At 40.7% G+C, this 113788-nt stretch overlaps 1 protein-coding gene across 1 annotated transcript; it reads right to left on the reverse strand.

Moving 5' to 3' along the window:
- Positions 1–37364: 37364 nt before the first annotated feature.
- Positions 37365–88854, reverse strand: LOC133121211 (uncharacterized). The gene is made up of 12 exons (XM_061230414.1): positions 88832–88854; positions 81668–81911; positions 77432–77627; positions 73685–73847; positions 68507–68621; positions 53966–54031; positions 49862–49906; positions 48590–48634; positions 48325–48354; positions 45591–45620; positions 40109–40138; positions 37365–37399 (listed from the first exon to the last, which is right to left on the reverse strand). The coding sequence occupies exons 2-12, from the start codon at positions 81879–81881 to the stop codon at positions 37365–37367; spliced, it is 969 nt and encodes a 322-aa protein (XP_061086398.1). The 5' UTR covers positions 81882–81911; positions 88832–88854.
- Between the last annotated feature and the right edge of the window lie 24934 nt (positions 88855–113788).

Genomic DNA, 113788 nt, shown 5'->3' on the forward strand with positions numbered 1-113788 from the left:
AACAGCTGTGTAGGAGGGTTAAAACTGGGTGAGGAACAGCCAAACTCTGCTTCCAAGATGATGTTGCTGAAGACAGTTTAATGTCAGAAGTCATACACCATGGCAAGACTGAGCATAGCAACAAGAAACAAGGTAGTTATACTGTATCAGCAAAGTCTCTCCCAGGCAGAAATTTCAAGGCAGATAGGGGTTTCCAGATGTCCTGTCCAAGCTCTATTGAAGAAGCACAAAGAAACAGGCAACGTTGAGGACCGTAGACGCAGTGGTCGGCCAAGGGAACTTAGCGCAGCAGATGAAAGACACATCATATGCTTACTTCCCTTCGCAATCGGAAGATGTGCAGCAGTGCCATCAGCTCAGAATTGGCAGAAACCAGTGGGACGCAGGTACACCCATCTACTGTGCGGAGAAGTCTGGTCAGAAGTGGTCTTCATGGAACAATTGCGGCCAAAAAGCCATACCTCCGACGTGGAAACAAAGCCAAGCGGCTCAACTATGCACGAGAACACAGAAACTGGGGTCCAGAAAAATGGCAACAGGTTCTCCTAACCAATGAGTCAAAATTTGAAATATCTGGCTGTAGCAGAAGGCAGTTTGTTCACCGAAGGGCTGGAGAGAGCAGTACAAGAATGAGTGTCTGCAGGCAACAGTGAAGCATGGTGGAGGTTCCTTGCAAGTTTGGGGCTGCATTTCTGCAAATTGAGTTGGGGATTTGGTCAGAATTAATGGTCTCCCCAATACTGAGAAGTACAGGCAGATACTTATCCATCATGCAATACCACCAGGGAGGCATCTGATTGGCCCCAAATTTATTCTGCAGCAGGACAACAACCCCAAACATACAGCCAATGTCATTAAGAACTATCTTCAGAGTAAAGAAGAACAAGGAGTCCTGGAATTGATGGTATGGCCCCCACAGAGCCCTGATCTCATCAAGTCTGTCTGGGACTACATGAAGAGACAGAAGCATTTGTGGCTGCCTAAAGCCACAGAAGAACTATGGCTAGTTCTCCAACGTGTTTGGAACAACCTACCTGCCGAGTTCCCTCAAAAACTGTATACCTAGAAGAATTGATGCTGTTTTGAAGGCAAAGAGTGGTCACACCAAATATTGATTTGATTTAGGTTTTTCTTCAGTTCATTCTGTCTTTGGACTTTAATTTCAGTCTTGTGGGACTGTTTTTGGGAGACACGCTGGGGTTTGTCAATTTCTTTTGTGACTGTCCATGTCTGTTAGTTCTTTCTTTCAGGTACTTAACCCGCATCTTCAGATTTATATGTTGATTCCACTGTAACTTAATAAAGCTCTGAACTTTATTTCTTGTGAGTGTATTTTGACAAGCGCTGATCTAACAAGTTGCTCTGCCTATCAACAAATCTTTCAATTTATTTGACAATTCATACCTTTTGGTAACAATCAACAAATTAAATGTAATACATTTATTTGACATGTTGGTAAAGTGAAGGGTTTTAACAGTTGATGTGCTTGTCTTGGGTATTCAGAGTGCCAAATGTTAAATTAGGGTGTTAATTGTCCAAACAACTGGATTAAGAAATTAACCTTATTTCAATGAATAATTAACTGGTTTCCTCTTCTTTTTGTCAATCAGAGGCCTTTCAGTTCAAGATGGTTAGATATTATTTCTGTGGGTTACATTTTCATAGCACTGCTCTGGGTTTAACAACATATGAAGTAAAGGACACTAACCTTGAATGGGGTAACGGCGGTCCTCCACGCCTGGCACAAAAAAAATTATATTTTTTACAAATGGCGATTTCCCACAATAAATGAAATACATGAATTACTACATCTAAAAAAATATATATAACAGCTGCTGGGATTAGTTGGCTACAGTTTAAAACTAAAACTATATGTTGCATAATGCATCAGGACAGGTTGGTGGGAATTTTGATTTAGTATATTTTATTTTTCTGTCCGTCTTCATTTGATTCGGTATATTTTCTTTATCTGTCCGTCCCACTGTTGCACAGTTTGACCTTTGTTGTAAAGACGATTTGCTTCTATAAGCAGATTTCTTAAATATGTCGGTACCGGGCAGTAAAAATAAATAGGAAATGAAAATGGTGCTATACAAAGAGTTAGTAGCGCAGAGGATTTTAACCGAGGTCTTGTCATCGTTGTCATTCAGTTTGATACTTTGTCGTTTGAGAGACAGACAAAATCATTTTTAAATTATTTTAGCAAACTCTCACATTGCCCATGTGTTTAAGTACCCTGCTCTCTTAAACCATGTTTATTGAATGTCATCTGGATGTCCTCTATCCTGCTCCCCCTATGATGACAATTTTATTACTTTATGGCTTGGAAGGAAGAACAGCATACACCATCCATGAATCTTATGATGACAATATCATACTGCTCAGTCCTGCTTCTAACAACAGTAGGGAACTTTAGTCCGTACAGTACTGTGCAAAAGTTTTAGGTAGGTGTGAAAAAATGCTGTAAAGTCAGAATGCTTTGAAAATAGAAATGTTAATAGTTTATTTTTATCAATAAACAAAATGCAAAGTGAAAGTGAGTGGACAGAAGAAAAAACTAAATCAAATCATTATTTGGTGTGACCACACTTTGCCTTCAACCCAGCATCAATTCTTCTAGGTGCACTTGCACAAAGTCAGGGATTTTATAGGCATATACTCAGGTGTGTGATTAACCAGTTATACCAAACAGGAGCTAATCAGTTTAATATGTAGGTTGAAACACAATCATTAACTGGAACAGAAACAGCTGTGTAGGAGGGTTAAAACTGGGTGAGGAACAGCCAAACTCTGCTTCCAAGATGATGTTGCTGAAGACAGTTTAATGTCAGAAGTCATACACCATGGCAAGACTGAGCATAGCAACAAGAAACAAGGTAGTTATACTGTATCAGCAAAGTCTCTCCCAGGCAGAAATTTCAAGGCAGATGGGGGTTTCCAGATGTCCTGTCCAAGCTCTATTGAAGAAGCACAAAGAAACAGGCAACGTTGAGGACCGTAGACGCAGTGGTCGGCCAAGGGAACTTAGCGCAGCAGATGAAAGACACATCATATGCTTACTTCCCTTCGCAATCGGAAGATGTGCAGCAGTGCCATCAGCTCAGAATTGGCAGAAACCAGTGGGACGCAGGTACACCCATCTACTGTGCGGAGAAGTCTGGTCAGAAGTGGTCTTCATGGAACAATTGCGGCCAAAAAGCCATACCTCCGACGTGGAAACAAAGCCAAGCGGCTCAACTATGCACGAGAACACAGAAACTGGGGTCCAGAAAAATGGCAACAGGTTCTCCTAACCAATGAGTCAAAATTTGAAATATCTGGCTGTAGCAGAAGGCAGTTTGTTCACCGAAGGGCTGGAGAGAGCAGTACAAGAATGAGTGTCTGCAGGCAACAGTGAAGCATGGTGGAGGTTCCTTGCAAGTTTGGGGCTGCATTTCTGCAAATTGAGTTGGGGATTTGGTCAGAATTAATGGTCTCCCCAATACTGAGAAGTACAGGCAGATACTTATCCATCATGCAATACCACCAGGGAGGCATCTGATTGGCCCCAAATTTATTCTGCAGCAGGACAACAACCCCAAACATACAGCCAATGTCATTAAGAACTATCTTCAGAGTAAAGAAGAACAAGGAGTCCTGGAATTGATGGTATGGCCCCCACAGAGCCCTGATCTCATCAAGTCTGTCTGGGACTACATGAAGAGACAGAAGCATTTGTGGCTGCCTAAAGCCACAGAAGAACTATGGCTAGTTCTCCAACGTGTTTGGAACAACCTACCTGCCGAGTTCCCTCAAAAACTGTATACCTAGAAGAATTGATGCTGTTTTGAAGGCAAAGAGTGGTCACACCAAATATTGATTTGATTTAGGTTTTTCTTCAGTTCATTCAGTCTTTGGACTTTAATTTCAGTCTTGTGGGACTGTTTTTGGGAGACACGCTGGGGTTTGTCAATTTCTTTTGTGACTGTCCATGTCTGTTAGTTCTTTCTTTCAGGTACTTAACCCGCATCTTCAGATTTATATGTTGATTCCACTGTAACTTAATAAAGCTCTGAACTTTATTTCTTGTGAGTGTATTTTGACAAGCGCTGATCTAACAAGTTGCTCTGCCTATCAACAAATCTTTCAATTTATTTGACAATTCATACCTTTTGGTAACAATCAACAAATTAAATGTAATACATTTATTTGACATGTTGGTAAAGTGAAGGGTTTTAACAGTTGATGTGCTTGTCTTGGGTATTCAGAGTGCCAAATGTTAAATTAGGGTGTTAATTGTCCAAACAGCTGGATTAAGAAATTAACCTTATTTCAATGAATAATTAACTGGTTTCCTCTTCTTTTTGTCAATCAGAGGCCTTTCAGTTCAAGATGGTTAGATATTATTTCTGTGGGTTACATTTTCATAGCACTGCTCTGGGTTTAACAACATATGAAGTAAAGGACACTAACCTTGAATGGGGTAACGGCGGTCCTCCACGCCTGGCACAAAAAAAATTATATTTTTTACAAATGGCGATTTCCCACAATAAATGAAATACATGAATTACTACATCTAAAAAAATATATATAACAGCTGCTGGGATTAATTGGCTACAGTTTAAAACTAAAACTATATGTTGCATAATGCATCAGGACAGGTTGGTGGGAATTTTGATTTAGTATATTTTCTTTTTCTGTCCGTCTTCATTTGATTCGGTATATTTTCTTTATCTGTCCGTCCCACTGTTGCACAGTTTGACCTTTGTTGTAAAGACGATTTGCTTCTATAAGCAGATTTCTTAAATATGTCGGTACCGGGCAGTAAAAATAAATAGGAAATGAAAATGGTGCTATACAAAGAGTTAGTAGCGCAGAGGATTTTAACCGAGGTCTTGTCATCGTTGTCATTCAGTTTGATACTTTGTCGTTTGAGAGACAGACAAAATCATTTTTAAATTATTTTAGCAAACTCTCACATTGCCCATGTGTTTAAGTACCCTGCTCTCTTAAACCATGTTTATTGAATGTCATCTGGATGTCCTCTATCCTGCTCCCCCTATGATGACAATTTTATTACTTTATGGCTTGGAAGGAAGAACAGCATACACCATCCATGAATCTTATGATGACAATATCATACTGCTCAGTCCTGCTTCTAACAACAGTAGGGAACTTTAGTCCGTACAGTACTGTGCAAAAGTTTTAGGTAGGTGTGAAAAAATGCTGTAAAGTCAGAATGCTTTGAAAATAGAAATGTTAATAGTTTATTTTTATCAATAAACAAAATGCAAAGTGAAAGTGAGTGGACAGAAGAAAAAACTAAATCAAATCATTATTTGGTGTGACCACACTTTGCCTTCAACCCAGCATCAATTCTTCTAGGTGCACTTGCACAAAGTCAGGGATTTTATAGGCATATACTCAGGTGTGTGATTAACCAGTTATACCAAACAGGAGCTAATCAGTTTAATATGTAGGTTGAAACACAATCATTAACTGGAACAGAAACAGCTGTGTAGGAGGGTTAAAACTGGGTGAGGAACAGCCAAACTCTGCTTCCAAGATGATGTTGCTGAAGACAGTTTAATGTCAGAAGTCATACACCATGGCAAGACTGAGCATAGCAACAAGAAACAAGGTAGTTATACTGTATCAGCAAAGTCTCTCCCAGGCAGAAATTTCAAGGCAGATGGGGGTTTCCAGATGTCCTGTCCAAGCTCTATTGAAGAAGCACAAAGAAACAGGCAACGTTGAGGACCGTAGACGCAGTGGTCGGCCAAGGGAACTTAGCGCAGCAGATGAAAGACACATCATATGCTTACTTCCCTTCGCAATCGGAAGATGTGCAGCAGTGCCATCAGCTCAGAATTGGCAGAAACCAGTGGGACGCAGGTACACCCATCTACTGTGCGGAGAAGTCTGGTCAGAAGTGGTCTTCATGGAACAATTGCGGCCAAAAAGCCATACCTCCGACGTGGAAACAAAGCCAAGCGGCTCAACTATGCACGAGAACACAGAAACTGGGGTCCAGAAAAATGGCAACAGGTTCTCCTAACCAATGAGTCAAAATTTGAAATATCTGGCTGTAGCAGAAGGCAGTTTGTTCACCGAAGGGCTGGAGAGAGCAGTACAAGAATGAGTGTCTGCAGGCAACAGTGAAGCATGGTGGAGGTTCCTTGCAAGTTTGGGGCTGCATTTCTGCAAATTGAGTTGGGGATTTGGTCAGAATTAATGGTCTCCCCAATACTGAGAAGTACAGGCAGATACTTATCCATCATGCAATACCACCAGGGAGGCATCTGATTGGCCCCAAATTTATTCTGCAGCAGGACAACAACCCCAAACATACAGCCAATGTCATTAAGAACTATCTTCAGAGTAAAGAAGAACAAGGAGTCCTGGAATTGATGGTATGGCCCCCACAGAGCCCTGATCTCATCAAGTCTGTCTGGGACTACATGAAGAGACAGAAGCATTTGTGGCTGCCTAAAGCCACAGAAGAACTATGGCTAGTTCTCCAACGTGTTTGGAACAACCTACCTGCCGAGTTCCCTCAAAAACTGTATACCTAGAAGAATTGATGCTGTTTTGAAGGCAAAGAGTGGTCACACCAAATATTGATTTGATTTAGGTTTTTCTTCAGTTCATTCAGTCTTTGGACTTTAATTTCAGTCTTGTGGGACTGTTTTTGGGAGACACGCTGGGGTTTGTCAATTTCTTTTGTGACTGTCCATGTCTGTTAGTTCTTTCTTTCAGGTACTTAACCCGCATCTTCAGATTTATATGTTGATTCCACTGTAACTTAATAAAGCTCTGAACTTTATTTCTTGTGAGTGTATTTTGACAAGCGCTGATCTAACAAGTTGCTCTGCCTATCAACAAATCTTTCAATTTATTTGACAATTCATACCTTTTGGTAACAATCAACAAATTAAATGTAATACATTTATTTGACATGTTGGTAAAGTGAAGGGTTTTAACAGTTGATGTGCTTCTCTTGGGTATTCAGAGTGCCAAATGTTAAATTAGGGTGTTAATTGTCCAAACAACTGGATTAAGAAATTAACCTTATTTCAATGAATAATTAACTGGTTTCCTCTTCTTTTTGTCAATCAGAGGCCTTTCAGTTCAAGATGGTTAGATATTATTTCTGTGGGTTACATTTTCATAGCACTGCTCTGGGTTTAACAACATATGAAGTAAAGGACACTAACCTTGAATGGGGTAACGGCGGTCCTCCACGCCTGGCACAAAAAAAATTATATTTTTTACAAATGGCGATTTCCCACAATAAATGAAATACATGAATTACTACATCTAAAAAAATATATATAACAGCTGCTGGGATTAGTTGGCTACAGTTTAAAACTAAAACTATATGTTGCATAATGCATCAGGACAGGTTGGTGGGAATTTTGATTTAGTATATTTTCTTTTTCTGTCCGTCTTCATTTGATTCGGTATATTTTCTTTATCTGTCCGTCCCACTGTTGCACAGTTTGACCTTTGTTGTAAAGACGATTTGCTTCTATAAGCAGATTTCTTAAATATGTCGGTACCGGGCAGTAAAAATAAATAGGAAATGAAAATGGTGCTATACAAAGAGTTAGTAGCGCAGAGGATTTTAACCGAGGTCTTGTCATCGTTGTCATTCAGTTTGATACTTTGTCGTTTGAGAGACAGACAAAATCATTTTTAAATTATTTTAGCAAACTCTCACATTGCCCATGTGTTTAAGTACCCTGCTCTCTTAAACCATGTTTATTGAATGTCATCTGGATGTCCTCTATCCTGCTCCCCCTATGATGACAATTTTATTACTTTATGGCTTGGAAGGAAGAACAGCATACACCATCCATGAATCTTATGATGACAATATCATACTGCTCAGTCCTGCTTCTAACAACAGTAGGGAACTTTAGTCCGTACAGTACTGTGCAAAAGTTTTAGGTAGGTGTGAAAAAATGCTGTAAAGTCAGAATGCTTTGAAAATAGAAATGTTAATAGTTTATTTTTATCAATAAACAAAATGCAAAGTGAAAGTGAGTGGACAGAAGAAAAAACTAAATCAAATCATTATTTGGTGTGACCACACTTTGCCTTCAACCCAGCATCAATTCTTCTAGGTGCACTTGCACAAAGTCAGGGATTTTATAGGCATATACTCAGGTGTGTGATTAACCAGTTATACCAAACAGGAGCTAATCAGTTTAATATGTAGGTTGAAACACAATCATTAACTGGAACAGAAACAGCTGTGTAGGAGGGTTAAAACTGGGTGAGGAACAGCCAAACTCTGCTTCCAAGATGATGTTGCTGAAGACAGTTTAATGTCAGAAGTCATACACCATGGCAAGACTGAGCATAGCAACAAGAAACAAGGTAGTTATACTGTATCAGCAAAGTCTCTCCCAGGCAGAAATTTCAAGGCAGATGGGGGTTTCCAGATGTCCTGTCCAAGCTCTATTGAAGAAGCACAAAGAAACAGGCAACGTTGAGGACCGTAGACGCAGTGGTCGGCCAAGGGAACTTAGCGCAGCAGATGAAAGACACATCATATGCTTACTTCCCTTCGCAATCGGAAGATGTGCAGCAGTGCCATCAGCTCAGAATTGGCAGAAACCAGTGGGACGCAGGTACACCCATCTACTGTGCGGAGAAGTCTGGTCAGAAGTGGTCTTCATGGAACAATTGCGGCCAAAAAGCCATACCTCCGACGTGGAAACAAAGCCAAGCGGCTCAACTATGCACGAGAACACAGAAACTGGGGTCCAGAAAAATGGCAACAGGTTCTCCTAACCAATGAGTCAAAATTTGAAATATCTGGCTGTAGCAGAAGGCAGTTTGTTCACCGAAGGGCTGGAGAGAGCAGTACAAGAATGAGTGTCTGCAGGCAACAGTGAAGCATGGTGGAGGTTCCTTGCAAGTTTGGGGCTGCATTTCTGCAAATTGAGTTGGGGATTTGGTCAGAATTAATGGTCTCCCCAATACTGAGAAGTACAGGCAGATACTTATCCATCATGCAATACCACCAGGGAGGCATCTGATTGGCCCCAAATTTATTCTGCAGCAGGACAACAACCCCAAACATACAGCCAATGTCATTAAGAACTATCTTCAGAGTAAAGAAGAACAAGGAGTCCTGGAATTGATGGTATGGCCCCCACAGAGCCCTGATCTCATCAAGTCTGTCTGGGACTACATGAAGAGACAGAAGCATTTGTGGCTGCCTAAAGCCACAGAAGAACTATGGCTAGTTCTCCAACGTGTTTGGAACAACCTACCTGCCGAGTTCCCTCAAAAACTGTATACCTAGAAGAATTGATGCTGTTTTGAAGGCAAAGAGTGGTCACACCAAATATTGATTTGATTTAGGTTTTTCTTCAGTTCATTCAGTCTTTGGACTTTAATTTCAGTCTTGTGGGACTGTTTTTGGGAGACACGCTGGGGTTTGTCAATTTCTTTTGTGACTGTCCATGTCTGTTAGTTCTTTCTTTCAGGTACTTAACCCGCATCTTCAGATTTATATGTTGATTCCACTGTAACTTAATAAAGCTCTGAACTTTATTTCTTGTGAGTGTATTTTGACAAGCGCTGATCTAACAAGTTGCTCTGCCTATCAACAAATCTTTCAATTTATTTGACAATTCATACCTTTTGGTAACAATCAACAAATTAAATGTAATACATTTATTTGACATGTTGGTAAAGTGAAGGGTTTTAACAGTTGATGTGCTTGTCTTGGGTATTCAGAGTGCCAAATGTTAAATTAGGGTGTTAATTGTCCAAACAACTGGATTAAGAAATTAACCTTATTTCAATGAATAATTAACTGGTTTCCTCTTCTTTTTGTCAATCAGAGGCCTTTCAGTTCAAGATGGTTAGATATTATTTCTGTGGGTTACATTTTCATAGCACTGCTCTGGGTTTAACAACATATGAAGTAAAGGACACTAACCTTGAATGGGGTAACGGCGGTCCTCCACGCCTGGCACAAAAAAAATTATATTTTTTACAAATGGCGATTTCCCACAATAAATGAAATACATGAATTACTACATCTAAAAAAATATATATAACAGCTGCTGGGATTAGTTGGCTACAGTTTAAAACTAAAACTATATGTTGCATAATGCATCAGGACAGGTTGGTGGGAATTTTGATTTAGTATATTTTATTTTTCTGTCCGTCTTCATTTGATTCGGTATATTTTCTTTATCTGTCCGTCCCACTGTTGCACAGTTTGACCTTTGTTGTAAAGACGATTTGCTTCTATAAGCAGATTTCTTAAATATGTCGGTACCGGGCAGTAAAAATAAATAGGAAATGAAAATGGTGCTATACAAAGAGTTAGTAGCGCAGAGGATTTTAACCGAGGTCTTGTCATCGTTGTCATTCAGTTTGATACTTTGTCGTTTGAGAGACAGACAAAATCATTTTTAAATTATTTTAGCAAACTCTCACATTGCCCATGTGTTTAAGTACCCTGCTCTCTTAAACCATGTTTATTGAATGTCATCTGGATGTCCTCTATCCTGCTCCCCCTATGATGACAATTTTATTACTTTATGGCTTGGAAGGAAGAACAGCATACACCATCCATGAATCTTATGATGACAATATCATACTGCTCAGTCCTGCTTCTAACAACAGTAGGGAACTTTAGTCCGTACAGTACTGTGCAAAAGTTTTAGGTAGGTGTGAAAAAATGCTGTAAAGTCAGAATGCTTTGAAAATAGAAATGTTAATAGTTTATTTTTATCAATAAACAAAATGCAAAGTGAAAGTGAGTGGACAGAAGAAAAAACTAAATCAAATCATTATTTGGTGTGACCACACTTTGCCTTCAACCCAGCATCAATTCTTCTAGGTGCACTTGCACAAAGTCAGGGATTTTATAGGCATATACTCAGGTGTGTGATTAACCAGTTATACCAAACAGGAGCTAATCAGTTTAATATGTAGGTTGAAACACAATCATTAACTGGAACAGAAACAGCTGTGTAGGAGGGTTAAAACTGGGTGAGGAACAGCCAAACTCTGCTTCCAAGATGATGTTGCTGAAGACAGTTTAATGTCAGAAGTCATACACCATGGCAAGACTGAGCATAGCAACAAGAAACAAGGTAGTTATACTGTATCAGCAAAGTCTCTCCCAGGCAGAAATTTCAAGGCAGATGGGGGTTTCCAGATGTCCTGTCCAAGCTCTATTGAAGAAGCACAAAGAAACAGGCAACGTTGAGGACCGTAGACGCAGTGGTCGGCCAAGGGAACTTAGCGCAGCAGATGAAAGACACATCATATGCTTACTTCCCTTCGCAATCGGAAGATGTGCAGCAGTGCCATCAGCTCAGAATTGGCAGAAACCAGTGGGACGCAGGTACACCCATCTACTGTGCGGAGAAGTCTGGTCAGAAGTGGTCTTCATGGAACAATTGCGGCCAAAAAGCCATACCTCCGACGTGGAAACAAAGCCAAGCGGCTCAACTATGCACGAGAACACAGAAACTGGGGTCCAGAAAAATGGCAACAGGTTCTCCTAACCAATGAGTCAAAATTTGAAATATCTGGCTGTAGCAGAAGGCAGTTTGTTCACCGAAGGGCTGGAGAGAGCAGTACAAGAATGAGTGTCTGCAGGCAACAGTGAAGCATGGTGGAGGTTCCTTGCAAGTTTGGGGCTGCATTTCTGCAAATTGAGTTGGGGATTTGGTCAGAATTAATGGTCTCCCCAATACTGAGAAGTACAGGCAGATACTTATCCATCATGCAATACCACCAGGGAGGCATCTGATTGGCCCCAAATTTATTCTGCAGCAGGACAACAACCCCAAACATACAGCCAATGTCATTAAGAACTATCTTCAGAGTAAAGAAGAACAAGGAGTCCTGGAATTGATGGTATGGCCCCCACAGAGCCCTGATCTCATCAAGTCTGTCTGGGACTACATGAAGAGACAGAAGCATTTGTGGCTGCCTAAAGCCACAGAAGAACTATGGCTAGTTCTCCAACGTGTTTGGAACAACCTACCTGCCGAGTTCCCTCAAAAACTGTATACCTAGAAGAATTGATGCTGTTTTGAAGGCAAAGAGTGGTCACACCAAATATTGATTTGATTTAGGTTTTTCTTCAGTTCATTCAGTCTTTGGACTTTAATTTCAGTCTTGTGGGACTGTTTTTGGGAGACACGCTGGGGTTTGTCAATTTCTTTTGTGACTGTCCATGTCTGTTAGTTCTTTCTTTCAGGTACTTAACCCGCATCTTCAGATTTATATGTTGATTCCACTGTAACTTAATAAAGCTCTGAACTTTATTTCTTGTGAGTGTATTTTGACAAGCGCTGATCTAACAAGTTGCTCTGCCTATCAACAAATCTTTCAATTTATTTGACAATTCATACCTTTTGGTAACAATCAACAAATTAAATGTAATACATTTATTTGACATGTTGGTAAAGTGAAGGGTTTTAACAGTTGATGTGCTTGTCTTGGGTATTCAGAGTGCCAAATGTTAAATTAGGGTGTTAATTGTCCAAACAACTGGATTAAGAAATTAACCTTATTTCAATGAATAATTAACTGGTTTCCTCTTCTTTTTGTCAATCAGAGGCCTTTCAGTTCAAGATGGTTAGATATTATTTCTGTGGGTTACATTTTCATAGCACTGCTCTGGGTTTAACAACATATGAAGTAAAGGACACTAACCTTGAATGGGGTAACGGCGGTCCTCCACGCCTGGCACAAAAAAAATTATATTTTTTACAAATGGCGATTTCCCACAATAAATGAAATACATGAATTACTACATCTAAAAAAATATATATAACAGCTGCTGGGATTAGTTGGCTACAGTTTAAAACTAAAACTATATGTTGCATAATGCATCAGGACAGGTTGGTGGGAATTTTGATTTAGTATATTTTATTTTTCTGTCCGTCTTCATTTGATTCGGTATATTTTCTTTATCTGTCCGTCCCACTGTTGCACAGTTTGACCTTTGTTGTAAAGACGATTTGCTTCTATAAGCAGATTTCTTAAATATGTCGGTACCGGGCAGTAAAAATAAATAGGAAATGAAAATGGTGCTATACAAAGAGTTAGTAGCGCAGAGGATTTTAACCGAGGTCTTGTCATCGTTGTCATTCAGTTTGATACTTTGTCGTTTGAGAGACAGACAAAATCATTTTTAAATTATTTTAGCAAACTCTCACATTGCCCATGTGTTTAAGTACCCTGCTCTCTTAAACCATGTTTATTGAATGTCATCTGGATGTCCTCTATCCTGCTCCCCCTATGATGACAATTTTATTACTTTATGGCTTGGAAGGAAGAACAGCATACACCATCCATGAATCTTATGATGACAATATCATACTGCTCAGTCCTGCTTCTAACAACAGTAGGGAACTTTAGTCCGTACAGTACTGTGCAAAAGTTTTAGGTAGGTGTGAAAAAATGCTGTAAAGTCAGAATGCTTTGAAAATAGAAATGTTAATAGTTTATTTTTATCAATAAACAAAATGCAAAGTGAAAGTGAGTGGACAGAAGAAAAAACTAAATCAAATCATTATTTGGTGTGACCACACTTTGCCTTCAACCCAGCATCAATTCTTCTAGGTGCACTTGCACAAAGTCAGGGATTTTATAGGCATATACTCAGGTGTGTGATTAACCAGTTATACCAAACAGGAGCTAATCAGTTTAATATGTAGGTTGAAACACAATCATTAACTGGAACAGAAACAGCTGTGTAGGAGGGTTAAAACTGGGTGAGGAACAGCCAAACTCTGCTTCCAAGATGATGTTGCTGAAGACAGTTTAATGTCAGAAGTCATACACCATGGCAAGACTGAGCATAGCAACAAGAAACAAGGTAGTTATACTGTATCAGCAAAGTCTCTCCCAGGCAGAAATTTCAAGGCAGATGGGGGTTTCCAGATGTCCTGTCCAAGCTCTATTGAAGAAGCACAAAGAAACAGGCAACGTTGAGGACCGTAGACGCAGTGGTCGGCCAAGGGAACTTAGCGCAGCAGATGAAAGACACATCATATGCTTACTTCCCTTCGCAATCGGAAGATGTGCAGCAGTGCCATCAGCTCAGAATTGGCAGAAACCAGTGGGACGCAGGTACACCCATCTACTGTGCGGAGAAGTCTGGTCAGAAGTGGTCTTCATGGAACAATTGCGGCCAAAAAGCCATACCTCCGACGTGGAAACAAAGCCAAGCGGCTCAACTATGCACGAGAACACAGAAACTGGGGTCCAGAAAAATGGCAACAGGTTCTCCTAACCAATGAGTCAAAATTTGAAATATCTGGCTGTAGCAGAAGGCAGTTTGTTCACCGAAGGGCTGGAGAGAGCAGTACAAGAATGAGTGTCTGCAGGCAACAGTGAAGCATGGTGGAGGTTCCTTGCAAGTTTGGGGCTGCATTTCTGCAAATTGAGTTGGGGATTTGGTCAGAATTAATGGTCTCCCCAATACTGAGAAGTACAGGCAGATACTTATCCATCATGCAATACCACCAGGGAGGCATCTGATTGGCCCCAAATTTATTCTGCAGCAGGACAACAACCCCAAACATACAGCCAATGTCATTAAGAACTATCTTCAGAGTAAAGAAGAACAAGGAGTCCTGGAATTGATGGTATGGCCCCCACAGAGCCCTGATCTCATCAAGTCTGTCTGGGACTACATGAAGAGACAGAAGCATTTGTGGCTGCCTAAAGCCACAGAAGAACTATGGCTAGTTCTCCAACGTGTTTGGAACAACCTACCTGCCGAGTTCCCTCAAAAACTGTATACCTAGAAGAATTGATGCTGTTTTGAAGGCAAAGAGTGGTCACACCAAATATTGATTTGATTTAGGTTTTTCTTCAGTTCATTCAGTCTTTGGACTTTAATTTCAGTCTTGTGGGACTGTTTTTGGGAGACACGCTGGGGTTTGTCAATTTCTTTTGTGACTGTCCATGTCTGTTAGTTCTTTCTTTCAGGTACTTAACCCGCATCTTCAGATTTATATGTTGATTCCACTGTAACTTAATAAAGCTCTGAACTTTATTTCTTGTGAGTGTATTTTGACAAGCGCTGATCTAACAAGTTGCTCTGCCTATCAACAAATCTTTCAATTTATTTGACAATTCATACCTTTTGGTAACAATCAACAAATTAAATGTAATACATTTATTTGACATGTTGGTAAAGTGAAGGGTTTTAACAGTTGATGTGCTTGTCTTGGGTATTCAGAGTGCCAAATGTTAAATTAGGGTGTTAATTGTCCAAACAACTGGATTAAGAAATTAACCTTATTTCAATGAATAATTAACTGGTTTCCTCTTCTTTTTGTCAATCAGAGGCCTTTCAGTTCAAGATGGTTAGATATTATTTCTGTGGGTTACATTTTCATAGCACTGCTCTGGGTTTAACAACATATGAAGTAAAGGACACTAACCTTGAATGGGGTAACGGCGGTCCTCCACGCCTGGCACAAAAAAAATTATATTTTTTACAAATGGCGATTTCCCACAATAAATGAAATACATGAATTACTACATCTAAAAAAATATATATAACAGCTGCTGGGATTAGTTGGCTACAGTTTAAAACTAAAACTATATGTTGCATAATGCATCAGGACAGGTTGGTGGGAATTTTGATTTAGTATATTTTCTTTTTCTGTCCGTCTTCATTTGATTCGGTATATTTTCTTTATCTGTCCGTCCCACTGTTGCACAGTTTGACCTTTGTTGTAAAGACGATTTGCTTCTATAAGCAGATTTCTTAAATATGTCGGTACCGGGCAGTAAAAATAAATAGGAAATGAAAATGGTGCTATACAAAGAGTTAGTAGCGCAGAGGATTTTAACCGAGGTCTTGTCATCGTTGTCATTCAGTTTGATACTTTGTCGTTTGAGAGACAGACAAAATCATTTTTAAATTATTTTAGCAAACTCTCACATTGCCCATGTGTTTAAGTACCCTGCTCTCTTAAACCATGTTTATTGAATGTCATCTGGATGTCCTCTATCCTGCTCCTCCTATGATGACAATTTTATTACTTTATGGCTTGGAAGGAAGAACAGCATACACCATCCATGAATCTTATGATGACAATATCATACTGCTCAGTCCTGCTTCTAACAACAGTAGGGAACTTTAGTCCGTACAGTACTGTGCAAAAGTTTTAGGTAGGTGTGAAAAAATGCTGTAAAGTCAGAATGCTTTGAAAATAGAAATGTTAATAGTTTATTTTTATCAATAAACAAAATGCAAAGTGAAAGTGAGTGGACAGAAGAAAAAACTAAATCAAATCATTATTTGGTGTGACCACACTTTGCCTTCAACCCAGCATCAATTCTTCTAGGTGCACTTGCACAAAGTCAGGGATTTTATAGGCATATACTCAGGTGTGTGATTAACCAGTTATACCAAACAGGAGCTAATCAGTTTAATATGTAGGTTGAAACACAATCATTAACTGGAACAGAAACAGCTGTGTAGGAGGGTTAAAACTGGGTGAGGAACAGCCAAACTCTGCTTCCAAGATGATGTTGCTGAAGACAGTTTAATGTCAGAAGTCATACACCATGGCAAGACTGAGCATAGCAACAAGAAACAAGGTAGTTATACTGTATCAGCAAAGTCTCTCCCAGGCAGAAATTTCAAGGCAGATGGGGGTTTCCAGATGTCCTGTCCAAGCTCTATTGAAGAAGCACAAAGAAACAGGCAACGTTGAGGACCGTAGACGCAGTGGTCGGCCAAGGGAACTTAGCGCAGCAGATGAAAGACACATCATATGCTTACTTCCCTTCGCAATCGGAAGATGTGCAGCAGTGCCATCAGCTCAGAATTGGCAGAAACCAGTGGGACGCAGGTACACCCATCTACTGTGCGGAGAAGTCTGGTCAGAAGTGGTCTTCATGGAACAATTGCGGCCAAAAAGTCATACCTCCGACGTGGAAACAAAGCCAAGCGGCTCAACTATGCACGAGAACACAGAAACTGGGGTCCAGAAAAATGGCAACAGGTTCTCCTAACCAATGAGTCAAAATTTGAAATATCTGGCTGTAGCAGAAGGCAGTTTGTTCACCGAAGGGCTGGAGAGAGCAGTACAAGAATGAGTGTCTGCAGGCAACAGTGAAGCATGGTGGAGGTTCCTTGCAAGTTTGGGGCTGCATTTCTGCAAATTGAGTTGGGGATTTGGTCAGAATTAATGGTCTCCCCAATACTGAGAAGTACAGGCAGATACTTATCCATCATGCAATACCACCAGGGAGGCATCTGATTGGCCCCAAATTTATTCTGCAGCAGGACAACAACCCCAAACATACAGCCAATGTCATTAAGAACTATCTTCAGAGTAAAGAAGAACAAGGAGTCCTGGAATTGATGGTATAGCCCCCACAGAGCCCTGATCTCATCAAGTCTGTCTGGGACTACATGAAGAGACAGAAGCATTTGTGGCTGCCTAAAGCCACAGAAGAACTATGGCTAGTTCTCCAACGTGTTTGGAACAACCTACCTGCCGAGTTCCCTCAAAAACTGTATACCTAGAAGAATTGATGCTGTTTTGAAGGCAAAGAGTGGTCACACCAAATATTGATTTGATTTAGGTTTTTCTTCAGTTCATTCTGTCTTTGGACTTTAATTTCAGTCTTGTGGGACTGTTTTTGGGAGACACGCTGGGGTTTGTCAATTTCTTTTGTGACTGTCCATGTCTGTTAGTTCTTTCTTTCAGGTACTTAACCCGCATCTTCAGATTTATATGTTGATTCCACTGTAACTTAATAAAGCTCTGAACTTTATTTCTTGTGAGTGTATTTTGACAAGCGCTGATCTAACAAGTTGCTCTGCCTATCAACAAATCTTTCAATTTATTTGACAATTCATACCTTTTGGTAACAATCAACAAATTAAATGTAATACATTTATTTGACATGTTGGTAAAGTGAAGGGTTTTAACAGTTGATGTGCTTGTCTTGGGTATTCAGAGTGCCAAATGTTAAATTAGGGTGTTAATTGTCCAAACAACTGGATTAAGAAATTAACCTTATTTCAATGAATAATTAACTGGTTTCCTCTTCTTTTTGTCAATCAGAGGCCTTTCAGTTCAAGATGGTTAGATATTATTTCTGTGGGTTACATTTTCATAGCACTGCTCTGGGTTTAACAACATATGAAGTAAAGGACACTAACCTTGAATGGGGTAACGGCGGTCCTCCACGCCTGGCACAAAAAAAATTATATTTTTTACAAATGGCGATTTCCCACAATAAATGAAATACATGAATTACTACATCTAAAAAAATATATATAACAGCTGCTGGGATTAGTTGGCTACAGTTTAAAACTAAAACTATATGTTGCATAATGCATCAGGACAGGTTGGTGGGAATTTTGATTTAGTATATTTTATTTTTCTGTCCGTCTTCATTTGATTCGGTATATTTTCTTTATCTGTCCGTCCCACTGTTGCACAGTTTGACCTTTGTTGTAAAGACGATTTGCTTCTATAAGCAGATTTCTTAAATATGTCGGTACCGGGCAGTAAAAATAAATAGGAAATGAAAATGGTGCTATACAAAGAGTTAGTAGCGCAGAGGATTTTAACCGAGGTCTTGTCATCGTTGTCATTCAGTTTGATACTTTGTCGTTTGAGAGACAGACAAAATCATTTTTAAATTATTTTAGCAAACTCTCACATTGCCCATGTGTTTAAGTACCCTGCTCTCTTAAACCATGTTTATTGAATGTCATCTGGATGTCCTCTATCCTGCTCCCCCTATGATGACAATTTTATTACTTTATGGCTTGGAAGGAAGAACAGCATACACCATCCATGAATCTTATGATGACAATATCATACTGCTCAGTCCTGCTTCTAACAACAGTAGGGAACTTTAGTCCGTACAGTACTGTGCAAAAGTTTTAGGTAGGTGTGAAAAAATGCTGTAAAGTCAGAATGCTTTGAAAATAGAAATGTTAATAGTTTATTTTTATCAATAAACAAAATGCAAAGTGAAAGTGAGTGGACAGAAGAAAAAACTAAATCAAATCATTATTTGGTGTGACCACACTTTGCCTTCAACCCAGCATCAATTCTTCTAGGTGCACTTGCACAAAGTCAGGGATTTTATAGGCATATACTCAGGTGTGTGATTAACCAGTTATACCAAACAGGAGCTAATCAGTTTAATATGTAGGTTGAAACACAATCATTAACTGGAACAGAAACAGCTGTGTAGGAGGGTTAAAACTGGGTGAGGAACAGCCAAACTCTGCTTCCAAGATGATGTTGCTGAAGACAGTTTAATGTCAGAAGTCATACACCATGGCAAGACTGAGCATAGCAACAAGAAACAAGGTAGTTATACTGTATCAGCAAAGTCTCTCCCAGGCAGAAATTTCAAGGCAGATGGGGGTTTCCAGATGTCCTGTCCAAGCTCTATTGAAGAAGCACAAAGAAACAGGCAACGTTGAGGACCGTAGACGCAGTGGTCGGCCAAGGGAACTTAGCGCAGCAGATGAAAGACACATCATATGCTTACTTCCCTTCGCAATCGGAAGATGTGCAGCAGTGCCATCAGCTCAGAATTGGCAGAAACCAGTGGGACGCAGGTACACCCATCTACTGTGCGGAGAAGTCTGGTCAGAAGTGGTCTTCATGGAACAATTGCGGCCAAAAAGTCATACCTCCGACGTGGAAACAAAGCCAAGCGGCTCAACTATGCACGAGAACACAGAAACTGGGGTCCAGAAAAATGGCAACAGGTTCTCCTAACCAATGAGTCAAAATTTGAAATATCTGGCTGTAGCAGAAGGCAGTTTGTTCACCGAAGGGCTGGAGAGAGCAGTACAAGAATGAGTGTCTGCAGGCAACAGTGAAGCATGGTGGAGGTTCCTTGCAAGTTTGGGGCTGCATTTCTGCAAATTGAGTTGGGGATTTGGTCAGAATTAATGGTCTCCCCAATACTGAGAAGTACAGGCAGATACTTATCCATCATGCAATACCACCAGGGAGGCATCTGATTGGCCCCAAATTTATTCTGCAGCAGGACAACAACCCCAAACATACAGCCAATGTCATTAAGAACTATCTTCAGAGTAAAGAAGAACAAGGAGTCCTGGAATTGATGGTATGGCCCCCACAGAGCCCTGATCTCATCAAGTCTGTCTGGGACTACATGAAGAGACAGAAGCATTTGTGGCTGCCTAAAGCCACAGAAGAACTATGGCTAGTTCTCCAACGTGTTTGGAACAACCTACCTGCCGAGTTCCCTCAAAAACTGTATACCTAGAAGAATTGATGCTGTTTTGAAGGCAAAGAGTGGTCACACCAAATATTGATTTGATTTAGGTTTTTCTTCAGTTCATTCAGTCTTTGGACTTTAATTTCAGTCTTGTGGGACTGTTTTTGGGAGACACGCAGGGGTTTGTCAATTTCTTTTGTGACTGTCCATGTCTGTTAGTTCTTTCTTTCAGGTACTTAACCCGCATCTTCAGATTTATATGTTGATTCCACTGTAACTTAATAAAGCTCTGAACTTTATTTCTTGTGAGTGTATTTTGACAAGCGCTGATCTAACAAGTTGCTCTGCCTATCAACAAATCTTTCAATTTATTTGACAATTCATACCTTTTGGTAACAATCAACAAATTAAATGTAATACATTTATTTGACATGTTGGTAAAGTGAAGGGTTTTAACAGTTGATGTGCTTGTCTTGGGTATTCAGAGTGCCAAATGTTAAATTAGGGTGTTAATTGTCCAAACAACTGGATTTAGAAATTAACCTTATTTCAATGAATAATTAACTGGTTTCCTCTTCTTTTTGTCAATCAGAGGCCTTTCAGTTCAAGATGGTTAGATATTATTTCTGTGGGTTACATTTTCATAGCACTGCTCTGGGTTTAACAACATATGAAGTAAAGGACACTAACCTTGAATGGGGTAACGGCGGTCCTCCACGCCTGGCACAAAAAAAATTATATTTTTTACAAATGGCGATTTCCCACAATAAATGAAATACATGAATTACTACATCTAAAAAAATATATATAACAGCTGCTGGGATTAGTTGGCTACAGTTTAAAACTAAAACTATATGTTGCATAATGCATCAGGACAGGTTGGTGGGAATTTTGATTTAGTATATTTTCTTTTTCTGTCCGTCTTCATTTGATTCGGTATATTTTCTTTATCTGTCCGTCCCACTGTTGCACAGTTTGACCTTTGTTGTAAAGACGATTTGCTTCTATAAGCAGATTTCTTAAATATGTCGGTACCGGGCAGTAAAAATAAATAGGAAATGAAAATGGTGCTATACAAAGAGTTAGTAGCGCAGAGGATTTTAACCGAGGTCTTGTCATCGTTGTCATTCAGTTTGATACTTTGTCGTTTGAGAGACAGACAAAATCATTTTTAAATTATTTTAGCAAACTCTCACATTGCCCATGTGTTTAAGTACCCTGCTCTCTTAAACCATGTTTATTGAATGTCATCTGGATGTCCTCTATCCTGCTCCCCCTATGATGACAATTTTATTACTTTATGGCTTGGAAGGAAGAACAGCATACACCATCCATGAATCTTATGATGACAATATCATACTGCTCAGTCCTGCTTCTAACAACAGTAGGGAACTTTAGTCCGTACAGTACTGTGCAAAAGTTTTAGGTAGGTGTGAAAAAATGCTGTAAAGTCAGAATGCTTTGAAAATAGAAATGTTAATAGTTTATTTTTATCAATAAACAAAATGCAAAGTGAAAGTGAGTGGACAGAAGAAAAAACTAAATCAAATCATTATTTGGTGTGACCACACTTTGCCTTCAACCCAGCATCAATTCTTCTAGGTGCACTTGCACAAAGTCAGGGATTTTATAGGCATATACTCAGGTGTGTGATTAACCAGTTATACCAAACAGGAGCTAATCAGTTTAATATGTAGGTTGAAACACAATCATTAACTGGAACAGAAACAGCTGTGTAGGAGGGTTAAAACTGGGTGAGGAACAGCCAAACTCTGCTTCCAAGATGATGTTGCTGAAGACAGTTTAATGTCAGAAGTCATACACCATGGCAAGACTGAGCATAGCAACAAGAAACAAGGTAGTTATACTGTATCAGCAAAGTCTCTCCCAGGCAGAAATTTCAAGGCAGATGGGGGTTTCCAGATGTCCTGTCCAAGCTCTATTGAAGAAGCACAAAGAAACAGGCAACGTTGAGGACCGTAGACGCAGTGGTCGGCCAAGGGAACTTAGCGCAGCAGATGAAAGACACATCATATGCTTACTTCCCTTCGCAATCGGAAGATGTGCAGCAGTGCCATCAGCTCAGAATTGGCAGAAACCAGTGGGACGCAGGTACACCCATCTACTGTGCGGAGAAGTCTGGTCAGAAGTGGTCTTCATGGAACAATTGCGGCCAAAAAGTCATACCTCCGACGTGGAAACAAAGCCAAGCGGCTCAACTATGCACGAGAACACAGAAACTGGGGTCCAGAAAAATGGCAACAGGTTCTCCTAACCAATGAGTCAAAATTTGAAATATCTGGCTGTAGCAGAAGGCAGTTTGTTCACCGAAGGGCTGGAGAGAGCAGTACAAGAATGAGTGTCTGCAGGCAACAGTGAAGCATGGTGGAGGTTCCTTGCAAGTTTGGGGCTGCATTTCTGCAAATTGAGTTGGGGATTTGGTCAGAATTAATGGTCTCCCCAATACTGAGAAGTACAGGCAGATACTTATCCATCATGCAATACCACCAGGGAGGCATCTGATTGGCCCCAAATTTATTCTGCAGCAGGACAACAACCCCAAACATACAGCCAATGTCATTAAGAACTATCTTCAGAGTAAAGAAGAACAAGGAGTCCTGGAATTGATGGTATGGCCCCCACAGAGCCCTGATCTCATCAAGTCTGTCTGGGACTACATGAAGAGACAGAAGCATTTGTGGCTGCCTAAAGCCACAGAAGAACTATGGCTAGTTCTCCAACGTGTTTGGAACAACCTACCTGCCGAGTTCCCTCAAAAACTGTATACCTAGAAGAATTGATGCTGTTTTGAAGGCAAAGAGTGGTCACACCAAATATTGATTTGATTTAGGTTTTTCTTCAGTTCATTCAGTCTTTGGACTTTAATTTCAGTCTTGTGGGACTGTTTTTGGGAGACACGCAGGGGTTTGTCAATTTCTTTTGTGACTGTCCATGTCTGTTAGTTCTTTCTTTCAGGTACTTAACCCGCATCTTCAGATTTATATGTTGATTCCACTGTAACTTAATAAAGCTCTGAACTTTATTTCTTGTGAGTGTATTTTGACAAGCGCTGATCTAACAAGTTGCTCTGCCTATCAACAAATCTTTCAATTTATTTGACAATTCATACCTTTTGGTAACAATCAACAAATTAAATGTAATACATTTATTTGACATGTTGGTAAAGTGAAGGGTTTTAACAGTTGATGTGCTTGTCTTGGGTATTCAGAGTGCCAAATGTTAAATTAGGGTGTTAATTGTCCAAACAACTGGATTTAGAAATTAACCTTATTTCAATGAATAATTAACTGGTTTCCTCTTCTTTTTGTCAATCAGAGGCCTTTCAGTTCAAGATGGTTAGATATTATTTCTGTGGGTTACATTTTCATAGCACTGCTCTGGGTTTAACAACATATGAAGTAAAGGACACTAACCTTGAATGGGGTAACGGCGGTCCTCCACGCCTGGCACAAAAAAAATTATATTTTTTACAAATGGCGATTTCCCACAATAAATGAAATACATGAATTACTACATCTAAAAAAATATATATAACAGCTGCTGGGATTAGTTGGCTACAGTTTAAAACTAAAACTATATGTTGCATAATGCATCAGGACAGGTTGGTGGGAATTTTGATTTAGTATATTTTATTTTTCTGTCCGTCTTCATTTGATTCGGTATATTTTCTTTATCTGTCCGTCCCACTGTTGCACAGTTTGACCTTTGTTGTAAAGACGATTTGCTTCTATAAGCAGATTTCTTAAATATGTCGGTACCGGGCAGTAAAAATAAATAGGAAATGAAAATGGTGCTATACAAAGAGTTAGTAGCGCAGAGGATTTTAACCGAGGTCTTGTCATCGTTGTCATTCAGTTTGATACTTTGTCGTTTGAGAGACAGACAAAATCATTTTTAAATTATTTTAGCAAACTCTCACATTGCCCATGTGTTTAAGTACCCTGCTCTCTTAAACCATGTTTATTGAATGTCATCTGGATGTCCTCTATCCTGCTCCCCCTATGATGACAATTTTATTACTTTATGGCTTGGAAGGAAGAACAGCATACACCATCCATGAATCTTATGATGACAATATCATACTGCTCAGTCCTGCTTCTAACAACAGTAGGGAACTTTAGTCCGTACAGTACTGTGCAAAAGTTTTAGGTAGGTGTGAAAAAATGCTGTAAAGTCAGAATGCTTTGAAAATAGAAATGTTAATAGTTTATTTTTATCAATAAACAAAATGCAAAGTGAAAGTGAGTGGACAGAAGAAAAAACTAAATCAAATCATTATTTGGTGTGACCACACTTTGCCTTCAACCCAGCATCAATTCTTCTAGGTGCACTTGCACAAAGTCAGGGATTTTATAGGCATATACTCAGGTGTGTGATTAACCAGTTATACCAAACAGGAGCTAATCAGTTTAATATGTAGGTTGAAACACAATCATTAACTGGAACAGAAACAGCTGTGTAGGAGGGTTAAAACTGGGTGAGGAACAGCCAAACTCTGCTTCCAAGATGATGTTGCTGAAGACAGTTTAATGTCAGAAGTCATACACCATGGCAAGACTGAGCATAGCAACAAGAAACAAGGTAGTTATACTGTATCAGCAAAGTCTCTCCCAGGCAGAAATTTCAAGGCAGATGGGGGTTTCCAGATGTCCTGTCCAAGCTCTATTGAAGAAGCACAAAGAAACAGGCAACGTTGAGGACCGTAGACGCAGTGGTCGGCCAAGGGAACTTAGCGCAGCAGATGAAAGACACATCATATGCTTACTTCCCTTCGCAATCGGAAGATGTGCAGCAGTGCCATCAGCTCAGAATTGGCAGAAACCAGTGGGACGCAGGTACACCCATCTACTGTGCGGAGAAGTCTGGTCAGAAGTGGTCTTCATGGAACAATTGCGGCCAAAAAGTCATACCTCCGACGTGGAAACAAAGCCAAGCGGCTCAACTATGCACGAGAACACAGAAACTGGGGTCCAGAAAAATGGCAACAGGTTCTCCTAACCAATGAGTCAAAATTTGAAATATCTGGCTGTAGCAGAAGGCAGTTTGTTCACCGAAGGGCTGGAGAGAGCAGTACAAGAATGAGTGTCTGCAGGCAACAGTGAAGCATGGTGGAGGTTCCTTGCAAGTTTGGGGCTGCATTTCTGCAAATTGAGTTGGGGATTTGGTCAGAATTAATGGTCTCCCCAATACTGAGAAGTACAGGCAGATACTTATCCATCATGCAATACCACCAGGGAGGCATCTGATTGGCCCCAAATTTATTCTGCAGCAGGACAACAACCCCAAACATACAGCCAATGTCATTAAGAACTATCTTCAGAGTAAAGAAGAACAAGGAGTCCTGGAATTGATGGTATGGCCCCCACAGAGCCCTGATCTCATCAAGTCTGTCTGGGACTACATGAAGAGACAGAAGCATTTGTGGCTGCCTAAAGCCACAGAAGAACTATGGCTAGTTCTCCAACGTGTTTGGAACAACCTACCTGCCGAGTTCCCTCAAAAACTGTATACCTAGAAGAATTGATGCTGTTTTGAAGGCAAAGAGTGGTCACACCAAATATTGATTTGATTTAGGTTTTTCTTCAGTTCATTCAGTCTTTGGACTTTAATTTCAGTCTTGTGGGACTGTTTTTGGGAGACACGCTGGGGTTTGTCAATTTCTTTTGTGACTGTCCATGTCTGTTAGTTCTTTCTTTCAGGTACTTAACCCGCATCTTCAGATTTATATGTTGATTCCACTGTAACTTAATAAAGCTCTGAACTTTATTTCTTGTGAGTGTATTTTGACAAGCGCTGATCTAACAAGTTGCTCTGCCTATCAACAAATCTTTCAATTTATTTGACAATTCATACCTTTTGGTAACAATCAACAAATTAAATGTAATACATTTATTTGACATGTTGGTAAAGTGAAGGGTTTTAACAGTTGATGTGCTTGTCTTGGGTATTCAGAGTGCCAAATGTTAAATTAGGGTGTTAATTGTCCAAACAACTGGATTAAGAAATTAACCTTATTTCAATGAATAATTAACTGGTTTCCTCTTCTTTTTGTCAATCAGAGGCCTTTCAGTTCAAGATGGTTAGATATTATTTCTGTGGGTTACATTTTCATAGCACTGCTCTGGGTTTAACAACATATGAAGTAAAGGACACTAACCTTGAATGGGGTAACGGCGGTCCTCCACGCCTGGCACAAAAAAAATTATATTTTTTACAAATGGCGATTTCCCACAATAAATGAAATACATGAATTACTACATCTAAAAAAATATATATAACAGCTGCTGGGATTAGTTGGCTACAGTTTAAAACTAAAACTATATGTTGCATAATGCATCAGGACAGGTTGGTGGGAATTTTGATTTAGTATATTTTCTTTTTCTGTCCGTCTTCATTTGATTCGGTATATTTTCTTTATCTGTCCGTCCCACTGTTGCACAGTTTGACCTTTGTTGTAAAGACGATTTGCTTCTATAAGCAGATTTCTTAAATATGTTGGTACCGGGCAGTAAAAATAAATAGGAAATGAAAATGGTGCTATACAAAGAGTTAGTAGCGCAGAGGATTTTAACCGAGGTCTTGTCATCGTTGTCATTCAGTTTGATACTTTGTCGTTTGAGAGACAGACAAAATCATTTTTAAATTATTTTAGCAAACTCTCACATTGCCCATGTGTTTAAGTACCCTGCTCTCTTAAACCATGTTTATTGAATGTCATCTGGATGTCCTCTATCCTGCTCCCCCTATGATGACAATTTTATTACTTTATGGCTTGGAAGGAAGAACAGCATACACCATCCATGAATCTTATGATGACAATATCATACTGCTCAGTCCTGCTTCTAACAACAGTAGGGAACTTTAGTCCGTACAGTACTGTGCAAAAGTTTTAGGTAGGTGTGAAAAAATGCTGTAAAGTCAGAATGCTTTGAAAATAGAAATGTTAATAGTTTATTTTTATCAATAAACAAAATGCAAAGTGAAAGTGAGTGGACAGAAGAAAAAACTAAATCAAATCATTATTTGGTGTGACCACACTTTGCCTTCAACCCAGCATCAATTCTTCTAGGTGCACTTGCACAAAGTCAGGGATTTTATAGGCATATACTCAGGTGTGTGATTAACCAGTTATACCAAACAGGAGCTAATCAGTTTAATATGTAGGTTGAAACACAATCATTAACTGGAACAGAAACAGCTGTGTAGGAGGGTTAAAACTGGGTGAGGAACAGCCAAACTCTGCTTCCAAGATGATGTTGCTGAAGACAGTTTAATGTCAGAAGTCATACACCATGGCAAGACTGAGCATAGCAACAAGAAACAAGGTAGTTATACTGTATCAGCAAAGTCTCTCCCAGGCAGAAATTTCAAGGCAGATGGGGGTTTCCAGATGTCCTGTCCAAGCTCTATTGAAGAAGCACAAAGAAACAGGCAACGTTGAGGACCGTAGACGCAGTGGTCGGCCAAGGGAACTTAGCGCAGCAGATGAAAGACACATCATATGCTTACTTCCCTTCGCAATCGGAAGATGTGCAGCAGTGCCATCAGCTCAGAATTGGCAGAAACCAGTGGGACGCAGGTACACCCATCTACTGTGCGGAGAAGTCTGGTCAGAAGTGGTCTTCATGGAACAATTGCGGCCAAAAAGTCATACCTCCGACGTGGAAACAAAGCCAAGCGGCTCAACTATGCACGAGAACACAGAAACTGGGGTCCAGAAAAATGGCAACAGGTTCTCCTAACCAATGAGTCAAAATTTGAAATATCTGGCTGTAGCAGAAGGCAGTTTGTTCACCGAAGGGCTGGAGAGAGCAGTACAAGAATGAGTGTCTGCAGGCAACAGTGAAGCATGGTGGAGGTTCCTTGCAAGTTTGGGGCTGCATTTCTGCAAATTGAGTTGGGGATTTGGTCAGAATTAATGGTCTCCCCAATACTGAGAAGTACAGGCAGATACTTATCCATCATGCAATACCACCAGGGAGGCATCTGATTGGCCCCAAATTTATTCTGCAGCAGGACAACAACCCCAAACATACAGCCAATGTCATTAAGAACTATCTTCAGAGTAAAGAAGAACAAGGAGTCCTGGAATTGATGGTATGGCCCCCACAGAGCCCTGATCTCATCAAGTCTGTCTGGGACTACATGAAGAGACAGAAGCATTTGTGGCTGCCTAAAGCCACAGAAGAACTATGGCTAGTTCTCCAACGTGTTTGGAACAACCTACCTGCCGAGTTCCCTCAAAAACTGTATACCTAGAAGAATTGATGCTGTTTTGAAGGCAAAGAGTGGTCACACCAAATATTGATTTGATTTAGGTTTTTCTTCAGTTCATTCAGTCTTTGGACTTTAATTTCAGTCTTGTGGGACTGTTTTTGGGAGACACGCTGGGGTTTGTCAATTTCTTTTGTGACTGTCCATGTCTGTTAGTTCTTTCTTTCAGGTACTTAACCCGCATCTTCAGATTTATATGTTGATTCCACTGTAACTTAATAAAGCTCTGAACTTTATTTCTTGTGAGTGTATTTTGACAAGCGCTGATCTAACAAGTTGCTCTGCCTATCAACAAATCTTTCAATTTATTTGACAATTCATACCTTTTGGTAACAATCAACAAATTAAATGTAATACATTTATTTGACATGTTGGTAAAGTGAAGGGTTTTAACAGTTGATGTGCTTGTCTTGGGTATTCAGAGTGCCAAATGTTAAATTAGGGTGTTAATTGTCCAAACAACTGGATTAAGAAATTAACCTTATTTCAATGAATAATTAACTGGTTTCCTCTTCTTTTTGTCAGTCAGAGGCCTTTCAGTTCAAGATGGTTAGATATTATTTCTGTGGGTTACATTTTCATAGCACTGCTCTGGGTTTAACAACATATGAAGTAAAGGACACTAACCTTGAATGGGGTAACGGCGGTCCTCCACGCCTGGCACAAAAATAATTATATTTTTTACAAATGGCGATTTCCCACAATAAATGAAATACATGAATTACTACATCTAAAAAAATATATATAACAGCTGCTGGGATTAATTGGCTACAGTTTAAAACTAAAACTATATGTTGCATAATGCATCAGGACAGGTTGGTGGGAATTTTGATTTAGTATATTTTATTTTTCTGTCCGTCTTCATTTGATTCGGTATATTTTCTTTATCTGTCCGTCCCACTGTTGCACAGTTTGACCTTTGTTGTAAAGACGATTTGCTTCTATAAGCAGATTTCTTAAATATGTTGGTACCGGGCAGTAAAAATAAATAGGAAATGAAAATGGTGCTATACAAAGAGTTAGTAGCGCAGAGGATTTTAACCGAGGTCTTGTCATCGTTGTCATTCAGTTTGATACTTTGTCGTTTGAGAGACAGACAAAATCATTTTTAAATTATTTTAGCAAACTCTCACATTGCCCATGTGTTTAAGTACCCTGCTCTCTTAAACCATGTTTATTGAATGTCATCTGGATGTCCTCTATCCTGCTCCCCCTATGATGACAATTTTATTACTTTATGGCTTGGAAGGAAGAACAGCATACACCATCCATGAATCTTATGATGACAATATCATACTGCTCAGTCCTGCTTCTAACAACAGTAGGGAACTTTAGTCCGTACAGTACTGTGCAAAAGTTTTAGGTAGGTGTGAAAAAATGCTGTAAAGTCAGAATGCTTTGAAAATAGAAATGTTAATAGTTTATTTTTATCAATAAACAAAATGCAAAGTGAAAGTGAGTGGACAGAAGAAAAAACTAAATCAAATCATTATTTGGTGTGACCACACTTTGCCTTCAACCCAGCATCAATTCTTCTAGGTGCACTTGCACAAAGTCAGGGATTTTATAGGCATATACTCAGGTGTGTGATTAACCAGTTATACCAAACAGGAGCTAATCAGTTTAATATGTAGGTTGAAACACAATCATTAACTGGAACAGAAACAGCTGTGTAGGAGGGTTAAAACTGGGTGAGGAACAGCCAAACTCTGCTTCCAAGATGATGTTGCTGAAGACAGTTTAATGTCAGAAGTCATACACCATGGCAAGACTGAGCATAGCAACAAGAAACAAGGTAGTTATACTGTATCAGCAAAGTCTCTCCCAGGCAGAAATTTCAAGGTAGATAGGGGTTTCCAGATGTCCTGTCCAAGCTCTATTGAAGAAGCACAAAGAAACAGGCAACGTTGAGGACCGTAGACGCAGTGGTCGGCCAAGGGAACTTAGCGCAGCAGATGAAAGACACATCATATGCTTACTTCCCTTCGCAATCGGAAGATGTGCAGCAGTGCCATCAGCTCAGAATTGGCAGAAACCAGTGGGACGCAGGTACACCCATCTACTGTGCGGAGAAGTCTGGTCAGAAGTGGTCTTCATGGAACAATTGCGGCCAAAAAGCCATACCTCCGACGTGGAAACAAAGCCAAGCGGCTCAACTATGCACGAGAACACAGAAACTGGGGTCCAGAAAAATGGCAACAGGTTCTCCTAACCAATGAGTCAAAATTTGAAATATCTGGCTGTAGCAGAAGGCAGTTTGTTCACCGAAGGGCTGGAGAGAGCAGTACAAGAATGAGTGTCTGCAGGCAACAGTGAAGCATGGTGGAGGTTCCTTGCAAGTTTGGGGCTGCATTTCTGCAAATTGAGTTGGGGATTTGGTCAGAATTAATGGTCTCCCCAATACTGAGAAGTACAGGCAGATACTTATCCATCATGCAATACCACCAGGGAGGCATCTGATTGGCCCCAAATTTATTCTGCAGCAGGACAACAACCCCAAACATACAGCCAATGTCATTAAGAACTATCTTCAGAGTAAAGAAGAACAAGGAGTCCTGGAATTGATGGTATGGCCCCCACAGAGCCCTGATCTCATCAAGTCTGTCTGGGACTACATGAAGAGACAGAAGCATTTGTGGCTGCCTAAAGCCACAGAAGAACTATGGCTAGTTCTCCAACGTGTTTGGAACAACCTACCTGCCGAGTTCCCTCAAAAACTGTATACCTAGAAGAATTGATGCTGTTTTGAAGGCAAAGAGTGGTCACACCAAATATTGATTTGATTTAGGTTTTTCTTCAGTTCATTCAGTCTTTGGACTTTAATTTCAGTCTTGTGGGACTGTTTTTGGGAGACACGCTGGGGTTTGTCAATTTCTTTTGTGACTGTCCATGTCTGTTAGTTCTTTCTTTCAGGTACTTAACCCGCATCTTCAGATTTATATGTTGATTCCACTGTAACTTAATAAAGCTCTGAACTTTATTTCTTGTGAGTGTATTTTGACAAGCGCTGATCTAACAAGTTGCTCTGCCTATCAACAAATCTTTCAATTTATTTGACAATTCATACCTTTTGGTAACAATCAACAAATTAAATGTAATACATTTATTTGACATGTTGGTAAAGTGAAGGGTTTTAACAGTTGATGTGCTTGTCTTGGGTATTCAGAGTGCCAAATGTTAAATTAGGGTGTTAATTGTCCAAACAACTGGATTAAGAAATTAACCTTATTTCAATGAATAATTAACTGGTTTCCTCTTCTTTTTGTCAATCAGAGGCCTTTCAGTTCAAGATGGTTAGATATTATTTCTGTGGGTTACATTTTCATAGCACTGCTCTGGGTTTAACAACATATGAAGTAAAGGACACTAACCTTGAATGGGGTAACGGCGGTCCTCCACGCCTGGCACAAAAAAAATTATATGTTTTACAAATGGCGATTTCCCACAATAAATGAAATACATGAATTACTACATCTAAAAAAATATATATAACAGCTGCTGGGATTAGTTGGCTACAGTTTAAAACTAAAACTATATGTTGCATAATGCATCAGGACAGGTTGGTGGGAATTTTGATTTAGTATATTTTATTTTTCTGTCCGTCTTCATTTGATTCGGTATATTTTCTTTATCTGTCCGTCCCACTGTTGCACAGTTTGACCTTTGTTGTAAAGACGATTTGCTTCTATAAGCAGATTTCTTAAATATGTTGGTACTGGGCAGTAAAAATAAATAGGAAATGAAAATGGTGCTACACAAAGAGTGAGTAGCGCAGAGGATTTTAACCGAGGTCTTGTCATCGTTGTAATTGAGTTTGATACTTTGTCGTTTGAGAGACAGACAAAATCATTTTTAAATTATTTTAGCAAACTCTCACATTGCCCATGTGTTTAAGTACCCTGCTCTCTTAAACCATGTTTATGGAATGTCATCTGGATGTCCTCTATCCTGCCCCCCCTATGATGACAATTTTATTACTTTATGGCTTGGAAGGAAGAACAGCATACACCATCCATGAATCTTATGGTGACAATATCATACTGCTCAGTCCTGCTTCTAACAACCGTAGGGAACTTTAGTCCGTACAGTACTGTGCAAAAGTTTTAGGTAGGTGTGAAAAAATGTTGTAAAGTCAGAATGCTTTGAAAATAGAAATGTTAATAGTTTATTTTTATCAATAAACAAAATGCAAAGTGAGTGGACAGAAGAAAAAACTAAATCAAATCATTATTTGGTGTGACCACACTTTGCCTTCAACCCAGCATCAATTCTTCTAGGTGCACTTGCACAAAGTCAGGGATTTTATAGGCATATACTCAGGTGTGTGATTAACCAGTTATACCAAACAGGAGCTAATCAGTTTAATATGTAGGTTGAAACACAATCATTAACTGGAACAGAAACAGCTGTGTAGGAGGGTTAAAACTGGGTGAGGAACAGCCAAACTCTGCTTCCAAGATGATGTTGCTGAAGACAGTTTAATGTCAGAAGTCATACACCATGGCAAGACTGAGCATAGCAACAAGAAACAAGGTAGTTATACTGTATCAGCAAAGTCTCTCCCAGGCAGAAATTTCAAGGCAGATAGGGGTTTCCAGATGTCCTGTCCAAGCTCTATTGAAGAAGCACAAAGAAACAGGCAACGTTGAGGACCGTAGACGCAGTGGTCGGCCAAGGGAACTTAGCGCAGCAGATGAAAGACACATCATATGCTTACTTCCCTTCGCAATCGGAAGATGTGCAGCAGTGCCATCAGCTCAGAATTGGCAGAAACCAGTGGGACGCAGGTACACCCATCTACTGTGCGGAGAAGTCTGGTCAGAAGTGGTCTTCATGGAACAATTGCGGCCAAAAAGCCATACCTCCGACGTGGAAACAAAGCCAAGCGGCTCAACTATGCACGAGAACACAGAAACTGGGGTCCACAAAAATGGCAACAGGTTCTCCTAACCAATGAGTCAAAATTTGAAATATCTGGCTGTAGCAGAAGGCAGTTTGTTCACCGAAGGGCTGGAGAGAGCAGTACAAGAATGAGTGTCTGCAGGCAACAGTGAAGCATGGTGGAGGTTCCTTGCAAGTTTGGGGCTGCATTTCTGCAAATTGAGTTGGGGATTTGGTCAGAATTAATGGTCTCCCCAATACTGAGAAGTACAGGCAGATACTTATCCATCATGCAATACCACCAGGGAGGCATCTGATTGGCCCCAAATTTATTCTGCAGCAGGACAACAACCCCAAACATACAGCCAATGTCATTAAGAACTATCTTCAGAGTAAAGAAGAACAAGGAGTCCTGGAATTGATGGTATGGCCCCCACAGAGCCCTGATCTCATCAAGTCTGTCTGGGACTACATGAAGAGACAGAAGCATTTGTGGCTGCCTAAAGCCACAGAAGAACTATGGCTAGTTCTCCAACGTGTTTGGAACAACCTACCTGCCGAGTTCCCTCAAAAACTGTATACCTAGAAGAATTGATGCTGTTTTGAAGGCAAAGAGTGGTCACACCAAATATTGATTTGATTTAGGTTTTTCTTCAGTTCATTCAGTCTTTGGACTTTAATTTCAGTCTTGTGGGACTGTTTTTGGGAGACACGCTGGGGTTTGTCAATTTCTTTTGTGACTGTCCATGTCTGTTAGTTCTTTCTTTCAGGTACTTAACCCGCATCTTCAGATTTATATGTTGATTCCACTGTAACTTAATAAAGCTCTGAACTTTATTTCTTGTGAGTGTATTTTGACAAGCGCTGATCTAACAAGTTGCTCTGCCTATCAACAAATCTTTCAATTTATTTGACAATTCATACCTTTTGGTAACAATCAACAAATTAAATGTAATACATTTATTTGACATGTTGGTAAAGTGAAGGGTTTTAACAGTTGATGTGCTTGTCTTGGGTATTCAGAGTGCCAAATGTTAAATTAGGGTGTTAATTGTCCAAACAACTGGATTAAGAAATTAACCTTATTTCAATGAATAATTAACTGGTTTCCTCTTCTTTTTGTCAAACAGAGGCCTTTCAGTTCAAGATGGTTAGATATTATTTCTGTGGGTTACATTTTCATAGCACTGCTCTGGGTTTAACAACATATGAAGTAAAGGACACTAACCTTGAATGGGGTAATGGTGGTCCTCCACGCCTGGCACAAAAAAAAATGTTTTTTTAAACAAATGGCGATTTCCCACAATAAATGAAATACATGAATTACTACATCTAAAAAAATATATATAACAGCTGCTGGGATTAATTGGCTACAGTTTAAAACTAAAACTATATGTTGCATAATGCATCAGGACAGGTTGGTGGGAATTTTGATTTAGTATATTTTATTTTTCTGTCCGTCTTCATTTGATTCGGTATATTTTCTTTATCTGTCCGTCCCACTGTTGCACAGTTTGACCTTTGTTGTAAAGACGATTTGCTTCTATAAGCAGATTTCTTAAATATGTTGGTACTGGGCAGTAAAAATAAATAGGAAATGAAAATGGTGCTACACAAAGAGTGAGTAGCGCAGAGGATTTTAACCGAGGTCTTGTCATCGTTGTAATTGAGTTTGATACTTTGTCGTTTGAGAGACAGACAAAATCATTTTTAAATTATTTTAGCAAACTCTCACATTGCCCATGTGTTTAAGTACCCTGCTCTCTTAAACCATGTTTATGGAATGTCATCTGGATGTCCTCTATCCTGCTCCCCCTATGATGACAATTTTATTACTTTATGGCTTGGAAGGAAGAACAGCATACACCATCCATGAATCTTATGGTGACAATATCATACTACTCAGTCCTGCTTCTAACAACCGTAGGGAACTTTAGTCCGTACAGTACTGTGCAAAAGTTTTAGGTAGGTGTGAAAAAATGCTGTAAAGTCAGAATGCTTTGAAAATAGAAATGTTAATAGTTTATTTTTATCAATAAACAAAATGCAAAGTGAGTGGACAGAAGAAAAAACTAAATCAAATCATTATTTGGTGTGACCACACTTTGCCTTCAACCCAGCATCAATTCTTCTAGGTGCACTTGCACAAAGTCAGGGATTTTATAGGCATATACTCAGGTGTGTGATTAACCAGTTATACCAAACAGGAGCTAATCAGTTTAATATGTAGGTTGAAACACAATCATTAACTGGAACAGAAACAGCTGTGTAGGAGGGTTAAAACTGGGTGAGGAACAGCCAAACTCTGCTTCCAAGATGATGTTGCTGAAGACAGTTTAATGTCAGAAGTCATACACCATGGCAAGACTGAGCATAGCAACAAGAAACAAGGTAGTTATACTGTATCAGCAAAGTCTCTCCCAGGCAGAAATTTCAAGGCAGATAGGGGTTTCCAGATGTCCTGTCCAAGCTCTATTGAAGAAGCACAAAGAAACAGGCAACGTTGAGGACCGTAGACGCAGTGGTCGGCCAAGGGAACTTAGCGCAGCAGATGAAAGACACATCATATGCTTACTTCCCTTCGCAATCGGAAGATGTGCAGCAGTGCCATCAGCTCAGAATTGGCAGAAACCAGTGGGACGCAGGTACACCCATCTACTGTGCGGAGAAGTCTGGTCAGAAGTGGTCTTCATGGAACAATTGCGGCCAAAAAGCCATACCTCCGACGTGGAAACAAAGCCAAGCGGCTCAACTAAGCACGAGAACACAGAAACTGGGGTCCACAAAAATGGCAACAGGTTCTCCTAACCAATGAGTCAAAATTTGAAATATCTGGCTGTAGCAGAAGGCAGTTTGTTCACCGAAGGGCTGGAGAGAGCAGTACAAGAATGAGTGTCTGCAGGCAACAGTGAAGCATGGTGGAGGTTCCTTGCAAGTTTGGGGCTGCATTTCTGCAAATTGAGTTGGGGATTTGGTCAGAATTAATGGTCTCCCCAATACTGAGAAGTACAGGCAGATACTTATCCATCATGCAATACCACCAGGGAGGCATCTGATTGGCCCCAAATTTATTCTGCAGCAGGACAACAACCCCAAACATACAGCCAATGTCATTAAGAACTATCTTCAGAGTAAAGAAGAACAAGGAGTCCTGGAATTGATGGTATGGCCCCCACAGAGCCCTGATCTCATCAAGTCTGTCTGGGACTACATGAAGAGACAGAAGCATTTGTGGCTGCCTAAAGCCACAGAAGAACTATGGCTAGTTCTCCAACGTGTTTGGAACAACCTACCTGCCGAGTTCCCTCAAAAACTGTATACCTAGAAGAATTGATGCTGTTTTGAAGGCAAAGAGTGGTCACACCAAATATTGATTTGATTTAGGTTTTTCTACAGTTCATTCAGTCTTTGGACTTTAATTTCAGTCTTGTGGGACTGTTTTTGGGAGACACGCTGGGGTTTGTCAATTTCTTTTGTGACTGTCCATGTCTGTTAGTTCTTTCTTTCAGGTACTTAACCCGCATCTTCAGATTTATATGTTGATTCCACTGTAACTTAATAAAGCTCTGAACTTTATTTCTTGTGAGTGTATTTTGACAAGCGCTGATCTAACAAGTTGCTCTGCCTATCAACAAATCTTTCAATTTATTTGACAATTCATACCTTTTGGTAACAATCAACAAATTAAATGTAATACATTTATTTGACATGTTGGTAAAGTGAAGGGTTTTAACAGTTGATGTGCTTGTCTTGGGTATTCAGAGTGCCAAATGTTAAATTAGGGTGTTAATTGTCCAAACAACTGGATTAAGAAATTAACCTTATTTCAATGAATAATTAACTGGTTTCCTCTTCTTTTTGTCAAACAGAGGCCTTTCAGTTCAAGATGGTTAGATATTATTTCTGTGGGTTACATTTTCATAGCACTGCTCTGGGTTTAACAACATATGAAGTAAAGGACACTAACCTTGAATGGGGTAATGGTGGTCCTCCACGCCTGGCACAAAAAAAAATGTTTTTTTAAACAAATGGCGATTTCCCACAATAAATGAAATACATGAATTACTACATCTAAAAAAATATATATAACAGCTGCTGGGATTAATTGGCTACAGTTTAAAACTAAAACTATATGTTGCATAATGCATCAGGACAGGTTGGTGGGAATTTTGATTTAGTATATTTTATTTTTCTGTCCGTCTTCATTTGATTCGGTATATTTTCTTTATCTGTCCGTCCCACTGTTGCACAGTTTGACCTTTGTTGTAAAGACGATTTGCTTCTATAAGCAGATTTCTTAAATATGTTGGTACTGGGCAGTAAAAATAAATAGGAAATGAAAATGGTGCTACACAAAGAGTTAGTAGCGCAGAGGATTTTAACCGAGGTCTTGTCATCGTTGTAATTGAGTTTGATACTTTGTCGTTTGAGAGACAGACAAAATCATTTTTAAATTATTTTAGCAAACTCTCACATTGCCCATGTGTTTAAGTACCCTGCTCTCTTAAACCATGTTTATGGAATGTCATCTGGATGTCCTCTATCCTGCCCCCCCTATGATGACAATTTTATTACTTTATGGCTTGGAAGGAAGAACAGCATACACCATCCATGAATCTTATGGTGACAATATCATACTACTCAGTCCTGCTTCTAACAACCGTAGGGAACTTTAGTCCGTACAGTACTGTGCAAAAGTTTTAGGTAGGTGTGAAAAAATGTTGTAAAGTCAGAATGCTTTGAAAATAGAAATGTTAATAGTTTATTTTTATCAATAAACAAAATGCAAAGTGAGTGGACAGAAGAAAAAACTAAATCAAATCATTATTTGGTGTGACCACACTTTGCCTTCAACCCAGCATCAATTCTTCTAGGTGCACTTGCACAAAGTCAGGGATTTTATAGGCATATACTCAGGTGTGTGATTAACCAGTTATACCAAACAGGAGCTAATCAGTTTAATATGTAGGTTGAAACACAATCATTAACTGGAACAGAAACAGCTGTGTAGGAGGGTTAAAACTGGGTGAGGAACAGCCAAACTCTGCTTCCAAGATGATGTTGCTGAAGACAGTTTAATGTCAGAAGTCATACACCATGGCAAGACTGAGCATAGCAACAAGAAACAAGGTAGTTATACTGTATCAGCAAAGTCTCTCCCAGGCAGAAATTTCAAGGTAGATAGGGGTTTCCAGATGTCCTGTCCAAGCTCTATTGAAGAAGCACAAAGAAACAGGCAACGTTGAGGACCGTAGACGCAGTGGTCGGCCAAGGGAACTTAGCGCAGCAGATGAAAGACACATCATATGCTTACTTCCCTTCGCAATCGGAAGATGTGCAGCAGTGCCATCAGCTCAGAATTGGCAGAAACCAGTGGGACGCAGGTACACCCATCTACTGTGCGGAGAAGTCTGGTCAGAAGTGGTCTTCATGGAACAATTGCGGCCAAAAAGCCATACCTCCGACGTGGAAACAAAGCCAAGCGGCTCAACTATGCACGAGAACACAGAAACTGGGGTCCAGAAAAATGGCAACAGGTTCTCCTAACCAATGAGTCAAAATTTGAAATATCTGGCTGTAGCAGAAGGCAGTTTGTTCACCGAAGGGCTGGAGAGAGCAGTACAAGAATGAGTGTCTGCAGGCAACAGTGAAGCATGGTGGAGGTTCCTTGCAAGTTTGGGGCTGCATTTCTGCAAATTGAGTTGGGGATTTGGTCAGAATTAATGGTCTCCCCAATACTGAGAAGTACAGGCAGATACTTATCCATCATGCAATACCACCAGGGAGGCATCTGATTGGCCCCAAATTTATTCTGCAGCAGGACAACAACCCCAAACATACAGCCAATGTCATTAAGAACTATCTTCAGAGTAAAGAAGAACAAGGAGTCCTGGAATTGATGGTATGGCCCCCACAGAGCCCTGATCTCATCAAGTCTGTCTGGGACTACATGAAGAGACAGAAGCATTTGTGGCTGCCTAAAGCCACAGAAGAACTATGGCTAGTTCTCCAACGTGTTTGGAACAACCTACCTGCCGAGTTCCCTCAAAAACTGTATACCTAGAAGAATTGATGCTGTTTTGAAGGCAAAGAGTGGTCACACCAAATATTGATTTGATTTAGGTTTTTCTTCAGTTCATTCAGTCTTTGGACTTTAATTTCAGTCTTGTGGGACTGTTTTTGGGAGACACGCTGGGGTTTGTCAATTTCTTTTGTGACTGTCCATGTCTGTTAGTTCTTTCTTTCAGGTACTTAACCCGCATCTTCAGATTTATATGTTGATTCCACTGTAACTTAATAAAGCTCTGAACTTTATTTCTTGTGAGTGTATTTTGACAAGCGCTGATCTAACAAGTTGCTCTGCCTATCAACAAATCTTTCAATTTATTTGACAATTCATACCTTTTGGTAACAATCAACAAATTAAATGTAATACATTTATTTGACATGTTGGTAAAGTGAAGGGTTTTAACAGTTGATGTGCTTGTCTTGGGTATTCAGAGTGCCAAATGTTAAATTAGGGTGTTAATTGTCCAAACAGCTGGATTAAGAAATTAACCTTATTTCAATGAATAATTAATTGGTTTCCTCTTCTTTTTGTCAAACAGAGGCCTTTCAGTTCAAGATGGTTAGATATTATTTCTGTGGGTTACATTTTCATAGCACTGCTCTGGGTTTAACAACATATGAAGTAAAGGACACTAACCTTGAATGGGGTAACGGCGGTCCTCCAGGCCTGGCACAAAAATAATTATATTTTTTACAAATGGCGATTTCCCACAATAAATGAAATACATGAATTACTACATCTAAAAAAATATATATAACAGCTGCTGGGATTAATTGGCTACAGTTTAAAACTAAAACTATATGTTGCATAATGCATCAGGACAGGTTGGTGGGAATTTTGATTTAGTATATTTTCTTTTTCTGTCCGTCTTCATTTGATTCGGTATATTTTCTTTATCTGTCCGTCCCACTGTTGCACAGTTTGACCTTTGTTGTAAAGACGATTTGCTTCTATAAGCAGATTTCTTAAATATGTTGGTACCGGGCAGTAAAAATAAATAGGAAATGAAAATGGTGCTATACAAAGAGTTAGTAGCGCAGAGGATTTTAACCAAGGTCTTGTCATCGTTGTCATTCAGTTTGATACTTTGTCGTTTGAGAGACAGACAAAATCATTTTTAAATTATTTTAGCAAACTCTCACATTGCCCATGTGTTTAAGTACCCTGCTCTCTTAAACCATGTTTATTGAATGTCATCTGGATGTCCTCTATCCTGCTCCCCCTATGATGACAATTTTATTACTTTATGGCTTGGAAGGAAGAACAGCATACACCATCCATGAATCTTATGATGACAATATCATACTGCTCAGTCCTGCTTCTAACAACAGTAGGGAACTTTAGTCCGTACAGTACTGTGCAAAAGTTTTAGGTAGGTGTGAAAAAATGCTGTAAAGTCAGAATGCTTTGAAAATAGAAATGTTAATAGTTTATTTTTATCAATAAACAAAATGCAAAGTGAGTGGACAGAAGAAAAAACTAAATCAAATCATTATTTGGTGTGACCACACTTTGCCTTCAACCCAGCATCAATTCTTCTAGGTGCACTTGCACAAAGTCAGGGATTTTATAGGCATATACTCAGGTGTGTGATTAACCAGTTATACCAAACAGGAGCTAATCAGTTTAATATGTAGGTTGAAACACAATCATTAACTGGAACAGAAACAGCTGTGTAGGAGGGTTAAAACTGGGTGAGGAACAGCCAAACTCTGCTTCCAAGATGATGTTGCTGAAGACAGTTTAATGTCAGAAGTCATACACCATGGCAAGACTGAGCATAGCAACAAGAAACAAGGTAGTTATACTGTATCAGCAAAGTCTCTCCCAGGCAGAAATTTCAAGGCAGATAGGGGTTTCCAGATGTCCTGTCCAAGCTCTATTGAAGAAGCACAAAGAAACAGGCAACGTTGAGGACCGTAGACGCAGTGGTCGGCCAAGGGAACTTAGCGCAGCAGATGAAAGACACATCATATGCTTACTTCCCTTCGCAATCGGAAGATGTGCAGCAGTGCCATCAGCTCAGAATTGGCAGAAACCAGTGGGACGCAGGTACACCCATCTACTGTGCGGAGAAGTCTGGTCAGAAGTGGTCTTCATGGAACAATTGCGGCCAAAAAGCCATACCTCCGACGTGGAAACAAAGCCAAGCGGCTCAACTATGCACGAGAACACAGAAACTGGGGTCCACAAAAATGGCAACAGGTTCTCCTAACCAATGAGTCAAAATTTGAAATATCTGGCTGTAGCAGAAGGCAGTTTGTTCACCGAAGGGCTGGAGAGAGCAGTACAAGAATGAGTGTCTGCAGGCAACAGTGAAGCATGGTGGAGGTTCCTTGCAAGTTTGGGGCTGCATTTCTGCAAATTGAGTTGGGGATTTGGTCAGAATTAATGGTCTCCCCAATACTGAGAAGTACAGGCAGATACTTATCCATCATGCAATACCACCAGGGAGGCATCTGATTGGCCCCAAATTTATTCTGCAGCAGGACAACAACCCCAAACATACAGCCAATGTCATTAAGAACTATCTTCAGAGTAAAGAAGAACAAGGAGTCCTGGAATTGATGGTATGGCCCCCACAGAGCCCTGATCTCATCAAGTCTGTCTGGGACTACATGAAGAGACAGAAGCATTTGTGGCTGCCTAAAGCCACAGAAGAACTATGGCTAGTTCTCCAACGTGTTTGGAACAACCTACCTGCCGAGTTCCCTCAAAAACTGTATACCTAGAAGAATTGATGCTGTTTTGAAGGCAAAGAGTGGTCACACCAAATATTGATTTGATTTAGGTTTTTCTTCAGTTCATTCAGTCTTTGGACTTTAATTTCAGTCTTGTGGGACTGTTTTTGGGAGACACGCTGGGGTTTGTCAATTTCTTTTGTGACTGTCCATGTCTGTTAGTTCTTTCTTTCAGGTACTTAACCCGCATCTTCAGATTTATATGTTGATTCCACTGTAACTTAATAAAGCTCTGAACTTTATTTCTTGTGAGTGTATTTTGACAAGCGCTGATCTAACAAGTTGCTCTGCCTATCAACAAATCTTTCAATTTATTTGACAATTCATACCTTTTGGTAACAATCAACAAATTAAATGTAATACATTTATTTGACATGTTGGTAAAGTGAAGGGTTTTAACAGTTGATGTGCTTGTCTTGGGTATTCAGAGTGCCAAATGTTAAATTAGGGTGTTAATTGTCCAAACAGCTGGATTAAGAAATTAACCTTATTTCAATGAATAATTAATTGGTTTCCTCTTCTTTTTGTCAAACAGAGGCCTTTCAGTTCAAGATGGTTAGATATTATTTCTGTGGGTTACATTTTCATAGCACTGCTCTGGGTTTAACAACATATGAAGTAAAGGACACTAACCTTGAATGGGGTAACGGCGGTCCTCCAGGCCTGGCACAAAAATAATTATATTTTTTACAAATGGCGATTTCCCACAATAAATGAAATACATGAATTACTACATCTAAAAAAATATATATAACAGCTGCTGGGATTAATTGGCTACAGTTTAAAACTAAAACTATATGTTGCATAATGCATCAGGACAGGTTGGTGGGAATTTTGATTTAGTATATTTTCTTTTTCTGTCCGTCTTCATTTGATTCGGTATATTTTCTTTATCTGTCCGTCCCACTGTTGCACAGTTTGACCTTTGTTGTAAAGACGATTTGCTTCTATAAGCAGATTTCTTAAATATGTTGGTACTGGGCAGTAAAAATAAATAGGAAATGAAAATGGTGCTACACAAAGAGTGAGTAGCGCAGAGGATTTTAACCAAGGTCTTGTCATCGTTGTCATTCAGTTTGATACTTTGTCGTTTGAGAGACAGACAAAATCATTTTTAAATTATTTTAGCAAACTCTCACATTGCCCATGTGTTTAAGTACCCTGCTCTCTTAAACCATGTTTATTGAATGTCATCTGGATGTCCTCTATCCTGCTCCCCCTATGATGACAATTTTATTACTTTATGGCTTGGAAGGAAGAACAGCATACACCATCCATGAATCTTATGATGACAATATCATACTGCTCAGTCCTGCTTCTAACAACAGTAGGGAACTTTAGTCCGTACAGTACTGTGCAAAAGTTTTAGGTAGGTGTGAAAAAATGCTGTAAAGTCAGAATGCTTTGAAAATAGAAATGTTAATAGTTTATTTTTATCAATAAACAAAATGCAAAGTGAAAGTGAGTGGACAGAAGAAAAAACTAAATCAAATCATTATTTGGTGTGACCACACTTTGCCTTCAACCCAGCATCAATTCTTCTAGGTGCACTTGCACAAAGTCAGGGATTTTATAGGCATATACTCAGGTGTGTGATTAACCAGTTATACCAAACAGGAGCTAATCAGTTTAATATGTAGGTTGAAACACAATCATTAACTGGAACAGAAACAGCTGTGTAGGAGGGTTAAAACTGGGTGAGGAACAGCCAAACTCTGCTTCCAAGATGATGTTGCTGAAGACAGTTTAATGTCAGAAGTCATACATCATGGCAAGACTGAGCATAGCAACAAGAAACAAGGTAGTTATACTGTATCAGCAAAGTCTCTCCCAGGCAGAAATTTCAAGGCAGATAGGGGTTTCCAGATGTCCTGTCCAAGCTCTATTGAAGAAGCACAAAGAAACAGGCAACGTTGAGGACCGTAGACGCAGTGGTCGGCCAAGGGAACTTAGCGCAGCAGATGAAAGACACATCATATGCTTACTTCCCTTCGCAATCGGAAGATGTGCAGCAGTGCCATCAGCTCAGAATTGGCAGAAACCAGTGGGACGCAGGTACACCCATCTACTGTGCGGAGAAGTCTGGTCAGAAGTGGTCTTCATGGAACAATTGCGGCCAAAAAGCCATACCTCCGACGTGGAAACAAAGCCAAGCGGCTCAACTATGCACGAGAACACAGAAACTGGGGTCCAGAAAAATGGCAACAGGTTCTCCTAACCAATGAGTCAAAATTTGAAATATCTGGCTGTAGCAGAAGGCAGTTTGTTCACCGAAGGGCTGGAGAGAGCAGTACAAGAATGAGTGTCTGCAGGCAACAGTGAAGCATGGTGGAGGTTCCTTGCAAGTTTGGGGCTGCATTTCTGCAAATTGAGTTGGGGATTTGGTCAGAATTAATGGTCTCCCCAATACTGAGAAGTACAGGCAGATACTTATCCATCATGCAATACCACCAGGGAGGCATCTGATTGGCCCCAAATTTATTCTGCAGCAGGACAACAACCCCAAACATACAGCCAATGTCATTAAGAACTATCTTCAGAGTAAAGAAGAACAAGGAGTCCTGGAATTGATGGTATGGCCCCCACAGAGCCCTGATCTCATCAAGTCTGTCTGGGACTACATGAAGAGACAGAAGCATTTGTGGCTGCCTAAAGCCACAGAAGAACTATGGCTAGTTCTCCAACGTGTTTGGAACAACCTACCTGCCGAGTTCCCTCAAAAACTGTATACCTAGAAGAATTGATGCTGTTTTGAAGGCAAAGAGTGGTCACACCAAATATTGATTTGATTTAGGTTTTTCTTCAGTTCATTCAGTCTTTGGACTTTAATTTCAGTCTTGTGGGACTGTTTTTGGGAGACACGCTGGGGTTTGTCAATTTCTTTTGTGACTGTCCATGTCTGTTAGTTCTTTCTTTCAGGTACTTAACCCGCATCTTCAGATTTATATGTTGATTCCACTGTAACTTAATAAAGCTCTGAACTTTATTTCTTGTGAGTGTATTTTGACAAGCGCTGATCTAACAAGTTGCTCTGCCTATCAACAAATCTTTCAATTTATTTGACAATTCATACCTTTTGGTAACAATCAACAAATTAAATGTAATACATTTATTTGACATGTTGGTAAAGTGAAGGGTTTTAACAGTTGATGTGCTTGTCTTGGGTATTCAGAGTGCCAAATGTTAAATTAGGGTGTTAATTGTCCAAACAGCTGGATTAAGAAATTAACCTTATTTCAATGAATAATTAATTGGTTTCCTCTTCTTTTTGTCAAACAGAGGCCTTTCAGTTCAAGATGGTTAGATATTATTTCTGTGGGTTACATTTTCATAGCACTGCTCTGGGTTTAACAACATATGAAGTAAAGGACACTAACCTTGAATGGGGTAACGGCGGTCCTCCAGGCCTGGCACAAAAATAATTATATTTTTTACAAATGGCGATTTCCCACAATAAATGAAATACATGAATTACTACATCTAAAAAAATATATATAACAGCTGCTGGGATTAATTGGCTACAGTTTAAAACTAAAACTATATGTTGCATAATGCATCAGGACAGGTTGGTGGGAATTTTGATTTAGTATATTTTCTTTTTCTGTCCGTCTTCATTTGATTCGGTATATTTTCTTTATCTGTCCGTCCCACTGTTGCACAGTTTGACCTTTGTTGTAAAGACGATTTGCTTCTATAAGCAGATTTCTTAAATATGTTGGTACCGGGCAGTAAAAATAAATAGGAAATGAAAATGGTGCTATACAAAGAGTTAGTAGCGCAGAGGATTTTAACCAAGGTCTTGTCATCGTTGTCATTCAGTTTGATACTTTGTCGTTTGAGAGACAGACAAAAATCATTTTTAAATTATTTTAGCAAACTCTCACATTGCCCATGTGTTTAAGTACCCTGCTCTCTTAAACCATGTTTATTGAATGTCATCTGGATGTCCTCTATCCTGCTCCCCCTATGATGACAATTTTATTACTTTATGGCTTGGAAGGAAGAACAGCATACACCATCCATGAATCTTATGATGACAATATCATACTGCTCAGTCCTGCTTCTAACAACAGTAGGGAACTTTAGTCCGTACAGTACTGTGCAAAAGTTTTAGGTAGGTGTGAAAAAATGCTGTAAAGTCAGAATGCTTTGAAAATAGAAATGTTAATAGTTTATTTTTATCAATAAACAAAATGCAAAGTGAGTGGACAGAAGAAAAAACTAAATCAAATCATTATTTGGTGTGACCACACTTTGCCTTCAACCCAGCATCAATTCTTCTAGGTGCACTTGCACAAAGTCAGGGATTTTATAGGCATATACTCAGGTGTGTGATTAACCAGTTATACCAAACAGGAGCTAATCAGTTTAATATGTAGGTTGAAACACAATCATTAACTGGAACAGAAACAGCTGTGTAGGAGGGTTAAAACTGGGTGAGGAACAGCCAAACTCTGCTTCCAAGATGATGTTGCTGAAGACAGTTTAATGTCAGAAGTCATACACCATGGCAAGACTGAGCATAGCAACAAGAAACAAGGTAGTTATACTGTATCAGCAAAGTCTCTCCCAGGCAGAAATTTCAAGGCAGATAGGGGTTTCCAGATGTCCTGTCCAAGCTCTATTGAAGAAGCACAAAGAAACAGGCAACGTTGAGGACCGTAGACGCAGTGGTCGGCCAAGGGAACTTAGCGCAGCAGATGAAAGACACATCATATGCTTACTTCCCTTCGCAATCGGAAGATGTGCAGCAGTGCCATCAGCTCAGAATTGGCAGAAACCAGTGGGACGCAGGTACACCCATCTACTGTGCGGAGAAGTCTGGTCAGAAGTGGTCTTCATGGAACAATTGCGGCCAAAAAGCCATACCTCCGACGTGGAAACAAAGCCAAGCGGCTCAACTATGCACGAGAACACAGAAACTGGGGTCCAGAAAAATGGCAACAGGTTCTCCTAACCAATGAGTCAAAATTTGAAATATCTGGCTGTAGCAGAAGGCAGTTTGTTCACCGAAGGGCTGGAGAGAGCAGTACAAGAATGAGTGTCTGCAGGCAACAGTGAAGCATGGTGGAGGTTCCTTGCAAGTTTGGGGCTGCATTTCTGCAAATTGAGTTGGGGATTTGGTCAGAATTAATGGTCTCCCCAATACTGAGAAGTACAGGCAGATACTTATCCATCATGCAATACCACCAGGGAGGCATCTGATTGGCCCCAAATTTATTCTGCAGCAGGACAACAACCCCAAACATACAGCCAATGTCATTAAGAACTATCTTCAGAGTAAAGAAGAACAAGGAGTCCTGGAATTGATGGTATGGCCCCCACAGAGCCCTGATCTCATCAAGTCTGTCTGGGACTACATGAAGAGACAGAAGCATTTGTGGCTGCCTAAAGCCACAGAAGAACTATGGCTAGTTCTCCAACGTGTTTGGAACAACCTACCTGCCGAGTTCCCTCAAAAACTGTATACCTAGAAGAATTGATGCTGTTTTGAAGGCAAAGAGTGGTCACACCAAATATTGATTTGATTTAGGTTTTTCTTCTGTTCGTTCAGTCTTTGGACTGGTGGGACTGTTTTTGGGAGACACGCTGGGGTTTGTCAATTTTGTTTGTGACTGCCCCTGTCTGTTACTTCTTTCTTTCAGGTACTTAACCCGCATCTTTAGATTTATATGTTGATTCCACTGTAACTTAATAAAGCTCTCAACTATTTCTTGTGAGTGTATTTTCAAAAGCGCTGATCTAACAAGTTGCTTTGCCTATCAACAAATCTTTCAATTTATTTGACAATTCATACCTTCTGATAACAATCAACAAATTAAATGTAATACATTTATTTGACATGTTGGTAAAGTGAAGGGTTTTAACAGTTGATGTGCTTGTCTTGGGTATTCAGAGTGCCGAACGTTAAATTAGGGTGTTAATTGTTCAAACAACTGGATTAAGAAATTAACCTTATTTCAATGAATAATTAAATTAAATTAACTGGTTTCCTCTACTTTTTGTCAAACAGAGGCCTTTCAGTTCAAGATGGTTAGATATTATTTTTGTGGGTTACATTTTCATAGCACTGCTCAGGGTTTAACAGCATATGAAATAAAGGACATTAACCTTGAATGGGGTAACAGTGGTCCTCCACGCCTGGCAAAAAAAAAAAAAAAGTTTCTCAAATTTCCCACAAAAAATGAAATACATGAATTACTACATCTAAAAAATAAAATATAACAACTGCCGGGATTAGTTGGCTACAGTTTAAAACTGAAACTATATGTTGCATAATGCATCAGGACAGGTTGGCGGGAATTTTGATTTGGTATATTTTCTTTTTCTGTCCGTCTTCATTTGATTCGGTATATTTTCTTTAAGAAGATTTTACCTGAGGGCTTGTCGTCGTTGTCGTCTTTCACTTTGATACTTTGTCCTTTGAGAGACAGACAAAATCATTTAAAAATTATTTAAGCAAACTCTCTCATTTCCAATGTGTTTACGTACTCTGCTCTCTTAAACCATGTTTATGGAATGTTATCTGTATGTGCTCTATCCTCTATAATTGTATTACTTCATGGCTTGGGAGGAAGACCAGCACACACAATCCATTAATCATATGATGACAATATCATTCTGCTCAGTCCTGCTTCTAACAAAACAAGGGAACTTCAATACATAGATTGCTCGATTCAGCTAAGACAGTTATGCCTCTACCACACCTTCAAGTTTTGTGTTTGTGTTCAGTATTCAGAGCGCCAAACGTTAAATGATGGTGTTAACTGTTGAAACTGCCGGATTCAGAAATTAACCTTATTTCACCTTAAACTTCACTTCCCTGACAATCCCGATTATTCACACACGTCTTTGGTAGATCCCATGCTCACTCTTCATTTAAAAGAAGTGGAAGTGGAACTAAGCAGGCAGGAGTATCAGAACTAGCTGCTGCATCTCCAAGCTATGGAACTTAAGACTGCCCGACAGGTCTAGTTGAAAGAGCTAGAGTTGCAAGCTAATGAATGGAGGCCCACGCCTAAGCCCCAACAAAAGTCTGGCAGGTTCACACACTGTCCACTCCAGTAGCTGTTCATGGATCAGGGCCTGTCTCAGCTCCTCGACTGGTTTCCTAAGGCACGTCTTCTGTGAGTTTGATTTTGATGGATGCCAACAAATTTAATTTGTCCCTCAGTTCTGAGAAAGTGAATTGGATAAATACTTTCATATTTCCAAATGTATTGCTACCACCTTGCAATTGGCTAAAAGGTGTTACTGCAATGGACGTTATTTGGTAAAGCGCAGGAGGTGTGCTCCACTTTGTCCTTGGAAGAATGTTTGGATCAAAAAAAAAACCTTAACAAATGGCCATTTGCCACTATACATGAAATTCATAAATCACTACAACTAAAAATATAATGAAACAACTGCCGGGATTAGTTGGCTACATTTTAAGACTGTTTGTTCAATTATGCATCAGGACATGTTGGTAAGAAATTTGATTTTGAAGATTTTGTTATCTGTCTCACTGTTGAACAGTTTGACATTTGTCGTAAGGACGAATTGCTTCTATAAACAGATTTCTTTACTGTGTTGGTGCCGAGAAGTAAAAATAAACAGGAGCTGAAAATGGTGCTTTACAAAGAGTTAGTAGCGCAGAAGATTTTACCTGAGGGCTTGTCGTCGTTGTCGTCTTTCACTTTGATACTTTGTCCTTTGAGAGACAGACAAAATCATTTTAAAATTATTTTACCAAACTCTCTCATTTCCCATGTTTACGTACTCTGCTCTCTTAAACCATGTTTATGGAATGTTATCTGTATGTCCTCTATCCTCTATAATTGTATTACTTTATGGCTTGGGAGGAAGAACAGCACACACAATCCATTAATCATATGATGACTGCTCATATTCTGCTCAGTCCTGCTTCTAACGACACAAGGGAACTTCAATTCATAGATTGCTCAATTCAGCTAAGACAGTTATGCCTCTCCCACACCTTCAAGTTTCCAGCTGTGCCCCTCAGAGGACAAGCTTCCCGCCCTCTATTACAAGCACATAAAATGCGGGCCTTCCTTTACTTGGTGGGCTATTTCACACTGACACTTCCAGGAAATCAAGATAGTGGACATTTGGGGGGTTGATACCATGGGATTCTGTCTTACAGTTGCTCTGGCGATTTTCAAATGTTCATCACTGATTTTAGGAAGATTCAGCTGCCTTCGGGTTTTCTGACTTTCATTTCAGTTTTGTGGGACTGTTTTGGGAGACAAATGCTGGGGTTTGGCACTTTCTTTATTTTCTTTCTTTTGTGACTATCCTTGTCTGGTTCTTCCTCGTTTAACGTACTTGACCCCTGTCTTTAGATTCACACAATGATCATTCTGTAACTTAATAAAGCTCTTAACTTTATTCCTTGTGAGTGCATTTTGATTAACTTCGATCCAACAGTTTGCTCTGCCTATCAACGAATTTGGTAATTCATTTGATAATTGATATCTTTGGGTATAAATAATTAATTACATTGAATATATTTATTTTACATGTTGGTTAAGGGAAGGGTTTCAACAGTTGATGTGTTTGTGTTCAGTATTCAGAGCGCCAAACGTTAAATGATGGTGTTAACTGTTGAAACTGCTGGATTCAGAAATTAACCTTATTTCACCTTAAACTTCACTTCCCTGAAAATCTAGATTATTCACACATGTCTTCGGTAGATCTCATGCTCACTCTTCATTTAAAAGAAGTGGAAGTGGAACTAAGCAGGCAGGAGTATCAGAACTAGCTGCTACATCTCCAAGCTATGGAACTTAAGACTGCCCGACAGGTCAAGTTAGAAGAGCTAGAGTTGCAAGCTAATGAATGGAGGCCCACGCCTAAGCCCCAACAAAAGTCTGGCAGGTTCATCCACTGCCGTTTGTGGATCTGGGTCAGTCCCAGCTCCTCGACTGGTTTCCTAAGGCACGTCTTCTGTGAGTTTGTTTGATTTTGATGGATGTCGACAAATTCAATTAGTCCCTCAGTTCTGAGAAAGTGAATTGAATAAATACTTTCCTATTTTGGAAGGTACTGCTACCACTTTGCGTTGGTCAAAAAGTGTTACTGCAATGCAGATTATTCGGTATAGCGAGGGGGTGTGCTCCACATTGTCCTCGGAAGAAATTTCAGATCACAAGGTGGTGAAGACAACGGTGTTGCGTTCAAACGAGCTTGTCCCAGAAGCTTTGTAGGGGAAAATTCACTGAACAAAAGATCTCCCTCCTAAAAGCATGATAAACAAAATCAGACTCCACCTTAGTGAGCAGGTTGGTTCCTCCAAAACTCTCCTCGACGATGTGTGCTAAAAGTTTATCAATATATCTGTATTAAAGTATGATATGTACCCTGTATAGTTTCAAACTGATTAACTGCTAAATTGTGCGAGAATTACACAGCAGCCAGCTGGCAAGGGGGGGGGGGGGGGGGGCTGTCTTGAACTGTGTAGATCAAACTGTCAAGGACACGGGCAGAGCAAGATATGACTGTACTGCTGATTTCTCCAGGACTCTCGATGTTTTATTCCAGAAGTGTATCTATTTGACCTAGAACATTAATTATAGCTGAGCTTATGAAAACGCAAGAAACCACAGTGAAAACTGTTGAAATGAGAGAAAAGAATGCTACGTACATTTACTCCCTTAGAAGAGAAAAATTAATCAAATGTTTAGTATGTCTGTATATTTTCAGATTACTGCTGCTTAGTTTGTCTCATAAAAGTGAAAGATACAGAGTGATGTGTGTGGATGACATGTGTGTTAGAGGGGGGGCATCCAGAACTTTATGAGGTCTGGTAGTTTGCCAAGAGCAGGTGCGGGGTGAAGTGAGGACAGGGGGAGTCCTGAACTTTGTTCGTAGTTGGCAGAACGCCCTGAACTTTGTACAGAGTTGGCAGAGCATAAGTACCATTGGCAATTTGCCACAACGACGTTGTGGGAGGAGCGTTGGGAGGAGTTACGATAAGAACAGTGTGGGTGATTTGCCAGAATGAGGTTTGAGGAGGAGTTGTAGGTGGAGTAACTGTGTATAAAATGGGTGTAAAAATGACAGTCGGGGTTCAGTTCTGGAGAACTGTTCCAGCTTTATGCGCCGCTGCTAATAAAGTCTGATTTTCCTGAAGAACTTGCTGCCGTGGTGTCGTCTTTTCCCTTGTGAAGATGTTTTTTGACAAATTGAAGATTTGGACTCTGTCGTTTCCTAGACACAACAGCTTATCTACAAAAGTTTCGTAAGCGTAGGAAAACACATAATCAAAGTTTTGTTGAGTTCGCTTGTGAGAAGTCTCTCCTGATTGAAAATGGTGTTCGGCAAATGAGGTTACGTCTTTGGAACAACTGAAAGAGCAGTTGCTCCTGGAAGAGTTTAAAAACTGTCTTCCATAGAATGTCCTTATGCATTTAAATGAAGGAAAAATGTCCTCGTTGCTCCTTTGCACAATGTGTATTTAAAATCTGGTTTGGTTTCTGGACATTTTGTACCAAGGTCACAACATTAAAAAGACAGGTTCCATTCAAATAAATATACAATTGGGTCAAGTTTGACGTTTTACAAGTCGTTTAACAGGAGGTATGCTTAATTACAGTTTTACAAACAGTTTGATACACTTACAACTTTTGTAAATGTATTGGGAGGCTGTTGTCAGAATTCTAATCACAAACACGGAAATTTACATTTATTTTAGAAGCAAAACTTCACCTTAAAACTGATGAAAAATGATGTGAGTGACGGCCAACTTCAAGCACTGGGAAGTGTCGTTCTGTGGAATGATAACTCAGAGAGGGAATTTGTGGTTTTCAAAGTTTTTGTCCCTTCATGTCTTATTGAAATAGCTGCATAAAAAAACCATTGTTTAAGCAATTTATATTTAACCGGTTTCCTCTTCTTTCTGTCAAACAGAGGCCTTTCAGTTCAAGATGGTTCGATATTATTTCTGTGGGTTAGATTTCTATAGCACTGCTATGTCATGATGGGAGGTAGTGACCGATTGGGGCCACCAGAGGGGAGGGGCTCATTGGGTTCACCTGGCCCTCATTAGTGCCAGGGGAGCGTTCCTCCTGAGCGTATTTAAGGGCAGTGCTGACAGTCAATCAACGCTTTGGTGTCCACTGTTCCCTCTGGCACAAAGCTGGTAAGCACAAGGTAGACTCAGAGATTGTTGAGTCAGGTAATGTGCTGGTTTGGGTTTCTGACATTCGTTAAAGAAAAAGGTAAGGAAGGTGTTCCTATAGGTTCTTTGTTTTCATTCTCTTTTATTTTTCGTGCTCGTGTGAGCCTGTGGTAGAGGGACGGTGTCCCCGGTAAATGAATTTTGGTTTGCGTTTTTCTCCTGAGCTGCGACTCAAGGTTTTTATTTTTTGTGCCTAGTCTTTTTCTAGGTTGTACTTTTATTTTATCCCTGGTCCGGGGTTTTCAGTGCTCAGCTTAAGCACTTATTTTGGTTGGGTAGTCGCCCTGTTTTTTAAGGGTCGTTTTATTTTCTTATAGCCGTTTTGGGCTTTATTTTCTGATTTGATCAGAGTTTTCATCCGCATTATTTTCTGTTCCTCCCTCTGTTCCGGGAGTATTCCCCATTTGTATTTGTACATCCCTGTTCCTTTCTCTTCCGGGATTTTGTGGCGAACACGCCAGCGCCTCCGCCCATCCGCCCATCCGCCCATCCTCGACCATCCAGTGTCTCCGCCCATCCTCGACATTACATGCTATGGGTTTAACAGTATATGAAGTAAAGCACACAAACCTGGTATTGTCGAGACCTGCCCCAGGATTCTACAAGGGATCGGGCCTGGAAATGTCATGGGTGGGCCTGTTTTAAAAAAATAGAAATAAAAATAAATAAGTGACAATCATATGCATACACACATCATACATTGGCTTTTGTAACTAATGCTTACTGTAAACCTCAAGCCTAATTATACATTTTGTTCTTGCTGTAGCCATTTTTGTTTATAATCCATTAATTTAGCATAAATATTGCGGTATTGTAGTGGCCACTCACTAGCAGGACAGTGTGTTTCAGTGGTTTAGACTTCACTGAGATCTAGCCCTTGTTAACGTCACTATGCAACTACATTATCCATGTTCCTTAGCGGTAATGATTTTCAGGAAGTGTTGCGAGAGAGTGTTCGTGTGTTGTGAGTTTTGAATGAGAGAATGCAATAAACAACACGTTTATTTTCTCCGTCCACAAAAAGCCTCCTTTGCACCTTTTTGTTCCCATACTCCCACAGTATATTACTGAATTAAAAGACTGCCTACCTGCTGCTGATTTTCACAAAAGGAAGCGGCAGGGTTTGGTTTTGAAATGCAGTGGGTTCGCTGCTGTGTGGTTAAAAAGCGTTAATGTGGATGTTAATAATTATTATTTAATGTCATAGACAGCTGTGTTTATTAAAGATGCCTTGTTCTAACTATGTGGTTTGTTTATGGTGATTTAAGTTACCACCGGTAACGGTTGCAGTATTGTATGTTGGTAGGCTATATGTAGCATGGTTAGCTCAGCTAGTTCGCTAGTAAGCATGGTGAAGTGCAGTGAAAGCGAAGGCTGGTAGCAGGTTATCGCGACAACACTCCCCGATGACGTAACCCTCAAATTCAAAAGAACGTTGTTGCCCTTGGCTAGAGGCAAGTTCGTCTTTAGCTGACTGGTAACGCGTTCGTTCAACAAATATGTGAGAGGCCGGGGTTCAAATCCCACCTCAGACTCAGGCAATTTCTCAGCTGTTACATATACATGGCATTTTCGTATCGTTTCATATTTGCGGTATGTTTCCTACATCACTGCTGTGTAAAAGAAAAGTGAAGTTAACAGCTAAACTCTCCCGTGTCTTTGCCTATGAGCAATGTGGCCCAATGCTAGTGCCGCCATTGCCTTGCATGCCTCCATGCCTAGCACAGAAAAAAATTACCTTAACTAATGGCCATTTGCCACAATAAATGAAATGCATAAATTACTACAACTAAAAATAAAACAACTGCTGGGATTAGTAGTTCCATTATGCATCAGGACATGCATCAGAACAGTTTGACCTTTGTTGTAAGGACAAGTTACTTCTATCGGCAGATTTCTTTACTGTGTTGGTGCCGAGAAGTAAAAATAAACAGGAAATAAAAATGGTGCTGTACAAAGTAGAATTTTGTTAGTAGCACTGAGCATTTTACCTGAGGTCTTGTCATCATCTTTCAGTTGATACTTTGTCATTAATTGATATCTTTTGGTAATAATTAACAAACTAAATTGAATACATATATTTTACAGTGAAGTGAAGGGCTTTACCAGTTGATGTGGTTTTGTTTGGTATTCAGAGACCCAAACATTAAATAAGGTTATTTGTTAAAACTGCTGTATTCAAAAATTAAACTTTTCACCTTAAACTTCACTTCCCCGACAATCCTGATTATTCACACTCATCTTCGGTTGATCCCATGCTCAGTCTGCATTTAAAAGAACTGGAAGTGGAACTAAGCAGGCAGGAGCAATTGCCAAAGTCGAAGTGGAACTAAGCAGGCAGGAGTATCAGAACCAGCTGCTGCATCTCCGAGCTACAGTTGCAATCAAAATTATTCAACCCCCATTGCACATTAGGTTTATTGGCAAAATATACAATTTCTCAGCTGTTTGCAATAAACAAATTACATAACTGTTTAAGTAGTTCAATGAAACATAATATTACAAGGGTTTTTATCCTCATTCAACACAAAATGCTACTTTTAATCACTACTGCAGTCTCAAAATTATTCAACTCCCTGTCTCAAAATTATTCTACCCCCTGTCTCAAGCATACCTGATGCAACTAATCAAAATTACCCAACCCTCTGTTTCAAGCACACCTGGTGCCACGAATTGGTTCAGGTGTGCTTGAGATAAAACACATAAATACCTGGACTGGCTAGGGGTTTGTTGAGTGACGTTTGATTGCATGTCAGAAATATGGCTAAATCAAAAGAATTGTCCAAAAAGTTCAGAGAAGAGATCATTGCCTTGCATAAACAAGGAAAAGGATACAAAAAGATAGCAAAAGCACTGAATGTTTCTAGAGATACAGTTGGAAGCATAGTTCGCTAGTTTAAATTAAATCCACTACCTGGATGTGGCAGAAAGAGGAAGCTATCAGCGGCTGCCACCAGATTCCAGAGGAGGCAAGTGGTTAAAAACCCTAGAGTGACTGCAAAACACCTGCAGCAAGACTTGGTGGCAGCAGGCACTGAGGTTTCAGTTTGCACAGTAAGGCGCATACTGAACACTGAATGGCTCCATGCCTGGACTTCAAGATGTACACCACTACTGACCCAAAAGCACAAGAAAAGTCCACTCCAATATGCTCAAAACCATCTAAACAAGCCACAGAAGTTTTGGAATTCTGTTCTGTGGAGCAATGAAACAAAACTTTGGAACTTTTCGGGCCTATGAATCAGCGGTATGTCTGGAGGAAGAAGAATGAAGCATATGCTGAAAAGAACACCCTGCCTACAGTGAAGCATGGCGGTGGCTCAGTAATGCTCTGGGGGTGCTTTGCTGCCTCTGGCACTGGAAACCTGCAGCGTGCGGAGGTCACGATGGATTCAGTCAAGTATCAGGAAATCTTAGGGAAAAACCTCATGCCGTCTGTGATGAAGCTGAAGCTTGGGCGTTGTTGGACCTTCCAGCAGGACAATGATCCCAAGCATACATCAAAGTCCACCAAGGCTTGGTTTCAGGAGAAGAAATGGAAGATTCTAGAGTGGCCGTCACAGTCACCTGACTTGAACCCCATAGAAAATGGTGGGATTTGAAGAAGGCGGTTGCCAAACGGACACCCAAGAATATTACTGAACTGGAGGCCATTGCCCATGAGGAATGGGCTAAGATTCCTCAGGAACGCTGTCAGAAGCTGGTGTCTGGCTATGCATCACGTTTGCAGCAGGTCATAACAGCAAAAGGGTGCTCTACTAAGTACTGAAGATGCTTGTCATGAAGGGGTTGAATAATTTTGAGACTGCAGTAGTCATTAAAAGTAGCATTTTGTGTTGAATGTGGATAAAAACCCTTGTAATATTTTGTAATATTATGTTTCATTGAACTACTTAAACAGTTCTTGTGTAATTTGTTTATTGCAAACAGCTGAGAAATTGTATATTTTGCCAATTAACCTAATGTGCAATGGGGGTTGAATAATTTTGATTGCAACTGTATGGAACTAAAGAATGACCGGAGGCCCACTCCTATGCCCCGAAAAAGTCTGGTTCCTGGATCAGGGCCCATCCCAGCTCCTCGACTGGTTTCCCAAGGCACATCTTCTGTGAGTTTGTTTGATTTTGATGTATGTCGACAATTTTGCTAAGTCCCTCAGTTCTGACAAAGTGAAAATACTTTCCTATTTTCAAAAGTATTGGTCAAACTGCAATGAACATTATTCGGTGAAGTGCAGGAGGTGTGCTCCACTTTGTCTTTGGAAGAAAGTTTGGATTATAAACTGGTGAAAACAACGGTGTTGCGTGCATACAATCTTGTCCCAGAAAAAAACACATGATCAAACTTTTGTTGGGTTTGCTTGTAAGAAGTCTGGTTTAAAAATTACGTTCTAATAAGGTCTCTCCATTCAATGTAATATACAGTTGGGTCAAGGAAGTTTTACAAGTCGCTTAACAGGAGGTATGTCTAATTACAGGTTTACCAACAGTTTGATACATTTACAAAAGTTACAATTGTAAGAGTATCGGGAGGCTGTTGTCAGTATTCTAATCACAAATGCAGCAATTTGAATTTACATTCATTTTAGTACTAAAACTTCGAATCCAAACAAAAGTGTTGGTATGCAATATGCAATGCAATAAATGGTGGTCTACATGGGTAAAAATGTGAATGCTGGCCCACTTCAAGCACTGGGAACTGTATTTCTGTTGCATGATATGTCAGAGAGGGAATTAGTGATTTTTGCTGTAAGTTCCTCGTAGTGTTCTAGTAAGAAAATGTTCGCCGAAAACAATGCACAATGCATTGCACAAAACAATCCCACCGGCTCCTCACAATCCTTACTATCGCAAAGAAAACTATCCTCCTGAACTGGAAGTCCAAAGAAAATCTGAATTTAACGCAATTCAAAAATCTACTGTCAGAACACGTTTCCATGGAGAGAATGTCCGCATGCAGGAAAAACCAATTGGCAGCATTTGAAGACACCTGGGCCCCGATAATTAATTACATCACATAGGGTGGGGGGCTCGGCGGGGTACCCCTCCCTGGCCTCCGGGCGTGGGCTCCTTGTGGGCTCTCCGGCTGGGGCCTGGGGCGCTTGTCCCCGGGGGGCCGCGTGCCCGGCCCTCTGGGGGTGGCGTGGGGGGGGGTCGGTGGCCTTGGGGGCGCTGTCCTCTTGGGCGGGTGGGGGCTTGGGGAGGGTGGGTTGGGGTGGCCGGGGGGCCTTGGGGCCCGTCTCGCCCTTGTGGCCGGCTGTGGTGGCCGTGTTGGCTCCTGGGGGTGTGGCTGTGGGGTGGCGGTGGGGCTGCGCTTGTCGGGTCCGGCCCCCGGGCGGGGCGGGGCAGTGCTCGCTGCAGTGCCTGGGGGGGGGGGCGCCCTGGGTCCTGCGGTGGTGGGGGTGCGGGGGATGGTGAGGGGTGTGTGGGGGGGGGGGGGGGGCGGATGGGTGGGGGGCTGCGCATGGCCGGTGCTTGTCCTGTTTGCCCCCCCAAAAAAAAAAAAAAAAAAAAAAAGTAACAACACACACTAGTCACCATATGTCACTAGGGCTCCGGGGGGAGGGATGGGGCAGACTGGCTCTCTGTCACCCAACCGTGGTGGGAGCCCCCTGCCCTGGTCACTCCCCCCAATTTTAATTGCACGTCAGTCAGAGACACACTCCACCCACACCACGTATCACACTAGGGCCTTGGGAGGCGGACAGGGATAGTTGGCCAGCGTTTAGGCCCCTGCACCATGACTGTCCTCCCAATTTGTTTTTTTTAATGCTCCATAGACATCCACACAGCCCACAACTCACACAATCACACATACACGCTCACACCTAGCGCCCACATTGGGGGAGGAGCGGTGGGGGCCGGTGGGGGGGGCTGGTGGGTGCCGGCGGTTGGCGTCCCCGGGCCCCCCCCCCCCTCGCCCCCCCGCTCCCCGCCCCGCCCGGCCCGCCTCTGCGGGGCCTGGGGGTTCGCCGTCCAGGCGCCGTGGTGGGCGCCACCTCGCCCGCCTGGGGGCCGGGGCTCGGGTGGGCGCTGCCGCGGCGCGCGTCGGGGGGCCCGCCCCGGCTTGTTGTGGTTGGGGTGGGGTGGGCCGGGCACTGGGGGCACGGCTGCCCCGGCCCGCCCCGGGGGGTGGCGTTTCCGTCTGCCTGCCGCCGGCCCCGCGTGGTCGGGCGTGTGGCCGCCTGGGGGCGGGGGCCCCGGGACCCGGCCGGGGTGTGCGCGGGGGGCCCGATGCTTGGGGGCCACTGGTTGGCGGGGCCAGCCGCGCCCTGTCGCGCCCCTCACGTCCACCAACATTCCACAGGAAGTGACAAACCTGCTCACGCCCACTTATATGCGCGTATACACACATACCACTTTAGTGAATATTTGGTTCATCTTGATGCTAACCTCTTCTCTTGTTACAGCCAAGTCTTTAGTGTTGTAGTTGTCTTTGTACTGTCTTGAACGTATGTCTTGTTATGTTTGGTGTCTCTCCCCATCACTTGTGTCCCCCTCCCTTCCCCTCTCCTATGCCACTCCCCCCCCCCCCCCCTCCCCCTCCGGCCCCCCTCAATCTGCGGCGTGGGGGAGGAGAGCAGTAACAGCCTCAGGGAAGAAGACGAAGACTCGCTACTCCACCCCCCCCCCCACCCCCACCCCCCCCCCCCATCTCATACCCCATCCCCATATGCCTAAATAAAGTATGAAATAAGCAACAGGGGGAACATCTGACACCTCTGGAAGAATACAAGGGTACCAATACTCCCCTGTTATAGATCAAACTGGCCCCAAAACACACGGCACCCAGATCAATCATACTGCTTGCCCAAGATACCGGGGACACAAAAAATAAATAAAAAATAAAAATAAAAAAGAACAGGTGACTTTATGAAATGTTGACTTTATTGTGTGACAAAACACTATTTATATTTTTTGTCTTTGAGGTTTTCACTTTAGCTAACCAACCAATATTATGAGCAAGCAACATATTTGGCTATGTAACTAGCTGGCTATATAACTAAGATATACTAGTCTACCACAAACGATGCAACTAACTTACATTTTGAGACAAATAAAAGTTTAGCTAAACTCGCATGATTGAACACATAAAGAGATAAACGGAACGTGTAGCTGCCCAAATTGCATTCCAGACAAGGGATCACTGAAATTCTGTATATGCTACTATTGGTTATTATCCAAGCAAAGAATACATATCTAGTTATAAAAAAGACACAAGTTTGTTATCGGTAGCAACAAGCAACAAACAATTTGTTACTAGTTTATTTACAAATATCCACCTTGCAAAATTTGTGGAGCTAACTATGGCTTTTGTTTGTTGCTCCTGATAACTCGTATTGTTTTATAACTAGATATGTAGTCTTCACTTGGATAATAAGCAATAGTATTATCACATCCCGTGTTTGCTCTGTCTTTGGCATCTGTTATTTCAGTTTTTTCATGTTAATGTTTTTATCTGCACTCCCACTCCGTAGCTGCCTCACGGTATTCATTGTTTTCACCTGTGTTCTATTTCTGCATATACAGGTGTATCTACATCTTTTAGTTTGCTAGATTATAATGTTATTTTGTCATGTTAACTTACCTTCCAGTGTTATTTTCATCATCTGCTCTGTGTATCGATCTGTTTCTGTTTATTCCGACTATAGTGTTAACTAGCTGGCTAACATGTGAACAGAAAATACAACAAACTCACCACTGATTGTGATTAGGTGACATTGCAACAAAATTATATGCTGTCAGCGCAGAAAATGGGAGTAGATGCTTTCTTCTCTCCCAAGCACATCATTAGCATTACATTGATACATGAAGCTAGCGAGTGTGACAATGCAGTTGGCAGCAGACAATATTATTAGGCTACTGATTTTATAATTTCAGATAACATTGAATATATAATTGTAAATACATAATGATGTTTTACAGAGTAATCGGCCATTTACCCAGCAGCTGCCACTTGGGGAACACTCCAAGCAGGCTGTCATATGTCTGACTCGAGTGGCTTCCGTCTAAAACTCTACCATAAAGGCCTGATTGATGGAGTGCTGCTGAGATGGTTGTCCTTCCGGCAGGTTCTCCCATCTCCCAGAGGACTTCTGAAACTCTGGTAGAGTGACCGTTGGGTTCTTGGTCACCTGCCTGACCAATGCCCTTCTTGCCCACCTGCCTAACCAATGCCCTTCTTGCCCGGTTACTCAATTTGGCCGGATGGCCAACTCTAGGAAGAGCCCTGGTGGTTCCAAACTTCTTCCATTTCACAATGATCAATTACTGAGGCCACTGTGCTCCTGGGAACACTCAAAGCTTTAGAAATGGTTTTATACCCTTGCCCTGATCTATGCCTCACTACAGTTTCATCGCAGAGGTCCATTTCAGTTAAGATTGCCTTACCCCAAACCCTCGAGACCCTTGTTATTGCATTTTTTTTTTTTTAAGTGAGCAAAACAAATAGAATGAAAACCCTCAAAAATGTATGTGTTTTGTGTGACATTTCCCTGGCAACGCTAGTTTTGTAATGAAGTTCCATTTTAAATGTGATGCAGGTTGGTCAGAAAGCATTACGGTGAGTAATCCTTTTTGGAGAGCTTTTTCAGACACTTTGGGCATGCTTTATAAAAACATACTCTCATATTAGTCTAGCAGCAAGTCCTTGAAAAAGGCTTTAGTTTTCAAGATACCCCCACTCGAGTTTGAACAAAACACAACAGTGTTTGTTCATATCCCATATGTCTATATATCCAAATTAGGCCAGTCCGAATAGGGGAATGGTGACAAAAAAGCAGAATGTAATTTATCTAAAAGAATACTAGATTCCACATAGATATTTGACATAGATTCCTGTCAAATATACTGTTACTGAATGGCAGAGGATGCTATTGAACAAAAACCAGTGATTGTTTGGAGATATCTAGTACAGTTTTACTGCAAATGTGATTTCATTAGACATACCGCTTCTACCATTTATATCAGAACACATACACATCGCGACTTCCGGTGAGGCGTGAGGCAAAATGGCGACACGACACTGAGCGCTGTCTAAAACCCCCTTCTTTCATGTTTGTTGGGGCTCACAGAGTAAACTGAATTGAGTTAAACTTAGGAGAAAAGTTGTCCAAAGCCATGGCTGACAAGAAAAATCAGACTAGGGGAGGAATGGGCAGCCACCGCCGTGATGAACCACCAGATTCTCCACCCCATGCAGCCGGAGAAATGGCTAAGCTTATTCAAGAAACGACTGCTAAGGAGCTGGGCTCGCTATGTGAAACAATGGCTGAAACAGTAGCCGTCATGCTGGAGGGCTCGCTCAAAAAGGCCCTCGACCCCATAGTGAAGCAAATGACAGAGAATGGTAATATCCTCCGTGTGTTAAAAGAACAGTTGGATATACATGATAAAAAATTTGGCACAGTCTTTGACAAGATGGACGGCCTCCAGGCTAACGTGCGTAAGAACGAGAAGAATACAATCTCCTGCATGTCGGAGCTGACTAAGTTACAAAGAAAGCTCAATGACTTAGAGGATAGATCCAGGAGGAATAATGTGCGGCTCGTTAATTTACCGATGGGTGCTGAAGGTGACGATCCGGGTGGATATCTCCAGAAAATGCTGCCTAAGTGGATCCCTACGCTCAAGAATAACCAAGGCACCCCATTGGAGATCGATAGAGCACACCGGATTTTCTCCAACAACCCTTCGAGACCACAAACCATGATCTTCAGGCTCCTGCGTTACACCGATCGACAGGCTATCCTTGACGGGGCACGAAAGGCCGGACCCACGCAGGACGGCATCCGGCTGCAATTCTACGCCGACTACAGCACCGGGACGGCGAAGGAACGGCAGGCATACAGGGAGATCCGTGCTACGCTTCGGGGGAGAGGGATAGACTCGTTCCTGATATACCCGGCGATCCTGAAAGTGAATTATAAGGGCAAGAGGATGTCGTTTGACTCGGCAGGAGAGGCGGAGGAAGCCCTGGCGGATCTGCTCGGTGCGGGAGGACAGGGAGTGGAATCCAGGGACATTGAGTGAGAGGAGGCGGACTTGATTTGTTTTGGCTAGCCTGCACCCGCACGCAGACACGGACATGGTACATCGTATGGGTGACGTTGAATATTTTGTTTTCTTGCATATTTTAACTGACTGGATGCACCTCTCTGGTTGAATAAGGTGTGAATTTGTTTTTCTTCTTGAGAGTTACTGTTATATATTTTATTTTAAGATATTGCTCAACACACCCAGACGTTACTCTATATTGCGGGTGGGGTGGGAGATTGGAGAATGTTTATTTGTTTTGGATAACTTTATAATTTCTTGCACCACTGGGGGTCGTTGTTGTCTTGGGAATAATATGGCTCAAGGAAGCTGTGCTGTGGTGCTTCTGAGACAGGGATGATTCCAGTTGCAGTTTTACAATTTGATGGGCGAGACCTGATATTATTTGTTTGGTGTGCTTTTACTCGTATTTGTGAGAACCAATTTAATTTCTCTTTTGGTGCTAGGGGGGGCAGTTAGTGCTCAGTGTTAGACATTGCTGAGTGACGCTCACAGATGTTACAAGGTAAAGGGGTGAGAGGGGGGTAACTCAGAACTCCACCAACTCACGACTACAAATCCAAGGGAATATTTGCAATACAGGTAGACCAGAACATTTCAATATTGTTTCATTTAACGTTAGGGGACTAAGCTCCCCATATAAGCGTTCCAAGGTATTAGATTTCCTACGCAGGAAGAAGATAGACATTGCGCTATTGCAAGAGACACACCTAAGACCTAATGATGTTTCCAGGGTTCAGAACAGATTCTATAAGCCAGTTGTGGCATCGGCTGATGGTACTCGTACAAAAGGAGTTATGATATTAATGAGACTAAATATTAATGCATCAATTGAAAAAATTGGCTCTGACGCGGAGGGACGTATAGCATTTTGCTGTGTGTCTATTCAGGGGAAAAAGGTTGCATTCGTCAGCATATATGCCCCAACCATTCACGACACAGAATTTTTCCCCTCGATTACTGCACAATTACTGAAGCTCAATGATTACCAATTATATATTGGTTCAGACATGAATGCGGTTGTAGACAATAACCTTGATAAGTCATCCTCAGTGTTAGCGGGCTCTCAAGAAGCAGCTTCTAAAGCACTTAATCGCTTGATAGCGGACTTGAATCTAACTGATGTATGGAGGATACATAATCCATCTGTTAAAGACTATACCTTCTTCTCCTCAAGACATAAGATGTTCTCTCGAATAGACTATGTCCTGGTATCTTCTAGTTTGCTGCCTTCGGTAAATTCAATAGATTTTCTGTCCAGACACTTATCTGACCATAACCCTATCATATCCACCTTTAATTATGGCAGTATCAAAAACAGGGCCTCCAGATGGAGGTTTAACGTCACCTTGTTAAGCAACGACAAATTTTTGGCACAATTAAAAACCAAGTTGACTGAATTTATAGCTATAAATAAAGACAGTGTTGCAGATGTGACAATAGGGTGGGCCGCCATCAAAGGCTTTATACGAAATAATGCCATCTGGTTCAGCTCTCACCCAATTTGCTCCGGCAAATTTCCACGTTAGAAGAACAATGCGAGACTTTGGAAGATGATCTTAAAGGGACATACACCTTGGCAAAAGAAAACAAGCTCAAAACCAAACAAGCAGAACTGAATGATTTGTTAAGACGCAGGGCAGAATATATGATCCACATAACCAAACGAAAGTACTATGCAGAGGGTAGCAGACCGAGTCATCTTCTGGCGCTTACTCTTAAACGGCAGGAAGCTAAAAGGTCCATACCAGCGATCAGATGTGCTAACCGTGGGGTAGTAACCTCAACAGAGGAAATAAACCAGACATTCAGGAATTACTTTGGGCAGCTGTATACGAACGGCCCGGCTCCCACTGAGGATGACTTTTCTAACTTTTTTGATGGACTGGGCCTCTCTAAATTGTCAGAGGAAGAGACGAAAGCCCTGGACTGTCCGATCACACTGGATGAGCTATTTAAAGCAGTCAAAGCTACTAATAAGGGCTGTACACCAGGTATAGTTGGTATACCAGTGGAGCTTTATCTTTCATTGTGGGATGTCCTTGGACCAGTATGGTTGGAAACACGAGATTATGCTATCAAAAAGGGCATTTTCCATAGAGATCTAAACACAGCCTTGATTACTGTTATACCTAAACCCGGGAAGGACCCCTTGGAGTGTGCCAATCACCACCCAATATCGCTGATGAATGCTGATCTCAAGATATTTTCCAAAGTCTTAACCGGTAGACTTGAAACAGTGGTTAAGAAAATTGTGAGTCCTGATCAAACAGGCTTTATTAAGGGACGCCTGGCCTCTGATAACGTCCGCCGACTCCTACATATACTGAGCGCAACACATAAGATCCCACTTGAATGTGGCCTGCTATTTGTGGATGCTGAAAAAGCATTCGATCGCCTTGAATGGCCATATTTGTGGAGGGTTTTGAGAGAATTCAACTTTGGAGACAAATTTATCAATATGATTCAAACATTGTATGCCAACCCATCAGCTCGGGTGTGTGTGGGAGGAGGCCTCTCTGAACTATTTGACATCAAACGCGGCACACGCCAGGGGGATCCTCTCTCGCCGTTGATCTTTAATTTATCTATCGAACCACTTGCTCAATTAATTAAAAAATGCCCTCAGATTTCCCCTATTACAATAGGTGCAACATCCCACTCAATTTCGCTACATGCGGACGACACGTTGGTTTACATGGCAGACGTTCAACAGACTCTTCCCAGGGTATTAGAAATACTGGAACACTTTGGACACCTGTCCGATTACAAGGTCAATCTGGCAAAATCTGCATTGATGTTGGTTAATACAGACCAAAGTAGGGTGGCTCTCCCCCCCCAGATTAGTATTAAGAAGTTGAAGTTGAAAGATCTTCTGATTAGGTGATTATTTTTATTTGATCTCTACCTGTTTTTGTTTTTGTTTTTGTTTTATTTCTTGGTCAGTTGCAATATCCGGATTGGTGGTAGGGAATGGGGAGGAGGGAGGGGAGCGTGGGGTGGTTTACGGGATAGGTGGGGTTATAAATCTGGTTAGTTAGAATAGCTAGTCTGCTTTTCATGGTTATGGATCATAATGTATTTGACACGGGATTTAATAAAATAGAAGACTATGCCAGTGCGTGATACCCTCAGGCTATAGAGTTGGATCATCTATCCTGCTGCATAAGGACCTGTTTGGTTTATTTTTGCCAAAAGTCCTCTGATGGTCTCAAAATATCTAAATATAATGATTGAATGCAATTTGCTGACTTTCATTAAAATATTAAAATAATGATTTTCTACGATGGCTTCCTATTCAGAACAATGGCAGGTTCGCTTTCCCCCTCGGAAGGCTTCATTTATATGACTGACACTATGACAGAATTTACTATTGTAATGAATATATCTTTTGACAGAATACAGAATATATTTTCAGGGTATTCAATATAATGAGGCCAAATTTTAAAAGAGCATATTTTATTTGTGGGCCTTCATCTTCCAGCCTATGTGGGACAGCAAGTGTTTTTTCTGTAATTTAACCGTAATATATTAATTTTTATGATCGGAACTCAAGCAATGGCCATCTTTAGATCAAAGGTAATGGCTTTTTGATAGCATTGTAGCAAGGCTCCTTGGGGGAACTAGAAGTCAATGGGCCTCATTTATGAAACATGAAATTGACCATAAATCCTATTGCTCTCACCCTCAAGTATGATTCCAGATATCCAACATCTCTCCTATAACTTGCCAATGCGTTCCTCCAGCCCTGTACTTTCCTTCCCTCGCTGAAGCCTGGAAGGCAGGCTTTAAACAGCTGAAATTCATTAAATAGCCGAAATTCCATATGGTATTTTAGGGTCGTCAATTTATGTTAATCACAAATGCTTTGAACGTGAGTACGATGTTCAATGATTTTATCAACATACACATGGATACGAAAAAAAAGCTCTCTCTACGTGTGTTTGATAAATCTGGTGGAATTTGTTAGTTGGGTTCCAATCACATATACAAAGACTAATGAATATAAACAGAACACCAGACATGAATATGAAAAATAATAAATTACAAGAATAATGATAATAAACAACAGGAACTTCTGCATTCATCCTGCTGCTACCCTAGCTAGCACATCATGGCATGAGGCATGACATCGTCTCTGTTCATCAATTACATGCATAGCTATCATAGCTAGCATGATTAGCAGAGCTAGCTAGGAACTGGCTTTGATCATGCTGTAACGTATGCATTCACTGTGATAGTCCTGGCCAGGTTCCCGCCAAACATTCTGGACCCATCTGAGCTGAATAAATTTATCTTGGTCTCATCTCAACAAAGATGAGCCCATTTTGCCCATAGCTCTGTCACACTATGATGGTTTTCAGTTGTTTCCTGTTTGAATCTGCCATTAGGGAAGGTAAAAACCCGGAAAGATGCCATCGAGATTGTGTCAACCATTCAATAATATTTTTAAGGATTAAAGATTATAATGATGTGGCAGGTTTTTTTTTTTTTAAACATATTTTTTCGGCCTTTTTCAGCTTTATTGGACAGTATAGTATAGAGAGACAGGAAGAATGGGAGCGAGAGAGGGAAAGACATGCGACAAATGTCAGACAGTCGGATTCGAACCGCCGACGTCGCGGCTCGCAATGAGCATGCGGTCAGTGCTCTACAGGCTGCGCCACCGAGACACCCCAGTGATGTGGCAGGTTTGAGGTTTTTTTTTTTTTGCAGGTGAGTGAATGAAAATACCAATATCTTCGGTATTTTGGTATTTTCCAATTGTTCATCAACATCACATACTTAAGTATGTATATAGGACAAACCTCTGAACCCATCAGTCCAATGTATTAATGTTAATGCAAATTACAAATGAGCAGGCAACTAAGATGCATCAACTATGTTATAGCATGGAATACAGCATTTGCAGGCTTTTGCTTTCATCAGTTTCTTGTCCAAAGATTCATGTAGTCCTATGAATAATTAAACATTTCCTCACACAGATGATGAGAGTGATTTAAAAAGGCCTGAAATGCTATCCCATACGATCTGAAGAGCAATGAAGGTTACTCACTCTTTATTCTGTCCAAAGATAGGGGGTGTACTTTGAATCCAAGAACGCAGCCTGCATCCAGTTTCAGTCGATTCTCAGTCTCGAAACTGCCGTGACCTTCCATCTGCACACAACCCTGCATACAACATTTTTTGGATAAGTTATATTGTTGTAATTATAAACGCTGAACACATCTCATCTCTTCCGCCTTTCAGTGGTTGAGCATAGTGATCTGCGCACCTTCTGAAGGTAGTTTTAAAAGGTTGAACTTCTTCGAAAACATCTCTTGTTTGTACAATTTTTTCCTGACAGGGTATTTGAAATGCACATGATACTTTGTGTAAATTAGACATCTTCGGAGTTGCTGTAAGGTGTATATCTTCAATTTGAAGATGCTTCAAATAGGCTTCAAGTCTTCATGCTAAGCTAACATGTTTTGCTAACATGGAAATTGAGCCAGTGAATGCACAAAAATGAAAATGAAATCGAACCTCTCGTCTAAGTCGGAAAAAAGGTACATTTCCTAAAATTTAGGTGTTTTCCTTTATTAAGGCTACAGTTGTCAATACCACAAATTTCAAACCGTTGAGGCACAAACACACTAACACACATCATGTTATTAAAGTTCATTATTACTAGATTTACAGTGGTGTGAAAAAGTGTTTGCCCCCTTCCTGATTTCTTATTTTTTTGCATGTCTGTCACACTTAAATGTTTCAGATCAAACAAATTTAAATATTAGTCAAAGACAACACAAGTAAACACAAAATGCAGTTTTTAAATGAAGGTTTTTATTATTAAGGGAGAAAAAAAATACAAACCTACATGGTCCTGTGTGAAAAAGTGATTGCCCCCTAAACCTAATAACTGGTTGGGCCACCCTTAGCAGCAACAACTGCAATCAAGCGTTTGCGATAACTTGCAATGAGTCTCTTACAGCGCTGTGGAGGAATTTTGGAATTTTGGGTTTTCGAGCATGAACCGCCTTTTTAAGGTCATGCCACAGCATCTCAATAGGATTCAGGTCAGGACTTTGACTAGGACACTCCAAAGTCTTCATTTTGTTTTTCTTCAGCCATTCAGAGGTGGACTTGCTGGTGTGTTTTGGATCATTGTCCTGCTGCAGAACCCAAGTTTGTTTCAGCTTGAGGTCACGAACAGATGGCCGGACATTCTCCTTCAGGATTTTTTTGGTAGACAGCAGAATTCATGGTTCCATTTATCACAGGTCCTGTCTTCCAGGTCCTGAAGCAGCAAAACAGCCCCAGACCATCACACTACCACCACCATATTTTACTGTTGGTATGATGTTCTTTTTCTGAAATGCGGTGTTACTTTTACGCCAGATGTAATGGGACACACACCTTCCAAAAAGTTCAACCACAGAGTATTTTCCCAAAAAGTCTTGAGGAACATCAAGATGTTTTCTGGAAAAATTGAGAAGAGCCTTAATGTTCTTTTCGTCTTGGAACTCTGCCATGCGGGCCATTTTTGCCCAGTCTCTTTTTTATGGTGGAGTCATGAACACTGACCTTAACTGAGGCAGGTGAGGCCTGCAGTTCTTTGGATGTTGTTGTGGGGTCTTTTGTGACCCCTTGGATGAGTCGTCGCTGCGCTCTTGGGGTAATTTTGGTCGGCCGGCCACTCCTGGGAAGGTTCACCACTGTTCACCATTTGTGGATAATGACTCTCACTGTGGTTCGCTGGAGTCCCAAAGCTTTAGAAATGGCTTTATAACCTTTTCCAGACTGATAGATCGCAATTACTTTCTTTCTCATTTGTTCCTGAATTTCTTTAGCTCTCGGCATGATGTCTAGCTTTTGAGGATCATTTGGTCTACTTCACTTTGTCAGGCAGGTCCTATTTAAGTGATTTCTTGATTGAGAACAGGTGTGGCAGTAATCAGGCCTGGGTGTGGCTAGAGAAATTGAACTCAGGTTTGATAAACCACAGTTATGTTTTAACAGGGGGGGGCAATCACTTTTTCACACAGGGCCATGTTGGTTTGGATTTTTTTTCTCCCTTAATAATAAAAACCTTCATTTAAAAACTGCATTTTGTGTTTACTTGTGTTGTCTTTGACTAATATTTAAATTTGTTTGATGATCTGAAACATTTAAGTGTGACAAACAAGTGTGTAACAACAGTCAGCGATGGCCACAGCCAGACCTCATCAAAGGTCTGGCTGTGGGCATGGCCAATGCCCGCTGCTCCGAGCGCATCAGCATTCCCAAATAGTACATATAGTAATAATACAGAGCAATGGTTACAGTATTAGGCTAAGCACCAGCTTGAATCTCCAGCCTGTGTTTCCCAGAAGGTAACGGCTGCTCAAACTCCACCCTTAAACACAGAGACTGGTTTATGGGGCGATCACATGACACTCCCACAAAAATACTTAAAGGTTGTAGTTGGAATCCATGCTACAAAGAATTGAGGCTATTTTGTGAGCAAAGGGAGGCCCTACCAAGTATGCTTGCTTGCACTTTTGCCTGGTCTCGACATGATGATTGACAGAAAGTTTAACGAATCTGAACACAAATTCAGCTCAGTCGGCCTATTAGGACTACTCACAGATAAATAATAGTAAATAACAGGCCATGTACTTTTTTTTTTTTTTTTTTTTTTTTTAAGTACATGGAAACAGGTCAATGTCCAGCAAACAGGGCAATACAGGGTATGCAGAAACGTGTTGAAGTCCAGGCAAAGCAACGAGAGTAATGCGAGAAGTCATGGTGATGTCCAAGAACAGGCAGAGGTTGGAACCGGGAGATCAATAAGCGGGCTGGAGAACAGAAAACTGAAGGGCTGGAGCAGGGCTTGTACAGAGATGGGTAAAGCAGGCAGAAGAATTGGAGAAGGACGGGACGGCACAGGACTCGGAGACAGGAACTTGGGAAACAGTTAAGGAGCAGGCAGGAATAAATGCTGGAAAATTCAGGACACAAGCCTGGATGCAGGGCACAAGATGATCTGGCACAGGACAAAGGAACAGAAAGGTTTAAGTACAACACTAATGATGACGGAGAAACAGATGAGATTATTACTGCTGTGGAAACGCATATCAGGTACAGGGGGTGTGGACACGTAATGGGGGAAAACATGAAACGGAGTACAAGCACAGGAAACACATAGAAACGGAGAAACCACACGGGACGTGACAAAACCATTTGAAGTTTATAGAAAGATTGAGTTAACTGCTAACATTAGTGTTAGCTCTTTAGCTAGCCAACAAATTTGGCTGTATTCATTTCAATTTGATTTTTGAATTGGAAAATGGCATTTGCGAATGCGAGTCCTGGATTCAGCTGGATTCTTTTACGTGCTTGAGCTATGACGAAAGGCTGAGAGAAACAACAGTTATAAAACCTTTGCTGGTATGACAGAGTGATTGACAGCTATACCATAAAAAACAGCTACATTAACATTACAACTTCAACAAACAAATCAAGCTGATGGCAATTGCCCACACGTTCAGGACAATCCCTAGCTAGCTGGCTAGTAAATACATTTAAAAGTGAATAATAAAATGAATGACAAAACAAAATTGACAAAATGTAATACCTTACACCTCTAGCTAAAATACTGTCCACAAAATCGTGACTGCATCCGCTGTCCTTACAAATAATTTAGGCATTTTTAATCCTGGATCATTTATGTCTAAAGTTAGCTCTGTACTGTAGCTTGTTTGAAGCACAGGGCTGTGTGTTTACATCGGCAGCCATTTCTGTTAGCAGCGCACTACCTTTTGAATATGTAACAGAAACATTTTTTTATAAAAATCACTAAAGCTTGATCTTGAATGCACCACTGATCACATGATGACAAGATACTAGTTAAGTAGTTCTACGATACAAGTTCACACACAGTCTCTTGACATGCACAAGAGAGAAGTGAGGAAAATAACAGCAGGCAGTAGTTTTACTGATCTAAGGGAGAGGAACCAGGGAGGAACTGGCCTGTCACAAAACAGTGCTAACTTTGTTACATTCGTCACTGATGTACAGCTACTTATAAATTAAGCAAGCCAATTCTCTGATCACGGCTAATGAATCAAATTACTCGTACAACATTCATATTCAGAAAAAAAGTCAATATTCCTTTTTAGTACTCATCTGAAACGAATACTCGGATCGCCCTTAGTGTGAACCCTTTTTAAGCTTACTCATTATTTATGGTTCTCTTGCAAGCAATAATTTCAGTGGGGTCTGGTACTTTGGGTTGTGGCACTCCTTGTTAGACTGTATTTTAACAAAAACATCATCTCACCACCTCTCAATTCCTAATGCCACATAATTATTATGAACTGTATAAATAAAGGTTACTGTATTATTTAACTTGTGTGTGTGGAGTTGGCTGGTTTGCTTTACCGAACCCTACCGGTTTACAAAAAGTGGCATCACGCTCCCATTAATTGTAGTATGACCATGTTTATTGGACTAATAATCCCAAGTCCATAGATATAAAATGGGACGTTCCATAATATCAGAACGCTGTAAAAGCTGCCATTACCACAATACAGTAAATGACAATACAAAAAAATAGTTTTATCCATGTAATCGGTAAGTGGTACATACAGTGGCCTCCATAATGTTTTGGACAACCCCATTATGTTTTGATTTGCCTCTGTTTTGCCCCAATTTCTTATTTGGAATCGCACCATTAACGTGTGGTGAAAGTGCATAGATTTTATTAAATGGTATTTATACATTTAGAAATTACAGCAGTGTTCATACTTAGTCTCCCCATTACAGGGCACCATAATGTTTAGGTCATTAACTGTGTTCTAATTTCAGGATGACTAAACAAAGTGGCATAGGTGGAAAGAACAGTTGGTAGTAAATCTGCATTGATGTTAGAAATTGCTTTTACTCATGGGCCTTGATTCAATCAACATTTGTCTTACCTTAGGCTCACAATTAATTCAAGTTACATTTTTTGTCTGCAGTAGAACAGTTTAGCTGTTCGAAATCACCAAATAAACAAACTGTGGATGGGAGAAAAGACCCCAATATTTTTATTTAATGGTTACAGTCAAGTGTAAATGTTGACTGAATCCTAGCCATAGTTATAATATATTGAATAGCTGTTATAGAGGGGTGGTAGTGAAGGCAGAAATAAGTGTGTGAAGGAAAATGGTAAGGAAGAGAATTACAGTCTGGGCAGATGAGTTGGGTTGCATTTAAAATCGGCCATTACCAAGGGATCACTGGAGGCAATCTTTGCGGCCACTGCTCCCTTGTTTTCCTGCTCCAATTTCACAGGGTTTTCATTTTTCATGACCTCATATACCACACCTAGGCCCAGGATTCTTTTGTCCTTTTTCATTATTTTGAACAGGATGTGGTCCTTGTTTATTGTGCTGGAATGAGAGAACATGCAGAAATTTACTCAACTGTATTGCTACATTCGGCTTCTAAGGGTTGGGACTATATCAAGTGTTTGACTATTTATAGAACATAAAAGGGCACAGCTTATCAGTGGGTAAACAGCTATTGGATTAGCTATGTGGGCAGATAAACCCACACACCTTAAACCAGAGAGTTTTACACAGGTGGCTTTCAAAGGAACGCTTACCAATCATGCATTTTCAGTTAAAAACTATAAAAAAATAATTTCATTGTGTACCAGAAAATGAATTCAAGAGATTAGAATAACGCTCAGTTGTATTTAAGCCCCCTCTTCCCTAGGTTCGGGGCTTTTGTGTCACTTGTTATTCACGTTCTGTCATTTACAAAGCTGGGTATACAGTAGCCGGAGGACTGCTTTCCTTTTAAAATGAAAAGAAATGCAGGAACCTCTTTTAGCTTGGGCTAGAGTAAGGGTTTTGAGACTGTCTTCACCCTGTTTGTTTGTTTGCTTGCTCGCCGTGGGTTGGGTTCCGATCTCCGTAGCGTGCTGCTCCCTATTTCACCTTCCTCGTTTCTTGTTCTCGTTTGTCTGTTTATTCTCACCTTCTTCTGTGTTCTGTTCTCCATAACGTGCCGCACCTTATTTTGGCAGCCGTCTTAGTTTACCTGTTTCCTCCTGACCTTGTTTTAACGGCTCTTTTGCCATTCGTACAGCTGGAGGCTGAGTTTGCTTTGTTTATGTCTTGTTCACTATTTCCTGTTATTTACGAAGCCAAGTATACAGTGTACAGGTACCTTTTCCTGTCTAGCCTCCTTTTGATAGCTCTTTCACCGCTAGTAGAGCTGAAGGCTGAGTGCGCTTTGTGTTTGTGTTACAAAGTTTGAGTATTGGTATTTTACTGAAAGAAACGCAGGAATGTCCTTTAGCCTTGGACTAGAATTGGGGATTAAGATTTTGTTTCACCCCTGTTTGTTTCTGTTCCCATCCTGTGCTGTGTCTTGGTCTCCGTGGTGTGCTGTCCCTCATTTCGGTGGACGCCTTTCTGTAGCTATTCACTTCTCGTCTTGTGTTGTCAGCTCTTTCACCGCTTTCTAACGCCAGTTTTGAGCCGTATGAGTTCAACGTATCCATTTGACGTCAATTTTCCCCATTTTCACAGGCTAAGTTTTGTCCTATCTTCACCAAATTTGTTACAGGTGATGTTCAGACCAAGCCTCACACTGAGATGGATTTTTGATTTTTTAAATAGTTTGTTCCAAACAGCCAACAGGGTGTGAGGGCATATCTCAGCAACGCTTTGATGTATTGATGACAAAATATTGACTCCTGTGGATGTGGATAATAAATTGGTGTCACTTGACCAATGGGGGGCGCTGCAAAAATCAAAAACAACATTTTGCCTCGTAAGTGTTGATGTGTTTACACAAACGTGATTCTTGTGTAAGGTGACAAATTAGATTTGGCATAGATGATCTTTAGACCAAGCTTCACGAAAGTTATCAGATGGATTTTTGATTTCCATAAGCATTCATCTGTTACAGTCCATTGAAATCAGCACTGAATCCATCAAACAGGATAGAATTACCATACAAAATACCAAGAATGGACAAATGGCTTTACAAATGGACTCCAGTGGGTTTTTTTGGGGTTTTTTTCAAGCATTTTTTGGAAGCAAAGCTGTGAGGTAGGTGCATGCTCAGTTGGGTTGATGTTTGGTGATTGATTTGGTTAGTCTTAAACTTTCCACTTTATTTACATCATCAATAAAGATTATTGAGCCCACTCTTGAAGCACCTATGCAAGTCCAAGCCATGCCACTTACTCTACCATGCTTCACAGATGAGCTTGTATGTTTTGGCTCATGAGCAGATCCGTTCTTAATCCACACTTTGGCCTTTCCATGACTTTGGTCGAGGTTAATCTTTGTCTCATCAGTCCATAAAACTTTGTTCCAGAACATTTGTGGCTTATCTTCATACTTCTTTGCAAGTTGTAATCTCACTTTACAATTCTTACTACAGATGAGTGGTTTGCATCTTGTGGTATTGCTTGGGGTAGCCTCTATATTGCTGCTTTCTTCTTCAAACACTTGATTGAGATACCTTCACCCCTGCTCTGTGGGGATTGTTTGTGAAGTCACTGACTGATGTTTTGGGGTATTTCTGCAGTTGTTTTACTTGGACAACCTGTTGATATTACATTACATTACAGTCATTTAGCAGACGCTCTTAACCAGAACGATGTACAATAAAGTGCAAATCAATCAAAGTTTGATTATAAGCTATGGTATATACATGGCTAATCAAAGTGGTGAGGTAGGGAGGGAAAGGTGCAGCCTGAAGAAGATGAGTCTTCAGTCTGCGCTTGAAAGTGGTCAAAGACTCTGCTGTTCTGACATCCAGAGGAAGGTCATTTCACCACCGTGGGGCCAGAACAGACAGCAGCTGTGACCGAGAAGTGCAGGCGCGATGAGGGGGAGGTGCCAGGCATCCCAAAGTCACAGAACGGAGGCGTCTGGTTGGTGTATAGGTTCTGATTAGTTTTTGAATATATGTAGGGGCTGATCCCTTAACTGCTTGGTATGTGATCACCAAAGTTTCACATTTCAGGCAGCCAGTGGAGGTCGCTGAGCAGAGGGATGGCGTGAGAATGTCTGGGGACGCTCAATACCAGACAAGCTGCAGCGTTCTGAATTCTATTACAGTCCATTTTTTAAGTCAATTAATTAAGGGGAGGACAGCTGCTCCACTGACCTCCAGCCAAGGAACAGTCTCAGGCTTGTCATGGTCTGTTTCCTGGGGGTCCTCATCATCCATGACTGCATCCAGCACACATTTAACCAGAAAGCAGATGTTGTGCTGCACTGCACTGCAGGTGACCATCGATGGCACAAATGGCGCAACCTCAGGTGCTTTAAAAAACAGCCACTTCCACCAGGTCTTCAGTCTGCTGAAAGTTCTCTTTATGACAGAATGGGCCTTGGTGTGGTGTCTGGTAAATCTTTGCTGCATAGCGATCTGCAGTGGCTTTTGGAATGCAGTGATGATAATAATGGGCTTCTTCAGGCAAGGGTAGCCTCCATCTCCCACAATGAAGTAGCCAGGAGGGGTAAGAAGGCTTCTTGGTACAGATAACTGCACTGGATAAATCTGTGGTCATGCAATGACCTTGGGTATCCCTCAAATATGTCTAAAAAGTGTTCTTTGCTGTACACACACAGCCTGGAACTACACCGATTAAAAAAGTTTGCAGTTGAAATAGTCTTGTGCATCCACAGTGTTGGGTGCTTTAATCCACACATAGCATCTATGAATAGTACCAATACAAGTGCTTACAAAAACAACATCCCAGCACATTCATTAGAATTAATGAGGATTTCAAACATCTTAAACTCTCCACAACCCTGAGAATTTTTACCCAGTATGTAACATGTAATACAAGAGAGAATAAGATCCTGGACCTGCTGTATACCAATGTTAAGATGGTATAGAGCTGCATGGCCCCAAAAGACAAGTTTAGTGTTGTAGAGTAACTCACACAGACTTCCAAAAGCAAAGAATTGGGAATTTTATTGGTAGTTTGGAGTGGACTCACCTCTTGTCAAACATGCTGTCTACTTTCTGAAGACCCGCAGTCACACACTCCAATTTTATCTCTGTAGTTACCATAGTGCCACCACCCTCAAGGCTTTGTTCTGCTTCAACAAATGGCACCACCAATTTCATTCCAGACTTGGCCTGCCATTTTTTCTTTAAATCCACAGCTGCTACGCTGTACCTACGGAATCCACCTAGAGCATATGGAAATTACAGAATTACTATGCAGCACACAACATTTCTATTGTGAAACGACTGCTTTACAAATGGACTCCAGTAGAATTGCCTTGCTTTGGGGGTTTTTTCAATCCATTTTTTGGAGCAAAGATGTGAGGTGTCTTGTTTTTTTTGTTGCTTTTTGAGGTATTATGAGAGGACCAAGCATACTTCACTTTTTACAAAACAAAAATTTAAACATTTAAATTTAAACAGATTTAAACATTAAAATTTTATTATTATGTCTTCTCCTATTAAAAGGAATTTGCAAATGCCAAATCTGGCAACCCTTGTACAATTTCCGCAGTGTTCTACTTTGAGGCTCCAGAGGTGAGTTAGCTCACTGTGCGCTGTATGGAGGAGAAGTTGAATGGAGAAGCATACTGAATTCATTGTAAGTGACTATATTACTTTAAAAAATGTATACAGTGACCTCCAGAATTATTGGTACCCTTGATAAATATGCACATAAAATCAACGTAGAGTGCTTTATTAATGATTCAGTGTAATCACCAAAAAATTTATAAGAAATCTTAAAGCTTGATGCTTTTGTGACTTTAGAGAGCTCATAAATTTACAACAAACCAGCATCAGATTTGCCTCTGAGTCAGGTTCTGCTCAAGATTTCTTCCTGTTAGCCAGATAGCTATTCCTTGCCACTGTTGCCCTTTGCATACTCTTGGGGGCCTTTTGACAAAGCCCCTTTGTTAAAAGTGCTACACAAATAAAAATTTATTGGAGAATGAGATGGCCATTGCAGAACATGGATGTTGTTTCCTCTGGGGTCAGTAGCTTCACCGACGATGCTGACAAGACAACATTAACTTTCCTTTCTTATGATGATTAACTTTGTGAGATTTTACCATACAGATGCAACAAACGTATTGACAGAAACCTTAGAATCTTGACTTCCCAAATGCACCTATTGACACGTAACATTCATTGTTTTAAAATGTTTTCAATTAGATGAATAAGACCATTGTGATTTCTTAATCTTTACTCATTAATATGTGAGTTTCGATCAGCGCAAATTCCGGCACATCTGATTCACATTGAAACAAGATGATAGTTATTCTCTGATAGGGGAGGGGTGATGACATGTGCGACAACACCTGCTGTAAAGCATGATAAAATTTCATGAGTAAGTGCATTTCTTGTGTGTGTACTGCAACTTCTCCAGGTTCACTTAAATTCAGTAATATGCGCGTTTGTAAATTCCCACAATCAAAATAATACATACGTGATGTGTAGTGGCGTAGCCAGGATTCTAAAACTGGGTGTCCTCGCGCAATCAATATTAGCATTCTGTATCTACGTTCGGGGGCATGGCATAAAAAATAACTTCGCTAAACAGACCAACTCCAAGAGCAAGTGCGTTACGATCATATTGGTAAATACGTGTGCTGTATTGCAACTTCTCTCTGTGTTCCTCTGAATATTCAGTAAAACGCATTTGTAAGTTCCCACTCTTATGAATTTATGAACGATTCTAACCATTATATATCAAAATAATACCTCTGCGTTTTTGTCTTAGACATAGGCTAGTTGGTAAAGTGGCATCTTTGTTTGTAGGCTATATGATGCAACTATGTCACATTTTATATTTTATTTTTAGAGATGAAGATGCAGAGGAAACACCAAGTACACCACCAGCTGAGGATCAACTCACAGAAGGTACCCAAGGAATCTGTTTGTGAATGGCATCTACATTGTATGCAGTTTGTGTGGTGATTTCAATAAATTCCTGAATCAAAAAATGTATTGGTTTCTGTCTTTGTTTTTGTAATTTATCTTCGATTTCTAATTGGATTTGCTACTAATATTTTGTCATTTTCATACCCAAGACCTAGATGAACAACTTTCAGTGATCCAAAAATTTTGGTACAATTGGTTAGTGCAGGTTTCTAGAGCATTCCTGTACACGTTCAAAACTACTGTTTACAATTTGTGTGATTCTAGAGCAATTTACAACCAACCTACTTACTGTTGCCATGTTATTTTAGCAGAGTTTGTGCTGAAAACAGGTCTTCTGTTCTTTTCCTTGTTTCCCTACTTTCAGTGTTTTCTCTTTGTTCTCACTCATCCTTTTTTTTGTGTCTCTGCCCTTCACTCCCTATACGGACTTCTTTCCTGTCTTTCATTCAATCCCTCACCTGTCCCTCGTTATCTGTTCGCCAGCTCCTACACCTGTTTGTTATTTAGTTGTATTTGTGAGTGTATTTAACCTTGTCTGTCTGTCCTTTCCTTTGCCAGTTCTTTGCAGCTTCACCATTCCTTTACCTGTGTGGTAACAGTTTTTTGACTCTGATACTTGGATTGTTGTTTTTTTTTTACTTCACCACCTACCCATCACCCATGCCTGTTTATATTTTAACTGTTATATATGTCACGTTTCAGGTCTGTCTCGCCATGTTTTATGTTTATTCACGTTGTCTTAGTCACGTAGTGTCTTATCATGTATTATGTTAGTCTTGGTTCGTCATGTTTAGTTATGTTTCGTTACGATTTATTTTCTTGTCATGTTTAGTTATGTCTGGTTACGATTTATTTTCTTGTCATGCCTAGTTATGTTTTCGTACGATTATATTACCTGGTTATGTTGAGTGGTTATCGTTCTTAGTTTCGCTTTGTGTTATGTTTTGATGCATGTTTATTGTTACGTTACTGGTCGTTGTTATGCACACACTTTTACATGTTTTTCCGCAAACCTTGCGTTCCGCCTTTTCTCTCTCTCTCTCTCTTTCTGTCATTCACTCCCTAATTGTTTTCCATTTGTCTATTTACTAAAACTACTAACGCTAGATCAGGATTGGGTAGAAACTAACAAACTAATCATGTGTTCATGTTACCTTACGTTTCTCGTGCATGTCATTTACTAATTTACTAATGCTAGGGCAGGATAGGTTTATTACTAATGATTACTAATCATGTTTGTGTTCAATTCCAGGATAGTACAACCATTTATGTACTTTTGCTTTGGTTACCATTTATTTTGGGGGATGACTCATGGCCACTGCTCTGCATGCAGATCAGCATCCCCTCAAAACTTTTCCATTATGTAACACACAGGTGTCAAACTCCAGTCCTGGAGAGCCGTAGTGGTTTTTGGGGTGTTCTGGGTTCATTCAAGTCATTAATTGGTTAAAGTATCCACACGCCTTGTTCCCAAGGCCTTAATTTGCCTTAATTGGAAAGGCCTATTGCCTAACATGAAAGGAAACCATAAAAACCCGCAGACACTGCGGCCCCCTGGGGATTCAGTTTGACACCCCTGATATAACACATTTTGTTACTTACAGGCCATGGGAGGATGGGAATGCCTATATAGCCGGGTTCCTCCCAAGATTTCTTCCCATCAGCTAGTTTTTTCTTGCCTTTACCTCAAGCTATTTGGGGGCTTAGCGTTGATATGTTTTATTCCCTTCTGTGTTGCTCTGTAAAACGTCTTTGTGACGGTCTGTGAAAGGCGCTACATGAATAAAATGTAATTGAATCGAATATTAAATCTTTCAAAACTTCTGGAGTCTCTGTGATTAAAATTAGTATTTAGTATTACAATTCAGTGTTGATACCCAGCACTTCTGCTGCTATAGCGCTCATCAAAGAATTAAACCTTGCATACATTATATTGTAAGCCTATGAAAACAAACTTTAAATAAATAAAAAATGAATGTATCAATACTTTTTTTACAATATTATTTTTTCAAATGTGCTCTCTTTTCTTCTTAATGATATTGCTCACATTGTGTTTCAGAAAGCCTACAGCCATTTAGCCAATGCTCTTAACCAGTGCAACGTACAATCAAATGAATATACTTATTTATAATGACTTCCTTCACTTTCATTGGCATAACTCTGGCCCTCGTGTTGACAAATGCCAATACCAGACTCCAAAAGCAATAAAAGAATCCTAGAATCAAGACTACATACTCACAGCTTTCTTATGTCAAAACTAAGGACACGATTGAAAACACCTGGCTAATTACAAAAAGCTGTGATATTCCATTACATCACTCACCAGAGTCCATAGTGTCCATGTCCTGGAGTATGTCCTGCAGTGTAAACTCTGTGTGATTGTAGTGTTCCGTTTTCCGGAAGAAGTATCTGGACTCCGTAATTTTCACAATAGACAGCACATCCATGTTTTTGCACTCACAGAGACTCTTGAATGATTTCAGTTGACCATCATTATCCACCTCCTTCAGAAGGATTTGGTTCAACTTTTTAAACATTGTACTGCTGCCTGCAGGTCCTGTTTCGACCTGTAATGAAACAAAATTAAATGATCACAGAATGCTGTAAATAGTTGATCGTGAAAGTGATTGTTCATACCCTGCCAGCAACAAAATCAGTATCTGAGTATTTTCCCACTATTACCTTGTTTTTTTCCTAGAAAAAAACCCCAGAATCAAATGGAAGCAAAATCATCAAACTACTTAAAGTAGTAATAAGGCAATAATAAGGCAGCATGAGCAATTTCCAATATGCAATTCAAGGTCAGGTTCTGGCTTTGTAGATTAAGTTTAGTAATGTGTAAGCCATTTCATTTATACTGAAGTAAGTGACAAACTGCCTACAAAGGTAGATACTAGAATTGTGTTTCAGGACAGTATCCAGTAGAGGTTGTGATGGGAATTGGGTGGAGGACTTTAATACGTAAATTCTGACCTGTTTAACAGTTAAGATAGCTTTACAGGGTTAAACGGGAGGTGTGTTTGTAGAGGAACTGGACTTTTTGGAAAAAGTACCAGCAGGGTATCCCATGTTTATCCTGTGTCCTTGAGGTAAACCACCTCAGTTGGTATATTGTACACGGTAGATATATTGTTCTGACCTGTTTAACAGTCAAGTTAGCTTTACAGGGTTAAATGGTAGGTGTGTTTGGACTTTTTTAAAGTACCAGCAGGGTATCCTACATGTATCCTGTGTCCTTGAGTTAAATGACCACAGTAGGTATATTGTACATAGGTGTACTCAGAACCTAGGATAATGGGTGTCTCGATGGCGCAGCCTGTAGAGCGCTGACCGCATGCTCATTGCGAGCCGCGACGTCGGCGGTTCGAATCCGACCGTCTGACATTTTTCGCATGTCTTCCCCTCTCTCTCGCTCCCCTTCTTCCTGTCTCTCTATACTATAAACTGTCCAATAAAGCTGAAAAAGGCCTAAAAAATATCTTTGAAAAAAAAAAAAAAGAACCTAGGATAATGAGTATATTGCAAAACATTGCAAAGAGGGATCCTATGGATCTCTGTTAGAAAAATCAGATCCTCTAGTTTGGCTTGAGGAAGCATGTGAACAGCGCAATAGTAAATGTAAAAGCAAAATAAATAAACATGCAAATGTACAAGCAGCCCTGTTGCAAGGTCAAACAGAACTGAAATGCCGTTTGTCAGTAGCAGAGAAACCGTGTGCTGAAAAGCAGCAAACAATTGAAACACTTGGGGAGGCTCTGAGAGGTGAGTCTGCAGCAGGACAGGCAGAGCGCTGTTTAGCAGCACATAATAACATTGAATGAACAATGAACATTGACAGTTAGCATCACTGAGGACAAGTTTAGCTGAATCAAAAACTGTAAATGCCCCCATTAATGAAAAGGTTTCAGCTGTCATCACAAATGAGGGTCATAAGATGTCGAGAGATGCTTGCCACAACTGTGGTAAGATAGGGCATTTTAAAAGGGACTGCTGGTTGAGGGGTGGGGGTGCTGCTAGACAGAGACCAAGGTGCATGAACACAGGGACATTTGTAACACAGTGAGAAATCTTTCCTTCTGCTCAGGGTGGGGGTGCTGCTAGACAGAGACCAAGGTGCATGAACACAGGGACATTTGTAACACAGTGAGAAATCTTTCCTTCTGCTCAGGGTGGGGGTGCTGCTAGACAGAGACCAAGGCTGAAAAACACAGCAAAAAGTATGACACAGTCAGAAATCTCTCATACAGTTCCAGCCATGACCTATGAGGACATGAATTCAATACTGCAGCAGCTTAAACAAGTTTTAGCTAAGTTTTATCTAAATTCTGCTGCTGCACATAACAGTACAAAAAGTACAGAAGGGTTTGGGTGTCAATCGATAATGAAACTATTTGTGGCAATTGTACTGACAATAATGTGAAATAAGGTATTTGTGTATGTAAGGGATTCAAACGGGAATGCAAACCCTAAAAATGTAACGCATAGTTAAGAATGCCATCACTGCTCCACTGTCATATAACCATACAACGCACACATTGATGTTTGTTATGACCATACCCGTTTACACAGATGAATGCAGATGAGATGGGATTGATTCAGAGAATTCACAACTATCTGGGCCCTCGGGAATAAATGGGAACTACCGAGACACACACTGGGACCTGATTTTCAAGGGAGCCACGGCAGCAAAAGTATTGGTGTTACTGGATGTATCGGCTCTGACTTGCTACCTTCAGGTTTTCATAAAAAAACACAAAAAGGATGCCGAGTACAGGGAAAGGAAGGCTGTAATGAAAGCCGGATTTGTCTGCCTGTAACCCAATCAGGGACAACTACCTGTATTTTACATCTGGAGGTTTGGGGCATAAAAGCTCATTCCTTTCTAACATGAGTTTGTAATTGAACTGCCTTGCTTTTACCCGGTATGCTTCATACTGTAATTAAAGACTATTTTTGCTATATGAATACATTGTTGCCAACCTGAATATCGGACTACTAACTTCATTAGGAACATGTCTATTTTAGTACACCTACTCATTCATGCGATCTAATCAGAAAATAGTTTTCTCTTACTTCCTGCTTTTGCTCCATTCATGTTTGTAGATAGCACTAATCTACTCGTAACAACTAACATAGATTTTGTACAGTACTAATTATATTAACACACTGCTTCTCTGTCTAACTAACTAACAGTCACTAGTTTTGAGCAATTATAATCACGTAAACTAACAGACTATCTCTATTTATATACTGCTCTATAACTCCGCCTCTCTGTTCTATCTCTAAATTGCCTGCCTTAATTTGGCAAAATGTTTGCACCTGCCCTCCACTATCACTAACTCTATGCAATTGTCTATGAGACAGGTGCACGACTCAGACAAAAAAGATGTGATAAAGTCCCGTCAGGGCTTTATTAGGGGAATGTCCAACGAGCCTAGCTGAAAAACAAGAACACTGAGCTTTATGCAGGTGTAGACAGGTGCAGACAATTAGCTTGAGAGCAGCATGTGAATTGAAATCAGGTGTGGAGGATTGATAAGTTAACAAGATCATTAGTAATCCTTAGTAATAAACCTATCCTGCCCTAGCATTAGCAAATGAGTGAATAACTCATTTAGGTAAACTAATAAAAATTAGTTTACCTAGCCAAACAAAACTAGAAAAGGTATCATCCTTGCGTAATAACACAAGTAAAGACAACAGTTAAGGTTTACAAGGAGGTAGGGAGGGGCGGGAGAGGTGCAGCTTGAAGAGGGGCGTCTTCAGATTGTGCTTGAAGGTGGTAAGAGATTCTGCTGTTCTGACCTGGGAATTTGCTCCACTAGAGTGTAATAGTAATACAAATAAAAATCCATCCATATCTATTCACTTCAACTGTATTTCGGTGAATATGAACCATAAAGCTAAACATGTACAGTATTTTCATGTTTTTAAGGTTCAGTGAATGCATTCACAATTCCTTTCTATCACAAAATTCTACGCAGCGCTTACTGCAATATGCAGATAAGCTTGAGTATAATTCAAAGACAGACTTTGCCATCTCATATAAAAATGCTCTCTGTATCAGCTAACAACTCTCTGTTTACAACTTTTCTACAACGTGCCACAAGAGAGCTGTTATGAGTTAGCATAACGTAAACGTGTGGTGCAGGGTGGAGCTGGTCCAGACTGCAATTTAAAGCCCGTAATAGACAGAAGCAGAATTTGCGGGGGTGCTAAGCTTACACATTTACGTGTCTAAGCATATGCATTTGAGCAATATTGCATTGTCGGCCGGGGCCTCTCTGTGCGGAGTTTTCATGTTCTCCCCGTGTCTGCGTGGGTTTCCTCTGGGTACTCCAGTTTCCTCCCACAGTCCAAAGACATGCAGGTTAGGGAGAGTCTAAATTGTCCATAGATATGGTGTGTGTACCCTGCGATGGACTGGCGACCTGTCCAGGGTGTTTTCCTGCCTTTCACCCAATGTATGCTAGGATAGGCTCCAGCGACCCTGATCAGGATAAGCGGGTTAGGATAATGAATGAATAAATGAATGAAGATGCATTCTACACAGCTAGATGTTCTGCCAAAATCGACTCCGTATAAAACATTGCAACATCCCCAAAGTTTTTTGGCTAGGCAAAGGCTTCTCGCCATGTCCGCGATTTTCATGCCAAATTGGTCTAATTTGAAAGTCCAGTCACAGTTGAAAAATTCACACCCTGAAAAACGCAGTGAAATTAAGAAAGCATGTTCAAATAAGATCTATTTTATCTGTTTAAAACACCTAAATGGAACATTATATTTTGAGTAGATTTTGGGATGGAAATTTGGCAGGACCTGGCAACCCTGCCAAATAAATGACGTTATTGTCCCACTTTTTTATTTTGTGGCGGTTACTAGGGGTGATCCAAGTATTCGCTTTAGATGAGTGCCCATAACGATTATTGAGTTTTTTCAGATTCCGATTTTTGTATGAGTAATTGGATCATTATCCGTTATTGGAGAATTGGCCTGCTTTATTTATTTATTCATTGACTGTTATTTATTCATTTAGCTGTACATCAGTGATGAATGCATAACATAGTTTTGTTTTGTGATTTGCCAGTTCCTCCCCATTAGATGAGTAAAATTACTGCCTGCTGCTATTTTCCTCACTTCTCTCTTGTGCATGTCAAGAGAACTTGTTCCAATTGTAAATTAAGGATATAATTACTTAACTAGTATCTTGTCATAGTGATAGGGGTGTGTTCAAGATCACAAACATTAGCAAACATATTAAAACTTTTTTTCTGTTCGCCACAAACATTAGCTAACAATTTGAAAAGGTAGTGCGCCACGAACAGAAATGTCTGCCGACAGGGAAGACGCAGAGAGAACAAAAGTTGACAATTATTTGGCTGTTATAATACACTTTAATCACTTTAATTTTTTCTTACCTCAAAAAAATGAGGTGAATAAATCAATAGCGATGAATCTGTTAGGTGGCATTGTTACATCTAAGTTGCATCCATTTGTGTTCTAAATTAATTAGGGGTGAACTAAATGGAATATTCATTTTAAATCGTTCAACAGTAACTGTTTACTGCAAACATAGTTTGCTGTGAACTTTCGCTGTCTTGAACACACTTCTGGTAGGAACTATAGTCACTGGGTGTTCCTGACTGAACCTTATCAGGTGTATGTTCCCGATTGCTACCGATACGTGTATTATATAGACATGCCCCAAACATTTCAAAGCATGAATAGCTGCTCTTTGTATTGAGTGATGCTAGTTTGGATCAGACTTTCTGCATTCTCCATTCGGGGTTGTTAAAGAAATCAATCTTTCTGTTTTAATGATCATGTCAATGAATACATTTTTAGCTCCTAAACTGGTAAAGTAGCTGAATTTAAATAAGCCTGTCTATTGTAACCTTGGTGATGCTTGTTCGCCTAGCCAGCTACTTTCGGCTGACTGTACTGTAGTGTGGGTGACGGATAGACGCCACCCGATAGCAAGGTATATTAACTGAAGCTCCTGACCCGTATCTACATGATTGTATGCATTGCACTGCTGCCACACAATTGGCTGATTAGATAATCGCATGAATAAGTAGGTGTAATAGAGTAAAGATGTTCCTAATAAAGTGTTCGGTGAGTGTATTTTCTTCATTTCAGTACTTTTCCTGCAGAGTCGCTATTATATGCCTCCATAATCTGCGTACTGTGGTGGCCCGACCTGCGATCGGTACACCACTGGGGTCGAACAGCCAGTGCGCCGGCGCCAAGCGCTGGGGAAAATAATTAACGGCAAATATTTTCCCCTGACGTGTCTAAGAGCGGCACCGTGGAGAGAGGCCGGGAGGAGGATCAGCACCGAGGACAGCGGCCCCGAGACGAGACGCGTGAGGAATGGGACGGGAAATTACTAACCTCCTCTAATTACACAGGCACAGCTGCGCCGAGTTCGCGGAAGGGCGCGGCAGCGTTTAAAAGGAGAAAAGAAACGCCAAGCGGGGCTCAGCACGGAGGAGGGTTACCTGGAGCCGGAGTGAGTAAAAACCCTACTAGGGAAGCCCGAGCTAAACCAGCAACGGGAGAAACGCCAAGAGCCTGGACGGACCGCGAGAGCCCAGGGGCACTGAACGAAAGTCCGCAAACGAAACGTTCAACAGCAAAGACGCACGTGAGGAAATCACCCCCCTAACCCCGCTAATCTCTCCCTCTCTGCACCCAGCACGACGCATCCCGGGCGGACGACTAGGCAGCCGGAAAGCCGCAGGACCCGCACCAATCCCACGGACGGAGGAAAGACGCACCGAATTTTCCGGTCTTTTTTTTCGTTTTGAGTTTTTGATTTTTTCCTTTTTGATTTTTGAGTTGTGGGACAAGGAAAAACCCCTGGCTGAGCTAAATAGCTTGGCAGTGCCCTGAAGGCACGTGTGAACAGAATAAAAGCACTGTTTTGCACCAATTTTATTCTCTCTCTCAACCAGCAGCCCGCCACAGTACGCATGGGTCTGTAAATGTAAATGTATGCACATTTCCTTGTCAAGTTAAAAAATATATATATATAAATCCCAATTCATGCTTAGAAAGTGGCGTATGCACATTTCAAGGCCCCTGGTGTGGAATTTCAAAATAAAACCACTTCAATAATTATATACATGTAATATATGACCAAATTCACGCTGGAATGAAAAGGAAACTCTGTACTTTAACCAACAAATTCCACTTCACATAGATACAGGATCACAAAAATTACAAAGACCGAAGAATCAACTTAATCAGAATAAAGCAGTCAATAAGAGTTATAATAAATCTAACCTCATTAGCTCAAACCTATTAGTGCCATGATCTGGTGTTGAATTCCAAAATAAAACCACTTAAAAAGACAGATACAGTTAATATATGACCAAATTCACACAGGAATTTCAAGGAAATTGCAAACCTCATATGAGTAGCCTAGGATTGTAAAGGTTGTCAAGAGCACAAGAAGGAAAACGACTGCTGGAGAGAGACTGACCTTGTCTGCCTCTTGATTCGGTTGAATGCAGTATTGATGTAAAAATAATTGTCTTGCATGTAGACACGTGTTTTTAAAGCTCCTATGCAAACTGAACTCTGTAACTACTCCCCTGTTGGGTCACATGATATACCACATCCACATATTCTCAAACCTGTATCTCATGTTTGTTAGGGCGGGATTTGCCTAGCGCACCTGAATGCAGCTGAAAAACACTCTTCTTGCAGTAACCTGTGCTCATTTAACCCTTAGGGTGTTTCGAGTTGGGAATCAAACCGTTCTTTCATTTTTGTCACGTTTCAGGTCTGTCTTGCCTTGTTTTTTGTTTAATCATTTTGTCTTAGTCACGTATTGTCTTATCATGTATTATGTTAGTCTAGGTTCGTCATGTTGTTTAGTTTATTTCTTGTTACGATTAATTGTCTTGTCATGTCTAGTTATGTTTTCGTTACGATTATTTTACCTTGTTATGTTGAGTGGTTATCGTCTTAGTTCGTTTAGTGTTATGTTTTGATTTATGTTTATTGTTACACAAACTGGTCGTTGTTTAAACGTACACTTTTACATGTCTTTCCGCATACCTTGCATTCCGGCTTTCTCTCTCTCCCTTTCTGTCACTCACACCCTAATTGTTTCTTTTGTCTACTTACTAAAATCTACTAATGCTAGATCAGGATTGGGTAATACTAACATACTAATCATGTGTTCATGTTACCTTACGTTTCTCGTGCCTGTCATTTACTAATTTACTAATGCTAGGGCAGGATAGGTTTATTACTAACGATTACTAATTACCTTGTTTAACTTGTCATCCATCTCACCTGTTTTCCATTCCCTTGCTGCTCTCTAACTAATTGTCTACACCCGCATTTATAGCCCAGTCGCACTTCTGTTCTTTGCGAAATTGTCTGCCTCTTGTCCGTCAAAGCAACTCTTGAGCATTATATCCCATTGATTTCACGTTAAGATCCAAGCCTGTTTTCGACCACTGTTTATTGATTTCTATTTCGTTGACCATCGCTTGTTTTTTGACTACGTCCTCGCCTACTGCTTTTGTACCTTTGCCTCGCTGTTTTGTTTATGGTTTCGACTTCCGCATCGCCCTCGACTATGATCCTGCCTGCCGCCCGCCTGTACTTCTGCCCCGCTGACAGCTCTCCTGCTACCGGACCTCCCTGCACGTCTACCGACTACGAGTTCACCTCTTCCCTCGGCACCGTGTTTTCGGTTTATTTATTGTTTTATTGGCTTGTTCTACGTGTATGGACTTTGCATGTTTTGACTTCGCTCCTGGGATTCGTCCCGAATAAAGCCTTGACAGGACTTCATATTACTATTGTTTCTGAGTTGTGCATTTTGGGTCCAACCCCCACGCACCCGTCTCAATTTTAGACAATAAATGAACAGTATGCTGTTGTATGCTTTATAATTCTGGGTGATGAGGAAACTGGAATTGTCACAGGAAAAGGCCAAGACTCAGGAACAGGCAAATGGTCGTTATCATACGTTTCAGTTATTGCAATTGGTTAAGTTGATATTGTATCGGGGGGAACCAGTGTCTGAAATTCCATCAGCTATGCTGGTAGCAACATTAGCTAATGTTACTAATGCACATAACATTATGAATCCAAAAATGTGAGTCATCTACAATCATCTGTAGAAGAGGAATCAACTGCTTAAATGTAACATGTCATAAATTGACCATTACCCCACCCCTGAATGAAGGACTGGGAGGTGTTGGAGGAGGCGGAGAGGAGTTGGAGGTGTCCTAAATCCCCCGCCAGACCCCTCTCGAATAAACCAGAAAGATTACCTGCCTTCACAAAGCAGCAGAGTGTGTTCTGATCACTTCATTCAAGGTAGAATCTAGCCAGATCAAATTTATTGATGGCAGTGTTAACAACTAACGTTAAGGTTAGTATCATGTTAGTAAAGCAGGGTAACATTAGCCAGCTAGTTACTTGATGTTAGTTAGCTGGTTAACGTTAGTTAGTGTAAGCATAGGGAAATCCTGGCCACCCTGCTAGTAATCTTGACTTGTCTGTCATTTGACTAAACAGCTCTGTGGCTGTAATAAATGAGCTGGAAGATTAATCAGCCACTTCAGCTACATTTATGATATCTTCCATTTATTTCCAGGCAAAGCGGAGTGGCAATTTTGGTTATGTTCTACGTAATAGTTTATCTAAAGTGTCTTAATAATTGGTTGGTTCTGGTTGTCATTCGTGATACTTTGTCTGAATTCCTTGATGGAGGTCAGTATTTTAGCCGGGTGGTACACTGTGTATCCATACAATATGGTTGCGGTTTGTTTTGAGTGACGTCAAAACGAACATAACACAACATAACATAAGGTAATGGCGAGGACAGGCCATCAGCCCAGCAATGCTCGCCTTTTCCTACCACTAAGTGTCCCTACTGCCAAGTTTGCCTAAAAACGAAATAGAATACACTGTATCAAGCCTGGTCTTGAAAACCCCCAGTGTTTCCGCCTCCACTACATGCACTAGCAAGCTATTCTACACATTGACCACTCGTTGCGTGAAAAAATACTTCCTAATATCTGCACGAAATTTCTCCTTTGCCAATTTCCTTTTGATGTAATAGAGTAAAGATGTTCCTAATAAAGTGTTCGGTGAGTGTATTTTCCTGCAGAGTCGCTATTATATGCCTCCATAATCTGCGTACGCATGGGTCTGTAAATGTAAATGTATGCACATTTCCTTGTCAAGTTTTAAAAAAATATATATAAATCCCAATTCATGCTTAGAAAGTGGCGTATGCACATTTCAAGCCCTTTTTTGTGCGTACGCAATGGTTATAAATGAGGCCCCTGGTGTGGAATTTCAAAATAAAACCACTTCAATAATTATATACATGTAATATATGACCAAATTCATGCTGGAATCAAAAGGAAACTCTGTACTTTAACCAACAAATTCCACTTCACATAGATACAGGATCACAAAAATTACAAAGACAAAATAATCAACTTAATCAGAATAAAGCAGTCAATAAGAGTTATAATAAATCTAACCTCATTAGCTCAAACCTATTAGTGCCATGATCTGGTGTTGAATTCCAAAATAAAACCACTTAAAAAGACAGATACAGTTAATATACGACCAAATTCACGCTGGAATTTCAAGGAAATTGCAAACCTCATATGAGTAGCCTAAGATTGTAAAGGTTGTCAAGAGCACAAGAAGGAAAACGACTGCTGGAGAGAGACTGACCTTGTCTGCCTCTTGATTCGGTTGAATGCAGTATTGATGTAAAAATAATTGTCTTGCATGTAGACACGTGTTTTTAAAGCTCCTATGCAAACTGAACTCTGTAACTACTCCCCTGTTGGGTCACATGATATACCACATCCACATATTCTCAAACCTGTATCTCGTGTTTGTTAGGGCGGGATTTGCCTAGCACACCGGAATGCAGCTGAAAAACACTCTTCTTGCAGTAACCTGTGCTCATTTAACCCTTAGGGTGTTTCGAGTTGGGAATCAAACCTTTCTTTCATTTTAGACAATAAATGAACAGTATGCTGTTGTAAGGGTGACATGGCTCAGGCAGTAAGAGCAGTCGTCTGGCAGTCGGAGGGTTGCCGGTTCGATCCCCTGCCCGGACTGTGTCGAAGTGTCCCTGAGCGAGACTGTCGAGGACCCGGCCCTAGGCCCCCCTGATGAGAGATTGACGGGGGATGGGTTAGGAAGGAATGCATTGTTAGCTCCCTCTGCGCGCCACTCCAGGATATGGATATGGAGAGAGGAGTGACGTACGCGGTGCGGACTCAGCCCAAGAGTTGTGGCAGCGGGACTGATGTCGAAGAGGTGTTCATGCGCATCCCTCATCATACAGAAAAGCTGGTGAAAGAGTTAAAGGGCTTTTACGACATGCTTGGAGCCGTGAACTACACCTGGAGGCCAACAGATGGGACGCGGGGTTCCTCCACGCTACAGAACACCTTCCTGCTGGACCCACGCAAGAACCTGAAGCCTCCCCCCCCCTAACCTCAGTGTCAGTGAGGAGAGGCATATGCTGCGGCTGCACTGCAAAAACCCCCGACGTGTTCGAAGACATACCAGTGCACATCCCATACAACAGGCAGGAGAAGTACGAAGTGCAAAGTCACGTCTTTCGCAAGTCTGGGTCCTGATCCTGCCCCAGATTCCCAAACCAATGCAGCTGTTCAAAGAGCTCATCAACAGCAAGGAGGAGGGATCAAATCCCGCAGAAAACGAGATGACTATATTTAGGGCATGGGTGGTAATTATAACCTATATTACTTATAAAAGTAGGAAAAGTAGTACATAGAAGCTCAACGTTATAAGTTTCCTTTCATTTTTATGTCTTTTATTTTTTAGTAAGATACTATATACGATATAAATAAGTAGTAGACTTTAGGGGTGTTCGTACCCATTGTATTAATGGAAGTTCAGTAGCTTTTATCTCCGTGAAGGGGGAGCCATAAGATAAGGTAAAGGCCAAAGAGGATGATGGGAATTTTAGGGTGTACCTTGACTTTTAAACATCATGGTGGAAAGGTAAATTAGAAAGAGCTAAAGGGGTATATGTAACTTGCATGTGATCAGCAAACTGAAAAGATGATATTTACACTGTAATCTGTATAACTCTATTCTTTTGATTGATTATAATAAAGTATATCTTACTATAATCATATGTGATAAAGATTCTTTAGAGGAATACATTGAATACAGGACATCGAATATCAGATTTGCATCACACCCTTCACTTCGAGACTGGGCTGGAAGTTCAGTAGAACTTACCAGGGCTCCAGGACGTTCGGAGTACTTGAGTTCGTCCCCGAGACACCTCATTGTGAGGTACTGCTCGTGGGAACGTGAGGTCTGACAGAGACACCTAACCCCCAAATGCTCCCGACGAGCTGGTTGGCGCCTTGCATGGCAGCCAATCGCCGTTGGTGTGTGAATGGGTGAATGAGAAGCATCAATTGTAAAGTGCTTTGGGTAAAGGCGCTATATAAATTCCAACCATTTATCATTTATCATTTGTATGCTTTATAATTCTGGGTGATGAGGAAACTGGAATTGTCACAGGAAAAGGCCAAGACTCAGGAACAGGCAAATGGTCGTTATCATACGTTTCAGTTATTGAAATTGGTTAAGTTGATATTGTATCGGGGGGAACCAGTGTCTGAAATTCCATCAGCTATGCTGGTAGCAACATTAGCTAATGTTACTAATGCACATAACATTATGAATCCAAAAATGTGAGTCATCTACAATCATCTGTAGAAGAGGAATCAACTGCTTAAATGTAACATGTCATAAATTGACCATTACCCCACCCCTGAATGAAGGACTGGGAGGTGTTGGAGGAGGCGGAGAGGAGTTGGAGGTGTCCTAAATCCCCCGCCAGACCCCTCTCGAATAAACCAGAAAGATTACCTGCCTTCACAAAGCAGCAGAGTGTGTTCTGATCACTTCATTCATGGTAGAATCTAGCCAGATCAAATTTATTGATGGCAGTGTTAACAACTAACGTTAAGGTTAGTATCATGTTAGTAAAGCAGGGTAACATTAGCCAACTAGTTACTTGATGTTAGTTAGCTGGTTAACATTAGTTAGTGTAAGCATAGGGAAATCCTTAGCACACTGGCCACCCTGCTAGTAATCTTGACTTGTCTGTCATTTGACTAAACAGCTCTGTGGCTGTAATAAATGAGCTGGAAGATTAATCAGCCACTTCAGCTACATTTATGATATCTTCCATTTATTTCCAGGCAAAGCGGAGTGGCAATTTTGGTTATGTTCTGCGTAATAGTTTATCTAAAGTGTCTTAATAATTGGTTGGTTCTGGTTGTCATTCATGATACTTTGTCTGAATTCCTTGATGGAGGTCAGTATTTTAGCCGGGTGGTACACTGTGTATCCATACAATATGGTTGCGGTTTGTTTTGAGTGATGTCAAAACGAACATAACACAACATAACATAAGGTAATGGCGAGGACAGGCCATCAGCCCAGCAATGCTCGCCTTTTCCTACCACTAAGTGTCCCTACTGCCAAGTTTGCCTAAAAACTAAATAGAATACACTGTATCAAGCCTGGTCTTGAAAACCCCCAGTGTTTCCGCCTCCACTACATGCACTAGCAAGCTATTCTACACATTGACCACTCGTTGCGTGAAAAAATACTTCCTAATATCTGCACGAAATTTCTCCTTTGCCAATTTCCTTTTGGTGTAATAGAGTAAAGATGTTCCTAATAAAGTGTTCGGTGAGTGTATTTTCCTGCAGAGTCGCTATTATATGCCTCCATAATCTGCGTACGCATGGGTCTGTAAATGTAAATGTATGCACATTTCCTTGTCAAGTTTTAAAAAAATATATATAAATCCCAATTCATGCTTAGAAAGTGGCGTATGCACATTTCAAGCCCTTGTTTGTGCGTACGCAATGGTTATAAATGAGGCCCCTGGTGTGGAATTTCAAAATAAAACCACTTCAATAATTATATACATGTAATATATGACCAAATTCATGCTGGAATCAAAAGGAAACTCTGTACTTTAACCAACAAATTCCACTTCACATAGATACAGGATCACAAAAATTACAAAGACAAAATAATCAACTTAATCAGAATAAAGCAGTCAATAAGAGTTATAATAAATCTAACCTCATTAGCTCAAACCTATTAGTGCCATGATCTGGTGTTGAATTCCAAAATAAAACCACTTAAAAAGACAGATACAGTTAATATACGACCAAATTCACGCTGGAATTTCAAGGAAATTGCAAACCTCATATGAGTAGCCTAAGATTGTAAAGGTTGTCAAGAGCACAAGAAGGAAAACGACTGCTGGAGAGAGACTGACCTTGTCTGCCTCTTGATTCGGTTGAATGCAGTATTGATGTAAAAATAATTGTCTTGCATGTAGACACGTGTTTTTAAAGCTCCTATGCAAACTGAACTCTGTAACTACTCCCCTGTTGGGTCACATGATATACCACATCCACATATTCTCAAACCTGTATCTCGTGTTTGTTAGGGCGGGATTTGCCTAGCACACCGGAATGCAGCTGAAAAACACTCTTCTTGCAGTAACCTGTGCTCATTTAACCCTTAGGGTGTTTCGAGTTGGGAATCAAACCTTTCTTTCATTTTAGACAATAAATGAACAGTATGCTGTTGTAAGGGTGACATGGCTCAGGCAGTAAGAGCAGTCGTCTGGCAGTCGGAGGGTTGCCGGTTCGATCCCCTGCCCGGACTGTGTCGAAGTGTCCCTGAGCGAGACTGTCGAGGACCCGGCCCTAGGCCCCCCTGATGAGAGATTGACGGGGGATGGGTTAGGAAGGAATGCATTGTTAGCTCCCTCTGCGCGCCACTCCAGGATATGGATATGGAGAGAGGAGTGACGTACGCGGTGCGGACTCAGCCCAAGAGTTGTGGCAGCGGGACTGATGTCGAAGAGGTGTTCATGCGCATCCCTCATCATACAGAAAAGCTGGTGAAAGAGTTAAAGGGCTTTTACGACATGCTTGGAGCCGTGAACTACACCTGGAGGCCAACAGATGGGACGCGGGGTTCCTCCACGCTACAGAACACCTTCCTGCTGGACCCACGCAAGAACCTGAAGCCTCCCCCCCCCCTAACCTCAGTGTCAGTGAGGAGAGGCATATGCTGCGGCTGCACTGCAAAAACCCCCGACGTGTTCGAAGACATACCAGTGCACATCCCATACAACAGGCAGGAGAAGTACGAAGTGCAAAGTCACGTCTTTCGCAAGTCTGGGTCCTGATCCTGCCCCAGATTCCCAAACCAATGCAGCTGTTCAAAGAGCTCATCAACAGCAAGGAGGAGGGATCAAATCCCGCAGAAAACGAGATGGCTATATTTAGGGCATGGGTGGTAATTATAACCTATATTACTTATAAAAGTAGGAAAAGTAGTACATAGAAGCTCAACGTTATAAGTTTCCTTTCATTTTTATGTCTTTTATTTTTTAGTAAGATACTATATACGATATAAATAAGTAGTAGACTTTAGGGGTGTTCGTACCCATTGTATTAATGGAAGTTCAGTAGCTTTTATCTCCGTGAAGGGGGAGCCATAAGATAAGGTAAAGGCCAAAGAGGATGATGGGAATTTGAGGGTGTACCTTGACTTTTAAACATCATGGTGGAAAGGTAAATTAGAAAGAGCTAAAGGGGTATATGTAACTTGCATGTGATCAGCAAACTGAAAAGATGATATTTACACTGTAATCTGTATAACTCTATTCTTTTGATTGATTATAATAAAGTATATCTTACTATAATCATATGTGATAAAGATTCTTTAGAGGAATACATTGAATACAGGACATCGAATATCAGATTTGCATCACACCCTTCACTTCGAGACTGGGCTGGAAGTTCAGTAGAACTTACCAGGGCTCCAGGACGTTCGGAGTACTTGAGTTCGTCCCCGAGACACCTCATTGTGAGGTACTGCTCGTGGGAACGTGAGGTCTGACAGAGACACCTAACCCCCAAATGCTCCCGACGAGCTGGTTGGCGCCTTGCATGGCAGCCAATCGCCGTTGGTGTGTGAATGGGTGAATGAGAAGCATCAATTGTAAAGTGCTTTGGGTAAAGGCGCTATATAAATTCCAACCATTTATCATTTATCATTTGTATGCTTTATAATTCTGGGTGATGAGGAAACTGGAATTGTCACAGGAAAAGGCCAAGACTCAGGAACAGGCAAATGGTCGTTATCATACGTTTCAGTTATTGCAATTGGTTAAGTTGATATTGTATCGGGGGGAACCAGTGTCTGAAATTCCATCAGCTATGCTGGTAGCAACATTAGCTAATGTTACTAATGCACATAACATTATGAATCCAAAAATGTGAGTCATCTACAATCATCTGTAGAAGAGGAATCAACTGCTTAAATGTAACATGTCATAAATTGACCATTACCCCACCCCTGAATGAAGGACTGGGAGGTGTTGGAGGAGGCGGAGAGGAGTTGGAGGTGTCCTAAATCCCCCGCCAGACCCCTCTCGAATAAACCAGAAAGATTACCTGCCTTCACAAAGCAGCAGAGTGTGTTCTGATCACTTCATTCAAGGTAGAATCTAGCCAGATCAAATTTATTGATGGCAGTGTTAACAACTAACGTTAAGGTTAGTATCATGTTAGTAAAGCAGGGTAACATTAGCCAGCTAGTTACTTGATGTTAGTTAGCTGGTTAATGTTAGTTAGTGTAAGCATAGGGAAATCCTGGCCACCCTGCTAGTAATCTTGACTTGTCTGTCATTTGACTAAACAGCTCTGTGGCTGTAATAAATGAGCTGGAAGATTAATCAGCCACTTCAGCTACATTTATGATATCTTCCATTTATTTCCAGGCAAAGCGGAGTGGCAATTTTGGTTATGTTCTACGTAATAGTTTATCTAAAGTGTCTTAATAATTGGTTGGTTCTGGTTGTCATTCATGATACTTTGTCTGAATTCCTTGATGGAGGTCAGTATTTTAGCCGGGAGGTACACTGTGTATCCATACAATATGGTTGCGGTTTGTTTTGAGTGACGTCAAAACGAACATAACACAACATAACATAAGGTAATGGCGAAGACAGGCCATCAGCCCAGCAATGCTCGCCTTTTCCTACCACTAAGTGTCCCTACTGCCAAGTTTGCCTAAAAACTAAATAGAATACACTGTATCAAGCCTGGTCTTGAAAACCCCCAGTGTTTCCGCCTCCACTACATGCACTAGCAAGCTATTCTACACATTGACCACTCGTTGCGTGAAAAAATACTTCCTAATATCTGCACGAAATTTCTCCTTTGCCAATTTCCTTTTGGTGTAATAGAGTAAAGATGTTCCTAATAAAGTGTTCGGTGAGTGTATTTTCCTGCAGAGTCGTTATTATATGCCTCCATAATCTGCGTACGCATGGGTCTGTAAATGTAAATGTATGCACATTTCCTTGTCAAGTTTTAAAAAAATATATATAAATCCCAATTCATGCTTAGAAAGTGGCGTATGCACATTTCAAGCCCTTTTTTGTGCGTACGCAATGGTTATAAATGAGGCCCCTGGTGTGGAATTTCAAAATGAAACCACTTCAATAATTATATACATGTAATATATGACCAAATTCATGCTGGAATCAAAAGGAAACTCTGTACTTTAACCAACAAATTCCCCTTCACATAGATACAGGATCACAAAAATTACAAAGACAAAATAATCAACTTAATCAGAATAAAGCAGTCAATAAGAGTTATAATAAATCTAACCTCATTAGCTCAAACCTATTAGTGCCATGATCTGGTGTTGAATTCCAAAATAAAACCACTTAAAAAGACAGATACAGTTAATATACGACCAAATTCACGCTGGAATTTCAAGGAAATTGCAAACCTCATATGAGTAGCCTAAGATTGTAAAGGTTGTCAAGAGCACAAGAAGGAAAACGACTGCTGGAGAGAGACTGACCTTGTCTGCCTCTTGATTCGGTTGAATGCAGTATTGATGTAAAAATAATTGTCTTGCATGTAGACACGTGTTTTTAAAGCTCCTATGCAAATTGAACTCTGTAACTACTCCCCTGTTGGGTCACATGATATACCACATCCACATATTCTCAAACCTGTATCTCGTGTTTGTTAGGGCGGGATTTGCCTAGCACACCGGAATGCAGCTGAAAAACACTCTTCTTGCAGTAACCTGTGCTCATTTAACCCTTAGGGTGTTTTGAGTTGGGAATCAAACCTTTCTTTCATTTTAGACAATAAATGAACAGTATGCTGTTGTAAGGGTGACATGGCTCAGGCAGTAAGAGCAGTCGTCTGGCAGTCGGAGAGTTGCCGGTTCGATCCCCTGCCCGGACTGTGTCGAAGTGTCCCTGAGCGAGACTGTCGAGGACCCGGCCCTAGGCCCCCCTGATGAGAGATTGACGGGGGATGGGTTAGGAAGGAATGCATTGTTAGCTCCCTCTGCGCGCCACTCCAGGATATGGATATGGAGAGAGGAGTGACGTACGCGGTGCGGACTCAGCCCAAGAGTTGTGGCAGCGGGACTGATGTCGAAGAGGTGTTCATGCACATCCCTCATCATACAGAAAAGCTGGTGAAAGAGTTAAAGGGCTTTTACGACATGCTTGGAGCCGTGAACTACACCTGGAGGCCAACAGATGGGACGCGGGGTTCCTCCACGCTACAGAACACCTTCCTGCTGGACCCACGCAAGAACCTGAAGCCTCCCCCCCCCTAACCTCAGTGTCAGTGAGGAGAGGCATATGCTGCGGCTGCACTGCAAAAACCCCCGACGTGTTCGAAGACATACCAGTGCACATCCCATACAACAGGCAGGAGAAGTACGAAGTGCAAAGTCACGTCTTTCGCAAGTCTGGGTCCTGATCCTGCCCCAGATTCCCAAACCAATGCAGCTGTTCAAAGAGCTCATCAACAGCAAGGAGGAGGGATCAAATCCCGCAGAAAACGAGATGGCTATATTTAGGGCATGGGTGGTAATTATAACCTATATTACTTATAAAAGTAGGAAAAGTAGTACATAGAAGCTCAACGTTATAAGTTTCCTTTCATTTTTATGTCTTTTATTTTTTAGTAAGATACTATATACGATATAAATAAGTAGTAGACTTTAGGGGTGTTCGTACCCATTGTATTAATGGAAGTTCAGTAGCTTTTATCTCCGTGAAGGGGGAGCCATAAGATAAGGTAAAGGCCAAAGAGGATGATGGGTATTTGAGGGGTGTACCTTGACTTTTAAACATCATGGTGGAAAGGTAAATTAGAAAGAGCTAAAGGGGTATATGTAACTTGCATGTGATCAGCAAACTGAAAAGATGATATTTACACTGTAATCTGTATAACTCTATTCTTTTGATTGATTATAATAAAGTATATCTTACTATAATCATATGTGATAAAGATTCTTTAGAGGAATACATTGAATACAGGACATCGAATATCAGATTTGCATCACACCCTTCACTTCGAGACTGGGCTGGAAGTTCAGTAGAACTTACCAGGGCTCCAGGACGTTCGGAGTACTTGAGTTCGTCCCCGAGACACCTCATTGTGAGGTACTGCTCGTGGGAACGTAAGGTCTGACAGAGACACCTAACCCCCAAATGCTCCCGACGAGCTGGTTGGCGCCTTGCATGGCAGCCAATCGCCGTTGGTGTGTGAATGGGTGAATGAGAAGCATCAATTGTAAAGTGCTTTGGGTAAAGGCGCTATATAAATTCCAACCATTTATCATTTATCATTTGTATGCTTTATAATTCTGGGTGATGAGGAAACTGGAATTGTCACAGGAAAAGGCCAAGACTCAGGAACAGGCAAATGGTCGTTATCATACGTTTCAGTTATTGCAATTGGTTAAGTTGATATTGTATCGGGGGGAACCAGTGTCTGAAATTCCATCAGCTATGCTGGTAGCAACATTAGCTAATGTTACTAATGCACATAACATTATGAATCCAAAAATGTGAGTCATCTACAATCATCTGTAGAAGAGGAATCAACTGCTTAAATGTAACATGTCATAAATTGACCATTACCCCACCCCTGAATGAAGGACTGGGAGGTGTTGGAGGAGGCGGAGAGGAGTTGGAGGTGTCCTAAATCCCCCGCCAGACCCCTCTCGAATAAACCAGAAAGATTACCTGCCTTCACAAAGCAGCAGAGTGTGTTCTGATCACTTCATTCATGGTAGAATCTAGCCAGATCAAATTTATTGATGGCAGTGTTAACAAGTAACGTTAAGGTTAGTATCATGTTAGTAAAGCAGGGTAACATTAGCCAACTAGTTACTTGATGTTAGTTAGCTGGTTAACATTAGTTAGTGTAAGCATAGGGAAATCCTTAGCACACTGGCCACCCTGCTAGTAATCTTGACTTGTCTGTCATTTGACTAAACAGCTCTGTGGCTGTAATAAATGAGCTGGAAGATTAATCAGCCACTTCAGCTACATTTATGATATCTTCCATTTATTTCCAGGCAAAGCGGAGTGGCAATTTTGGTTATGTTCTCTGTGTGTGAGGGAGCGGGGGCGGGAGACCAAGAGCGACCGGGAAGGGACCACAGAGTTACCAACGATAAGTTGGATAACCACTAAAATAGGTGAGGAAAGAACGGAAAAAGGGAACAAAACTCCCCGGCGATCCGGCAACAGAAAAACAGAAAGACGAGAATTATTTTATTGGCAGTCTCGAACGGGCTAACTTCATGTGCCGAATTCTGCCGCTTGCTCTCCCAAACAGAAGCGGAACCCAGAAACAAAAATGGAAACCAAAGGAAAACAAACTAGGTCCCTAAACTCCTCTATTTCTAATTTCTAATTTCTTACTGAATGCTTCTCGAGAAGCAAAAGCAATTCAGTCTTAAAAACTCTCTATCTGTCTTTCTGTCTGTAAGGCTTAGAATGTTATTATTTTCAAGAAATAATTCCAGTTTGTCCCTAAAGACAGATTCCAGTATTTTACATGTGATACAAGTTAGACTGACAGGCCTGTAGATCGGTATGGTCCTCTTTCTTATATATTGGTATTATATTAAATTACATTACATTACATTACATGGCATTTAGCAGACGCTCTTATCCAGAGTGACGTACAACGAAGTGCAGATCAAACACAAGTATAAGTGTGAAGAGGACCTGAGAGGACAGTACAGTTCTGTCCTATTTTCCTTTTTTTCCTTTTGTCCTTTTTTATATTACCTTTTTTCCAGACATCCGGTATTTCTCCAGTTTCTAAAGACTGTCTAAAAATACTTGCCAGTGGTTTAAAAATGATCTCACTGAACCCTTGGGAATATGCCATTTGGGCCTGCTGGGCCATATTTGTCTTTAGTTCATGTAATTTATCCAATATTTCTTTCTCCCCTATCTCAATATTGGCTGAGAGATTGTTAGTATTGAGTATGCCTTCCGGCCTACTAGTAACCTCCTCCCTGGTAAAACTCTCAACAAAGTAGCAATTTAAGGCCTCAGCAATATCTTATACGGCTCCTTTCCTTTTCTTACTGCAGTATTGAAAGAACCATTTGGGATTGCATATTGCATCATCTGCGATTTGCCATTCAAATGGTCTTTTGGCTTACGTTACTTCTTTTTTAACCATGGCACACATATTACACTATTCAGCTTTATTACTCTCAGTGCTGTCCTTTTTATATTTCTGATACAGTTTATTATTTTTTTTGCAAACTCTTATGCATTCATCCACTGTGGAGACTGTTTTCTCAACTTACATTTCTGCACTTTAGGATTGAATTTACACTGTGCGTCAAGTATAACCCTTTTGAACCTGCTCCACTTCTCATTCACAATTTTGCAATCAAGAACTTGCTCCCAGTCTACATTACTTAAATTTTATCACATCTTTTTAAAAATCCTGGACTCGGAGGAACACCTCTTAATTGGCCAAAAATACATCAAAACTCATTTTGGAATGGTCACTTGTCCCAAGTGGTTCCATTACCTCTATCCTGCAAATTCTGTCTGAATCATTACATATTAACAGATCTCTCTTGTACTGTGTCAAAAAGGGTCATTTATAACATCCAAAACTTCCTCCTCGCTTTTTCCCTGCCCTGTCCCCAATTCCAGTTAATACTCGGGATGGTCATGGAATACTTTGGGAGTGGCGTTGTCACACTATACAAGGTAAGCAGAGCACAAGCGCCTCTCTGTGGTTACATAATGCTGGGTGTTTGCCACAGAAAATGTTTGCTGAAGTGGCAGAAATTCTGTGTGTGTGAAGGGATATATTGAACACCAAGACATTTTTGCACTCTCATGAACTTTTTTAAGAGAAATGTACTGTTGTGCAAACAATGATTACATTTGCGCAAAGAAAAATCTATATGTAATAAAAATTAATTTGCAAGTCCATGTACAGTACTGTGCAAAAGTTTAAGGCAGGTGTGAAAAAATGCTGTAAAGTAGGAATTCTTTCCAAAATAGAAATGTAAATAGTTTATTTTTATCAATTAACAAAATGCAAAGTTAGTGAACGGAAGAAAAATCTAAATCAAATCAATATGTGGTGTGACCACCCTTTGCCTTGAAACAAGCATCAATTCTTCTAGGTACACTTACACATGGATTTTGTAGGCATATAGTCAGGTGTGTGATTAACCAATTATACCAATTAATATGTAGGTTGAAACACAATCATTAACTGGAACAGAAACAGCTGTGTAGGAGGGTTAAAACTGGGTGAGGAACAGCCAAACTCTGCTTCCAAGATGATGTTGCTGAAGACAGTTTAATGTCAGAAGTCATACACCATGGCAAGACTGAGCATAGCAACAAGAAACAAGGTAGTTATACTGTATCAGCAAAGTCTCTCCCAGGCAGAAATTTCAAGGCAGATAGGGGTTTCCAGATGTCCTGTCCAAGCTCTGTTGAAGAAGCACAAAGAAACAGGCAACATTGAGGACCATAGATGCAGTGGTCGGCCAAGGAAACAGAAAAGCAGATGAAAGACACATCATGCTTACTTCCCTTCACAATCGGAAGATGTGCAGCAGTGCCATCAGCTCAGAATTGTCAGAAACAAGTGGGACCCAGGTACACCCATCTACTGTGTGGAGAAGTCTGGTCAGAAGTGGTCTTCATGGAAGAATTTCGGCCGACGTGAAAACAAGGCCAAGCGACTCAACTATGCACGGAAACACAGGAACTGCAGAAAAATGGCAGCAGGTTCTCTGAACTGATGAGTCAAAATGTGAAATATTTGGCTGTAGCAGAAGGCAGTTAGTTTGCCAAAGGGCTAAAGAGCAGTACAAGAATGAGTGTCTGCAGGCAACAGTGAAGTATGGTGGAGGTTCCTTGCAAGTTTGGGGCTGCATTTCTGCAAATGGAGTTGGGGATTTGGTCAGAATGAATGGTCTCCTCCATGCTGAGAAGTACAGGCAGATAATTATCCATCATGCAATACCATCAGGGAGGCATCTGATTGGCCCCAAATGTATTCTGCAGCAGGACAATGACCCCAGACATACAGCCAATGTCATTAAGAACTAGTCCTGGAAGTGATTGTATGGCCCTGATCTCAACATCATCGAGTCTGTCTGGGATTACATGAAGAGACAGAAGCATTTGAGGCTGCCTAAATCCACAGAAGAACTGTGGCTAGTTCTCCCAGATGTTTGGAACAACCTACCTGCCGAGTTCCTTCAAAAACTTCAGAAACATTTCGATTTTTTTCTGTTCATTTACTTCTTCTGTTCATGCATATTAATATTTCTATTTTTGAAAACATTCTTATTTTTACTGCATTTTTTCACACCTCCCTAAAGCTTGTGCACAGTACTGTACATACTTTAAAATGAGAGCTGAACTGCGTAATTCTGTGGATTTCCACAGTAACTGGTTGAACAGTTTCACTCCATATACTGCAGGTGGCTATAGTCTATAGTATTATTACTTTACAAGGTATATACATTGCATTACAGTAATGGAATTCGGCAGACGCTCTTATCCTGAGCGACGTACAACAAAGTGCGTACCCATAACCAGGGATAAGTGCGCTGAAAGACCCTAGAGGGAAGTACAATTTCAACTGCTAACAGTACAACAAATATAAGGACTAGGGCCTATTTGATTGCCAATTTTTCATCTTTAAAAAAAAAATATATATACTGCTCCACGTGAATATATGAAAAATAAACGGCTTACCTAGCCAAACAAATCTAGCAGCAGTATCATCCTAGTGTAATAGCACAAGTAAAAACAACAACAGTTAAGGTTTACAGGGAGGTAGGGAGGGGCTGGGAGAGGGGCAGCTTGAAAAGGTGTGTCTTCAGACTGCGCTTGAAGGTGGTAAGAGATTCTGCTATTCTGACCTCCACAGGGAGTGCGTTCCACCACTGTGAAACCAGAACAGACAGTAGTCGTGAGTGTGAGGTGGAAGTGCGGAGGTTGGAAATCAAGGTCCCAGAGTCTGGAGGAAGAGAGGAGTGGCACAGAGTCCAGGTTGCTTGTCCAGTGTGAATATTCCACACTCATTGAAGATTTGAGGTGCCATGTCCACTGTGTTTTATCAAGTCCAGAGTCAACGAAGCCTTCTACCAGGAGATTTTACAGCACTTCATGCTTCCATCTGCTGACAAGCTTTATGGAGATGCTGATTTCCTTTTCCAGCAGGACTTGGCACCAGCCCACAGTGCCAAAGCTACTAGTAACTGGTTTGCTGACCATGGTATTACTGTGCTTGATTGGCCAGCCAACTCGCCTGACCTGAACCCCATAGAGAATTGAAGGGGTATTGTCAAGCGGAAGGTGAGAGGCATCGTTATGCATACTAGCAATAAAAACAACTGCTTGGGAACTCACTCTTCCCAGTAGATGAAACCCATGCATATGAAACGGGGACTGTTACAGTTAAACAGTTAGCTTGTTGCCCGAATAGATTCTTGAAGCCAAGTTCTCAACCACGGTTTTTATATTTTTTTATGCATATTCATAATGACTAAGGAAATGAATCACAAACAACTATGTTTTAAGTGAAATTGCAATCACGTGTAGAACTTTACATTTAGTTGTATTTGCCAGGTTTCTGCCCACTTCTGGATTCTGTTTAAGTCTTCCTGGATTACTTTAGTAGAGTCCATATTGTTTCTTTCTTTTTCACGACATTCCAAGTTGTTGTACAAGCTATCCCCAATGATTTACCCTTTTTTCTAAGCTTCAAAGTGGCTTGCTTTTCTCCCAAAGAAAGCTCTCTGGTCTTGATGTTGGTTTATCTTTTCTAACACAAATGACTTCACATGCTAAAACCAAGGCTAAAACCAAGGCTTGACATTCAGAACTATTTATTGTTTAATCAAGCATTTGAACAGCATGCATCTGGGCAACAAAAAACACCTGTTAGTCACATGTTTTTCACAATACTTTTGCTCTCCTGGGAGTAGGGTGGTCTGGTGCGGGGGGTGCTGGGTTCTTTGACAGATCTAGTTACAGGTGCCAGGAGGTGGGAGCTGAGGTTCAGATCTGTCATCCCATGTATATCTTTTGACCTCAAACTCAATGTCTTCAGTGTATAGCTCAGTGTATAGCAAGGACGAGGGACTTGGCCTTGCTGTTCCAATACCTTTGGTGGGGACTGTAATATTACCATACCAATGTGTTAACATGCTCCTCTAAGGTTCTGTTTAATATGAAGCCAGTGCCACGAAGAAGCCCAGTAAATTAATTCAATAAGCAGACTAAAGCCAGTGTTCTGGCTTGGGGTGACATGGGTCAGGCAGTAAGAGCAGTCGTCTGGCAGTCGGAGGGTTGCCGGTTCGATCCCCCGGCCGGGCTGTGTCGAAGTGTCCCTGAGCAAGACACCTAACCCCAAAATGCTCCTGATGTGCTGGTCAGCGCCTTGCATGGCAGCCAATCGCCGTTGGTGTGTGAGTGTGTGTATGAATGGGTGAATGAGAAGCATCAATTGTACAGTGCTTTGGATAAAGGCGCTATATAAATGCCACCCGTTTACCATTTATGACTGACTGTAAAGAACCAAATGCCTGTCAAACAACCACATCAGAACCAGTATCTCCAATACTGAATAAACTTTTCCCTGGGAAATATCTGAGAAGATGCCATGCTGTCTTTTATGTTTGCTGATAAAACAGGTCAGAGCACAAGACAATTCAGTCTCATCTGAAACCTTTACCTATGGAGGCAGTCTGCTCGAAGTGTTGATAGTTCATGCTGGAGTTATTTCTGTCTTAATATCTGACATCTGTCAAACTGTCATGGCTGTCACCCCAAAGCAGTTATACTAATTTAGGATAGGGTTTTTTGTCATGTGCATACCCGCAATGAAAGTGATCTGTGTGTGCTCCACCTTAATGCCCTCACCTGATCCAAAGCCTGCAAGATTTATTAAAGCCTTTCATACACAAAAGTGCAAAACCAAAATCTGATTGCTTTGTGTCACAGCCAGAACTGTGCATTCAGTGCTTTCTCAATACTAAGGTTTTGTAAAGACAAATGTGAGGGGCACTAACCTGATCAAGGTGAATCATTTTCATGACTCGGTGTACATGTACAAATATATAAACCCACTTACCCATTTTAAATTGTTTAGTTTGTTTGTAGGATATGAGCCACAAAAACAAACTGATATTCCCCAATCCGGGTAGGATGATATGCGTGACAATAACCGCACACAACTTTGGCTAAATATTTTGCATAATTGGGGGAATTTAAGTTCCCTGCCATCTCTGCTTTCTGGACCTGGACAGTACCAGATTTTATGGATTGGGTGCAGGTTTTTGTTTTAGCCCAGCATTACAACAACTGATTAAACTATTTAAGTAATCATGGTCTTCATTCAAGACCTTATAAGTAGGGATGGTCCGATCGATCACACGGCGATATAAATCGGCCGATTTTCACTCCAAATGACTTGACTTGTTGCCAAGTTAGCTGATCGCAAAATCCGATCTTTTACCAGTGAGCTGTGCCGTTTAAGTACTATGAAAGATAAATATCAGATAACATTGTTCTGAATATTAGGCTAAGCCTACAGTCTATTCCTCTCCTGACATCCCGTTAATTAAATTAATGCGTGGCCACGAGTTTTAACACGCATCAATCATTTCAAGGAAGAAACAGAATATAATTTGCTTCATTGAAATAACAATTCATTACAAGCACACCAAAACATAATTATTATGGCTCTAAAGTTATCTTATCCACAATATAAATGTCAGGCTATTGTTTTATTTTCTCATTGAAAGTACAAGGCAGATGATTGCAAAGCCCATGCACGCACATTGCTTTCCGGTGTCCTTGCCAGAAAAGCAGGTTCAGACCCATAGACAGACAAAGAAAGTTTGAGAGAAACTCACACAGAACACCCCCGGAAAGTACCCCGGGCAGGATCCTATTTCAGCGATGTATTCTGAAATATTGGATAGTCAGGAACAGGCTAGTTCCGACAGCTGCAACATTGCAGACAAATCTGTATCTCTGTGAGTGCACCGCCCTTCAATAAGGGTCGTTTAAGGGTCGTTTCCCAGTGCTTGCTGAAGCAGCTCGTGCATACCTTGGCGCACCTTGCACGACTGTTAACAGCGAGCGGCTTTTTAGCACAGCGGCAGATATTATTGATGAGAAAAGAAATAGATTGTCTTAAAAGAATGCAGAGATGCTCATATTCCCTTATTCATAAAGATGAATTTGCCCTATATGCTTAGTGAACAGTAGCCAAAGGGAAGCTCAAAGTTCAAGCCTTTTGAGTAGGCCGGCTATGCAGGAATGGGTCTGGCATTCATTTTGATGTTTGTAGCATTTACATAGCCTTGCATATTTATTATTTTTATTTGCACATTTCATTGAAAATTAGAATTTAGAATTGGATTTATATTGGGGCCGTGGTTCAGATATCTTATTGTGTTACACCTTATGTAGGCATATGAGACTGCCATAAATATTTTTATAAATGTAACCGGTTACAAGTTATGGATTACTAAAAACACCCTAACGAGCGAATAGGCTAGGTTAATGTGCATTCCGGTATCTGGTTTGCTGACGAGCGTATTAATCATTAATGGGGGCCTATAAATAGGCTGCAACAACTAGGTACAAGGAAATGCCTTACCTGTTGGGGTTCTTGTTCTCACCTGCTTGTGTCCAGGTTCTTGTCTGGCTTCAAGGTCGCCATAGACAAAGTGGTGGAGCTTGAGGCTCTGCACATGCATAGCCTATTGAGGACATTGCTAGCTGCTGTTTTGCCGACATTAGTAATTCGGTTTAGTAAACTCTATGCAAAGACAGTGTCATCATATGGATACAATAATACGGGTAAGACCATTCTAAGAAGAGATAGCCATACAGTTAGTAGCAAAGACTAAACAGTTTCTTAAAAAAAAAAAAAAGGTATCGGTATCTTATCCTGCGGAAAATAATTTGTGACCATTTGGCCCCAAACATCCAGCCCTTTAGGATAAGATTGGACACAGCTGCACTAAGCAGATTAAAATAATGCCTCCCACCACACCCCTCAGTACATTTCTTGTCCGTCCCTTAACCATCCTTACAAATCATTTGCAGTGAGGTGCGCTAACTCTACCTTTCTAATAGTTAGCTGACTTTTATCCAAAGCGACTTAGTTGATTAGATGAAGCAGGGGCCTTGCTCAATGACTGATGTTATTGTGGTGACACTGGGACTTGAAACACCAACCTATCAGGTCAAGTCAAGAAACTTAGCCACCAGGCTATAGGTTGCCCTACCGCAAGGGAAATCAAGGCAGCTTAGCCACGATGGCTTGTTGATGCCGTAGAGCCGTACTCTACTCTGTACAGCTATGGAAGCTCGGGAATTAGGACTGTGAGTGTTGATGCGGAGATTAAATTCCACACAGAAAATTAAGCAATAAATTGGGTTCGGGGAAGAAGGCACACAATAGGCAGGGATAACACTGGGAAACAAAAGTCTATAATAAGCAATGCGGATTGAATTCAATGCAATCACACAAAAGTAGAATATAGGGAAGGTAGAAAGTATATAGGGGTGAACTGAATGACAAAACTGGGGTAACTGAAATTGGTGTAGACAAACATGTAATGTGGAACATGAAAATCACAGAGAAACACAAAGACCCACCATATCAGACCGAGAGACCTCACCAGGAAGTCATTAATTCCACAAAGGAGCACGAAAATCAAGCACAGAACAAAGAGAACAAGAGGAATATACTATGAGGAGAGGGCAGAGCCAGTGGGGAACAGGTCTGTACCTAATAATTGAATAACGAGTAACAATTAACAAGACAGGGAAAATGTGGCTGTTGAATTGATACAATAACTTTTGATAGCCTGATAATGACAGGCTACTGTAATCTGATTTATATTCCAACAAATCAGGAAGCAAAAAAGATTACTATACAGAGAATCGTAAAACTGTTTGAAACAAAATAGTGGAATTCAAAAACATTCTTCGCTGTATTTGAAGCTGAGAACAGGCAAAGACTGAGAGCTAGCAATTCAGCCAGGGTTCCAAAAGGCTATAGATTTGATCTTGAGTGAATGCACCAATGAGATCTTCTGGTCGCCATCAGTAGACTGTGGTTGGATATGGAGAGGAGGGTATGGAAGGCTCTGTGGAGAACAGAATTTTAGGCTGGCGGCAACAAAAGAAGGAGCACTTTTGGAGGTATAAAATACAGCTGACGTCTGGGGGTATCAGTTTATGGGAGAGAAGGATGAACACTTGTCATTGTGTCCTGAACAACGAAAGTATTTAACCCTTGTGCTGTCTTAAGGATCAGAAATGACCACTCTGTTTAACAGCAGAGAAAACCCCCTAAATTATATTTTTTCAACTTGAAATTTGATGACAAAGTTTGTGACGAGTGACAGGTTGTTTCCTCAAGCAAAATAGATTTGGGGTTTAAAATTCAATTTAGCTGCTTTATTTTAGGGGTTTAATGAAGGCGGGTCATTTTTTGGGAGTATACAGAATGTTAAGACTACACAAGGGTTAATATCAATTACTTCAGTAATATCTGTACCTGTTGAAATGGATAGCATATTGCTGGGATTCACCTACCATCTGGACTTTCAGAAGGTGGACTTTCAGACTAAATTATTGTATGTTCTTCTGAAAGCAATTCAGCAAAATATTTTCATTCCTAAAATATTTTCACAGAATGGATAACAGTCTTAATCATCCACACCTGATTTTTCATGATCATACAGTGGGACTGTATGCACCAACAATTAAAGAAGATCAATATACAAACAGCTTGCTATGGAGGAATCATCCTGGATTTGTACTTCACCAAAGTTACGTCCTCTCCCAATCGTGTTCATTTCACTTAGCACCTGTAGGCGAGGGGATTTGAAGAGAAAATTATTTTGACACTAATGACCATTTCAGCCTGCAACCCAATTCAGGTTCTTATGTTGCCATTTCATAGGTCAAGCTTAAATGATTGATCGTGTCAAATGAATTCAGCATAGTTGCATGCCGCACCTGCAAGAGAGTCCCACCAAGAAAAATGCAGGCTTTCAACACCTGATGCATGTGAGGGAAAAATCGGTCAAAAAGACAGTTGTTTTTTTTTTCCTACTCCTGAAGTCAATTGTTACATTATGATTGTTACAATTAACCATAAAGAGTATCTACATAGAAATATACTTTATGCACATGTCCTTGGCGTTTGTTCTTTGATACTTTGGCAACTGTCCCAGAGAACATTAATAATCTCAAGTGTTGATTAATGTATAATGTATAATGTAAAAGAGTTTGTAGCATTCAGGAGAAAAAACTATATACATCTTGATAACTTTTGGAGCAAATTTAAATAAAACGTATAAAGAATTTGCAATGATAATCCCAGGATTGGAATTCACAACCGTGAGTAAATTCCCAATTATCCACATGGTAAAAATACTTTAAAAATACTTATAAACTGATAATGATAAAAACCTAGACACATTTGTGTATTTAATATTTTTGGGATGAATGACAGAATATAATCAGAACCGAGTTCAAAGGCATGGGTGGCAGCAGTGATAATCCTGATTTCTGTTCCCAATGAGAAATGTCTCTAAATTAGTAGTTAAGTAAATTTTTTGACAACTGCAGACACTGTAGGATAAAATTCCAGTTTGATAGGGAAGGTGACACATACACTGACATAGCCAAATTACTTTACACCTCCAACCTGCAATTCCTGAGATATGGGCCATATTTTAGTTCTGAAAAGTTAAAATGCACAGTGCCTGACTGGGGCACTTCCAGCTAAAGCATGGCACTGTAATGTATCCCATGGCCCAAACTGCCTGGTCAATGCAGGTTCGGACTGTGACTGGGAATTCCCAATACATAGTTGGTAGTAATGTCACTAATAGGCATCATTTTAGTTCACCTGTAGAAGCTGCACACCTTTCTGAAAGAAACAAGCTAGGTTTTGAAACAGCTGGTAGCTGGTTGACCAGTCCAGACCAGCTCCCAGCTTGTCATGGTTTAGCTAGTTGACCAGTTCAGGCCAGCTCCCAGCTTGGTATGGTCGGACCAGCCACTAGCTCATACTAGACATCTCATTCCTTCAGCACCTCCTGCCGGGTCATTGGCTGATTGATTTTCTACCATTCGTTGCCGGCAATCCCTGGGACAGGGCCAAAGATCCACAAGCCCTGCGGTCCATCTTATCCTGAATCTAGTTCTGAATTACACTGTTGCTCTACTCTCCTGCTGTCTGCACTACCCTCCTGTTTGTGCCATCGTCTTGTTCACCTTGTCTGTACTATTGTCTTCTGCGGTCCTCTCTTCCCTTGTCCACTTTGCTCTCTACTATCCTCTTTTGTTTTCTTCCCCTGTATGACTTCTTGTCCTTTATTCCCTCTTCTCCTCTCTAATCGTCATGTTTTCGCTTCACTCAGTCAACCATGAGGTCTTGACTTCAGCTACTTTTTGTCTCTCCCAGCCTGGCTTGATACTACGAAGACCCATAAACTAGCCATGAACTGTCTTCCTGCCTTGGCTTGTATCTGAATCAACCAATGGCAACTGCCAAAGATGGTTGGTACTGTGACAGGCCTTCACAATTAAACAAATGGATACTAAACCACACTAAAAAAATACATAAATCTAATCAAATACACTAACTAGTAGCTAGTTTTTAAACAATCTTGCATTACTGTGAACACACGACAATGCTATAAAGTGTTTTACACTTTTAGTTTTTTCACCAGCTGACTATGACGAAACTGAATTTTATGGCAGTTGACAGAATTACAGGCTAATAAAATAATCATTATCCCAATCAAGCAAAACCAAGAGCAAAACTAAGAGCTGTGCATCAACATACACAACCAGCAGATATGATTGTCATTAGTTTTTAAAGGAAAACGGCGACATTTAGGAAAATATTTTTCTAACTTACCAAGATTTTTATTAGAAAAATAGTTGGAACAATAACCACTG

This window comes from Conger conger, chromosome 2 (assembly GCF_963514075.1).
Source record: "Conger conger chromosome 2, fConCon1.1, whole genome shotgun sequence".
Taxonomy (NCBI): Eukaryota; Metazoa; Chordata; class Actinopteri; order Anguilliformes; family Congridae; genus Conger; species Conger conger.

Excerpts from the sequence above, each read along its gene's own strand:
- LOC133121211 (XM_061230414.1), bottom strand. The coding sequence starts at position 81,881 with ATGTTTAAAAAGTTGAACCAAATCCTTCTGAAGGAGGTGGATAATGAT. Across the intron at positions 77,628-81,667 it reads CATGGACACTATGGACTCTG|GTGGATTCCGTAGGTACAGC; the intron begins GTGAGTGATGTA and ends CATATGCTCTAG. Across the intron at positions 40,139-45,590 it reads CCGCCGTTACCCCATTCAAG|GCCTGGAGGACCGCCGTTAC; the intron begins GTTAGTGTCCTT and ends TTTTTGTGCCAG.